General features: G+C 36.0%; 2 protein-coding genes and 1 non-coding gene across 5 annotated transcripts; 1 reads left to right on the top strand and 2 right to left on the bottom strand.

Annotated features, from left to right (window-relative positions):
• Positions 1-2,481: 2,481 nt before the first annotated feature.
• LOC6052171 (protein king tubby 1) lies at positions 2,482-58,122 on the top strand. The gene is made up of 6 exons (XM_038256503.1): positions 2,482-3,129; positions 45,290-45,560; positions 45,650-46,066; positions 48,837-49,027; positions 49,123-49,260; positions 57,476-58,122. Exons 1-6 carry the CDS (start codon positions 3,082-3,084, stop codon positions 57,743-57,745), a joined length of 1,335 nt encoding a protein of 444 aa, XP_038112431.1. The 5' UTR covers positions 2,482-3,081; the 3' UTR covers positions 57,746-58,122.
• Trnap-agg lies at positions 57,106-57,177 on the bottom strand. The gene has a single exon. It is a non-coding gene; the product is annotated as a tRNA-Pro (tRNA).
• A 21,484-nt stretch (positions 58,123-79,606) lies between the features above and the next one.
• On the bottom strand, positions 79,607-120,627 carry LOC6052172 (apolipoprotein D). 3 transcript variants are annotated; one of them, XM_038254579.1, is made up of 6 exons: positions 120,422-120,627; positions 120,152-120,347; positions 90,492-90,714; positions 90,249-90,400; positions 80,201-80,407; positions 79,607-79,857 (listed from the first exon to the last, which is right to left on the bottom strand). In XM_038254579.1, exons 2-6 carry the CDS (start codon positions 120,281-120,283, stop codon positions 79,741-79,743), a joined length of 831 nt encoding a protein of 276 aa, XP_038110507.1. In that variant the 5' UTR covers positions 120,284-120,347; positions 120,422-120,627; the 3' UTR covers positions 79,607-79,740. The 3 variants fall into 3 exon arrangements, with proteins under 3 accessions (XP_038110507.1, XP_038110508.1, XP_038110506.1); XM_038254580.1 differs by having other exon boundaries at positions 120,431-120,627; XM_038254578.1 differs by having other exon boundaries at positions 120,152-120,627.
• Between the last annotated feature and the right edge of the window lie 2,194 nt (positions 120,628-122,821).

Genomic DNA, 122,821 nt, shown 5'->3' with positions numbered 1-122,821 from the left:
GATCAGACCAATCTCGTCTCGAAATTTGCCACCGGGACCGTCTGGGATCGAACCCAGGCCAACTGGGTGAGAGGCAATCACGCTTACCCCTACACCACGGTTCCAGGTTTTCATAGTTTATGGTTGTTAATAAAACAAGTTTTTATTTGTTTCATTAACAACCATAAAGTATGAAAAACGAAAACAAAATTTCAGCGAAATAATTTTGTGACATTTTTATAATTACCGTTATAATTGCCGTAACATCAAATTCCAGGATGTAGTTGGTTTTATCCAATCATGATAATCATTAATCAGTGATCAAACTGTAACAATTGTTTATGCCTCGCTTTTATATTTCCACTGTAAAAACCTGTACAATCGATTGAAAACTACGGTCCGGAATCGATTATCCGGCCTCGGAAAAATTTCACTTCGGATAATCGAATTAAGAAAAAAAGTGATGTTTTGTTTTTGATTATTGAGTTTGAATATGACACCAATCATACTCTAAAGTGATTTAGAATTTTTAAATTTATGATGGCGGTGATGAAATATTGAAAAAAAAAATGCATTTTGTAATTTAATAGGCAATCAACCATTCAAATTTGACCGAAATAGGGTCACAGAACTCGAATTAAAAAAAAAAAGCAATAAAATGGAAATATAAAAATGATTTGTTCATGATTCGATTATTCGAAGTCTCACACAAGTCTTCGGATAATAGAACTTCGGATAATCGAAACTTGGACAATCGAGTCAGGACTGTACCTCGAAAACGGTGCACTTCTTAAAAATTTCTCTATGGAGCTTTTGGATTGCAAATTCGATTTTACATTAAAAGGTGTAGTAAAAAAATGGGTACGATTTCATTTTTCTCCAAAAGAACATCTCTTTGGCTAAAAAATTGCGGGGGTTTTCCCCTAATAAATCATATAAAAAATATTCCAACCATAAAAAAATATTCTGGAAGAAAATGTGCAAAAATATTTCGTACATTAATTTTTTTTTAACGACGACACCAATTCGATCATAAAAATCCTTTAGATTTATGAATATTTACGTACCATTTTTGTATGGACAGCTGCCAAAATGGTATGAAAAGTAGCCCTAAAAACATGTTTTTTAAAGTATATCAAAAAAAAGTAGGAGGGCCTCGTGGCGCGGTGGTTAGCGGCTTTGGCTGCCGATCCCTAAATTGCTATGGGGCGCGGGTTCGATTCCCGCCTTGTCCTCCTTGCCTTCTATTGGATGGGGAAGTCAAACGTCGGTCCATTTGCGTAAAAGAGGTTTTGGGTGACTCACAACGCATAACCTTCGGACGCCTAGAAATGAGCAGAAACTTGCAACAGAGACCACAAAAGACCTGGGGGTCGTTAAAGTGGATTGCTTTGCTTTTTTTTTGCAAAAATAGTTTTAAGTATTTTTAACATTGGAGGGAACATCCCAAAGCATAAGCCTACTACACTGGATTCATAAATTTGCATGTTTTTTTTTTGGTTTTTGATGCATTTTAATTAGGAGGGCTATTATGCCTCCTGCCCATAAGTTTGAAGTTATAAGTTGAAGTTAAATATCAAAGATTTCAATAAAATGATTTAATGTGTAGCCTACCAAAGCAACTATTTAGAGTTGTTAAATCTTATTACACAAAATCAATGACTCCACATAAAATTCATAACTTGTCATGTTTCTGAGAAATTCGAGAAAAAAACTGAGACACAAAAAAAATCCTGTTTCAAATGTATTTTGAAAACACTCAAAAGCGATTTTAAAAATATTGAAATGTTCGTATAACTTAAAAATTTAACCGAAACGGTTAACATAAATGTAGAAAATATCCAAATTTCATATTACGGGAAATTTAAGAAATCCCCTGATAAGATGATTTACAATCGCTCCTGAAAGTTTCATAAAGACATTTCATGATAAAATTTTGCCATGTGTAAATCGAACTTTCAAATTTTCTGAGCATTTTTTCTTAACATCGAGTTGATTTACGGGTGCCAAGGTATCTCAAGATGGTATGGACCAAAATGACTGAAATTTGGGATTAAGACCATATCCTAGGGATAGTTGAACTTCGGATAATCGAAACTTCGGATAATCGAAACTTCGGATAATCGAGTCTGGACTGTAGTGTAGATCACTGACACAGTCAGTGGTAAACCGTCCAGCAAGTTAATAGATTTTCCTTTAGTTTTTTTTGATAGCATGCAGCTCGCAAGGCACGTCGGTGAATATGTTTCTACTCAGTCTATTTAAATTCGCACCGTGAATAAAAAAAGTCCACTCATAGCATTGAAGCTAGGAAGGCATCGAGGCAAATCTCGGTTTTGTTACATAGGTCATTCTCGCCTCAACTCTTCATGTTTTTCCCAGCACACATCTTTGGCGTTGTACCAGCTGCTGTTGGTGTTGGTGTGCCAACCCCACATGAATGAACACCGCAGTCATGAACGAGCAGCAACGCGCCGAGACGGTGCCCGTTCGGGTTCGCAAGGTTCATTGTTTGGAACGGCGTGCACCTGGAAGGACGCAAAAACGGTTCTTCGCGAGTGCTATTATATCCAGGGGGAGTGTCGTAGTGTTGGTGCGCGGTGGTGGTTCTGGTCTGGTTCCGTAGATGAGCTGGTGTGTGAGGAGGAGGTCTCGACACTGGTGTAGAGTCGATTCCGCCAACAACAACAACAACGACGACGGTGACGACCAGCCGACGATTGTATTAAAATTGAATGGTAGAATAGAATAAAAAAACTAGTTCTACACATAAAAGTGTTGTACATATACAAAGAGTACCGAGTGGAATTGCGTTTAAATAGTTTCGAGAGGGGAATAATAAAAGAGACAAGTACAGTGAAGTTATCATCGCGTCCGTTTGACACATATCGATAAAATAAAGCTAGATAGAATCGATTACGGGGTTTCGCTGCAGAGTTCCGGCGGCGGCGGCGGCCAACTTTCGCGAGTGTGAGTGTGCGGTAGAAAAAAGTTCCCAGAAGTGTCACACCGGAAGTACCTCCGGGAAACGATCCGGAATTACCCTGAAACCAGTCCCACTGGGAGTAGCAGCAGTAGACAGCAGTGTTCAGCAATTGCACAATGAGTGGTGCAATCAATAACAGCAGACATCAGAAGCTGGAACAGCAAGTAAATACGAGGGTCCCCAAGCTATGTATATACTGGTCAATGTATAGCACCCCGAGGTACACACTCCGGTCTAATAGGACCAATTCGAGTTAATCCTTCCCCAGCAGCGTTAATACAAGCAATTAGCAGGGATTCCAAATGCAAATCAGACCCGCAGTGGTCCTGCCGCCTGTCGTCCGTACATGTGTCATCAGCATAATATTCAAATGTCGTTGGTTGGTTGGTAGCGCAGCATTGGTGCTGCAGGACATCACACAGCCAGCAGCGCGCCACAACAAATGGGTCATCGTAATCGATTTTTGGGGGCCGGGCTCTCTCCCCTCCGTCCAAGTCTAGGAGGTTGTAGAAGCAGCTGCTGACTGGCTGGTGACGCTACCAGCTCGGACGCGAAAACTTGTTTTAATCCATTGCTGATTTGGTTCTGGTTTAGTGCGCGGTACACTCAGGTGTGATAGAAAATGTCATAAAAATATACATTACCCCTTTTTCTAACGCAAGGTGGCCAATTTAGAATGTTGATACTTGCGGGCCATATTTGAAAAATAACCCAAATTTATAATTAACAAAAATATATTTTAAAGCCAATTATTGTATGTCAAAACAATAAGTGTTCAAAATAATTAGATTGCAAAAAGTCTAAAAATAGTCAAACTTTGTTGCAATTTAAGTAATTTTAGTAATTTAATCAAAAATTAAATAGATAGATCCCATAATTTTGAAGATGCAGTCCAGACTCGATTATCCGAAGGCCTAGGAAAAATTTCACTTCAGATATATCGAATCACAAAAAAATGTTTCCGTTGTCTTATTTTTAACGGTCGAGCATAATAATTATGACTTTTTCAAATTATTTAATTATGTAATTTAAAAGACAACCAACTACAGTCGACTCTCTGGCTGTTGATCTTCTCGATATCAATATTGCACCAGCTGTCAATATTTTTTTCAGTCCCTCCAAGAAGAATGCATTGATTTTTTGTTCTATAATTTGATACCTCCCGCTTTCGACGGTCTCTTCAATATTGACTCATGAATTAAATACAAATTACCTTAAAAAATGGGGATCAATAAAAATATTTCTGTTAAAAAAATTTCATAACAAAAACATTTTAACGTTTGTTTATGCTTTTTAAAATTTTCGAACTTTACACACATACTTTTTTCTACCGAATTCGGTAAAGTTTACGAATTTTCAATTGCTGAACAGTTCGATAAACTAAAAAAAACGAATTCGGTAAAAACTTACCGAAATTCGGTAATGAAGTTCATTATTGTTCATTTGCACAACCGAAACTCGGTAATATTTTGTTCGTTTTGACACATGATTTACCGATCTAAACTTTACCGATTTTTCAACTACCAAATTCGGTAAAAGATCTAAGTGTGTAGAGTCACAGATCAAAACAGACGTAAAAATTATTAAAAAAAATCTGTCATAAATTTATTAGCTATTTTGAAAATTTGTGACAGTAGCATAACTGGTATAAGGCCGATGCAAATATTTAAAAAAGTTTTTGTCCCTCGGCCCTGGCCAAGGTCAAGGAGGGTGGGCCAAAAAGTAAAAAAATAAAAAAAATTAAATAATAAGCCATAGTCTTCACATTTAAATGAAAAAAGTGTTTTAAAATGCATTTTACACTAGTTCAGTTGTTTTGCAATCATTAGTTTTAAAAAAAATTTAAGATCTGACAAAAACAAAAATTGTATCGAAAAAAAAAGATTTTGCATCGAAAATTTTCCAAAAATCGTAAGATTTTTTAATAAACTCAAACATGCTAAAAATGATTTCAAACGCAGGAGAATGTATTTTTATTTGATTTCAGCTGGTTGCACTTGAATCACAGACAAACAGACGGGACACTCGAGTGCCGAACCATCGTCCTCCAAAAACGGTTATTTCAAATGCAATTTTGTTTCGGCATCCACTCACCCGGCGCTGATGGCGCTGCTGTCGTGACAGCTCGCCCGTCTATTCTCAGTGTGTGTGAAGCGTGTTTTTGTTTTTAAGTTGAGCGTGAGCACGTGCGAAGCAGCAAATGAGAGCACAAATGTTTATGGAATTCTGGAATTCTAACCGTAAATCACAATCCAGGCTTTCCAGGACAAAATTGGGGCAGTCTGCCTGCCGATGTCGAGGTTGCTGCTGAGGCGCCGGCTACTGGAGGAAGCCGGATCCTGTGGTGGAGTTACTCCTTCGGAGCAACCTGCTTACCCTTCGTGGACTGCTGCTCAGATTGCTGCTGCTGGTCGTCCTTTTGGCGATGTTGCGCCACTCAATCTCTTTTTTCAGTTCAGTTTCTGTGGTTCTGTTTCGATTTAAATTTTGCGGCAGCGTTTTTTGGAATCTTTGCCACTTTGTGCTTTTGTTGTTTGACGCAACTTAACTGCGCCGTGGACACGTTCCCCGTGGAAATTTCCAAAACGCCCATCGTGGGGATTATTTCCGGTAGGTTTGAATTGGATTTATCTATTTCGGCGGCCACTACTGATGTTTTCGTGACCGGGGACATTTTGCTGATGATGGTGTTAGGTGTAATGATTCGAGGTTTCGGTGGGGGAGAAATCTTCGACAGAACTTGATAGCAACTGGAAGGACCAGTGATTTGGTCTAAGTCGTTGCGGTTGTGGTGCGTCGTTGCTGGTGCTGCCGCATGATTTGGCTCATAAGGTTCTGCTATTGGACACGGAACCAACCCGCCGTCATCTTCGGCCTTCGGTGTTGATTTTTATTCTTTTCATCGAGTAGCAACAACAAAATTATTTCGATCAGCTGTTGATGTTTACAATCGTTTAGGCATGATTGTCTCCCGCATACACTGACGTGGCACATGACAGTAATGGGTTTGTATTGGTATGTTTGGGCTGCGCTTCGGCATCAGCTCACCAGGCAGCGCTGGCGTCGCCGTGATTTGGTGATTTGATGAAGGACGATGGATTTCAAAAATAATTTGTATGGAGAGTCACGTCTGTTTGTCTGTGCTTGAATTTTCATTGAAATTTTGAAGTTTACTGTAAAAAAATTTTTTTGCCCCCTGGTTTTTCGGGCCAATTTTAAAGGGGGGGGGGGGTGACAAAACTTTTAAAAATATTTGTACCAGCCTAACTTTTATCTAAAAATCCAAAACTTGAAATTTGATTTTTTCAATTTATATTTTTGCAAAATTAAAAATACGAATTAAATACAAACGGAATGGTGTACAACCATCATGAAATTAGTAGAGAAATGTTCAAAGTATATCAGGACGAAGTTTTCAGCAAATTTGGAAAAGCTTTAAAAGATAGTTAACCAAATTATCAAAAAATATTAAATATGATTATTTCAATACTCTCAAAGTGTCAAGTTGTCTCAATCAAAATGAGTTTTAATTGATATAAAACGGCAGCATTATCAGATTCTTTGGAAATTTAAAATGAAGAACAGTTAAAAAAAAGTTTGTATGTTACATGTTTTAAGTGTTATTGAAACAGAATTTAAAAAAATCTTCAGATTTAAAGGCGTTTTCAATAGAACAAGTTTCTAATTAATTTTGGTTTTTTAAATCATGCTACAACTTTTTATTTGTTATCATTTTTTTTAAATTAAACTAGTAGTTTCTCTCTGAGTAAACTTAGTTAAACAAATATTTAACTGTATTTTTTTTTCAAATGAAACATTAAAAATTACCTTACCTAATTTGGTGTTATTGTACACTGGTCTGAAAAATGGCCATTTTCGTCGATTTTCGCAAAAACCACTTTTTTCGAAAAATCATAACTCCTCGCCATTTTAACCGATTTCAATTGTCTTATACGCAAATGAAAGGTGATAAGTTGGCCTTTCAAAGAAAAATAGTAACAAGTTTTAACAAATCGAGCCTAACATATAAAAAGGGCGTATGAAACTTTGAAATGCCGTTTTGACGGTATCTGGACCAAAGAGCCTATGTCTGGAAATATTTTTACATAACATATTAAAAATGGGAGGAGTTCATTAAAAAGATTCCGAGATACATATGATTTTTTGAAAATAAAATCCGTGTTTTTCGACGCGCCGCACGCAAAAACCGGAAAATGACGAAATCGGCAAAAAATCAACCATTTTCACTAAAACTGCGATAACTTTAAAATTTCAGCGACGACCTATACATGTCTGGGTACCAAAAGTTGCGTCTTTTAATTACGAAAATGTTGACATATAAAACACAATAGTATTCCCTTAAAAAAAAAAACTGTTGAATTGTTTAGTTGCATATCTTTTTTTTAGTTGCTTAAAAACATCGAATGCTTGTTTTGTTCCTAAGCAACAAAAAAAAAAAGGCTATTGGAGATCGTAATAGACGCATGACCTTTTGAAAACTAAAGCGATATTTCTTCACGGAATTATTGATTTATCATATTAAAAAATAATCTGAAATATAATTTGTTATCAAATTTAACAAAAATAATGGAAGAATCTTCATAAAAAAAATCTTTTGACGCTCATTAAAAAATCGGAAGGGAGCATGGAACACCAATTTCACTACCACACTTGTAGGTGTAACGTCACACGTTGAAAAATGACTTGTCACTTTTCTTAGATGAACAATGTATGTAAACAAAACGAAATAAATTATTTTAAGTGGTGCTAACAATGAAAATCACAAAAAATCTCTTCAACTGATTGTTTTTTTTCAAAAAATAAAAAAAATATAAAAATTGAAATAACAAGCCATAGTTTTAAAATGCAAAAAGTTTTTTCAAATGAATTTTACACTAGTTAAGTTGTTTTGCAATCATTAGTTTAAAAAAAACTAACTTAATCCACCTATGTGGTTGATGCCTTCCTCACTTTTTACCAACAATGGGTAATATGAGTGGTTTGGACACATCTTTCAGTTATTTTTTTTAGGTCCAGAAAAATAAGTACACAGATATAATTTAAGTCAGAATTCGAGACAGGGTTGCCAGATCATCAATTTTGTGAACTCGTTAAAAAATAAGAGGAGGATTTTCGATAACCTAACCAACGATGGGTCGGATGATGGATCCGGACATCGTTTACATGCATTTAAGTGAGATCCGGCTTCAAAAAAGTACATAAATATCACTTAAGTGGTCATATCTCGAGACAGGGTTGCCAGATCTTGAATGTTGTGGACTCGTTGGAAAGGTCTTTCGATAACCTAACCAACGATAGGTCGGATGATGGATCCGGACATCGTTTACATACATTTAAGTAAGATTCGGCTTAAAAAAAGTACATAAATATCACTTAAGTGGTCATAACTCGAGACAGGGTTGCCAGATCTTCAATGATGTGGACTCGTTGGAAAGGTTGTCGATTACCTAACCAACGATAGGTCGGATGATGGATCCGGACATCGTTTACATACATTTAAGTAAGATCCGGCTTCAAAAAAGTACATAAATTTCACTTAAGTGGTCATAACTCGAGACAGGGTTGCCAGATCTGCAATGTTGTGGACTCGTTGGAAAGGTCTCTTGATTACCTAATCAACGATGGGTCGGATGATGGAACCGGACATCGTTTACATGCATATAAATGAGATCCGGATATATGTGAAAACACATTTTTATACATAACTTTTGAACTACTTATCGAAACTTCAAACAATTCAATAGCGATGTATGGGACCATAAATCAAGTCGAATGCAACCGGTTTGATCAAAATCGGTTCAGCCAGTGCTGAGAAAACTCAGTGAGAATTTTGGTCACACACACACACACACACACACACACACACACACACACACACACACACACACACACACACACACACACACACACACACACACACACACACACACACACACACACACACACACACACACACACACACACACACACACACACACACACACACACACACACACACACACACACACACACACACACACACACACACACACACACATACATTTGTTCAGTTTTCGATTCTGAGTCGATATGTATACATGAAGGTGGGTCTTTGAGCTTTTAATAAAAAGTTCATTTTTAGAGCAGGATTATAGCCTTACCTCAGTGAGGAAGGCAAAAGGTTTGACGAAAACAAAAATTTCAGCAAAAAATACCTTTTGCGATACTAAACATCGAAAATTTTCAAAAATTCAAAGGATTTCTAAATCAACCCAAACACTATGACTATAAAATGGTTAGTAAAACATATTAAGAAAAAAAAAAGAAAGATATAGATTTTCGAATAATAACAAATCATGTTTGTCAAATTGTATGGAGCCTTCTATGGCTGAACCAATTTGAAAGGGCTTAATTCATTTTTTCCATAGAAACAGTTTTGGTGAAAATCTCAAACAACGTTTATGAGCGATTTTTTTTAGCAGCATGTAAAATTAAATCTCGAGTTTTTTTTGATTAGGTCCTATAAACATATGAAAGACAATGGTTTATTGGTCCTTTTCAAAAAAAACTCTGGAAATTATGCTGTAATTGATTGAAAAAGTGCAAATTGAATTCAGCAAAAGAAATTCAATCCAAACCTTTTAATTACAACTGAGCTCATCGTACACCATCCATCGAACTCATTTGAATGTGCTGATGAAATGAAAATATCCACGCTGGACAGTGATGGCCAGACCAAGTTCCGTTACAATTTGGGCACGTAGCAGTGGTAGAAAAACAAATTCACCTGGGCGAAGTACTTTTGAGTGAAATTTGCCAATAGCCTAGAGTTGTGAAATCTAGATTAAATTTTCAAAACAACCTATCCCTCATGGGTTTCCTATGCAGATAGGACCTTTTGAAAATTTAATCGAGAAATGTGAAACCTTCCCCCCCCAAAAAGAAGCTCTCTTCTGAAGAGTAAGTAAACATCATTTTTTTTTGTTGTTTTCATTCATTCGCCGAATAATTTCTTCGCGGGCAAAACCGTCGTAATGAGCGTGAAAGCCCCCCTCAGAAGCGACGACTGACAGAGTCCGAGTCGAATGGCCGGGGCGTAATAAAATAATCAAGGTCAGCTGGTGCGGGGGGGTTTTCACTGTGGAGTGCAATTTTGAGGCGCGGAAGCAAGAGTGCAAGTGATGATGGCGATGATGTCACTGGGCGAACGGTTGGATCTTCCCAGTAGCAAGTGCTCTAGCTTGGGGAGGAGGTTTTTACATTTTTAATTGAGTCGATGGTAGTAATTAGTCATTTGTTGGTTTGGAGAGAGTGGGTGCAATTTGTTCGATCAATTGTTTGCTTTAGGAAAGAGACTGCTTTATTTCGAGTTTTCATTTGTATTTAGATTTTAGTAAAGTCTTCTTATTTGCATTGATCAAAGTTTTTAGGTTTTGAAATACAAATAAAATATTAGGACTAAGTTTAATAACTGCATTTTTACAAAAAATAATCAGTCTTCTAAATCGATCAAAATCCCATCCACAGCAGATTCCCCAAAACAACCTTTCAACTTGTCAAATCGGGAACTTTCCCAACCCAGCTCGTCGGGGGATATCGTTCAAATGGAGTTTACCACCCTCCAGAGTTAGAGTTTGTTGTTTACTTTTCCTAACAGGGTTGCTAACTCAATGAAGGGGCAAAAAAACAAACAAAAAAGCGCGTTTATATCCAAGGGGAAACCCACAGGATGCATTTTTTTCCGTTGGACTAAAGAAAAAATAACCAACTTTTTACAAGCCAGCAAAGATAACGCATAACGAATCTTTCGCCAACTTGTACATCAACGGAAATTGGAAAAGTTTTCGGGAGATTCTATTTCCAAACTGGCTTTCTCTCTCTGTCTCACAATCAAATCAGTTCCAACTTTTCGATTGATGACAAAGTTGTTTTTTTTTTCTTGAAGAGGAAATAATAAAATCATCCCTTTGATTCGCGGCCCGAACTGATTCAAGAGGAGCTTAAATCAATATTGACTAGACGCTTTGTTAAGTTAATGAGCAAACGGACTATTACAACCGCATGAATGAATTTTGCAAGGACACGTTTTCTAATTAAAATAACCTTCATTGCTCAACTTCTACGCCTGGGACATAAGTTTACAAACTTTTGTGAGTCACACCAACTTTTGCTGTCCTTGTGAGTTGAACCCTCTCCCCCCCCCCACCCCCTCTAAGAACCAGACTTCGATCGTTCTGAATGGGTGTAGTATTTAGTACCAAGTGGCTCGTCGTGTCCTGTTGTCGTGTTGTGAAGCTATCCTGTACAAACTCCCAGAGGATAGGCTCCTAACAAGGGAAGTAGTCGGATTCAGCGCTAAACTTGTATGTTTGTTTCTCATGCAAACAGTTTGTGCTGTCCGAACGGGGGGAAACCAAACTTGAAGCTTATGTTAAGGGGTTGGATTTGTCTTTTCGGTTTGAAAAAAAAAATAAATAAATAGAATCTAGTTTCTATAAATTACATGCTTGCATTAATAAAAAAAGTTAATAAATCATTTATGATAACTTTTAAATAATGTTGTGTGTGCAATAAAAAATCTAATTTATCAAAAAGTTAGGATTTGAGAACAAATCAATGAGCCTAAAGGAACCTAAAAATGTTCATGTAATACATGCTCAATTCTAGATTACTTTTTCAAAACGACCATGCTCCATGGGTTTCTGTGTAGATAGGACTTTTTGAAAAAGTAAGCGAGAATTAGCTTCTAATGGTCAAAAATAAATGTCTATACGATGTATTTTATAATTCAACGCTTTTTAGTACATAAAATGATTTTATTTTTATTTGTTTGTGGTGCAAAAATAAATTAGCAGCTCAGGACACGGGTAACTAGAAAGATATGAAATCTGGACTTTTAAGGTGAAATGTGAAGCCTGCTTTGACTCAAGTTTTTTAAGCATCGTTGAGACAAACAGTAAATAATAAAAGTTATTTGTGTAACAAACGAAAGATAGGACGATGATCAGGGAGAACTAGACAAATCGGGAACTGATTTTTCTCTGTGCATGATATGCAAAAATGTTTGCAAGCTATGCAAGTTTTTAGCAAACTAAAGTTTAGGCAGAACGAAAATGATCCTATCGATTGTTAGATTTCCTTAACCCTCTACAATCCAACCTTGCCTCTAGACCTCGATCTAAAAATATCGCAAAAAAAAATTCAACCAATTTTTGATCTTTAAAAAGCATTGGAAAGAAGAACTTTAACTTTTTTGAAATTTTTAGGGTTTGTTTTTTACTAACATTTCCTAAATATATTTTAAGTAAAAAAAAATATGCAGTAATTCTTGTAGTGTCCCAGACTATGAATCTACGCATTTTTTACAATTTAAATGATAATGGTGCCATTCTAGAGCAGAAAATGAGAAAAATAAGCCAAAAATTTAAAAAAGTTACTATAAAACATGAAAAAATTAAAAAGGCAAAATGTAATGATATTAAGGTGGTTGAATAGGCCAAATACTACCTAGAACAAAGATCTAAACGTGATAAATGCAAATTGAAATACTACAAATAAAACAAGAAAAAAATTAAACAAGAGACGTTAAGTTTTTCGTAGATCAAAAATTGCTCAAAATGACCTCCTGAACATGGGAAAAATAAAAAATCGAAAAATGGGCAGCAGAGGGTTTAACAGTAATACCGTTTATCCTTAGAAATAAAGAAATGATTTCGAACACCAGTTTTGCTCTGTTTAAAAAACTAAGGATTAGACTTTTTCGAAATATTTCTACTGAAATTAAAAACTACTTTAGACTGCTTATATCTGAAACAACTGAATTACAAATTAAATGATCGATTTGCAAAAGAATACTTAGAAAAAAAAAATGATTTCATATATTTTCTCAGAAACTGATAATCTAGATCGGATGGTTCCCCAGATACCATTTTCCAGTTTTTATTGAAGCACTAGCAAATATTTTTTCTAATTTCATGTTGGTCCCCAAATTAGGGGCCAAAGCACGTTGTTTTCAAAAAAACTTTAAAATGTCAATGGAAAAATAAGTTCAATGATTGAAAATAATTTAAAATGCATTTTCCAAAAACTTGAAAAAAAGAAAACAAACAACCATACTTGGAAAATGGTGGAAAATTGTAGGAAATTTCTCGGCTTTTCGAAAATATTTTTTGCAGGAGTGCTTTTCCTTCGTGAAGTATTTTTTGATTGCAAAAAGCTAATCATTTTAAAAAAAAAATACCTTAATATGCTTATAACATGAAAACGGTAAGCTTCTTAAAAAATGTGTCAAGTCGTTTTTAACTCTGGTACTAGATTTTGCACCACTCTTTTTAACCCCTAAAACAAATCTAAACATCACGAAAAAAATATATTTTTTTTTTATCCGTGTAGGTATTTTTTTTATAAAAAGTCCCAATCATAACCTACAACATTGCTGGAGACTTGGTGTCTTTTACACAGATAGAAATACTGTAAGCTGATCCGGTAACTCTATCTTGCTGAATTCGAAAACATTGAAGTCCCAGAATCGTCAACAGTTGTCGATTTCAAAATTTACATTTATAGCGAAATCGAAAAAAAATGTAGACGATTTTGAAAACATTTCAATGTTATCGGATTAGCTTACAGGATTACTATCCGTGTATGAATTCAATCAATCAATCAGAAAATCTGTTCTAAAGACACAGATTTTCGAATAATCACATACTTGTTTTGTATGACCAGCCCTCAAAATTGTATAGAGCCTTGTTTGGGAAAACTCATGATACAAAATGGCTTCTTTCCATATAGGGAAAGCATGGACAAATTTTCATTCAAATAAAAAAAAATGAAATCTAGAAAACATGCAAAATTTCATATTCATTGCGAGAAAATTTTGTAACAAAATTTAGCATTTTTTCGGTGTAAATTGAAAATGTATTATTATTTATTTTTATAAATTTAAGCAAACAATCATTATTATTTTTTTAAACATCCTTAACTAATTATTTGTTACAACTTATCTTTAAACTCCAAAGAACTTTATTGAAGACTAACTCCCCCTGAAACTATAATCGAGGATGTGTTTAAAAAGCAAACAAACAAGTCATCGATGTTCCCAACGATGTTCCAGCAAGATGGGTGGGTGTTTCTAGTCTGTTTGGGTCCCCCCATGGGTGTGGTACGTACAGGATTGTTTTCCTATGGCAACAACCAATAACAATATCCGTATATCCGAGTTAGAAGTAGTAGTAAAAGTGTTGCAGGGTACATAGAACCAGAGGAGCCACATGCTCCCTTTCACCTAATAGTTAGTAATAATAATCCAAATAAATAACTAAACTAAATGGCTGGTTTTCGATAAAAGGGGGGATTTCAAGAAGGGTATTCTTGTAATGCAGTCAACGATTCGTGCTACAAATTGAGGTTGTTTTTTTTTCTTATGGGGTAAGATGGACACTAGGGTGTAATATGGTTGTATGGAAAAAAATAAAATTGTCCAAATCTAATGAGCACAGCAACTTTTTAGTTCCTTTTGGGGTCCTAAACAACTCCCCAAAGTTTGGGAACGATTGGTTTAGTCCTCACTTTGCGCAAAGCGATTCAATTTTCTATGGGAATTTGTATGGGGAAAACCATTTTTTTGGATTTTGATATTTATAAATTTCACGCATCACGCTGTACTTAAACCGGATTCATATTCCAATACTCTGAAAGATGCTCTACAACTTTCCCGAAGAGAGTATGGTGCTAACTTGCTCCTATAAAAAGATACAGCGTGTTCAAAACTCGTCTAAAACGTGTTTTTTGCTCGAAAATCACGTTTTAGACGAGTTTTGAGGACGCTGTATCTTCTTTCAGGAGCAAGTTAGCACCATACTCTCTTCAGGAAAGTTGTAGAGCAATTTCCAGAGCATCCGAATATGGATCCGGTTTTAATTCTGCGTGAAACTTGGATTTTTAAAATATTAAAATTCAAAAAAAAAAAATTTCCCATACAAATTTCTATGGAAAATTGAATCGCTTTGCGCAAAGTGAGGACTAAACCAATCGTTCCCAAACTTTGGGGAGTCATTTAGGACCCCAAAAGGAACTGAAAAAATGCTGTGCTGGAAAATCGATTTTGATATTACACCCTAATGGACACGTTTTAAAAAATTGAGTACGTGTAAAACTTCAAAAGACCTCAAAACTACTAGAAAAGCCCCTCAACGAGCTGCCCTCCTTTTTGGTGCCAACAACAACACTTGTGCAAATGAACGTCTTTCATGACATAAGTTACCATAAAGTGTTACTTCTGTCGAGTGTCTGGAAAATGGGACGTTTCCGTTCCATTTGCGAGTCGTGGTGGTGGGGTAAAATGGTGACATTATTTTTTTTTAAGTCTAAAACTTCCATTTTAAAATGTTTTAATAAATAACTTATTAATATTTTAACAGATTTTTCTCTCCATAGTTTAAATACAATTGCAAACTTTATTCAAGATGCACGTTTAACCCTCCCCCTATGATTGGGACATCATATGAATGAAACTAACTGGGACGAAAAGGATGGAGTCCAAGGCTCGGTTTGTTGTTGTTTTGCGCCATTGGCAAGGTTTTGTGAAATTGGCTTTACCCTTTCCCTAGTATAGTAAGCTTTACTAGAGCTACTGCTGGCCTGGGAACGGAATTGGCAGGAGTTTCACGAAATCCTTGGCAACATATTGTTCTGTGCATCAAAAAGGCCTACTGTCGTACAGTCGTGGTCGTGAATTTGTGCACAACTAAGAATAATTTCAAAAAAATAAACAAAAAAAGTTACTTTTTCAAAACTGTTTCGTTAAATCGCGATAACTTGTGATGGTTACAAGCAAACCCCTCATGTTTATATATCAAATTTTTTAACCCCTTTTGGGTTATTTCAGATTCGAAAAGTACATTAAATTGGGTACTATAGCCCTATGAAAATGTTTATGTACAAAGGTAAAATACACGATAAAAAAACAATTTCTGATCACTTTTTTTTTCATTTTAACGCAAAAAAATGATTGTCAAGACAACATTTTTTTTGATGGATCAACTATAGAGTTATCTAAGGCCGATCTCACGCACACTAGCACGCCATTTGTTTTGCTGGTCGGTACAAAATTTAACCTCAATCTTTTTCGTGTACGCACACGCAATACATGCGCACGTAGATAACTCTATGGTCCCCTTGGAACGAGCTGTCAAGTAGGACCTTTTCTGTCAAGTAGGGTCGTGAAGTTAATTTAAAAAAAATGAAATAAAAATCCATTTTAAATCCTTTGCGGTCGTTCAAAGGGTCATTGTACTCAGGAAAATAAGCCTTATCGTTGTGAACAACAATATCACAAAATTTAGGCTTAATTTAAGGACCCAATTTAAAATGACATGTCTCACGATGTTTGACAGTTGGGTAACGGGGAATGGCAGCGTTGTTAAAACTATTTTTAACTCTTTTTTTTGATAAAAATATTGTACGATCAGTTCTTTGCTGAACTCGGCTCAACGACCGATGAAATAGGCGGCGGGCCAGATGCGGACATAAAAATGTCAAAACCTCTTCCCCTCACTTCGTCTCACTATCCATCAGCTGCAGCTTTGTTGACAAACAAACGGAGCACGCGGTCGCATGATGGCGGCATCGAGCCAGAATTAGGGGTGATCATGTGGTTAATAATTAAACTTTTTTCTAGAAAAATAATATTTTTCCGACTGAATGAAAAATTTGCGAGCATGTTCAAACAATTATTCCTGATGCAGAAGGGAGTAAAGATCAAAATTTTGATTCCTGATTTTTTTTTATCTAACTAAACTTTTTTACACCAATTAGGAACCCCTAGGCCTATCCACGACCGTTTCCAATGACCGTGAGAAGATGCCAGAAAATCCAGCTATGAGCTAAATCCACCATACGTTTTTTTTTTTCGAAATTTTGAGTACGTCAACATGGGCGTCCAATTTTACACAAAAGTCCTCTTGACACTAAATGAAATGAAATGACACTGAAAAACGTGTTTTAGTGAAAATCCTGAGAAACGCCCCTCCGTCACGAGATATCGAAAAAATCGTGATCAGGGACCAAAATTACTGCTTAGGACAAAGTTTCACACAAATCGAAGAGAGGTCGGGGCATTATTTTCCGATTTCGTGTTAGTTGGCATACCCATTTGTTTGGGGCTACCATTTGACAACTGCGCTACGTAATAAAAGAATGCTCCCTCTAGAGTAGTTTGATTTTTTACCTGTAAAACTTCTCTCAAAAATCGTGGAATTGAGTTTTGAGCTTTCATTTTCCCGATATTTTGGAAAAGATTTCTTCAAATTTCTCTCTCAATGGCTTCTGCTCAGTGAAGCTTTTTTGAAAAAAAAAGTTACTTAATCCACCTTTAGGTGGTTGGTGCCTTCCTAACATTCATAAAGTCAATACATTCAGTAAAAATATCAACATTCCCCCTTAACATGTTTAACAACAACTTATTACTTTAACAACTTCATTACTCATTTCTTTGGATAGGGTTCGCAGACCATCAATATTTCTGTCTCATCGGCAAGGTCTGATAAAAAACCTATCCAACAATAGTTCGCATAGAAGATTCAGACAATATTTCTATCACAATATCTGAGATCCGGCCTTCAAAAAGTGTATAAATAACACTTAAGTGCTAATAACTTTTGATAGGGTTGTCAGATCCTCGATGTTTTAGGCTCATTAGAAAGGTCTTTCGATTATCTAACTAACGATGGGTCGCATGATGGACCCGGACATTATTTTTATTGAACTATCTGAGATCCGGCCTCCAAAAAGTGTATAAATAACACTTAAGTGGTAATGATTTTTGATAGGGTTGTCAGATCCTCAATGTTTTAGGCTTATTTGAAAAGTGTTTTGATTATTTAAATAACGACAGGTCGCATGATGGACCCGGACATCATTTTCATTGAAATATCTGAGATCCGGCCTCCAAAAAGTGTATAAATAACACTTAAGTGCTAATAACTTTTGATAGGGTTGTCAGATCTTCAATGTTTTGGGCCCATTGGAAAGGTCTTTTCAATACCTTTCTGAAAATGTATAACATGATAGGTTTTCTTGCATAAACCACCCTTTTTACAATCTTCCGGACATACGCCAAAAACGTTTTTTTATATGTATACATGAAGGTGGGTCTACGAGGTCAAATTAATAAGTTCATTTTTCGAGTGATTTTATAGCCTTTCCTCAGTAAGGCGAGGAAGGCAAAAAGATTTTCGTCCGCTTGGATAATTTTGTTTTATTTTTTTAATTTAAAACCGTTTTAAAACATTGACCACAACTGTACGAAAAGTCAGGCTGCTCGGAGCATTTACCGAAGCCTTCGCAGTTAGCGTTTGTTTGTACCAGAATGTCATCCTTTTCGCCGAATAAAGTGTGAGTGGGTGAGTCCGTTGATGATGTCTGCCTCGTGGTGGGTGTTGGGACCACGACGTTGGGACGCAAATGAAGATTACCATGACCACTGATGGCCGCCGGGCAGATTTGGGATTTGTGAGAGGATTCGCTCCCCCGCATGTTTGTTCTAGGAATTACGTAACTTTTCAATAACAGCTTGCGTAGTGAAGTGTTTGTGAGGTTCTGGCATCAATTAAAAATGAGCGTTTCTTTTTGAAAGAGTTTTCGATAAAAAGTTGCTCAGTTAATCCTATCCCCATTTTCCCTCTACTTAGAAGTTAATTCCGAAAGCGTGCGTGAAGATGGGAACCATTTTCCCCAGCGCTTTTCACCGTTGATTACACCTGACGAGATGTGAGCCTTTTGATGTTTTCGCGCCATATTAACGTTTTTTTTCTGACTGAGCAGCTATTAAATCATGCCCAGTTTGCTCAAGTCAGCCGCAGTAAAGTTCAATCCCTTTCACCAGAGCTTCAACTGGGAGAGACCACTTTTTGCACTCTCATCCTTGTGCTGGCTGGTTGGTTCTTCAGGGCGCAATTATCCCCTTAGACAGTGTGAGGGGGGTGGTCTCCTCATCGCACCTTGGATTATTAGATTTGAGGGAGTTAATTTGGACAAATCTGATTATCCAAGGTTCTCGTTTGATTTATCTTAAAAAAATGTTTATTTTACAAGAGATAGAAAATTGTCCAAAATTACATCCCTTCACCCTAAAAATTCCTCGTGAAAAGATGTTGAAGCTGATGATGATGATGATGATGCTTCTCACGTGTTGTTGTGTTTACACGTGGCGTGGGGTAGCTCTCAAAACAACAATACCAGTATTAACAACCAAAATAAAGCAAGAAAGAATGAAAGCAATTTTGGACCGTGCCAAAATAAAAGATGAATCGCGAAATATCTTCGCGCTTTCGCGATGGAGAGTACCCCCAGGCAGGGTTGACGGAGGTTAAGGACGTACCCCTGGCAATTGTGGCGATGCTCACCCAAAGTGAGGTTATGGGGTCAATTTGCATGGTGTGCAGCAAACACATTTCCAAGCGCTGTAACAGGTCAATGGGAAGGTTCAGAGTGAAGGGCTCTTCTTGTGTCATATGAGAGCAGGAACAGAATCGAAAATTTCAACAATTTTCAAAATTTTATGGTTTTTATGTTACTTAAAATTAACAAGCAAAACCATAAAAAATATCTCATACTCGAAACCGTTACCCCCAATCCGGAGGTCAATTTATTCGCCAGCATGGAACCGGACTTTGAGCAAAGCAGGTCAAAAGCTTCCACTAGTTCTTCTTTCCGTAAGATACGAGCCCATGAAGCTAAGATTTCCACCAGTCGTTACCACCCCTCTCCCCACTCACTCCGCCGGTGAGTGAGTCTGGCCTGGAAACAGATTTTGCCCAGAATTGATGAGTTGTGAATTTTATCACTCTGCTACCTGTTATGCTGTTGGGCCCCCCTCAAAACGGCCCCGGGAGTCCGTTTAGCAACGAGGTGTTGGCTTCATTTACGGTAAACTAATTGCTTCCCATCATCTTGGCAAACAGTCAGTGTGGCAGTGAAGCTAGTTTTGCTCGCCTTTTTCCACATACGGACCATGCGGAGCGCTTAAATGGCTAGTCGGTATAATCTCTTCATAATCTTATTTGTTGGCCATCGCTTAGCAGCGGCAGCGGCACTAGGGCGATAATAGCCCCACACGAGCCCCGTAAGTTTTGCTTTATTTGCTTTAACCTTAATACGCATTTTCCCGGATAATGACTGCGGGGAAAGGTTGAAGAGTTTCGTTTGGGCCCGGTCCGGCCGTTTATCGTTGGTGCGTTGACCTTCCTAGCGGGCAAAGGAAAATTATAATAAAAAGTCCGACCGACCTGGGGAAATTGGGAGCAGTGATTTTTCTTTATTCAGATTTGGGGCTGTTAATCACCGGGTGGGGAAAACAAATGATTGCTGGAAGTTGAGCTTCCTTGGTTTCGTTGCGATGTTATAAAGATGGGACGTTGATGAATCTTGAAATAATTTATTGGTAAATTTGAAATCAACTCAATTCTGTAGATTTGTTTTCCTAAAGTTTTAATTCATTCCGATTTGTGGAACCAAACTTTATGTATAAAAACCCCATCTTGGAAGATGGGAAACAAAAACTTTTAATTGATTTGCATTAGCTTATAATTGTTTAGATTAGTGCCCAAGTTTGAAGTCACTGTAGATTCTCTGGTTGTCAATATGTAGGGGAGAGTGGGGAGACTTGATCCCCGGGGACACTTGATCCCAAGCCTGTATCTCGTCAGCATGTGGGTAAAACAATGAGCTTTGTTCTAGAAAGTTGTGCGAAATTAGAAAACAAAGAAAAAAATTGAAAAATATTTAGATTGAGTTACACACATTTTTCTAAAAAGTGCTGCAAAAAACTTCAAAGAGATCTTTTTTCTTTGTTTTGATAAGTATAGAAAACATTAAAAAATTATTCATTTTTTTTTTATACATGAATTGTTTGATTAACTTATAAAATACGAAACCCTTACGCATTTGACGTAAAATTTATCGTCATACTATTTTTACAATCAATTGTTTAAAAAAGTGCGTTTAGGGAGACTTGATCCCTGCATTTTTACAGTCACTAGAATCAGCCTCAAGATAAAATAATTGGGCTGGGTTTTCGTACATAGTTTCCTTTAGTATAGTTGTACATAACTTACTGCAGTTTGAACAAAAAAAAAAAAAGTTTTGTTAACAAAAATTACCAGCTTTTGTAAAAATGATCAATTTTGGTCCCAAAAAGAAAATTTTAAGTTTTTAAATATTTTGCATGCTAAACTTGTTATATCTTGAACACAAACGTACAGGTTTAATGTGAAATTGCTGTAACTTATAGAAAATTAAAAGTTTGGATGAATAAGAAACATTTTGCTTAAGATTTCTTCAAAATGTAGAAAGGGGGATCAAATTACCCCAACATTTTGAAAATGCCGGTTTAAAATATTTTTTTAAAACGCTTGGCATGATTCAAAAAGTTTATCTGATGAAATACCCTTATCAGCCAAACATAGATGAATGATTAAGCTTTTAGTTCATGCAAAAAGTTCATAGTTTTGTGAAAAATCGACAGAGTTATGTGCGATACAAAAAAAGGGGATCAAGTCTCCCCACTCTCCCCTACGTATCATAGCTAAAAAAGTAGTAATCCAGCTGCGTGTAAAAGGCCTGGGTGTAAAATAAATATTGCATTATTTTTGGCAATTTCATGTGATTTTACACCATCAGTATGGAAAACCTACTTGACCGAAATGTCAAGCTCATATATGCGTTTATCCTTAAATCTTTACAACGGTCTGATGGCCGAGCGGGCTAAGGCGCCAGTCCTTACTGAAGGTGCTGGGTTTGAATCCCGTTGGTTGCAACTTTTTTTTTTGTGTTTGCAAAAAATGTACATGCAGTGTGTAATATTAAGTGTTTGTCTGACAAAGGTGATGTGCATGCTTTTGCATGCGATTTTACCATCGGATTTTTTGCTGTGTATGTACATGATTTGATTTTTTTCAGGTATTTAGCAATGAGAGAAAATGATGGCCAACAAAAAAAACCTGTAGTGTTTTTAAAAGTCCAATAAATCTAATTTTAGGTTTTTCTGCTTTTTGGGTGTTTTTAAAACCGCCTTAAGAAATCAAAAACACCCAAAAACAATTCTTTACGTTTTCGCACATTTGAACGCTCACTAGGGTGACAAGATAAAATTAAAAATTTGGACAGTCTTAAAAGATATCCCCTGGCTCGATTCTCTAGGTAAAAATTAGAAATTTCACCAATTTTGAGCAAAATCGATTAAGGTTTAAGGGTCGCAACGACCAATAGTTGAATTTTGTATAGAGAAAAGCAAAAATTTCAAAATTCCACCAAAAAGTGGCGCTAACTGTGTCGGATCATTGAGATGTGAAATTTTATTTCAAACAACTTTGTCGAAGACCGCTAAACGATCTGAGTTAACCCGGATGAGTTATTAGCGATTTAAAGAAGAGGTTTTTGTAAAAATCTAGATGTTTTTTAAAAGGTAATATAAACATATGGGTCATTCCATCTCAACTGTGCACGAAAAAGTGCAAATTTGAAAATTACCCTCTCCGATCCTGCTCAAATTTGGCAGAGCTGTTGATACTATCAAAACATGCAAGAATCCCGAATTTCATCCAAATCGGACCACCCCCTCCATTTTTGTACCCTCCCAAAAAATCGACTTTTTGCCGATTTTTGAGCAAAACCCCTATTTTCAAACGGCGATAGCTCAGGAACCACAAATCTTAGAGGGTCCATCTTAGACTCAATTTTGAAGGAAATTGACGTAGAATCCATTTCCGTGATCGAAATGTTGATTAATTTATTTTTTCTACCTGTATTGCGCAATTGAAAACTTTAAACGGCCGTATCTCAAAACACCCCAACTTATTTTTTTGATTTGACCTCACCATCGTGTTCCCCGGCCAATTTTACATAAGAATCACTTATCGACAGAAATGAATATGTTTCGTTCCAGAGATATCGAATTTTATAGTTTTGTGTTTTCGAGATTACCTACATCAGCTTCATTCGCCGCATCTGCTAGAAGCACACAGGCGGGCTGATCAATAACTGCTACCTGGTGTTCTGGGAGATGATTAATTTAAATTATATTTTTATAATTTTACGCAAATATTTATTCAAATGGCTAATAGGGGAAATTCTCGTATGTTTGGCAGATTAAGTCCTCGCTCCTAGTTTCGTCCAATTTGCTCATTTTCACTATTCAAACAACAAATTTTGCAAAACTTTTGATAGAAACTTGCTTGTTCACTTCTTATTGAGCTATTTATCTCTCGATTTCAGTTGAAAACGCTTTTAATCAGCTGTAATTGAATGCCAAAGCGCTGATATGGCAACATTAAAGGAACGCTGGAATTAGATGCTGTTCCCCTACCTTGATCAATCTATTTTTGTGAAAGGAATATTTATTAGGTTATTTTGAATGCACCGTTTTTTACGTGTTGCTAATCGTTTTAGAGTACCTCCGAGGCCATTACTAGGGCCTTTATCATGGGTGGTAGCAAAACCTGCTTTATTATTATTATTATTATTATTATTATTATTATTAAAGTTTATTATTGACACTTTACCATAATTTGGCAAATCTGATTTATGGTTTAAAAGATTGATCATATTAAATCAATTTTTATATTGTGAGCCAGCTCCATTTGATTAAAAGATAATTTTGGTCAAGGTACATTGAATTTAAAAAAAATCCGTATACGTGAGGACAGTAGCCGTATTGTGTTCCAAGAATCCAAGAATGAAAGAAGAAAAAAAACTGTTGTTCGGACGGTGTCGAAATCATCGCAACTAAATTTGGGGAATTAGCCGCTTTGCAGCAGATCAAACTTTGTGATTTTCTTACATTTTTCAGTTTTATACTTTCCAGAAATCCTTTTCCTACTCCTTGTGATCGTCCTTCACTAGAGTACAACGTATCAACAAATTTTATTCATTTTAATTCATATTTTTTACTCAATAATGTATCGTGCACTTATTGTTCAGTGTTACTAACAAGATTAACTGCATTTTCCTGCTCGCTTCGTCGGAATCCAATTCTGCCCTTTACTGTGTGTCGTTATTGCTCTGTCCTGTGGGTTAGCACAGAAATTCACTTAATTAAATTTTTTTGAGCAAATAAACATTTGCGATTAAACTCCAGTTTCCTACAGTGTTATACAGTTATTTTTTGCCCAATTTGATAAAGATTATTTATGATTAAATATTATTTCAATAAATTACCAGGTAGCAGTTATTGATCAGCCCGCCTGTGTGCTTCTAGCAGATGCGGCGAATGAAGCTGATGTAGGTAATCTCGAAAACACAAAACTATAAAATTCGATATCTCTGGAACGAAACATATTCATTTCTGTCGATAAGTGATTCTTCTGTAAAATTGGCCGGGGAACACGATGGTGAGGTCAAATCAAAAAAATAAGTTGGGGTGTTTTGAGATACGGCCGTTTAAAGTTTTCAATTGCGCAATACAGGTAGAAAAAATAAATTAATCAACATTTCGATCACGGAAATGGATTCTACGTCCAATTTCCTTCAAAATTGAGTCTAAGATGGACCCTCTAAGATTTGTGGTTCCTGAGCTATCGCCATTTGAAAATAGGGGTTTTGCTCAAAAAATCGGCAAAAAGTCGATTTTTTGGGAGGGTACAAAAATGGAGGGGGTGGTCCGATTTGGATGAAATTCGGGATTCTTGCATGTTTTGATAGTATCAACAGCTCTGCCAAATTTGAGCAGGATCGGAGAGGGTAATTTTCAAATGCTGTTCCGCTTCAGATGGAATGACCCATATGAAAGATAATAGCTTATAGGACCATTAAAAAAAAACTCTACAAGTGTTTTTCACCAACTTTAACGACTTATAGTGACCCATAAACCTTGACCGATTTCGCTAAAAAATATCACAGTCACAGTTATTTATTTCTGCATAAGGAATCGAATCATGGAGTTTCCCTGAGGCCGATTTTTTATTATCACCCTAATGCTCACTAATTATAACGTACTCGAATTAAAAAACACTCAAACGTCAAAACTGAGATGTCAAAATAATGTTTACATTTCAACTCCTTTGTTCGTCGATTTCCGGGCACGTGGCTTCGTGCTTTTGATAATTAGCGAATTTGGATTCGCTAAAAGAGGTACTAGACTATGACAAATATACGAACAAACTTTTTGACAGTTTGCCTGCATTTGTTTGCGCTGAAACGTCGGCCTGCATACATTTTGCTTTGTTTGCGAGTTTGCCTCAAACAATTTTGCGAGTTTGGCAAATTGTCAAACAGGACAAACGTGCGAGTTTGTTTGTTTGTTTGTCATAGTCTAATACCTCCTTAATTCGAGGGCAAAAATCGCTTCCTTAGGGTGAAAAAAGCGTTATTCGATTCTACATAAAAGTCTATTTAAATTTGGGGGCTGTCTTTTAAAAAGTGCTATTTAAAGACGAAAATATGTATCTTTAGAAGAGATTTTCTGATCGATTTGGTGCCTTTGGAAATGTTTACGTTATGATTAGGACTATTCGAAAAAAAGGTACACGGACAAAAATTACCCATTTTTAATTATTATTTGATTTTATTTTTGATTATTTTGATAACAAAAACTCCATTTGGACAACTTATGAGCTATAGATTATGACGGCCGTTTTGTTTTTTTAGGTGTTTTTTTTGTAAAGATAGTGATTTCTGGACAGTATCATTTTTTAGATGTAGAATAGGGTGCCCAGAAAAAATGACCCTGCTCCACAAGCGGTTGCAATTAACCCATTGATACCCGAGCTTAAAGTTGGTAAAAAAATGTTTTTCATGCAAAAATGACGCTTATATCTTTTCAGGATCGAGTTTTACAGCTTTGGTGTGTTCTACAAAGTTGTAGAGCATTAAATTTTCATCGAGAATCTCACTTTTGGGAATATTTTGAAGGAAGTAGCGCACTCTGCAGACCAAACCGTAAGAAAATTGGATTTTTCATACATTTTTTCGATTTTTCCCATACAAACTTCACCTCCGAGTAGCAATGGGTAAATGTTGACCGATTTTGCTCATATTTGGCCCAGAGTCCTAAAATAGCTCAAGGAACAATATTCAGCTTGTGGAGCGAGGTTTTGAGAAAAGTCCCATATTCTGGGCACCCTAATGTAGAATTGACTTAAAACCATAAACTAATTTTGTAAATTTCTGATAAAATACACCGTTCTCGAGTTGAAGCAATTTTAAGGTAAAGATTTTCAGATTTTTTTTTTTTTTAAACAGTGTCCATCTTTGTATATCTCTGAATATTAAAATAGTTGAAAAAATTCTTTAAAATTTTCTTTTTTTGACATTGTTGTTCTTTCCTTGTGCAAAGAATAAAAATAAGGAAAAAATAGTTTTTCTAAGTGCTAACCATTCGATCTTCAATGTTCAATCGATGATATCTTGGAAACTATTGGCCAAATTTTTGATGTTAAGAAGTGAAATTCGTGTAATATTTTGTCATCTCTTTGAAAGAAATATTTTCTTTTTTTTTAAATTACGATTTACATTTCAAATGGGCTAATTAATTCGAATTACGCTCATAATCGAGGGGCAAAATTCATCCTAATTAAAATGTACAAAAATTAAAATCTTTTTTTTTGCGAGCATCTACAAAACTGCTCCCAAAAAGCAAAAAAGCTTATTGGACCATGTTTTAAAATGAAATAAACTCCAGAAATAAATCGATGCCAGTGTGCTCTCTTGTACTAAGCTTGCTAGTTTTCCTATCTAGATAGTACAAGAGAGCATACGGGCATCGAAATGTAAAATTCCCAAGAAAGAAAATAGAGGAAAGAAGAGTATCAAAGTATGCTCAAGCTGAGATTGAAGAATCCATCTATGTATAGAGCATCTACCGAAAAGCAAATGATAATATTAAGCTTTGAACAATATTTTCAACGGCATATAAATGAAACAAACATATGGATTCATATTTTTTAGTATGTAAATATATTTTCTTGAAATACGTTCCCAGAAAACCGACTCAATCTCAACCCCCAGATCCCATTTTAACCCCTAATTACGGTATGTTGATAGCATTTTGCTGTCAAAATTGTACCAAATCTTGGGCTTTCTAAGCTTCTGCTACAGCTTGATTAAATTTTATTTCTACAAATTGAGATGAGTTAGTGCATGTTGTTATTATTTAAATAAGCTATCTGGATCTAATATCGGTTTTGTTTAGCTTGAAATATAAATCTATTTCCGATTTATTTCATTTTGCATCCAAAATCTTAAATTATTTCCAGCTGAGTCAATTTGAAGTTGTTTTCGAAAAATCAAAATATGTTATTTATTGAAAAATATTCTCTCCTAGTTAATCATGCTATAAATAATAATTCCTTCCATTGTCATGCTAGACAATTTCGAGATACCCTCCCGAATTGTTGACACCTGAATGCGACGATCGTCGAACAACCTTGTGGAAACAAACTTTTTCCCCCCTGGACAAGGTCGGTCGTTTTGACCACCTGGGCTTTCCGTACAATGTCTCCCCTCTCAGCTCAGCACCCACGCCAGAAGGATTATCGATCTTTATTGCTTTTTCACCTCCCTGTATCGTCCTCGTGTTCTGGCTCTCTGAGTGTTTGGTATTATCAACTTTCGTTTCATTCTTTTTTTTTTCATTTGTATTTTACACCCCCGCGACGCGGCGTCATTCATGCCACGTGGATGAATCGTTCGTTGGGGGGTGGTGGGTGGTGCTCTTGGGCGAGCCACACTCTGTGTTGAATAAATGATTTCAATTTATTTCAATGCCCGAATGCATGAATGGCTTTTTTTCTAGATCCACAGTCGAGGTTCGAGGCACGGTCGTTTGGATATTTCATGCCTTTATGTGTGTCGGATCTGAGTGATGGGCGGCAAGGACAAGAGATCTGTTGGGAATAATTCGAAAGGGGTACAGATTGTTTAAGCTCAAATTGAAAAACATTTTGAAACTCTGGGATATATAAGAAAATAAATTGTTAAGAAAAACTTAGAGTTTCATCCTTGTTTCTTCAACAAAATCAACCAGAAACAAGTACAATGTAAAAATAACATGCTCGAAAGTTGCACTTTGAGTTCAACCTGCTGCTCCCCACACGTCCATTAGTCAGAAAGTTATCATCGTTGGTCGGAGTGAAACTGTCAGTACACACGCGCACACAAGCTCACAATTTCCTGGGCAGACATAATACTTATAAACAACATTACATTTTTAGTACGCAGAGAACACATGTTGGGTTATTACATTCTGGTGGTCTTAGTAATTGGACGAGATGAGAACCTCAACAGAAGTCTTGGGAAAAGTTGAAAGATAATTGAATTTAAACTTTGCCTCAGTTAATTTATATTTCAATGTTCCAGATTCGGATTCAGACACTGACATTGAATAATGTTATACTTTGATTATGAAAATGTCAAAAACAGTAGTAATATTCAAAAAGTTTTTTAATTGTTTTTTTTTTCCTTCAAAAACGATAGAAAGTGTATGGTTTAAAAAAATGTTGCTAAAAAAACCAAAATGAAATTACATTTTTAAATATATGAGCAGTTCTCTAAGATTTCGTTTATTCGATTTTTTTTTGTATTTTTTAATCCTACTGAAACTTTTTTGGTGCCTTCGGTATGCCCAAAGAAGCCATTTTGCATCATTAGCTTGTCTATATAATTTTCCATACAAATTTGGCAGCTGTCCATTAGGGTGCCCAGAAAAAATAACCCCCTGCTCCACAAGCAAAAAACGTTTTTTTTGGGTTGTTTTAAGCATCTGTGCAAATTTTGAGCGAAATTGGTTGAGATTAACCCATTTATACCCGAGTCTAAAGTTGGTGAAAAAAAAAAAACGTTTTTCATACAAAAATGACTTTTTTAAATCGCTAATAACTTTTCAGGGTCGAGTTTTACAGCTTTGGTATGTTCTACAAAGTTGTAGATCATTAAATTTCCAATGAGAATCTCACTTTTGGGAATATTTGGATGGAAGTAGCGCACCGTACAGACCAAACTGTAAGAAAATTGGGTTTTCCATACATTTTTTCGAATTTTCCCATACAAACTTCACCTCCGAGTATCAATGGGTAAATGTTGACCGATTTTGCTCATATTTGGCTCAGAGTCCTAAAATAGGTCAAGGAACAATATTCAGCTTGTGGAGCGAGGTTTTGCGAAAAAGTCCCATGTTCTGGGCACCCTACTGTCCATACAAAAATTATATATGAAAGTTCAAAAATCTGTATCTTTTGAAGGATTTTTTTGATAGATTTGGTGTCTTCGGCAAAGTTGTAGGTGTGGATAAAGATAACACTGAAAAAAATGATACACGGTAAAAAAAAATTTGGTGATTTTTTATTTCACTATTTGTCACTAAAACTTGATTTGCAAAAAAACACAATTTTTATTTTTTGAATGTTTTAGGGGACATCAAATGCCAACTTTTCAGAAATTTCCAGGTTGTGCAAAAAAACTTCGACCGAGTTATGAATTTTTGAATCAATACTGATTTAAAAAAAAAAAACAAAATATTTATCGCAAAAATTTTTCGTGGCAATATCTCAGCAACTAAGGGTCGTATCAACAAAGTTCAAAAAAGCAAAATGTAGAGAATTTTCTCAGCTTTTCAAAAATATTTTTTTTAAAGGAGGGCAAACAAGGGTACTAATTAAAAAAAAAATAACTGCGGCTATTTGGAAAAAAGTTACGTAAAAATGGATTTAACTTGAAAACGGTGCACTTTATCAAAATTTCACTAATGTACTTTTTGATTGCAAATTCGATTTTACATCGAAAAATGAAGTTGAAAAATTGTTGCGACCAATATTTCGAATTTTTGAAAAATCAGTATTGATTCAAAACATCATAACTCGGTCAAAGATTTTTTGCACATCCTGGAAAATTCTGTAAAGTTGGCATTTGATGTCTTCTAAAACATATCAGAAAAAAAAATAAAAATAGTGTTTTTCTGCAAAACAAGTTTTAGTGACAAAAAGTTAAATTAAAAATCACCATTTTTTTTTACCGTGTATTATTTTTTTCAGTGTAGCCCATATTTACAACTTTGCCGAAGACACCAAATCGATCAAAAAATTCCTTCCAAAGATACAGATTTTTGAATTTTTACATATCATTTTTGTATGGACAGCTGCCAAATTTGTATGGAAAATTATATGGACAAACTATTGCATCTTTGGGCATACCAAAGGCACTAAAAAAGTTTTAGCCGGATTGAAAAATACAAAATTAAAATTAAAAAGAAAAGACCGATTCCGTAGAGAACTGCTCTATTATTTAAATGCAATTTATTTGAATTTTATGGGAATTTCAAAACAAATGACAAATCACCACTTGGTCACGAGTTAGCAACTTTTATTTCCGCGAGCTTGTTTATATTTATGTATCTCTCCATCTAGATGATTCCGCCATAGAAGATACAACAGAGTTCGGCCGAATGGTATTGTTGGATACAGTGCTGATTCAGCAAGCTTCCCGGTCCGGTCACTGCATTATGCCAATTGATGGCATCATGCACTCGTTAACAAACAACCAGCAGGGCAAATAAATGTTCATCACCAGGGTGCCAACTTTATAACCTGCCATGGCACACAACGATGCACTTGACCTCCTAACAGGGTAAAGGGTTAGGGTACCTATGTCTGACCTTAACATACTTTTTTCTTTAATTTTAGTAGAATATGTTTTTAGTTAATATTTGCAAAGTTTAACCTGACCTGGGAATTTTAAACTTTTTTCAAACAAAATTGCAAAAATCGCGCCTATCACCCTATAATTTCCATTTCACGCCCCGACGAGGACATCCTTGGCATTGCGCTCTGGCGCTACTCTCATCGCACTGATAGCAATGGTTATGGGTCCTCTTTATGCTCCTTGAAACACACACCACGGCCACCCCCAGTCTAGAAGCTGTTCGCTAATTGTTGAATGCTCGCTCCCTGGCGGAGCAGCAGTTTCGCGATGTGGTGTCAGAGACGGGGCTTGAACGAGCCGCCGGCCGGGAAGGGGGTGAAAAAAACAGGAGAGGGAAAAGTTTTTCCACGCTTTTCTGTTTGCTAACCTTGGGCAAACACGCGCCCGTAGTGGAGGAGAGAACCGCAGAACCCATCCCTCCTCTGGAAGAGCGGGCTTTATCTGAGGGTGACGGGAGTGCTCTCAAACGATAGGGTTGCTAGTACAGAAAAATACGTTTAAAAATAACAAGATTCATGAACCAAATACCATGTTATGAATCTTAACAAAATGACTTTGTTTTTGCTTCGTTTGGCATTGTTTAGGTTTTTTTTGTTCATTTTAATATTTTCCTTTTTTATTAATTGAAAAAGATTTGATAAAATCACAGAATGCCTTGATTAGGTTTGGTGTGATACTGGAATAAAAAAGCTTTGTAAGCGAATGATTCTGGGTTCGATTCCCATCTGCTCCCAACGAGAAATTTAAGAACACTTAAATTTGAAATGATGAATATGAACGAAAAATCAAAGTCGCTCGACAGTTGCAAAGTAACCGCCGACCTTACAAGTCGCATTCTCAACGCCAGTCCGCAGTTTTTGTGCGCGTCGCCGCTTTTTTTTAAAATGTGCACCGTAGACAAAAACAGTGTGGTTCTGGATTTTTGTCAACTCCAAAACCAACCAAGCCCAAAGCTTGTAAAAAAAATTCTCGCAGACCTTCAAGTAAACCAAGAAAACTTGCGAGCATTGCAATTATGCAATAGAAGAAAAATAGCCGTGTTGCAGTTCGCCGACTCAGCAATGGCCTCGTCCATCATCGACAAACCTCTGGTATATCAGGGTTGCAAAATCCCGATTTACCTGGACAACAACGCTACGGAAGTTCGTGTGCTTGACCTACCCTTAGGCATAAGCAATGATGACATAGTCAAAGTGATGAGTAAATACGGCGAAATTTTGACCATCACCAACGACCGCTGGATTAACTTCTTCCCAGGAATCCCAAATGGAGTTCGGACCCTGCGGATGTTGTTGAAACAGCCAACGCCGAAATCAATCACTGTAAACAATGCTGCTGCAGCAGTGACGATTATAGGCAAAAAATCGCTTTGCAAACTCAAAGCAAAGAACAAAAAATGTGCGGATTCGAGTAAAAAGGTGAACCAAAAAAGCAGTACACAACCGATTGAACCCGAGCCAAGCAGCAGCAGCAGTAAAAGCAACAACAGTAAACCAGAACAAAATGCAATGGAAACAAGTGAAATTGATGAAGAAGACAACGATGGATTCGAGACCGTGCTTTCTAAGCACACTCGCAAAACCCGGAAGCGCTTACAGGCATATTTGGACGCGGATGACGAATTAACAACAAAACGAAGAGATATAGCTGCAGATGAAACTGATGAAGAAGATGAAGATGTCATAAAAGCTAAATATTATAAGAAAAAGTGTTGTGAGCAAAGCAAAGTAATCCACTTTAACGACCCCCGGGTCTTTTGTGGTCTCTGTTGCAAGTTTCTGCTCATTTCTAGGCGTCCGAAGGTTATGTGTGGTGAGTCACTCAAAACCTCTTTTACGTAAATGGACCGACGTTTTACTTCCCCATCCGATAGAAGGCGTGGTCAGGCAAATCTCGTATCGAAAAATGCCACCGGGTCCGTCTGGGATTGAACCCAGGCCATACTGGGGTTTTAGAGGCTACCACGCTAACCACTAAACCACCGGACCCGGTTATATTTCAATCTTTGAAGACAACATTTAAAAAGGGCTTAAGATGTAAAATTAGTCTAGAGTTAAAAACTTTGATAATATTTTTATTAAAAAAATCAGATTTTTTTCAGTTTTTGACAATAAATATCGGATAAATAGTTTTTTAGATATAGATAATTGAAAATTAACCCTTTGAGACTCGGTCGTTGTCGCGTCGCGCTCCGTGCTTTTCATACATTTTCTGCGTGATTTTTTTGAACAAAAATTACAATTTTGGTTTCGATCGATTGGTTTTATCGTGGATAAACAGGGGATTGTGTAGTTTCAGTGTTTATTCGCGTTTAAATTTGTTTTGAAGTGATTTTGATTCGAGATCGCTGTAGATGAGCCAGCCGCGGAGATGTCATGGCGGCCGATCAATTTTTCGGCTTGCGTGCGTTGGTATTGGTGAAGTGATGTGACAGGAACAGAAAAAGAAAGACTAGGACGGCCGCCGTCTTCGGATGTTCCACCGGCTTAACGATGGGCCGCTTGCCGGTGAAAGTGTTTGTGGAGTTGTGCTCTCTCCCAAGAAGAAACTCAGATTCCCCAAATGTTTTTCCGAGTGCAATGGAGCCGGGTGTGGGAGGAAGCATCCACGGACGAGGCCCGGGCTATTTGTGTTCGATCTCAGCGCGCTGCTATCAAAGCAGGCTTCGCTACAAATTTGAGTGTAGTGGTAGCGCTGATGCGCAAGCGAAGGAGGGGGATTCTGCTGTTGGTTTTTGACAGAAGGGAAATGACGAAGGGTCATTTTGTGTAAGGGCACAATTGGCTTGTACAGACTTTAGAAAAAAGTCTGTAGACTTTTCGATTGGTCGCCGTCGTTTGCATCCCCCTTCCTTCCCCCTATTCCTTTCTCCCTTCCTTCTTATTATTGTTTACGTTTGTTTTTATGTTTCAGCATGGTATGAAGGTAATCTATTATATAACTTATGGTAAATTGAAAAACATTGTTATGCTTATTTATTATTACATTGTATTTTATTATATAACAAAGATATTATATATTATAAATTTCACTTAATATCTATTCACTATTCACTATAAATCCTATTTATAGTAATTTCCATGTAAATCATTATCCAATACTTTTTCCTTCATCCCACCATTCACCCATACCATAAACGATCAAATTGCATAAACTAATGACACTTATAATTTCAGCAATGGAACCATATGAACCATTTGTCCATTAAAACAATGTTATTTGTTTCACAGCTTCCTGGAATCAATTTTAAATTTACTTCTTATTTGTATTTATTTTTCTACTATAATTTCCATATTCCCTCTCCTACTCCTTTTCCTTTATCCTACAATTCCTCAAATCAATATAATCAAATTGCATAATCTAATGAAAATTACAACTTCAGCAATGGGACCGTCTGGAGTGCTTGATTTTTAATGATAGTTAATTATTTTACAGCTTCCTGGAATTATTTTTAAATTCAATGCTCAATTGTATATAACTTTTCACTATTTGATTCATTTTAATCCTAATCCGATCCTTTATCCTACCCTTCCCCTATACTACATATGATCAAATTGCAAAATCTCACGACACTTACAAAAACTGCACATACAAAACACACACCACATCAAAACTGATCCGGAGCGTTTGGTACGGTATGTCCACGCATCCTTCCTCCCCTGTAGATTCTGTGAAATGTGATCCGTTCACAGAATCCTCTCTGCGGTTAATGCAACGCAGTAGGCCTGGCCGCTTTTATGAGTGTAATACGTTTCGGGGATGCTCGAATGTACTACAATCATTAATATTGACAAGAAAGAACATGTGGCGTAATCTAATCACATGTTCTTCCAGGATGCTTTCTTCGGACTGGCTGCGCTTGTGTTTGATTAGATGATGATGATGATGATAGATAATTGAAAATTAACCCTTTGCAACCTAACCCCGCCTCTAGACGGGCTTCGATCTGAAAAATAGTCAAATCGCCAAAAATACATTTTTCAACCAATTTGTTGATCTTTAAAAAGCATTGGAAAGAAGAACTCTTCATATTTTTGAAAATTTTAGGGTATGAAGTTTGACTTATTTTATGTGACTTTGTCAATGTTTAAAAAACATATTTTGGGGTCAACTTTGGCTGTGTTTCCTATATTTTAAGTAAAAAGGAGTATGCAGTAATTTAGTGTCCCAGACTATGCCTCAACGCATTTTTTTACAATTTAAATGATAATGGTGCCATTCTATTGCAAAAAATTGTGAAAGTGACTGTAAAAACATGAAAAAATTAGATAGGCAAAATGTAATGATAAGAGGGTGTAAAATAGGCCAAATACTACCAAAAACAAACATAAACTAAACAAGAACAATGTAAATTTAAATACTAAAAATAAAACAAGAAAAACATGAAACTTGAGAAGTAAAGTATTTTGTAGAACAAAAGTGGCTCAAAAAGACTTCCTAAACATTGGGAAAATAGAAATTTTCAAAAAAAAAAAAAAAAAAATTGGGCAGTAGAGGGTTTGGTGTTGTTTGGGTGATAACCAAAAAATCCAGTTTTTCATGTTTTTTTTTCTTGTGGCTGTATTTCTTCAACTAGAGGTTCAATTAAGAATGTTTCTCAGGCATTTTTTTGAAAATTGTGAATTTACTTAAAAATCAAATTTCAAGTGGATGTACCTACAGTTTTGGATTCAACTCCGATTTTGTACCTAAAAATGAAGTGAACCTTTTTGCGACCGTTTTCCAAAGATTTTCCAAAATCTGTGATGTTTTCAAAATTGGCAACACTGCCAAATATTGTTTGCTCTAGCTGCTCATATATCAAAATTGTCTTTTATGGATTCTTTAGAACATGGCAAGAAATTATAAGTTTCAATTAATAAATGTTTTTCGAAAATTGTTTTTTTTTGTGTTAAAATGTGAAATTAAACTAATTGATTAACCTAAGTGGTTGGTGCCTTCCTCGCACGTTACAAATCTTCTCACGAATCTTAAATCTCTTTGAATAACTGAAAAGATCTTTCGATTACCAAACGATGGGTGAAGGGTCTGTAAACAGTTTTTATAAAGATAAGTGAGATCAGGCTTCAAAAAAGTACATAAATAAGTGGTGTGGTTAAGTGGTCACAACTTACGACAGGGTTGCCAACATTTTGGACTCGTTGGAACGGTCTTCCGATTACTAAACCAACGGTGGGGTCGGATGACGGATCCGGACATAGTTAGAATACAGATAAGAAAAACCCGGCTTAAAAAGTATAAATATCACTTAAGTGGCCATAACTAAAGATAGGGTTACCAGACATCAAATTCATCAGAAATTACGTTCTCAATATACAGATTCTAGAATATTTAAATACCATTCTTCACAGCAAAAAATCCGATGGTAAAATCGCATGCAAAAGCATGCACATTACCTTCGTCAAAATAAACACTTAATATTACACACTGCATGTACAATTTTTGCAACACACAATAAAAGTTGCAACCGACGGGATTCAAACCCAGCACCAACAGTAAGGACTGGCGCCTTAGCCCACTCGGCCATCAGACCAATGAAAATCTGAAAGGATAAACGCATATATGAGCTTGACATTTCGGTCAAGTAGGTTTCTCATACTAATGGGCTACATATTTCAGAGTGTAAAATCACATAAATTTGCATAAAATAATGTAATATTTATTTTACACCCAGGCCTTTTACACGCAGCTGGATTACAACTTTTTTAGCTGTGTTGTTTATCATGGAGGCTTGATGGATGAACAAATGACGCAGAATGGCTTCTTTGCTCTACAAAGTTTAAGGCAAATCAAATTCAAAAATAAGGCTGATTTCTGAGAAATTTTTAAAATTATTATTTTTTTGGCCGGGAACCGTGGTGTAGGGGTAAGCGTGATTGCCTCTCACCCAGTCGGCCTGGGTTCGATCCCAGACGGTCCCGGTGACATTTTTCGAGACGAGAATTGTCTGATCACGCATTCCGTCGGATAGGGATGTAAATGTTGGCCCCGAACTAACCTAGAAGGTTAGGTCGATTGCTCAGTCCAGGTGTAGGAGTCGTCTCCCTGGGTCCTGCCTCGGTGGAGTCGCTGGTAGGCAGTTGGACTAACAATCCTAAGGTCTTCAGTTCGAATCCCGGGGTGGATGGAAGCTCAGGTATAAAAAGAGGTTTGCAATTGCCTCAACAATCAAGCCTTCGGACACTTAGTTTCGAGTAGGAATCTCGCAATCGAGAACGCCAAGACAATGCTGTAGGTAGAGAGTAGAGCGAATAATTTGAATTTATTTTTTTTTAGTTTTCTTTCCTAATCAGGGTGTTTTTTTTAAATTTTGTTTTATTCTTGTAATCAAAAAAATAATTTCAAAAATGTCTAGCTGTGATTTTGATTTTTTTTTTCAAACTGGCAACCCTAACAATACTCCACACCATCACCGAGGACCTCTCGTTTTGGCTACCCTCAAGATTTTCAGAGGAGTTTTTCGGTTTGGCTCTGTGGAAAAGCGTCAAACCAGAACCATGAAAAGCTCCTTTCGTTCTGTGTCTCTCTCTGTTGAGCCTGGGCCCCGTTCTTAATTCGCATGTTGCGCGTTTGCTGGCACCGTCGAAAAGCCGGCATGTTCCAGGAGGCTGTGTGTGTATCTTGTCACGTTCCGCCGAAGCTGCTGCGAAGGCTGCGAAGTGGCTGGCAAAATCCAACGCCAAAGCCGGCAGGACCCAAGCCTGGAACTGAAGCTTGTCTGTGCAGTTCGGGCGTATCGTTATGTAGATGAATGGTATACACTTCAAACGGTTGTTTTGCTTTCTGATGAACAAAAATAGGAGAAAAAAATGTGGGGAAAAATGTTTTGTCGTAATGAAAATGTTTTCCATCCAAATTTTAGGCCACACGGCTAACGAATGGAAATTTTATGCATCAAATATTTGAACTAACGAGGGAGTCTATTGTTGGTGATTTTCTTTTAAGGCTCTTGAAGGATAATTAAATTGGAATAATGACATGAAAGCGTGTTCTGCGTTAGAGCAACGTTAAGACAAAGCTCAAACTTTTGGGGTGCTTTTTTGTTCTAGCTTCCTAATTTCATGTTCTAGATTCTCATTCTAACGTTTTTTTCTGAATGTATTTTTTGTGGAATAAGATTATGATGATAAGGGATGCTTATTTAACACTTTTTCAGTTTAATAAGTAACATTAAGATGATTTTCACTATCTTAACCAAATAAAAAGAGCGAATTCCACACATTTCATAAAATTCTCGTTTCCAATCATCAACTCACTTTTTGCTAAGCTTGGATCCAATTTCAATCAACACGTTGTCAGGAAAAAAGGCCCTCGATGGAAATCGCAGTACAACATTCGTGGAAATCCTAACTGCTGACACCATCTCTCTTTCGATCGGTATAAATTACCTACGCTTCTCGATTCCTTTGTGGACCATCATTCAGTGAGGTACTCCTGGATTTTAGCTCCTGAAAAGTGCTTAAAAAGTGCAAAAATGCCTCAGGGCAAGAAAAAGAGGCGGTCCTCACCAGCAGGATCGGCAGATTTGAAGAAGCTAAAGAATGCCGAAGCGCTACCTGCAAAGCCAGGCAGTTTGAGCAAGGACGCTCAAAATTCGTCTGGAAACCAGTACGCTACCCTCCCTGTGGACGTAAGCGAGAAGGAAGAATTTGAACGACGGGAAAAGTTGCCGCCCATTTTTGTGAAAACATCGTCATCGGATTCGGTGCGAAAGTGGCTGACCGGGTTTATCAAATCTGGTGCTTTACGAGCTTCCATTCGCTTGTGTGCTGATGGACTCAAAATTCTGCTACCTACCAGAAAGGATTACAACTACGTCCGGGATTTCCTGAACAACACAAAGATTGAATACTACAGCCATGACGATCCAGGTAAACGCCCCATGAAACAGGTCCTCCGAGGCCTGTACGACATGGATGTGAGTGTGTTGAAAGAAGAGCTCAAAACTCTTAAGTTGAACGTGATCGAAGTCTTCAAGATGACGAGACACAACAAGGACATCAAGTATCGTGATCAACTGTACCTGGTTCATCTCGAGAAAGGATCGACAACGCCGTCTGAGCTGAAAGCAGTTCGGGCAATTTTCAACATCATCGTGACTTGGGAACGTTATCGTCCAGTGCACCGTGACGTGACACAGTGTTCGAACTGTTTGCAGTTTGGACATGGTGGAAGGAACTGTTTCATCAAGAGTCGTTGTGCAACCTGCGGAGGTGAGCACAAAACTCAAGCATGCGAAACAATCAACGAGAACATCGAAGCCAAATGCTTCAATTGCGGCGGCGACCATTCGACCAAGAATCGAAGCTGCCCAAAACGAGCTGAGTTTGTAAAAATTCGGCAGCAAGCGACGACGAGGCACCAACCAAATCGTCGCAAAACACCACCAGCATACACGGACGTGGATTTTCCTGCTTTGGCGTCACCAGGAGCAGGATCTGTTCGAGTGGTTCCAAATCTGCAGCCATTGCCGTTAAATCAGCGGCAAAGAGTTGCAGAGAATACAACACCTCCAGGCTTCAGTCAGCAACCGAGGGAAAACCAACCAACATCAACGGGTGAAGGCAGTAGTGACCTGTTTTCACCACAAGAACTTCTGAACATTTTCATCGAGATGACAACAACACTGCGTGGTTGCAAAACTCGTCAGGAACAAGTAAGAATGCTTGGAGCATTCATCTTAAAATACAGTTCGTAGTTTACTCGTTCTAGTGATTTTGAATATTTCAATGAATTTACTTTTTTTTAGTTTTAAGTTAGGATTAGTTGTTAAAGTGATTTTTTTCTTTTTTACCCAAATGTATTCGATTCAATGCAATAATGTAAAACAATTTGAAGTAAATAAAATAAATGTGATCAGTTAATAATAAAACGAAAAATACAACAAAGATGAAGAGCATTAGGCCATACCACTTAGCATGTAAAAAAAAATGTAATTATTATAAGAAAGTTCAATAAAGACATATTTAATTTAATTTCAATACCTACGCTTCGTAGAAACAAAAAAAAAACGGAACAAGAAGGTTCTTCGTCCTTTCCGATTTGGCTATCGCGATGATGTTTTGATCCGCTTTCAATTGGCCATTGTCTCGGGCGATTCGTCCCGTTGATTGAATCGAAACCGATCGGCCCACGCCCGGGTTTTTTTGGGCAACACTTGATTAGGGTGGTTCAATAATTTTAAGTCTGTAAAAAAATAGATTTAAAAATGAGCATTTTTGCTTAAATTATAAAATAATGTCACACAGATTTGATAGTTTCCATCAAGTTGTACCACCCTAACGTAGAATCCTTCGCCAAAAAAGGACCATTCGCAGGAATTTGAGCGGGCTCAGTTGGCGGCTTATCCGCAACTTGTTTAGTCGTACCGGTCCAATGGTCTTTTACACAGAATACCGGACCGCAGGCTAGAATGAGTGTTTCACCTTGCTCATTCATCGTCGTCTGACTTTTTTTTTGTAGTTGTTTTGCTTAGAAGCCTCCGGTCCTAATGGGTCAAAGGAGCGCTTTTGGAGAGCCTTTGGTGGGCCGGCGGGCGAATGTCCTTTTGGCGGTCGTGTACTCTCGGTATTGATTTTTTTATTCTCTGCGTCGTCCTTTCTCAATCTGGTTGTTAACTGAAATTATGCTGCTGTGTTTTTATGCTTATGATGTATCGTTTCAAGTGAGGCAAAATGGTTGGAAGTGTATTCGTTTTGTAAAAAAAAAAAATTGTAATCTGGAGCAATTCCAGCCCAAAACAAGAAATTTTCAGGTTCTTTTTTACATAATATAAAATGCCTGTTTTTTCAACATTTTTATTTTTAAAACCGCTGTATCCTCACAAGGTTTGGACTTAGGATTATGGTCAATATGTCAATAACTTTTATGTTAAATTGTCTGTGAAATTGATTCTCGCTGTTGGTTTTTCAGTAAACGATTTTTGTTTTTTAGGAGAGTTGTCCATCCTGCTTCCATGAAGGTTTTTGCATTATCAGGGTGTTTAAATCTTCGCGATTTTCTCGGAAATCCTAATTGCTATCACCGAGCAGGATTCATATAAATCTATGTACTTTGTGGAAAAACTAAATTTACACTTACCTTTTTACAAGCCGACGAAATCAGACTCACGGGAACATTCAGCAGAAATTCCCTTCAATTTTAACTTTTCAACATAAAAATAAAAAAATCTCATAGAATTGGCCTGTATTTTTCTTTCAGTGTATTTTTTCAGGAAGCTTGTCAAATTCCCTATAGTATTTAATTTTCGAAAAACGAAAATATTTAAATTACTTACGCCCTTCTCAAATGTAATTCTCAAGTGCAATTGGCTCTATTTACACAAAAATGGCTTATATAAGCTCAGGATGACATGTATACAAAGTTTTGTTGATAGGTCGAGGGTACAACCGATTCCCTAGTAGTAGAATTGCTCAAAATCATTTCAAATTTTAGTCTGCATTACGTTGGTTAAAGGAAAAAAATGATAGAAAATCTGAGTAAACTTTGTCCATCAGTTTTTTAATGCACAAACAACTTGTACTTGAATTACATTTAATTTAATTTTCAACGGCCTTATTTTAAACATAAATAATTAAAATTAAAAATAAATTGTACATTTATTGCACAACAGCACCTTGAGTGAGGGTGACATTGTTCCAAAATGTGACTTAAGAATATTTGAGATGGTTTAACAATGGGTTTGAAATTTTTAACTTTTTGGTAAGTTTATCCAAGTTCTTTAATGTTTTTATTTCGGCGTTTTTTTTGTTACAAAAAAGCAGGTGAGCAGTTCTCTACGGAATCGGTCTTTTTTCTTTAATTTTAATTTTTGTATTTTTTAATCCGACTGAAACTTTTTTGGTGCCTTCAGTATGCCCAAAGAAGCCATTTTGCATCATTAGTTTGTCCATATAATTTTCCATACAAATTTGGCAGCTGTCCATACAAAAATGATATGTGAAAATTCAAAAATCTGTATCTTTTGAAGGAATTTTTTGATCGATTTGGTGTCTTCCGCAAAGTTGTAGGTATGGATATGGACTACACTGAAAAAAAAATGATACACGGTAAAAAATTTTTTGGTGATTTTTTTTTTTTTGTCACAAAAACTTGATTTGCAAAAAAACACTATTTTTATTTTTTTTTGATATGTTTTAGAGGACATAAAATGCCAACTTTTCAGAAATTTCCAGAATGGGCAAAAAATCTTTGACCGAGTTATGAATTTTTGAATTAACGCTGATTTTTTCAAAAAATCGAAATATTGGTCGCACAAATTTTTCAACTTCATTTTTCGACGTAAAATCGAATTTGCAATCAAAAAGTACTTTAGTGAAATTTTGATAAAGTGCACCGTTTTCAAGTTATAACAATTTTTAGGTAACTTTTTTGAAAATAGACGAAGTTTTTAATTTGTTTAAATTAGTGCCCATGTTTGCCCACTTTTGAAAAAAATATTTTTGAAAAGCTGAGGAAATTCTCTATATTTTGCTTTATTGAACTTTGTTGATACGACCCATAGTTGCTGAGATATTGCCATGCAAAGGTTAAAAACAGGAAAATTGATGTTTTCTAAGTCTTACCCAAACAACCCACCATTTTCTAATGTCGATATCTCAGCAACTATAAATCCGATTCACAATGTTAAAATATGAAACATTCGTGAAATTTTCCGATCTTTTCGAAAAAAATATTTTCAAAAATTTAAAATCAAGACTAACATTTCAAACGGGCCAAACATTCAATATTACGCCAATTTGAAATGTTAGTCTTGATTTTAAATTTTTGAAAATATTTTTTTCGAAGTGATCGGAAAATTTTACGAATGTTTCATGTTTTAACATTGTGAATCGGATTTATAGTTGCTGAGATATCGACATTAGAAAATTGTGGGTTGTTTGGGTAAGACTTAGAAAACATCAATTTTCCTGTTTTTAACCTTTGCATGGCAATATCTCAGCAACTATGGGTCGTATCAACAAAGTTCAATAAAGCAAAATATAGAGAATTTTCTCAGCTTTTCAAAAATATTTTTTTCAAAAGTGGGCAAACATGGGCACTAATTTAAAAAAATGAAAAACTGCGACTATTTTCAAAAAAGTTACCTATAAATGGTTATAACTTGAAAACGGTGCACTTTATCAAAATTGCACTAAAGTACTTTTTGATTGCAAATTCGATTTTACATCGAAAAATGAAGTTGAAAAATTTGTGCGACCAATATTTCGATTTTTTGAAAAAATCAGTATTGATTCAAAAATTCATAACTCGGTCAAAGATTTTTTGCCCATTCTGGAAATTTCTGAAAAGTTGGCATTTTATGTCCTCTAAAACATATCAAAAAATAAAAATAATAAAAATAGTGTTTTTTTGCAAATCAAGTTTTTGTGACAAAAAGTTAAATAAAAAATCACCAAATTTTGTTTTACCGTGTATCATTTTTTTTTTCAGTGTAGTATCCATACCTACAACTTTGCCGAAGACACCAAATCGATCAAAAAATTCCTTCAAAAGATACAGATTTTTGAATTTTCACATATCATTTTTGTATGGACAGCTGCCAAATTTGTATGGAAAATTATATGGACAAAATAATGATGCAAAATGGCTTCTTTGGGCATACCGAAGGCACCAAAAAAGTTTCACCCGGATTAAAAAATACAAAAAAAAATCGAATGACCGAAATCTCAGAGAATTGCTCAGGTGAGATTTCAAATTGTTTTTTTGTTTAGCAAACTGGGACTTTTTTTTATCCAGATATCTTATCAAGGAAACGGCTTCACCATTTTTGAAAATACCGTGAAAAATTTATCGAAGAATCCAGTATAAAAAAGACCGTGCACAGCAAAAAAAATGTAGTAATCCAGTTGCGTGTAAAAAGCCTGGGTATAAAATAAATTTTGCATTATTTTATGAAATTTTATGTAATATTACACCCTGAAATATGTAGCTCATCAGTATGGGAAACCTTCTTGACCGAAAGGTCAAGCTCATATATGAGTTTATCCATTCCGTTCTTGATCGGTCTGATGGCCGAGCGGGTTAAGGCGTTAGTCCTTACTGTTGGTGTTGGGTATGAATCCCGACGGCTGCAACATTTTTTTTGTTTACAAAAATTGTACATGTAATATCAAGTGTCTTTTTTCACTAAGGTGATGGGCAACCATCAGATTTATTGTTGTGTGTTTTATACGAAAAACGCCATAAAACAACTTTCTTCGCAACATCCTAAAATTGAAAAAAAAAAAAATAATCGGATAGCTTGTGCAGCGACTCCGACTCCGGCTTCTGGAGATTAATCGACTCCGTCTCTAGCTTCTCCAAATTTAGCGAAAACGACTCCGACTACGGGTCTTCACAAGTATACACAATTCACCATCTCCGGCTCCGACTTCGACTCTCCAACCTGCTATAAACATCACTCAAAATAGAATTAGAGCAGGATTATAGCCTTCCCTCTAGTGAAGAAACCGGGTTCGTCGCCCGTTCCGCACAAATCTCCACTCAATAATCCACTTTGCCTCCTTTTGAAAAGTTAGTTTTCGTAATCGACTTTCCCACCGGTATAAAATTGACCATCCACCGAAATTTTCCCATTTTCCAGCCACACACAATTCACGCGTTTGGAACCTCCCAAAGAGCTCTTGATGGAATTTCCACCGGACACTAAATCTGAAGCGCTCTTTGCACCGGCCCGAGCCGACGGTTGGCATGGCTTGCACAAGGGATGTGCTTAATTCAATTTTCACTTTCCATCTCCGTTCGTGCTGGCTGGCGTAGTTTGTTTGATGTATTTTCTCCCTCGCTTTTCACCCCAAATGTCCACCCTCTTGGTTCGCACTTTTCCGTCCATATCGGATAAAATTTTACCAAGTTTTGCACGTGGGAGTGTGTGTGTGTGTGCGGTTTTCAAAAGTGGAAGTGACGGAGAGATGGCGTAGTCGTCGAGAGGTGATTTGATTTAGTATTTATGAACTTTTCAACGACAGTTTCGGGTGTTGGGCGTAGGTGCTTGGGTCGGGTCAGGTTTCATGTGGTCATGGGCAAAAATTTGCTTAGGACAATATCGTTGAGGTCAACACCAGGCATTGATACTTTATTTTTTAAAGGTTGGGTGACTTTTGGCCAACCTGTGCTTATGGTTTTTTGGTGGTTTTTTTTCGGAGGCTATTGATTTGGTTTTCAGTGTTAAAAATCAAACTTTTGTGAAATTTACTGCTCTTTTCAGCAATATTTAAAATGAGCCTCACATTTGAAAACGATAGAAAACGAGTGTTTGTCATGAATATAACCTGGAATTTTGTTTATACTACGAATTTGATCAATTTCCACCATCGCCAAGTTAGTGCTCGTCACCCAATCAGCAGTAATCATTCATGTGCATTGTCCCAATCGTAAATATTTGCTCTATTTGTCAGCTGAGTGCGCTTCCGTTCCCATTCATCGTAGTGGGGATGACTTTGTAAACGACATCGTTTTCCAAGCACCAATTAGAGTGCTTTGTTTGTCCAACATCCACTGAGGAGTGAAATGGGAAGAGGTCCCCGGGAGTGTGCCAAAGTGTGCTAATTGACCACGTGCAAATATTGATCCGCACAAACACACTCAAGATCACTCATCACTGTTTTTTTTGTTTTTTCCCTCCTCTTAAAACAGCGCCAGCTAATGGAGGCCTACATCCGGCAGAAACGGGCCACGCCCGGGATGGTCCAGGCAAGTGACCTGCAGCTCGTCCGGCCCATGTCCGCGGTAAACCGAAACGGGCGCGAGGTGCACGCGTACGATGGCCCAATGCAGTTCATGATGTCGCCCAGCAATCCGGACCAGATCATCAGCAGCAGCGGGTCGCCGACGACGGTCACGACGACCGGAACGACGACGACGACGGGGTCGGTCACGACGACACCGACCTCACCGTACAGCGACGGTAAGGACGACGTTTACTAACTTTTTGAAGAAAATTATTAACATTGCCATTCAATGTGTAATTCAATAATTTCGAATGCTTGTCCACAGCCACCCTGGAAAAACTCACCCCCTCCTCACAGGACAGTGAAGACGAGGAAAGCACACCGGTGGACATTCTGCCCTCCTCGAACAGCTTCGACCGGCACAGCGACGGCCACCTGACGCACTCGGCACCGATTTCACCCGCCCTGAACAACAACGTCAGCAGGGACAGCCAGCAGGACAGCGGTAGCAGTGGCAACCTGAAGAGCATGGAACACTCGTCGCCGCAGGCTAGCGGCCATAACGACGCCGAGGGGGACGTGGCCGGGCCGATCGAACAGTGGGTGACGCAGCCGGCGGCCCAGGGAGTGCTGTACAAGTGCCGGATAACGCGCGACCGGAAGGGCATGGACCGGGGGTTGTTCCCGATCTACTATCTGCACCTGGAGCGGGACTACGGCAAGCGGTTGTTTTGTTTGGCAGGTAAGGGGGAGAGAAATTTACCTCAAAATTCAAATTAATTAATTATATTTTGAAATATTGATTAAACAAACATTTAACAAAAAATATACAACGCATCACACCCACAGAGTTGAAATGTGTGTTTGTGAAATTACACAATTTCCGCGAAATCCCATGAAATTGAAGGATTTCTGGAAATCAATGCATAAAAAACAAATTTTACATATATTTTATGCACAAATGTTTTGAGTGTAAGTTTGATTAGTTTTCAATTGAAACCCCTAAAAATAAGTATTCTTAAAAAATCAATTCTCATTGCAGTAAAAATGAGTACAATCGATTGTAATCATTGTATTTTGTTTATTCAACGTTTTAAGTTAATTTTGATACTTTTAGGCATTTTACGAGTTTGAAGATTTGAAACCAGAGATTAGAAATACCCGTAGCACATCAGATTTTTTTAAAGTCTTTATTGATATTTTGTACTTTTTCACAATACCATGTAACTGTTGAAAATGTATAAAGCAATAACACTGACCTACACAAAATTACAAAAATGACTGCGCAGGCTCAACTCGAGAGGAAGCATAAAGTTTGGGGTGCCCAGAATCACGTGCGTTTTGAATTTTTCAAAAATAATTTGTCTGGGCCGAATGGTTTTTCTTAAAAGTTTGTATGGAGAATTAGGGCGGTTCGACGCTCTTGCATACAACCCAAAAATTGCATGCAATATTTAAGAGAACCAAACCGCATTTATGTACATACAAATTTTGGAGAAAAAACCATTCGGCCCAGACAAACTATTTTTGAAAAATTCAAAGTGCCCGTATTTCTGGGGACCCCAAAGTTCATGCTTCGCCTCGAGTTGAGTCTGCGCAGAAATTTTGTTGGACGGTGTAATAAGAACAATGAAAAGATAGTATGTCAATGCGAATGGATCGATGAATCCCCTCACAAGGTCATAAAAGAGGCAGAGAGCAAAAGAAGAACAGCACATCAAGCCTAAGAAATAGTCAATGCGGATGGAGAGCAAATTGAGCTCAGTATCTCCTCGCAAAGACTGGTAGAAAAAGCGCTGAAAATCATAAATGTAAAAAGGTCAATGCAGAAGGAGATCAAATTACACTCTCCCTTCTCGAAGACAAAATAAAAAGGATTGTTTTCAAAATATAAATTCAAAATCCAAAAATGTTGATTCATCTTCGATTTAGAATTTAGCTTTGCTCCTTAAAATAGTATTTTTGAATTTTTGATTTGGTTTTTTTTTAAGATTTGACGAAAATGCTTTTTGTTGTGCTAAAAATACTTTTCACGTAACTGTATATCGGAATTTCAAGAAAATATTTTTTAACGAGCCCAAACAGGCTTGATCCCAAGTCTTGAAAGCGACATAAACTTTGAATAATATTTGCAACGGAACATACAAATAAAAAAAGGAAAAATTTAAAAATACCTATTCTGGGAATTTATGTTTTAGTGAACAACGATTTCATACACAGTAAATAAACATGGTAATATTACATCTGGGAAGGGGTACATCTTTTATGTCAGAAAAAATGTGTAATTTTACCACTATTCTGGTGAAATGTCGCGTTTTCTGTCTAAATTGAGATAAAATTACATCATAAAAGAGGTAATATTCAACCTGCTAAAATTACACCTTCCAAATTTACACAATTTTTTGCTCTAGACGGGCTTTGATCTGAAAAATCGCCAAAAATCCATTTTTGATCTTTCGCATTGGATAAAATAACTCTTGAAATTTTGGAAAATTTCAGGGTTGGAAGTAAGACATGTTTTATGTGACTTTGCCAATGTTTAAAAATTTATTTTTTTAGGGGTCAGATTTGGTTGAGTTTTTTTTACTAAAATTTCTATATTTTAAGTAAAATGAAGTATGCCGTATTTTTGTGGTGTCCCAGCGCATTTTTTACAATTTAAATGAAAATAGTGCCATTCTGTAGCAGAACATGTGAAAAACAAGCAAAAAATGTGAAAAGTGACTGTAAAAACATGAAAAAATTAGAAAGGCAAAATGTAATGATAAGAGATGGTAGAATAGGCCAAATATTACCAAAAACATACTTAAACTAAACAAGATAAATGCAAATAAAAATACTAAAAATAAAACAAGAAAAACATAAAACATGAGAAGTAAAGTTTTTCGTAGAACAAAAGTTGCTTAAAATGAACAACGTAAAACAAAAATTTGAGCAGTAGAGGGTTAAAAGGTTTCATATTTTTACTCGAGTTTTTAACAAAATATAAACCCGGGCAGACGGTAATAACAAAATTCATGCCATTTCAATAACAAATACTGTTAAAATAACATAAAGTGTTATGGAATCTTCTTGAAAAATTAATTTTTGCATTAGGGTTCAATAACAGTTTATGTTATCATAACAAAATTTGTTTTTGGTCTGATATTGGTTGAAAGCCAAAACAACTTTGGAATAACAGTTTTTGTTATGGAAGAATACCTCCAACTGTTATTGAGATGATCGGATTAGTTGTTAAATTAACAAAAAATAATTACAAAGATTTGTTCGAAGAATAACTATAAATGTTATTAGTCTTTTATTACAATAACAATCCAATAACAAAAAAATCATAACGATGAATAAAAAATCCTGTTATAAATAACATAAAATGATATTGGCCTAGTATTTTCAAATATCAAAAAATGTTATTCCCACGTTTTTTTCCGTCTGCTCGGGTATTGACAAAATGTTGCCTTGCAGGTTAGAACAAAAACCAATTCAAATCTCAATTTTACTTCTCCCACCATCAGGTCGCAAGCGCAAAAAGAGCAAAACGTCCAACTACATCATCAGCTGCGACCCGACCGACCTGTCCCGCCAGGCGGACGGCTTCGTGGGGAAGCTGCGCTCGAACGTGTTCGGCACCACGTTCTTCGTGTACGACAACGGCAAAAAGGACGACCCGGTTAGCCCGCGGCTCGATCTGGCCGTGGTCATCTACGTGAGTTTTGTGCTAGATTTCAGCTGGAGATTTTTTTCTTTTTATAAATGTGGATAATATTTGATTTAAATCTTGTGACTCTCCGTTTTTTTTAGGACACCAACATCCTGGGCTTCAAGGGGCCTCGCAACATGACGGTGCTGCTGCCGGGCATGACCGAGGACGACCAGAGGGTGAAGATCAACTCGTCCGACAGTCACGGCCAGGGACTGCTCGACAGCTGGAAGTCGAAGGCAAGTTTTCCTATACCTACTAGTTTGGCGCAAGATTTTATCAGGTTAACGTCGTGTCACACAGAGAACACGACGAGAGCTCGTTATTGCATTTCACAAGTTTCGCTAATATCGTACACGTGGGCAGAGTGGGTTTAAACGAGACTTCAATAATAATAAACTTCAATTTTGAAAGCAAAATTGCAAATCTTGCTAACGCAAGGTCACAGTAGATGATGTTTATAGTCCACAGCACGGATTTTAATTAAAAATGTAGTTTCATCGTCCTGGACCGTCTTGCCCCCTCACTTCTTTCTCCACCCGCGACGTGACTGCGGCTTCCGGAGCCGGTTGGAAGTTGTGGAAGGCCCCTCGCCCCCACCCCCTACCTGAACCGGAAATTTATCACTAATGCGTGTTTGCGCGTTTGCGCTCCTCTCCAGCTGACTTTGGCTGCCTTGGGTCCCCTCTCCGGTTCTTCGGTTTTGGCGTCACGCGCGCGCCCTCCCGGTGGTGTGGTGTAACTTTACGATATGCCGCTATCGCACGCGAAACAGCAAGCTGCGGAGGAGGATGAGGGAGACTTGGGGTTGGTTATTGGGTTTTGGAGCTTTGTGGGTGGTCTTTCTTGAGCTTGTGACAAGGAGTAAGGAGCGAAGGTTGGAAAAATAGTTTAGCGCAAATGATTTCAAGAATTGAACAGTTTATGAAACAACATATTTCTTTAAAGGACTCGAAATCTTAACTATATTAGTTTAAATTTTTAACAAGATATTTTTTTTTGGTTTTTGACTAATGTATTAGTTGATGCTGAGACTTTGGTTTTTGACATTTTATGTCAATACATAAAACATTATTTTAAAATTTTCAAGATACCTTTTTAAAATACACTCAACCCCCGGTGGTTGGTCACTTTTTCGTTTGACACTTTTTTAGTTTGTACCCCGTTGGTTGGTCAAAGTCAAACTTTAAAGTGACGAACTGTCACTTTTTACACGGCGCTCACGCACACTATCAAAACAAATATTTGGTAGTGTGTGTGAACTCCATGTAAAAGGGGTGTCAAACTAAAAAGTGACCCCGTTCGTTTGACAACAAATGGTGTCAAACCATCGCACAGTGGGAAAAAAGGGCCCAAAAAATAACCGCAACATGATTTCGCGCAAACCATCGATTGCTATACACCAAAAGCTTCGTTTTTGCACCAGGAACAATAATCCGATGAAAAATCGTACTGCACGGACCGGTGGCCGGAGTACAGACCACCGGAAGATCCGGATTTTTGGAAAAAGTGTCAGATTTATCCAATTGTGAACTGATAAGCTTTCTTCTACCATGAATAGTCACGCAAAACAATCCTAGAATAATATTAAATACCATAGGACCCATCGGAACCGGTTCCACCGATCTCCGGTGGCCACATCCGGAACCGCATTAGGAAACAGCGTAAACTAGTCATGCGACGTATGAAACTTCTTGATTTTGGATGGAGAGTATCCTTCAAATGTATTTTTACCTCCGGTGACCGGTTCCCAGGTTCTCCGGTGGCCACATCCGAAGATCATATGTGGTAAATTTCTGAAACCACTCTTGCGACATATCAAAATTCATGTTTTTAAGAGAGGAGTGTATAACTCATGTCCCCATCCAAAATCAAGAAGTTTGATACGTCGCATGACTGGTAAACACTGTTTCCTAATGCGGTTCCGAATGTGGCCACCGGAGATCAGTGGAACCGGTTCCGATGGGTCCTATGGTATTTAATATTATTCTAGGATTGTTTTGCGTGACTATTCATGGTAGAAGAAAGCTTATCAGTTCACAATTGGATAAATCTGACACTTTTTCCAAAAATCCGGATCTTCCGGTGGTCTGTACTCCGGCCACCGGTCCGTGCAGTGCGATTTTTCATCGGATTATTGTTCCTGGTGCAAAAACGAAGCTTTTGGTGTATAGCAATCGATGGTTTGCGCGAAATCATGTTGCGGTAATTTTTTGGACCCTTTTTCCCACTGTGCATCGGGGTTTGAGTGTAGTGTATAACTTGATAACAGAGCTTTTTTACTTCTCTTTTTTTTAATTTTGAACATTTGAATAGCATAAAATAAATATAAAATTGTATGATAAGTTTTAATTAAATTCTTTCGTTTTGATTTTGATTTTTTAAATAGACAGCAAAAAAAGTTGAATTTTGGAATGTTGAAAATTTGGTAGGTTGAATATTACTGCCCACCATTGAAAAAACGGCTAATATCCACTTTTGACAAAAACGAGATATTAGCACCAGGTGGTAGAGGATGTTCCAACGCATCTTCTGGAACTTGAATTTTACTGAAATAGTGTTTAGACTTGGCTGCCGATGCGAAAAACCAAACGGCTAATATGCCACTCTTATGGGAAATTGCCTTGACGGAGATTTTGTGAAAAACACTAAAACGCGTTTTTCTCGGAATACTTGATTTGGCACAATAGCCGAATTTTCAAATATGGGCAGATTACCTCTTTTGCCTTTCTTACTAAAGAAAGGTATAGGGTAAAAAATAAAAAATGTGTAAAAATGTGAACCTGATGAATATTTATCAAAAACTGATGAAAATTCATCATTTTCTGGGGTAAAATTATTCATTTTTTTGACACAAAATCTGTCACCATTTCCTGATGAATATTACCATCATTTTTTTTCCTTGTATGTTGAAAGGAACTAAAATATTTTGGAAACTGAAAAGTTACCTTGTTATGTAAAAATTTAAAGGTTATTTTAGTAATTTTCAGTTCTAGTTTTTCCTGCTTGTTTTTCATCCAAAAACTGTAAAATCGTTATCATTTTACTTTTCTGTTATCCTACAATGGGACCATCCATAAACCACGTGGACACTTTTTTGAAACCTGTGAAATCAATAAATCAATGCACAGAAAAAAATGATGGTAATATTCATCAGGGAATGGCGACAGATTTTGTGTTGAAAAATGTGTAATATTATACCAGGAAATGGTGAATTTTCATCAGTTTCTGATTAATTTTCATCAGTTTCTGATGAATTTTCATCAGGTTTACATTTTTAAACATTTTTTTTATGTAAAATTACTCAAAAAAGAGGAAATATTCAACCAATCAAATTTTCAACCTTCCAAAATTCAACTTTTAGTTCATGTTACCAGAAAACTATTCCCCTAAAAATGTTTTTTTTCAATATAAGTTCCTCAAACAAATTCAAAAATTTGATAAAAAAAACATCTGTTAGTCCGATATTTGGCACCACGAAAGAAGGGCTCTTTAGTGAACAGATATCTGTAAAAAATATCAGGAATGGTTAAATATTGGCTGAAAAAAAAATGTTGTATTTTGGAATGTTGAAAATTTGGTAGGTTGAATATTACCTCTTTATTTGTGTAATATTACATAAAAAATGTATAAAAATGTGAACCTGATGAATATTCATCAAAAACTGATGAAAATTCATCATTTTCTGGGGTAAAATTTATCATTTATTTTGCCACAAAATCTGTCACCATTTCCTGATGAATATTACCATCATTTTGTTTCTGTGTGAGTTAATCGTAATTTCGTCTTATTTGAAGTTTTTGTTGGTTCTCATTCATTATACACGCTTAGATATTTTTACCGAATTCGGTTAATTTTACCGATTATTCTAATTTGGTAAAATCTTACCGAAATTTGGTAAAGAAGTTCTTCATTGCTCATCGTTTTACCGATTTTCGGTAAAACTTTGTTAAGGAGGTATTAGACTATGGCAAACAAACAAACAAACTTGCACTTTTTTTGTGTTTGACAGTTTGCCAAACTCGCAATCTTGTTTGCTGCAAACTCGCAAACATGAACTTGGTTTACCATGACTTTTTTGGCGTTAAAAATTTAGCATACATACTTAGATTTTTTACTGAATTCGGTAGTTTTTACACATCTTCATTACCAAATTTCGGTCATTTTTTACCGAATTTTAGTTTACCAAACTGTTCAGCAGTTGAAAATCCGACAAACTTCACCGAATTCGTTGAAAAAATCAAAGTGTGTATTTTTGTTAATCTTTTAATAACTATATTTGTTAGAAAATCGCTTCGGATTATCTTAAAATTTTCTTTTAAGTGTGGTTTGACAATAATTCAAACCTTTATTACAAGACCCTGGTGTGCCATGTTCCGGTCTGGTGGATGGCGGATGACTTGAGCGAGCGAACGTGCGGTGATTTCCTTCCAGGAAATGTGTCTTCCAGCTTTTGCAGTGTTGGCGTTTTTGACATTCAAATTTAAGTTGGACCACTCGTTTTGGTTCTTAATTATCAAGATTATTCGAAGATTTGTGATATGAAAAATGCTAATCAGAACAAATAAAGTAAAACATATAATGTGACTGTTGTTTTTCGATGTTCAATGTTTGGCAACACTTTCACTAATCCTTGCTTGCTCACCGGGGCCTCGTAGTTTCAACGAAGATTTTCTGCTCTTTTTCTGGTTGTCCCCGACCCGCTTCAACTTTCTCGACCAGCCCTGAACTGATACGGTGGGGATACGGGAGGTAACCCCTCGCCACGTGTCAAGTTTAAGTTCTGACATATCTTTTACTTGGGTCACACGCTCACCGCATTCCCTCACGTAAGATGCATATTTTCTCAATGTGGGATTGTGGGGTCTGCTAATTTATTTAAAATTAAATTTTAATTAGGAAGAATCATGATCCAGTTTTTTTTGTAACAAGTTTATAATGTAAAATTAAAAGTAAAATAAGCAAAAAAGCAAAGAAAAAACAATCTGTCTCACCCCAACTTACCCTATCCATAGCCCAACAGAAATAATTGGAAAAAAGTAACTTTGTCACACATGGTAAACGACCGCAGTACCAAACAGAAGGCGTATGAATATAATGAAGGACCTCGTCGGATGGAGACAGAGCAAGTAATTCAATCCCTGCGGGTCGGCCGATTTATTACACGAGCGAGACGTAGGGATTATCCTTCTCGCATTGATTGGGGGTTATCCTTGCGCAAACCGGGCGGATGTGGAACGAAGGGGTGATTTTATTATGTGGGTTTAGCAGATTTGTGGACTTTTATTTTTCATGTGTTCAGGAGGTATTTTTTACAATAGTGGTCCACGATAAGCTTAACCTTTCTTGTTTTTGTCTTTATTAAGACCGTTGAAAATATTTTTGAAAGTTTAGGCCACCCCCCCTCTTCAAATTCGTCTCGAAAATCGTTAAAATTTTAGTGCAAATAGAAGTCTATTTTTTTTAAATGAAATTTAGATGTACAGGACTTGCAATACTTCATCAATACTTGTTTGATTACCTTCGTTATAGCCCCTGGTAACATTCAAAACATTAAACAAACTTTTTCCAACAATCTAACTTTTGAGAAATCTTATTTAAGAACATCGAAATAAACAACATGCGTGGTTGTTTTTTTTGGTTGCGTGGTTTTGTAAATTTACAGTTTTGCTCATAATTCGAAAAATACAATGAATTCAACGTCGTTTTCGGTGTGATGATGTTATTTGACTTATAAAAGACCCTTGCCTCATAGTTGGTCTAAATCTTCTTAAGCCCAAATCCAAGGGTGGACCATTCTGTTCCCTGGTCTATCTGCCCCCCTGCCCCTACCAATAGAAAATCTGTATTTTATTTGCTCTGCCTTTTAGTCACTTAACATTGTAATATTGTTTAATTTTAGAGTTTAATTTGTAACACTGACTCTTATCAGGCAGAGTTTAATTTGTAACACTGATTCTTATCAGGCATTCTTGTTACAGTTTTTTATGAATGAAAATAAAAAAGTCTTAGAATATAAATGTTTAATCAAATATATAAGCATGCCCTTTATTATATTAGATATTCAAGATATTCAATTTATAAAGCCAAAAAAAAAATGTATATACAGCCATTCCACGTCAAACAGGAAGTCTCCAAATCAAAAGTGCTCCGATTTGGCTCAAATTTGGAGTGGGGGTTCCTTGGCCCAAATAATTAGACCCGTATTTTTTTGTTTGGCGATTAGGGTGGTCCAATCCGAAATAGGGTGGTCCCAAAAATGGCATCTTTCGTCGATTTTCGCAAAAACCACAATTTTCAAAAAATCATATCTCCGGAACGGCTGAACCAATTTTAGAGCGCCACAATTCAAAAGAAATGTTATTAGTTGGGCTTTTAAGCAAAAATATGTTGAGGTCAAAAAAAACTAGCTAAATATTTGAAAAGGTCCTATGAAAACTTAATTTGCCGATTTCAAGGTCACGGGACCAAAGAGCCCATGTCTGAAAATATTTTTCCCTGATTCCTTGTAATATTTTATATAACATATCAAAAATTTGCGGATATCCATTAACACGTTTCGGAGATATGATTTTTTTAACATAAAAACTGGGTTTTTCGACGCGCCGCGCGCAAAATCCGGAAAATGACGAAATCGGCAAAAAATCAACTTTTTTCACTAAAACTGCGATAACTTTAAAATTTCAGCGATGACCTATACATGTCTGGGTACCGCCGCGCGCAAAAACCGGAGAATGACGAAATTGGCAAAAAAACAACTTTTTTCACTAAAACTGCGATAACTTTAAAATATCAGCAATGACCTATAGATGTCTGGGTACCAAAATTTTTGTAATAAAAGACGCAACTTTTGGTACCCAAACATCTATAGGTCATCGCTGAAATTTTAAAGTTATCGCAGTTTTAGTGAAAAAAGTTGTTTTTTTGCCAATTTCGTCATTCTCCGGTTTTTGCGCGCGGCGCGTCACAAAACACGGATTTTATTTTCAAAAAATCATATCTCGGAATCCTGTTAATGAACTCCTCCCATTTTTTAGTATGTTATGTAAAAATGTCCGGGGAATCCAATAAAAATATTTCCAGACATAGGCTCTTTGGTCCAGACACCGTCAAAACGGCATTTTTAAGTTTCATACGCCCTTTTCATAAGTTAGGCTAGATTTTTGAAACTTCTTACTATTTTTCTTTGAAAGGCCGACTTATCACCTTTCATTTGCGTATAAGACAATTGAAATCGGTTAAAATGGCGAGGAGTTATGATTTTTCGAAAAAAGTGTTTTTTTGCGAAAATCGACGAAAATGGCCATATTTCAGACCACCCTAACACGGCGTAGGTCACCCTAATGGCCAAACAAAAAAATACGGGTCTAATTATTTCGGTCAGGGAACCCCCAGAAAAATTTTGAGCCCGATCCGAGCACTTTTGTTTTTTTCCATGCTGTTTTCGTGGGGAATTGCTGTATATATATGGAAACGAACCTCATTCGTAGCTATTTTGAATTTTATAGTTTATTGAACTCGAAATCAAAATTAAACCAAGAATTCTAGCAAAACAATGTGATTTGGCCAAAGTCGAAAAGTCTATCTTGCTCGATTCTATTTTAAACATCAAATGACGTGAGCAGGATAGACTCAGAAATCTTGAGCAATTTTCTACGTTTTCGCAAATTGACTATTAATTGCTAAAACTACAAAGTAAAAAAAATCTTGGTAGGTGGAAAATTTCGTTGGATGACTTCTTTTTGAGTAATTTTACCTCAAATAATTAATTAAAATGGGAAATTCAACAGAAACTGATGATTATTACATCTTTTCCTGATGTAAAACTACATTTTTTTGACACAAAGTCTGTGTAATATTACCATGTAATATTACCTTAATTTGTTTAACTGTGTAAGAATAAAATTTGCATTGACCATACAAAATAAAAAAAGTTTCAGATTATACTTCTACCAAAATAATATGGACCATTTACAAACGTCATGGTCAACTTTTTGAAAAAAAAAAAACAAAAAGCACGTGCGTTAACAAAGCATGGAAAAAAGTTGCTAATTGATATTATACCATTCTAAAAAAGATCCGATGGGCTCGTCCGGGATTTGAACCCGGGACCTCTCGCACCCTAAGCGAAAATCATACCCCTAGACCAACGAGCCCGCTGTGATGGTGGGGTGAAACAAGTCGTCCAAAAACAACTTCTGCCAAAACAAGGGATCGATCAGTACCGTATTTATTGGGCAGTTTTATTTGTTGGTTTCGATGGTTTGGTCTTGTTTCACTTCTCCGCAATCATCATAGTATTATTGCCAACTCATGTTTCCAAATAACTTCCTTTGCGTGCAATAAATCCTTTTCACGTAATTTCGTCTTACTTGAGTTCATATTTCCCTTTACACCGGTCAACAACACCTATAGTATACTAACTCCGTTCCCCGTTTCTTTCCCCTTCCACAGCACATGGACAATGTCGTTGAACTGCACAACAAGACGCCCATCTGGAACGACGAGACGCAGTCGTACGTGCTCAACTTCCACGGCCGGGTCACGCAAGCGTCCGTGAAGAACTTTCAGCTGGTGCACGACTCCGACCCGGACTACATCGTGATGCAGTTTGGCCGGACGTCGGACGACATTTTCACGATGGATTTCCGGTACCCGCTGTGCGCGTTCCAGGCGTTTGCGATCGCGCTCAGCAGCTTCGACGGGAAGCTGGCCTGCGAGTAGGGAGGAGGTTTTATAGGGCGTTTTAGGCTTTAGGGAAACACCATGTGTTGAGAGTTGAGTTTTTTTGGAGAGGAATTTCGGAGCGAATTCTTTCATCAGGTACAATTAGTGTAGCGTTTAGCGGGGAGGAACGCACGAACTTCAATTATAGAGAGCAAAAGAGCAAAATTAGACAAACAAAAAATGGTAACAAATAGAGATTTCTATGAAAAGTCACACAAGCTTGAACACTGAAAGAAAGGTTCAAGTTGTAGTTTTAGTACGCGCAAGGAATTGTAAAGAGCTTGAGATTGAAATAGTTAAGGACACGAGATTTGAACGTAGTATTTATTGAGTTTTATTATTTCTCTAAGAATTGGCTCACACGACTAGAAAAAGAAAAAAAAATGACGCGATCGATTTTCGGCACGAGCGGCGTTCAAGTGGATTTTAATCGTTTCACGTTTTGTCTAGACATAACCTCACATTTTCCACGTAAAAAGAAAAACACAAATCTCAATCGCCCTTCTGCGACAAACGGAGATGGAATGTACGATAATAAGCAATTGGCACGCAAGTGGGCCATTTCTTACATTTTTTTCGTTCATGGGGATTTCCCACTCGAGTCCGAGTGGTGCCTGTCAGCATAATTTCGTGAATTCCCATTAAAGAGGAAAAGGACAAACACGTGCTTGGCCGCAATGGTCGTTACGCGCCACTGAGTCATCGGTCACCATAATAAAGCCAAACCAGAAATTTGCGGCCATGACCGCAGGAGCGAGATAGATCGATAGAGAGAGAGCTCGTCCCGCTAGGATGAATCGGAATAATTTGGGGCTTGCGGTGACCACAATTTGTCAACCGTTTCATGGTGTTGAAAAATAAAATAAAGAATATTGAGCAACAAACATTAAGGGACTACATCAGCAATGCAAATAGGGGCAGGGGGGGCAGAATGGACCGCCTAAGGGAAATGCACCAAAAACCATAGAATAACATAAAAATTTATGAATCCAGTGTAGTAGGCTTATGCTTTGGAATGTTCCCTTCAATGTTGTATACTTGGTTGATGAAATTTTTTATCCGTAAACTATTTTTGAGCCACTTTAAAAAAAAAGTTTTTTCGACTACTTTTCCAGGGTGCGGGGCAGAATGGGCCACCCTGCGGGGCAGAATGGGCCACCTTAAAAAACAAGCCATTTCGTCTAATACAACGTTAAAGGGAGATAAGAAATGACTTAAGGTAACTTTTTAACATAGTTTCCATGAAGTTAGACAACTTTAATAAAAATAGTCACTTACCAAAACAAACATTTTTGAAAATAGTTTTAATATGTTGAAATAAGTCACTATTTTCACAAATAAGCATCAAAACAACTAAAAAATCAACTAATGTTGCATTTAACGTTATTTGTGAACCTACCAGGAGTGAAATAATCCATGTAATCCAAATTTCATAACTTTTGATTGTTTTTGTAAGGCAGGAAAAGGGTGGTCCATTCTGCCCCCAAGTGGATTTTAATTTAACACTTCCACCACCAAGCCTCTAAATGATTTTAAGGTTCCGTTGTTGATTGTATACCTTGGTAGTAACATCTAGTATCGTTATAAGCATTGAGCAAACTTTTTCAAACAATCCAACTTTTTAGAAAGCTTATTTAAAAACCTCGAAAAAAACAACATTTGCGTGGTTTTTCTTATAAATTTACATTTTTGCTCATAATTCGAAAAATACAATGAATTCAAACGTCGTTTTCGGTATGGTGAAGTTATTTGACGTTCTTTATAAGACCCTTGCCTTAGAATTGGTCTAAATCCTTTCTAAAGCCCAAAACCAAGGGTGGCCCATTCTGCCCCCCTGGTCCATTCTGCCCCCCCTGCCCCTACCGAAATCAAAAGATTTTTGAAGATTTGACACACAACGACACGGGAACGAGCCATCCCAAGTAACATTTTTAAACCAACTGGCCACCACCTAGTTTTATTGAAGTTTTACGGTAGCATCTTGATTGCTTTTGAGTTTTATTTGGGCATTCACCACATCCAATAGGCAAGAGCTAATTAGTAGGTTCTAACAGGGTTTAATGCCTCGGACATAAAACCTTGTGACAATAAAAGCCGAATGGCTTTCAATAAGGTTTTATGAAAGTTTTAAAAGAGTCTTGAAACCCCGAGGGAAATGCCATACCAAATGGTTTTATCGCATGCTTCTTTAAAAAAACAGAATAGTGATTTTTTTTATTTAAATTTGATGATAACACACATTTATACTGAATATCTGAGATAATTAACATAGCGATAGAAGTTTAAAAATAATTCAAATATTTTTTTTAAAAACTATAATTACAAAACAATAATTTTTTATGAAGCGAGTTGATTTTTTTGGCTCTATCTCCTCTACTAGAGGTGGGCAAAACCACTCTTTTTTAGGAGCCGCTCATTTTCGTTCGCTCATTAAAAAGAGCCGCTCTTTTGAACGGCTCCGTCGCTCTTTTTCAAAATATGAATGAAAGGGTTATTTTTAAGAATGGTGTGATTTTCTGAGCTATTTCACACTGGAATTATATTCAATGATGATGTTTTTTTTTTATTTTGTGAAATCATTTACTTCTAAAATTTAAAAAAAAGTAGGAAACTGAAAATATGAGTTTGAAAACCTTTAAGTGGTGTTCAAATATTTGCATCAATGCTATTGAGAGTTTTTCAAAGCATCGATGCCAGTGTTCTCTCATATACTTTCTGGATAGGAATCCCAGCAAGCTTAGTACAAAAGAGCACAACGGCATCGATATATTGATGAGAAAGTTGCTATAAACACCCCAAAGAAATATAACGATTCAGATCTGAAAATGTCGGGACCTCTACAACCTGCTGTTTTTTATCTTTAGGATTGAAAAACTACACCAAGAGAAAAAATTGGGATAATTTTTTTACTTCAAATTGCATTTTCAATACTCAAAAACTAGTTTAACACTACAATTTGTTGGAAATTCAATATATGTATAACAAGTTTAAAAATTATTCCATCCTGGAACGGTTCTTTTAATAGACCGGAGTTTAAAAAAGAACCGCGGTTCTTTTTTTGTGAGCCGTGGTTCGTTCGCTCTTTTCAATGAACCGGCTCTTTGAGCGGCTCGTTCTTTTTTTGCCCACCTCTATCCTCTACATTTATCAATAAAAATTCAACCGCAGCTGAATTTGAGCCTCCGAGAAATAAGCTTTCAAACTATTTTGATTACCTCCAAAATCTATTATTTATCATCGCCATTTTTGCAAACCATCACCGTTATATCATTTGGTATGACAAAGACTTATTTTTTGCCAAAATAAAACCTATTTGGCATAACACGTTTGAAGACGTATGAAATGTGATTTTTCCATAACTCCTGACTAGGTTTTAACAAAGGTTTTATTAAGGCTTTGAAGAGGTTGTTAGGATTCAGTTGTGAAGCCTTGAACTCCTGTGTAGGTTTTATCAATAGGCCGTGACAACCTTTTGCGGAGGTCCTTTTTGGTTTTAAGAGTAGTTTATCGCGGTTCTGGGGAGTTTGTTACGACTAAGTGGTTTTAATGTAGGTTTTGGCTGATAGGCTTTATAGTGGTTGTAACAGCTAAGTGAGCTAAGATTAAAAAAAAAATACTTGGGATATGTAATTTCGAAAAAAAATGAGAGATACAGTCTTGTTTGAAATCATGTGAACTATCAGAAAACTAATTAAATTTATCACTTTATTTTGGAAAACTGAAGAAAATACACTTTTCCGTGGAATTCTAACCCAAAGTCTCATGGGTGGGACTAGTCTGTCGCGTGTTTTTCTCGGCTTGTTGTCTTTTTTAAATTAATAATTCTACGTTTGGCTTAGTAAAAAGATTTTTTTGTGTAATGGCCTATCTACAATCACTTAGCTTAGAACATCTAAGTAAAGTAGTTACTTAGGAAAGTACGCAACTTACGGCCGTCATCCACAATCAACTTAGAAATTTTGCTGGGCTGATATACGTTGCTATGCAGTTGTTTGTTTACCTTTGATATTGAAACGTCAACTTAGATTTTGAAATTTTTCAAACCATACGTCAGTTTCTAATTTGATTACTTTTCCATTGTAGAAGCTCGGCTTCATTTCCATTGATTCAAATTCCTAAGCTAAGTGAAATTTTCTAAGCTAAGTGATTGTAGATAGGCCATAAAGCGAAAAAAAAAAATATTTGAGAGAGCGTAAATGGTCCCTAAAAAGTTAACTCAATTTTTTTTAAGAATGTGCTTTTTATGAATTGTTCTCATCCTAACCCACAACTTTCCTGAAGACACCAAATCGATCAGAAAATCTCTCCCTGAGATGCAGATTTTCAAATATTTAAATACCCTTTTTATGGGCAGCAAATTGTAATCGAGACTTGCATGGACAACTATTATGAGATAATAAGAAATGTGATAGATAAATGAATGAAATAGATGAAATAAATATGAACAAAACCATATTTTTCCAATTTTCAAAACATTTATGCAGTTAATGCATTTTTCTCACGAAATGGTTTATACCGTAAAAAAATAATGCAAAATATAAATTAATTTAAGAAAATATGGTCCTCTCTAAAGTTTCATGTCTTTTTTCGATCTGTGGTCCCGAAGTTCAAAATTTATAAAATGAACAATACATTATCTATACACTCGAACCCCGATGGTTTGACATCAACTGTTGTCAAACGAACGTGGTCACTTTTTAGTTTGACATCCCTTTTACACGGAGTTCACACACACTACCAAACGTTTGTTTTGATAGTGTGAGTGAGCGCCGTGTAAAAAGTGACAGTTCGTCACTTTTTAGTTTGACTTTGTCAAACTAACCACCGGGGGTTGAGTGTACCCGAGCAGACGGAAATAACTTGGGAATAACATTTTTTGATATTCGAAAATACTAGGCCAATAACATTTTTTGTTATTTATAACAGGATTTGTTATTCGTCGTTATGATTTTTTTGTTATTGGATTGTTATTGAAATAACGGACCAATAATATTTTTAGTTATTCTTCGAACAAATCTTTGTTATTATTTTTTGTTATTTTAACAACTAATCCGATCATCCCAATAACAGTTGGCGGTATTCTTCCATAACAAAAAATGTTATTCCCAAGTTTTTTTGGCTGTCAACAAATATCAGACCAATAACAAATTTTGTTATGATAACATAAACTGTTATTAAACCCTTATGCAAAAAATGATTTTTCAAGAAGATTCCATAACATGTTTTGTTATTTTAACGGTATTTGTTATTGAAATGGCATGAATTTTGTTATTACCGTCTGCCCGGGTAGTTTACAATCGATTGAGTTTTCTTTAAATGATTTAAATGATTTTTACCTGATTTTTTTTGGGAAAATTTTGAAGGGTGACGTATACAAAAACTTGATCTATCTATCTGAAAATGTTGTCTTAATAGCGACAGATGTGACGAGAATAGGTAGAAAAGTTTTCCCCTAGTAGTTTATGCCACAAGTTGCAAACAATTTTTCTGCTTTCCGAAAAAAAACATGCTTTTAAGGGTGCACAGCAACGAAGGAAGTTGTTTTCTTCTTATTTCAAAATTGTCTAACTTACGAACCCAATCCTGCAACAACGGGATTGTAAAATTTGTCAAACTTTGTTGTAAATCATTTTGTGGACAGTACTTTAGGGGATGAATAAAAAAATATTTCAATAGTACCCGTAATTTTGAAGATACTAAAATGTCTGTAACAAAAATCTGGGTGCAAAAGCTCTGGTTGATGTGCACCGTTAATGGGATTTTAAGTCAAAAGTCCATGTGTTTAGTCATTTCATAATTCAAACCAAAATTGTATTGAAAAGTATTAATTTCAATACAAGGTTCAATTTACAGCACCTATTTGAGTGCTGAAAACTTTAAATTTTCAGACCTTGTATCAAAAAGTATTACCTTTCGATAGGGATCTCCTTGTGTATGTTTCCCATGAAGGGGGCATCCATAAGCCACGTGGACACATGTTTGGAAATTTGAGACCCCCTTCCTCTCCCTTGTGGACAATTGTCCATACAGGAAAAAATCTGAATCGATCGATCCTGAGAAAAAAATAGTAATCATTTGATAAAGGACTCTATTCGATTCAAAATCTACAAAATCCAACCCAGAAAATATTGGGTTTCATAGGGTCTTTAAAACTTTTGCATTTTTTTGTATTGCATTAAATTATTAAAGGTTGATTGAGTAGTCAAATGGCTTGACTAGTTTAAACTCCTATTGAACTCAGCTCGTGCGAAAAAAGATCGCAAAAGTTTACATTCGTAAGACTCAAGTTACAAATTCGAGAGTAGTAGCACTGTGAATGAAAAGACAAGATTTAAAATATTTATGTATAGATTCAAAAACAAGACAAAAAAACAAGAGAAAAACAACAACAATGAAAGCAGTATTAGCGACTGAGAATTCAATGACAAGGTACAATAATTGCTCATTACTTTGAAAGAAGAAGAAAAAAAACACAGGCCTAATGTTCGCGCTCAAAGTGAGGTAGTGAACAATGCAGAACAAAGTAAAACATAATGAAAATTAAAACAAGATAACTGCAAGCGAAGCGAGGCATCGTTCGGAAAAACGAAAATTGGTAGGAATAAACAAAATATTTATTGTAAATTTGAAATAAACAAAACAAACAAACATAGCATCATGCTTGCCCAATCTTCAGTTAACTAAAACGGTGAAATTAGAAAAAAAATACGCGATTATTCATCATCAAAATCTTACGTAGCGAAGAAACTACAAAGAAGTTTCAAACTAGAAGTAAACAAAAAAAATATCGAACAAAAAAAAAACTAACATTGCGACTCGAAACGAGGAAATGGAAATGGTTGTGTCATAATCAAAATAACATACAGAAAACAGAAAAAAACGGTTAGAAAAGAAGTAGTTGGACAAAAATTGTATCAAAACAGAGTCACTCAAAATGAGGTCGCCCCTCAACGTTGCGTGCGAATGCTTTCAGGTTAGCTACGTAAGGCCATCCTGTACATAGTTTTGTATTGTGTGTTAAGAAACTTTTAGTTGAAAATTAGTGGGTTTTGGTTTTCCTTCCTATCCATGTGAATATCTCATTCCTTTAATTTTAAATCCTTCTGAAATTTTCAGTTAAATTGGTTTCCCCCCCAATTCCTCGATGCCTTTGTGCTCTCTTGTACTAAGCTTGCTGGTTTTTCTAGTTAGCTAGCATAAGAGAGCACAGGGGCATCGCCCTATTGCTAGCCAGTAAGTAAGAAATTAAAATGGAACAAAAAACTAAATATAAAATCGGGACTAATTTAATGATGCGAACAGAAATTGTGCTAAAAGCCAAAATTATTTACAGTACAACCGAAGAAAAGACGTTAGTTAGCAGTCGAATCAAGATGAACAAAATAAAATAATAATGATGCCGTGAAAAGCATAGGAACGTTATCAACTAACGAACGATGAATGACAAGAATCTTAAAGATTTGATTTCAGCTGCCTTATAAATATTAATTTATTTTTTTTAAAAACATTGTTTTGGAAAAATCTTGCTCTCAAATGCATACAAAAACAACATACTTACAAAATAATCTTCACATCTTCAAAAAAAGAAAAACAATAAGATAACGATTTTTTATCTTTTTTTTTAGTTTCAACACGAAAATGAACTTCAAACTTATGCTACCAACTCCCAGGCTCAATTTAAAGTAGAGCGTGGTTCTAATTTGTCTTTTAGCAACCTCGGGCCGCACCAAATTTGCAATAGTACTACTTTTAGGTCGTTATATGTGAGGATAAGTTGATTTAAAAACTTTGAAAATAAAAAAATATTAATAAATAAATCGGAAGCAGAGTTGCTGATTTTTCGTCACTAAAAAAATCGACACTATTTTGGTAATGTAGAGAAAATCTCTTTGTTTCCTTTCTTTGGCTGTATCTCAGCAACCATTGCAATTCATTGGTCGAATTTTCAATTTCTCTAGAGCGCTGAATCTTCTGATCTTTTCGAAATTTGACTTTTGTGTGTGTGGGTCTCGTGGCGCAGGGGTAGCGGCTTCGGCTGCCGATCCCGATGATGCTATGAGACGCGGGTTCGATTCCCGCCTTATCCACTGAGCTTCTATCGGATGGTGAAGTAAAACGTCGGTCCCGGTTTCTCCTGTCTCGTCAGAGGCGCTGGAGCAGAAATCCCACGTTAGAGGAAGGCCATGCCCCGGGGGGCGTAGTGCCAATAGTTTCGTTTTTCGTTTTTCTTTCGTGTGTGGTTGCACACCAAACCAAACGGGACCACGCGGTCGCTTCTTACAAATTGAGTTGTTTCCATGTATTTTAGATTTTAAATCCTATACATGCAAATAACTCGCATAGGCATTTGGCAGGTGTTAGCTCTGCCGAGCTTCGGTTACCCATTTCTACGTAGGCTAGCCGTGCGCGAGGTACTTCAGCATGAATCGACAAGCCCCGCCCTAAAGAACGTTTGCATCAATCGGATTCAAACGTTATTTAGCACTTCCGAGTCCTTGTCAAATGGACAAAGACCCAGCACGTATATAGTTGATAGTAACAGTATTCCTAATTCTACCAATCCAAAGGACGGGGGATCGAACCCCGGTTCGAGCGAATTTGATGTTTCGTTCATGTTTAGAGTTTCAAAAATTCATATTTTCTGATTTTTCTCGTTTGGAGCAGATGGGAATCGAACCCAGGATCATTCGCTTACACCGTAACACCGTCACGGCTGCTCCATATTTCCAATTGGAAGTTTCTCACCCGAAAAGCAGTATCATCCGTCAAACCGGCAGCGATTACATTCACTATTTCTTCACGAATCCGGCGACTTCTCGAGCCGCCTGCATTTTGAGCCGCTCAGAAATCGAGCCGCCAATCTCAGCAAACGTTGCCTACTCCCGCCCTCTTCACTCACTACTCAACTCCTTCAACATTTTCCTCAGCAATTTTCACAACTTAACAACAATAAAAACTTGAAAAATCCATCCATTTTTCTCTTGAAGGCCACCTCCTGTATCGGCAGAAATATCTGACCAAAATTTAACAAATGGCTTTAAAAAAATCCGTTCTCAGATCCTCATTTGAATATTTTATCTGCCAAAATAGTATTGAGACTTGTATGGACAAATGCAAAATGTCTTCTTTGATCATCGAAAATTCATACATAGTTTTATTCAAAATATAAAAAATAATCAAGGTGTTGAAGTATATTTTTAGCAAAATTGCAATTGTTTTGCACATAGTATTTTAAAGAGCGATAATAAAATAAACAATAAATATATTTTGGTGAAGACATCGTTTACGCAAAATTTTAAATTTGGTGTGGAACCGAGACTATTCTACAATGTGGCATGACAAATATAACTATAGCGCCAAAATCCATAAATAATCATACATATTTATGAATTCAGTCTACCGTCAGTCGGGGTCATGCCACTATGAGTCAAAAAACGATACACCTCTCGTAATTTCTTAATAACAAATACAATTTAAATAACATTGAAAAACTTTTAACGAAGAAATGTTCTTAGATAGTTTATTAAAATTTTCCAAAAATATGGTGGAATTTGATGAACTCTAACTTAAATGCCAATCGCTTGAAAATTGACCCAATCTCACCCCTTAGAGGGGGTGACATTGAAACTAAAATGATGCTCAAAATCAAAGATATGGTAAAAACCAGTCATCCAACAGTATTTCTTGTTTGAGGGAATCGTATTGACATGCTACAATGTTTGAAGTAGAGGTTTTCAAACATTTAGGTATTTTTAGGATTTTTCGAGAGGTAATGTTTGGTCAAAAATGTACCTCGACTTTAGACAGCTGCCAAAATTACAGGATTTGTTCTAGGAACAAGATTTTTTCAGCTAAGTCATCTGATGTCCCCTACACAACCCTTTGAACAGAATTTAGTTTCATTTCCTGAGAAATGGTAAAATCCGTAAAAAATAATTTTGATCCAATCTCACCCTCCAGACCCAATGTCACCCCCACTGACGATAGTTGCTTATGCTTTGGGCTGTTCCCTTGAATGTTGTATGCTTGGTTGATGAAACAAAATATTTGAAAACTATTTTTGATGCTCTTAAGGGGTTACACACATGTAGAAAATCTCAATTTTTCATATTTCCGAATATATATTAAATCCTTTAAATAGATGAATTCCAATCACTCCTGAAAGTTTCATGAAGATATGTCATGATTTAAGTGAATAGAAGACGATTGAAGTTTAAAGTTCTGCCATGCGCAAAGCGGACTGTCAAACTTTGTGAGCGTTTTTCTCGGTACACCGAGTTGATTTACGGGTGCCATGATATCTCGAGATTGGTTAGACCAAATTGGCTGAAATTTGGGGTGAAGACTCTCAAGATATATCCCGTGTGCATGACGGATCCCGATTTTGAAATTTAGCTTTTTTTAAAAAATACAAAAATCAAAAACTGACTATTTTTTATATGAAAAACAGAAAAATATTTTTATCTTTTTTTAAAATAAACTTTTTTTAAATCGGCTTTCGTCATGCACACGGGACTGGTTTAATGAGTCTTCACAAAAATTTTGAGCCGATTTGGTCGAAGCAGTGCTGAGATATCGTGGCACCCGTTTTTTTAAACTGCCAAATTCAAATAGCTATATCTCGTCAATGATGCAACCAAATGTCTTCAAATTTATGTTGATAATAGTTAAAATTGTTTATTTTAATGCCCTGAAAACAAACTAAAAAAAAATTTGAGTGTGTTTCAATACCAACCCCTGACATTTTTGTCAGTTTACATGTATGTAACCCCTTAAAAAAATGTTTTTCGACTATTTTTCCAGAGTACCTTAGAAAACAAGCAATTTCGTCTAATACAACGTTGAAGGGTGATAAGAAATGATATAAGCGATTTTTCCATAGTTTCCATGAAGTTTGATAACTTTTATAAAAATAGTAACTTACCGAAACAAACATTTTTGAAAATAGTGTTAATATGTTAAAATAAGACACTAGAGACGTCAAATATTGTTGAAAATACTTCCAAAATCTTTTTTTTTTGTGAATTTTTCGATAGGTATTTTGAGTTACATTTTCATTAAATCCAGTCTCCCACATATTTGGAACACTCTCAAATTCGGGAAAAAGAAATGCAAAACGCAACTTTCCTTTATATCCTGTTGTTTTACACGAAAAAAAAAATCTATTCTTGAAATCGTGAATAGTGATCATGAATTTGAGAACCACGAAGGAATATATTCACGGTTATAGTGCAAATACACAATACTCACGATTACACGAATACGGGAATTAATTTTGTTCTGTGTAAGAACCTTATTTATGCCATTCTATTGCTATTGCACTCGTAAAAATTGTTCTTTTTTGGTCAAAGTTGGAAAAGTAATTGATTTTGATGTAACTGTGTAAACTGGCAACCATATTGCATTTATTAAATCAATGTGCTTTGCGTCAAAAAGCTTTGCAAGGTTTAGAAAATAGCTTATAATTTAATCATAATGGGCTTACAAGATTGTCCCGGGTGTATTTATGCAACGCATCAAATCCCTCCCAATTCAATAATTAATCCGTTCAACTCGGCATAAACAACAAGCACCAGATTTATTACTAATTACAGGCGAGGATCATCCACCACTCAAAATCCGCCACCGCAAGGCCCGCCTAATTAGGATTAGCGGTATTTTTTTTGTTCGCTGATCTCGTGGTAATTATGTACTCAAAATGGCTCCACCCACGCAAATCCAACCAAAAAGTTTTTAAGGGTATGTTGGCTGGCAAAACAAGCAGCAAAAAAAACTTGTAATCCATTATCCGGCGCGATAAACACCCAAAGCCGTTTATTATCTCCGGTCCGAAAATGATTCGACCCCCCGCCCCCTTGGACCATGCAATTTTCCAACTCCCCCACCCAAATTGAGATAATTCCATCGTTTGGTGAGATTTGCTGGTTTGCGGGGTTTCGTCGTCGGGTAAAAGGACGTTATGATGGATTGATGGACATCAATTTATCCGGTCGAAATGTAATTGCGTCAGAGACAAGTTGATGTCCACGTGTTCCCAAAGCATTTTTTTATGTTAAAAATATAAACCTTCAAAAATTGTTCTTTTTTTCTATAAAAAAGTCACGAAATCTCCTCGCAATTTTGCAATCACAACTTACCAACAATTTTAATAGATTTTGAAAACTTTTTGTAAAAAGTTCTGAGTCCACTTATCTCAAACGTCAATTGTTGGGAGCGGAACCGAAAGCATTTGCGTTATGAATTCGCAATTGGCCGTAATTAAGTGACATTCAGGAAGCAATTATACTAGATTGTTGCAGCGTTTAATCCTGGCTGCCAATCGCTTGGATTTGGCGCCCCATCCAGAATGATTGATATCGATGAGCATTATCTGCAGCTTCTCCCCAGAAGAAGGGGTGGTCATTGCTGTTTTGGACTTTTAAATCTTCCACTTCATCAACATCACAAACGCTTTCAAAAGGCCCGGTAATTTAATTAGTGCGGTACAAGTGCAACCAATTTGGAACCAGTAATCGCTATGAGGTGGAAATTGGATATTCAAATTGAAACAGATTGATTTTAATTGTTAACCACACCGGGCAGGCATTGTTGGTGCTTCGAAACTGTGAAATTATACAAATTAGTGACGGAAATCAAAATTAATTAGTTGAGTGATCAATTATTCGAACAATGTTCATTGTTCTTTTTGGTGCGAGACCGTTTAACGCTTCAATAATTTGAATTTTATTACCACTGGATAGGTTCCTAAATAGAAAAGAAGGCTCAAAGAGACCCGGAACGAAAATCAAACTTTTTAAAAACTGTCGGATGAAAAAAGTTAACAAAACTTCTGTAAGCTGTCTACTGTAGATAACTAAAGTTAGCTGTATCTCGTTAGGAATGAGTGTATACAAATAGCGAAAACAAATTGTAAAGAAAAAAGCTCGATTTTTCCAAAATCAGATTACACTATTTGTAATTAATTTGTACGCGTCTATCCCCACTAACAACACTATTCACCCCGGTAACGAACGTATCAAAACTCTTTCACAACACTTTCAGACTTGCAGTTTCAATAGGGATACAGGTGCGATAGAAAAGTGTCTGTAATAGGTCGTGATAGAAAAGAGCCACAGGTGGGAAATGGTACAGGCGAGCGCGCGTGGATGGAAATAAATGGGAAAATTTGAAAGGAAAAAAAATCAATTAAAAGTTTGTTTTACTAGGTGCAAATGGAGTTGTGAAAAGGTCGGTGGAATTGTAAAAGTATTAAATAGTTTTCCATTCAGAGCGGAATGGGATGCTTCTACTTTCAATGGATGTCGTTTGAAATAAATACAAAGTATGGTATTTGTTTTTGGTAAGTTGTTTACAATTAAGTGAATTGAAGCGATTTGTTTTTAAATGATGCGTTTTTTGATTTACAAAAAGATGAAAAACCAGATGACATCTTCACGGTGTTTTTTTTTTCGAATATTTAAGAATGATGACCGAAAAGCCAAGTAGCCTAATGCTTTTAACATACACGGAGAAAAAAGAGTACCCAAAATTTTCAAAAACGTACCATGGGATATGAACACTTTGTTCGAGGTTCCAATTTTTATGAACGCTTGTTCGCGATTTTGGGAACTCTTTTTTCTCCGTGTAGCAGGTTGTAGGTCGAGAAAGTCGGAAGTTGAACATTGAAAAAAATGAATAACTTATTTCCAACGTGTTTTCATCGCCGTTTTCATATTTTAGTAAAAAGCTGGAAATATAGAGCAGAAGATATGAAGCCGACAAAAGCCGAAAAGTTCATTGTAGCACTCATTTGGATGCTGAAACGTTCTTGTGTAAAAAAGTAATACTTTTCGGCACTGTTTTGGTTTTTGAAGTGAGCAATAATTATATAATTGGGCTGAAACATTTTGGAATTATTAAAAAAATCCGAAAAACGTCAAAATTTCAATGGAAATAGACGTGTTAGGTACAGAATTTTAGATTTCAAACAAATTAAACAGGAAATCTGGAAAACGGTATTTTTTTAACAAATTTCTTGAAAAAATCCGAAAAATCTCAGGAAATTAGGAATCTATTGGATTTTTTTTCTGATATTCTGAAAATTATTTTAAATAAAATTGTAGAGGCAACTTGAACCACTTTTGCCAAGATCAAAATCGAGATTTAGAACGTTTAACCCTCTTCAGCCCAACCTGCCTCAAGAAGGACTTCGTTCTAAAAAATCGACAAAAATCAAATTTCCAACCATTTTTTTATGTTTAAAAAGCATTGGAAAGAAGAACTCTTAAAATTTTAAGAAAATTTGAGGGTTGAAAGTTTGACTTGTTCTGCCAATGTTTTTAAAAATGTATTTTTTTCTGGGGCCAACTTTGGCAGTGATTTTCACTAACATTTTCTCTATTTTATGTTAAAAATATTTGAAGTAATTTTTGTAATGTCCCAGTCCCCTTCGCGCATTTTTCTACAATTTAAATGATAATGGTATAAATTTATAGCAGAAAATGTTAAAAACAAGCAAACAAATTATAAAGTGACAAACATGAGAAAACTAAAAAGGCAAAAGGTAATAATAGGAGATGGTAGAGTAAGCCAAATAATATAAAAAAAAACAAACATAAATTAAACAAGATAAATACTAAAAATGGAACAAGAAAAACACAAAATAAGAGGAGAAAAGTTTTTCGTAGAAAAACAGTTGCTCAAAATTCGTTGCTTCGTCAAGAGTAGGAAAAAAAATTTGAAAAAATATGGGTTTAATTATTACTAGACACTGAATTTATCAAAATGGATGAAATCCGTAGTTATTTTTCTTATAGGGCGAAACCTTGGATGTAAATAAACGGTCTATCCCACTCACACTTAACTTGAACTGTCACTAGAGCGAAACAGATATACTGTTTGTTTACATTTGAGGTTTCGCCCTATTGGAAAGTTACTACGAAAATTTGGGTTGGTTGAATCAGGATGAAATATTGCATTTTTTTCATATTTAACCCTTTAACGTCTGTGGTAGTGAAGCTCAGTGAAAATTTTACTTCAAACTATGATTTCTCGAAAACTATTTAACAAATTTACTTAACACTAATTATTCTAATAATTAGTTTATTTTCATTCCATAATATCGTAGGTTATGTTTCCAAACAAAGCAGCAAAATCTAACTCTGACGCATTATCTAGAATAGACCTTAAGACCTGCAATTTTGAAAAATGTGGCAATTTCAATAAAAACATTCAAATAAGTCAAATTATTTTGTTAATGTCTCTTTAAAACTTAGATGCTAATTATTGCGAAATTGTCATACTTCCGGTGAACCGGGAACTATTTATTAATTATATCCGCGAATTTCCGAGATTTTTTTTTACGAGACGGGAACTTTAACGCTAACCGTCATTCGTTGTCTCATCTTCTTAAAAATATCCAAAAAATCTGGGGTAAAAAAAATAAAATAAAATAAATCCTTTATCCAATTAGCCTTACCGTAAACCGGGGTGACTTTTATAGGATTTCAATTTGTTTTTGGAATATTTTCCAAGAGGTAAAGTTTTTCTCAAGATTATTATTTTTATAACAAGTCCATGCACTATTTTGGCAAACAGTTTTTTTAATAGTGTTTAGACAAATAGTTACGTTAAAAATTCTTAGTTTAAATTTCGGGATGACTTTGATAGTCATAGTTTTCCATTTTAAAATCATATTTAGGATGTTCAAACTTTATTTGTACGTTAAATGTACCATCACTAAAGTAGCTGATATAGTTTTTAAGAAAAAAAAAAATCAATGTTTATATTTAGTTCACTAAGTTTATGAGCTTTTTTTTACAAAATACATATAAATTTTTGGTAAAATTGTTGAAAAGTCGGAATTTTGCCTCAAATTCGGTAAAACTAGTTTTGTTTATAAAATTTTCACATTTTACATGAAATTTGTTCAACTGCAATTGCTTTTGAATTTGAAGTTTTTTAAATTGTGTTCAAAAAACACATATTATTTATTATTTACAAACTTATTCAACCTTCGTATAGTGGAAAATTGTCCAAGGAATCCGAAAATTCATTCCGTTTTCCGATTCAAAATCATGTTCATTGAGAAAATCATGACACAATGAGAAGTTTAAAATAATGACTTTCATCAACATTTTCTTAACTATAGTTAACTAACTTTCCAAACATTTCAAAATTTTATGAAAATTTCTTTTTGAGGTACTTTGAACACTTCTCTATGATTCACAACCCAACCCCCAACCGTTTGGCCCTGCGGGCCAGATCTGATTTTTCTGAAGCAGTGGCGGGGCGGAACTATTGTTGGTAAAAGTACAAAAAGTACATTTTTTTCATAAAGTTTATTTTATTAAGATGTTTCAAGTAAACAAAAAATAAACTAGTGTTGCAAATAAGATTCATATATTTTGATCTTAAGAAAGAAAAGCAAAGATAACTTTCAAAGATGTGTTTATTTAATTTATTTTCATTATGTTTTGGTTAAAATTGTATTGTAATTGTTTTTGTCGATTTAAATTAAATACCCTGATATCATCAACAAAAAAATAAACATTCAAATTTCGCCGTTACAAGTATTTTTTCAAGTTTGAAAAATTAACGAGACAAGATAACATTTGTTGATAAAAAGCAAAGCAATCCACTTTAACGACCCCGGGTCTTTTGTGGGCTCTGTTGCAAGTTTCTACTCATTTCTAGGCGTCCGAAGGTTATGTGTGGTGAGTCACTCATAACCTCTTTTACGCAAATGGACCGACGTTTTACTTCCCCATCCGATAGAAGGCGTGATCAGGCAAATCTCGTCTCGAAAAAAGCCACCGGGTCCGTCTGGGATTGAACCCAGGCCATACCGGGGTGGAGAGGCTACCACGCTAACCACTGCGCCATCGGACCCGGCTTGTTGATACGAAATTTGAAATAAAATCTTCTATACGAAAAAACAATGTTTGCGTTGTTGTGCATCTCTATTCAAATATTTTACAAAACATTTCAAATTGATTTTAAAGACACGAAATTTCAAAAAGTGGAGAAAAATAAATATCTGATAGTTTTTAATTCGTCATTCTTCTAATTTCTTGGAATTATTGAAGTAAATGAAAAAATTGCTGACTGATTTCTTGACTCATTTAGAATCATTTTTAATATTTTAGTTATATTTACAGCGATCTTTATTTTCGATATGATTAATTTTCTTTTTTCAACAAACTTCATCATTGAAAAGTTGTTCTGAAAAAAATACATTATTTTTGCTAACTCATTCATGAAACATTAATTTTGATCAAAATCCTCAATAATGTAACAAATTAAAAACAGCCAAAACTTTAAAAAATTAAATTAAGTGGCTTTTGGCACATTTTTCAAGTTTAATAATTGATTCTGAAAATATCAATATAGAAATGATAAGAATTAAATTCAAACATAAAGAATGTTTAAATGTGAAATAAAAACAAAGGAAAAATCCATACAATACACGGTGTGTTTTTTAGAACAAGCTAATGATAAAAAATTCGGTATGTCTGATATTTGGCACAGTGAAAGAAGGGCTCTTTCCCGACATTTTGCGGGGTATAGCGAAATATTTCGTCGGGGGGTCTAGAGCAACTTTTTTTTTCAGGAATATTTTTAGATTTTATGGGATATTTGTTCAAAAAAGTCACAGAAAATCGGTGCATTCTTGTTGATATCACTCAAATTTCTTATGAATATGCCTTGGGGACTCTAACCAACTACCTTTGACCAATATCTGACCTCCAATAAAAAAAAAATCGAACCAAATTTACCAGATTTCTAACATTCTTTGAAATTACTCCAAAATCCAAGCTGGAAACCCCGATACGGCCGAAAATACATCTTTTCTTTGTACAATTTGTCATGAAAATACAGCAACACATTGCCCGTATACGAATTTGAGCATCAAACAATGCAAAACATGGATTATTTAATAAATAAGCTGTTTATTACCCAATAGGTTCCGAAAATATTTTTTTTAATCCTCTGCCACATCACACTACATATTACATTTTAAAACATTCTAGAATCAATCACATTGAAGAAAACAATTTTCTGAACAAGTTCCATAAAAAAGTTTCAGTTTTGGGTCAATATACGCAGAGATATGCCCAATTTCCTAAAATAAATAGTGCCTTTCTCCAACATTTCTTAATTTAATTACCTTTCACATGATGGGCACTGCCTACTGAGTTTTGTAATGAATGCTATAGAATAATTTTCATGAATTTCGTCAAAACTTGTTATAATTTTTATGTTTCAATAATATATTATCATCATAAAAAATATCTTAGTAGGCAGTGCCCATCATGTGAAAGGTAATTGAATTAGGAAATTTTGGAGAAAGGCACTATTTATTTCAGGAAATTGGGTATATCTCTGCGTATATTGACCCAAAACTGAAACTTTTTTATGGAACTTGTTCAGAAAACTGTTTTCTACAATGTGAATAATTCAAGAATGTTTTAAAATGTAATAGTGTGATGTGGCAGAGGATTGAAAAAAATAATTTTTGGAACCTATTGGGTAATAAACAGCTTATTAAATAAATAATCTATGTTTTGCATTGTTTAATGCTCAAATTTGTATCCGGGCAATGTGTTTCTGTATTTTCATGACAAATTATACAATGAAAAGATTTACTTTCGGTCGTATCGGGGTTTCAAGCTTGGATTTTGTGGTAATTTCAAAGAATGTTATAAATCTGGTAAATTTGGTTCGAATTCTTTTTTATTGGAGGTCAAATATTGGTCAAATATAGTTGGTTAGAGTCCTCAAGGCATATTCATAAGAAATTTGAGTGATATCAACATGAATGCACCGATTTTTTTTAACTTTTTCCAAGGGGTTTCCAGCATTAAGGATTACTGACCAGTCTAAATGGAATTACCAGGATTACTGGCAATATGTCATGAATTACTTTGATTTCCCAGAATTACTTGCGATTTCCAGAAATCACGCAGAATTGCTCAAATTTATAAAAATAACTTGGAATTACTGCCTAGCTTCCAGCATATTGAGAATTGGATCGAATGACAACTGTCAAATGCACAAAACTACGTGCATGGCAATAGTACGTCCATCCCGGGAATTCCCGGGATTTTTATATGTTGTACGGGGAATTCCCGGAATTAAACAAAAATCTTAATTTGGCCTGGAAATTACATTAGTATTACAATTAATAAGTTTAAACTTTTCTAAAATATTACATAAATTGGTACCATTTTTTTGTTGTCATTTTTGTTTTTTAGACATCTTAAACCAATTTTTAAGCTGTTTTAGTCATGTCATATAGAAATAATTAAAAAATAAATATTTATAAGATACTTATTTAATTTGAATTAGAAACGTGGTGCATATAAAATTCAAAGCACAACAGAGAACAGCAAAAAAAATTTAAAACGACTGCCTCCGCGGAATTTTTGGCGAATTTTTTTTTTACACGCGAAAAAAAAGTTGGAACGATGTTTTTGATCGCAAACATTACAGATTTCATCAAATTAAGCTCTGCAAAGTTCTAGAATCATCTAGAAATCCTAACAAATCACTGGAAAGAAGAATCATGTTGATTGGTTGAGTTATGCCCGAGAACCATTGAGTTGAAGTTACCGTTCCAACTTTTTTGGAGCCTTGGGCGTTGGAATGTTAGGCTATCTAAAAACTGCTATCCTTGTTTAGATTGATATTAATAGTATTGAGATAATTCTATAAATTTAAAGCTTGAAAAAATAACAAATATAAAGAAAACATAGATTTTATGACTTTTTCAAAAATTAGAAACTTTCCGGGAATAATATTTTTCCCGTTTTCCGGGAATCTCAAAACCTGGGAAAATTAGACGTCCTGCTTGGAAACCAATTGGGTAAATATCAACATCATTTTGAAAACTGATTTTGGCGTTTGAGTGCATTTAAAATTCAAAGCACAACAAAGAACAAAAAAAATCTTTAAACTATCTAAAAGTGCTATCCTTGTTTAGATTGATTTTAATAGTATTGAGCTATTAGTATGATTTCAAAATCATAACGAATATAAAGAAAACATAGATTTTATGACGTTTTCAAAAATTTCCCGGGATAAAAATATATTTTTTCCGTTTTCCGGTAAACTCAAAACCCGGGAAAATTGGACGCCCTACTTGGAAATTATCGAATAATGTGGTAAACATCAACATCATTTTGACAACTGATTTTGACGTTTGAGTGTTTTTCATCCGAATACATTTGAATTAGAGAGCATCCAAATTTGCGGACATTCTGAATCCGCTCTGTACTTCTTACATCCATAAAAAGCATCAAGGAAAAGCAAAATGAATTACTAGTAGTTACTTGAATTAATGGGAAATACACGAATTACTGAGTAACTATGGAATTACTCGAATTACTACGGAATTACTAGGTAATTTCAGAATTACAGGAATTACTGCATAATTGCGGAGTAATTCTGGAATTACTGAATTACTTACTCAAAATCCGAATGATCCCGTACTAGCTGTAACTTTGGTTTCTTACATGAAAATTAATAGACAATAAATAGAATCATAAAAGGTTTATCGAAGTTATCTTTCTAACAGTTATTTTTTATTATTTTCTGAAGTATGTTTTCACAAACAAGAATCATGGAATTACCAGGATTACTGGGATTATTAGGAATTACCAGGATTACTCTGGAATTACTCAGTAAATCCGGAATTATAGAATTACTTACTCAAATTCCAAGTAATTCCGGATTAGTGACCAGTCTGACACGATGCTGGAAACCCCTTGACTTTTTCGAGCAAATATCCCATAAAATCGAAAAATAATCTTCAAAAAAAAAAGTTGCTCTAGACCCCCCGACGAAATATTTCGCTATACCCCGCAAAATATCGGGAAAGAGCCCTTCTTTCACGGTGCCAAATATCAGACATACAGTCATCCCACATATTCGGAACACCCACAAATTCGGAACACTTTTGTGATAATTTGTCAATAGCATGCCAAATGCAGCTTTTCTCTCGACCCTACTATTTTTAGGACCTTTATTTGGACATTTTCTTGCTATTTCACTAGTAAAAGTAGTACTGTTTGAACAAAAAACATCATTTCAAGACTATTTTATCCTGAGCAGCAAAACACTGCCTCCAAATTGCCTGTTCCATGATTGTGGGATGTTATTGTGCCTTCCACAATTGTGGAACACCTGAATTCAACTGATATTTTCACAATAAAAGTTATCAGACCATGGATAAAACATCACTAAGCTTGAGTTTCACTGGTTGCAGTGTGTGAAGTCATTATTTTGTAAAAAATATGTACTCCTGGAGAGATCCAAAGTTTGTTTACATCCGTAAGAAAAAAGTGTTCCGAATTTGTGGATTTCGAGGGTCAAAGTTTTACTTCAAAAACTTGATATAAAAGTTGAAATTTGCAGTTGTTCGATATAGCATTCGAAAGATCGCAAGAAAAGCTTCCAAATGAAGGTCAAAGCGAATCATTAAGTTCAATTATTGATTTGCTATGATTTTTTGAACATTCGTCGATCTGTAAACTGTTCCGAATATGAGGGATGACTGTACCGAATTTTTTATCTTTGAGGTCTCGAAAAAATACTCCGTGAATACGTTGAATAAGGCTTTATAGTCAGAAATTTACCAACACATTCAAAGTATGTTTACATTATTAATATCTGTTGTTGTTTATCATTATAAGATCTGAAAATTTGATCTCAAGATTATTTTTTTAAGTTTTGACTATTAATTAATTTACAATTAATGTGGATGATCATGGTTTCGATTCCCATCTGCTCAAACATTCCATCAGGAGTAGGGCTCGTCTCCCCGTAAGTACAAATAATATAGGCAGCTCCGGTGGAATGAAAAAACTCATCAAAATCTTTATGTTTATTGTCAATCACTTTATTTTGCCTCAATTTCGTTAAAATTTTCTTCGCTGACGTATCTGAGTAAATTATTCGAAACCATTCATATCGACACACTTCCCCCCAAAATAGCTCTCCCGTTCCCCTTTTCAAGGCAACCACTCGGCATCCGGTTCCTGTGACACCGTCAAACGTTCCGCACGATGGCCATTGTTGGTGGTGGTTGCGCCATGTTCGTTGCTCGAGTCGGTGTATTGGTTATAAATCTGCAAAATAGGACGACAATCGGATTACAACGGTGAAGAGCAGCCCACGCACACATGGGGGAGGAAAACGGGTGCCTTTGCCCTACTCATGCACATTTTGGGACATTTGCGTCATCTTTCATGTGTGGGACGGTTTCCGGAAAGAAGGCCTGGAAATGCTTGAGACTTACAAGCACCAGGGGGTGTACGATTTCAATTGAATTTTTGACAAGGAGGATTTCGTTTCGCAAAAATGTAAAATAACAACCAATTACCGGGAAATTCGTAATATGGTTAAAAAGCACAAAAAAAGATGGCTCTTCCTCTAGGAAGCTCAACAAGCTCAAAACATAAAGTTATGAACCTTTTTGCCGGCGTTGACGGCGTACTCGAACCCGTCGCCGATCTTCTCGCCGGCCTTGCGGAACACGTTCGCGATGTTCTTCGCCGAGAAGGTGTTGGTGTCGACGTGGATGTTCCAGCCGGCTTCGCCCTCCTTCGGACACCCGGTCTGGTTGATGATGCTCAGGTCGAACGGATCCACCGAGAAGCTCGCGAGCCGGTTGCGAATCTGTGAAAGAGCAGAGATTAAAAATTAAGATTAGTAATTACGCTGAAATCTGAGTTGATTTTTTCGTAAAAAGAATGCTTCAGAAGAGAGTCGAACCAAGTATACTCGAGCATAGCACCAATAGTGTTAAGTGATTCCCCTTAAGCAGTTTTTTTTGCATCATTCTCATTATCTTCGCTTGAACGTGTGAAGGTGTGCAAAATCCATTTAATCTACATCAGACCGGGTTGGTGCAACAGGACACCGCTTTGTCACACAGGACATTGTCTACAGGTAGCTGCTTTCACAGACAAGTAGATCAACGACTTTTAAATCTTTTTTTTTTGGAAAGATCTTTAAAAAACCTAGAAATATTTAAAAACAACCTTAAACAAACATTTGTTACTAGATTATAAATCTATGACCTTTAAAACGAGTTGCAAAGGTCCCCCCAGGAATCCCAAGCCGGGATCAGCTGGCAAACAAAAGTGGGTGGAAAATGCTCCATGCGCTGAAGTGCAATTTAGCGATTGCATCAGGCAGGAGGTGGAACCGTACGCGTCGTGAACGTCCTGATGGTAATGCTTACACCCGGGAAGACCCAGCCTGATTATAGTGTTTGAACCTGCTAGGGGCGGCAGATGTTTGATGCTGGTGCGAATTTGAGTCGGGCTTTTTTGCGTGTTCGGTGAGGTGGTCGACTGTGATTCTCAGAGCAGTGTCGTGTCATTTTACGTTTTTGGTTGAAGAATTTTTGCGAAGTTTTGAGAGTAGAAAAGGCAGGCTTGTCCAATTTGTTGTTAAACTATCAAAAACAGATAATCTCTCGAAAGTTTAACTTTGTAACATTGAAAATCAAACCAATAGTTTCCGAAGAAATCGACGATTGAAAACAGAGAGATTTGATTTTGCATCTAAAAATTAATTTCAAAATTTAGGGTTGATGACATTCGATTTATAAAAAAAATCATATTCTTCTTCATATATTATATTAGTATCAGAACAATTCTCTACGAAATCGGCCGATTTCAACCATTTTTATTTTTTGTATTTTTTGCTCGCTCAAACTTTGTCGGGGTCTTCCCTATGACTGAAGAAGCCATTTTGTGTAATTGGTTCACCCATACAAGTCTCCATACGATATTGGCCATTTTGTCCATACAAAAATGGTACGTAAATATTTGAAAATCTGTAACTTTTTAATGAATATTCTGATCAATTTGATGTTTTCCGAAAAGTTGTAGGTATTGATGAGAACTATTGTGAAAAAAATGCCGATATTCAAATTAATTTTTTTTTACAGAAACTCAATTTCTCAAAACCCGTTTTTTTCTATTTTTGAGATTTTTTGATGTACCATTTCAGAAAAAAAATTAAGGTTCAGAAAATGTTCCTTAATATTGTCTAAGAGATAATGAAGATGGGGTTCTGGTTGTTGAGATATAGCAACTTAAAGAAAATGAAACAGGAAAATTGAAGTTTTCTAAGTTACACTCAAACGATTTTCCATTTTCTAATGTCGATGTCACAGCAACTAATGGTTCTGATTTGTTATGTTACAAAGTGAAACATTCTTGAAATTTTGCGTTCTTTTCGAAAAAAATATTTTTTGGAAATTTTGGAATCAAGACTAGCATTTCAAATAGCGTGATATTGAATATTTGGACCTCTAAAACAAACAAAAAAAAAAAACGAATTATAAAAAAATAGGTACTTATTTTGGAAATTAATTTTAAGAGATAAAAAGTGAAATTAAAAATCTCGATTGATTTTTTGTGTTTCTATTTTTTCAGAAAATTCCTTATCATAAGCTACAACTTTGCCAAAAGCGCAACATTAATCAGATAATTCCTTCTCATGATCGGATTTTTTACTGGCTTGCAAAATTGTATGTAGTGTCATTATTGTAGACTGGATAAAAAACGAATGATACAAATGTTTTTTTTTTATATAAGGAATGCAAAGTTTCATCCAAACCAAAAATTAAAATAGAAATGTCGACATGTAGAGAATTACCAACATATCTTTTTCGAGAAAAAAAATCCCATGCATTCTTAAATATTGTACCGTACCCGTTATCAAAATTAAACCATTTTTGATACTCTATGCCTTAATTATGTTTAGGGCTAGTGATTTTTCAAGGCAAAAATCATTTCAATTTCAATCAGTTACGCAACATGCCAATTTCAAAACATTTGAATTTCACGGCAATTTCACGGTATCCTAAAATCGGCCTAAAATTAACACAAAAATGTGTTATTGAAGAATTATTTTGTACAGGAAAGTTACTGAAAAAGTAAGCAGTTGTTTAAGATAAAAAATTTAACCAGTGACAAAAAATATAATTGAGAATATTTAATGAGCAAAATTTAGTGAAATTTTGCCCAATTTTTCATTAATATAATTTAAGATTCAGCTATCCTGTTTTTACTGAGATATTAGAAATTTAATTTGCTAAAATATCTTTAAAACATTAAATATCTTAAAAACAAATCAAATCCTAGATAACATCCAAAGCGATAAATTCACCAAAATGAAGATTCATTAAAACAAAAGAACGTTTTTTTGCTTATGGTTTTCAGCGAAAGAGAAATTTGAGTTTTTCAAAAAAGTTTATACAAAATTTCATTTGGAACAGTGTTTTTAACATTTATTTTTGAAAATTCCTGAAAATTGGAATACTCTGCAAATAGCTTAACAAATCTCTAATAATATAATATAACAAAACTTAAATCAATTTTAATTAAAAAAATATTTATGACCAAATTTCTATTTTTCAAGGGGTTTCATATTGTTAATCGTTATTTCAATAAATTGAACAGCGATGAAAATAGCTTACACTACTCTGCGTTTTCTTTCTTTGAAGTTTTGAATTTCGTTTTTTCTCTTTCTTTTTGAAGTTTGGTGTTATAAAGAAAAAATGTGCAGCATCTTCAAAAATTTGTTAAACAAATAACCTTTTAAAAATTAAAAAATCAAAAGAAAAATCTGTGTTTCAATACACTAAGGAGCAATTTGACAGTCAACTATTTGAATTTCGAGGCATTTCGCGTTATTTATCAAATTTCCCGGCCAAGGGCGAATTTCACGGATTACGCGTCTTCCGTGAAATCGCGAAAAATCACTAGCCCAAATTATATTATATCCAATTATTAAAAAGTATTTATTTCCAGTCAGAGCTGTGGGATAAAACTTTATTGCATATTTACAAATATTTGAGACTTTAGATTATCGTGTGAGCAGCAGCGCCTGGAAGATGGATTTTTGTGGCGTTCTTTTTGTGCTGTTTTCGTGATCGTGTTCATGTCGAATTATGTGGAAGGTGCGAAGCCGCGTTTTAGGATTCTTGTGTCTTTGTTGTTTTATTTATGTTTCCATCTGGAGTATTAGTTTTAAAATTATTTTCATTTTTTACAGCTTCCTGGAATTATTTTAAATCAAATGTTTACATGTAAATTTGTCTACTCACTATATGATTTATTTAAATGTTCATATTATTCCTTATCCTATTCCTTTCCTGTAATATACCATCTCCTCATACCATATATGATCAAATTGCTTAAATTAACGAAACTTTCTAAAACAGCATGGGAACCATCTGGAGCATTTATATTTTAAATAACTGTTTTTTTACAGCTTCCTGGAATTATCTTGATTGTATTTATTATATTTATTATATTTATTTTATTTACTATATTTACTATATTTATTATATTTATTATTTATCATTATTACAAAACTATATGCTTATTAGATAATACACTACAGACTCACATTTACACTTACAAACATTCAAATCATTAAATACATTACGCACTCAACCATTTTCATCGGCCCGATGAAATTCCCCTAACCCCCATTCCAAACCTCCCAAAAATATTCCGTTCACTTTTAAAAGTCGCATGGGTTCCCTGCACTTTTGCCACTAGTGAACAACAAAAACATCCCCTCCCAAATCCCCACGGGACTGTATGGGCGTAGCCTTGGAGCACAGTGTGGAAATGTACGTTCTTAGATATTCTAGGTTGTACCGGGCAGCAATCAAATTGTCTAAGAATATTGAATTGACCATTGTGGCACCCCCTGCAGCGTGGTGCAGACCCGTTATGCTATGCTATGCTATGCTAGTTACAAATATTTGAGACTTTAATTTTTGATATATAATTTGTTAAAAATTTTATTCAATTTACATAACAACAAAGATTAGGAGGGGAAAGTGGGGAGACTTTTTCCCCGGAACACTTGCCTGTATCTCGTCAGCGTATGTTCTAGAAAGTTGTGAGAAATTGACTGTCGAATACAAAAAAAGTTTGGATTGAGTTACACACATTTAAAAAAAACGAAGTTGACATTATAGCTGTCGGCCACCGTTGCTAGTACCAACCACTAGTATCTTCCTTTTATCTACAAGGACTTCGCCGCCCTGGGCTCCTAAGAGTATGAAAGTATGGCACAGAGCGACGGCGCCGAATACCCATATTTACACAAAGAATTTATAGAGCGCCCGCCGCGGGATTCGAACCGGCGACCTCTGGATTGTGAGTCCAGTGCGCGGTAATTGTTTGATAAACAAAACCCTGATGGACATTATGTTAAATTAATTGACCTACTATTTTTAAAATCAATTGTTTAAAAAAGGCTTTTAAGGAGACTTGATAGCTGAGTTTTCACATCCCTGAGTTCCACCCCGGGGACGATAATCTATTTCTGTCACCACATGCTGGAACGGATGATCCTGCTGCGTGGTGTGAATAGTCGAGGCAAACGCGAGTTACGTTTTTAATTTGGTCACTGTGAGTAGAGGTGAATGATAGCAAGGCATCTCGTTGCAGAACCAAGCCTTTGGTGCACCGTCGTCCTTCCGCTCATTATTCGAGCTTTAGGATTAAACGGATAGGATGGATGCTTTAGATGTGGTTTGTTTGTGTACTTTGAGGGTGCTTGATCTGAGAGGATTGGAATTAATCCTGATAAATCTAGTTTATGTTAAATGGTTTAATTTTAATCTATGAGAACATATTTACTTTTACTTTTAAAATAAAAAAAAAGTTATTTTTAATTCTAGTTCGCACTAACAATCGAAGAGTCAACCCCCTTTTTTAATTTTATTCAAGTGACTTCTGTCAACACCTTTTGAATGCTCACTTTTCGTGCCCCAGGTCGTCGGTTTGTCCTATCTCTAGGATGTGCTCGTTCGTTCCGGGCGTCGCCATTAACGAACAGAAGCTGGGGGCAAACGAACACACGCATTCGCAGAAAGGGAGCTTTTCAAAAAGCTGGTGGTTTCAAGTTTGCATGCGGCGATTGCAGCCAACCCAACCTCCCACACCCACACACACAGTCTGTTTGTCTTGTGCGGTTTGGTTGCAGCAAGCAATCTCCTCTGGGAGAGGTGCTATCTGTGACACTCGGGACTGCTTTGCGTAATGTTGAGGGTGGTCATTTTCTTACTTGGGTATTTATATAATAAATGAAAAGGATATTTTTTTAACGGCTGGTTAAGTTTTTTGAAAGTATTTGTCTTCCCCACCTGAAAAATGCCAAGGATTATAATTTCATATCAAATTTTAATTGACTCTTTAAAAATTTGAAATGGTTGCCAGCAAATCGAAGACAAACATAGAAGGTAATTGTTTTTGTTTCAAATTTTAGATTGGTTGAAAAATTGAAAAAAAAACTTTAGAAAAAGCATTCTTAAGTTTTTATTTTATAGAACTGTAGATATGTTTAAAATTCCCACACTCCCAAGGATTTAAAGACAGGAAAGTTTTTTTCTTCTAGAGGATAACTCTTATTTAGTCTACATAACATCATTTTGAATTGTGTTCATATCAAATATCAATTTTATGCATTATTTCCGGAAAATTCTAAATCTTAAAATTTTCAACCAAACTGCATTCCTAGCCACTCTCGAATCCTGTTGAACAAGTGACTTTTTTAGCCCAACTCTGCCGTCGAAATTCAGAGCAAACACGAGATCTGCGGAAGTGGGCGAGCCGGCCCGTGTGATATCATCAAAGGGAACCTTTTTTCCGAGGGGGAGAGGTAGGTACACAAAAGTGGCCCAGGTTCAGCGGACCGGGACATGAATATTTTATCACCACTTGGCAAACGCAAAAGTTGGCGGCAGCAGCGCCACGGCGAAGAACCCGGAAAACCAGCTGATGCTGGTGGTGTGGCACGGTTGACCTGGTCCCTGCCGGGGGACCTCTGCTCTGGAGATGGTTGACGATGATGGACCTTTTTTTTGCCACGCGATGAGTGGATTGTTTACAATGTTTGACGGTGCGGTGTGGTTTATCTAGCTTTTGAAAAAAGGTTTTTTTCCGTGTTTGCAAACTAGTGGGTGAGAAAAAGGTGCATCCTATTACAACTTATCCAAACAAGAAAGTCGCGGATGGATTATACTGTATGTAGATTAGGAAGGTGAATAAATTAACTTTTTCCTTTGATCGATTAGATAATTTTTGAAATAAAGCAAAATGTTAGGTTTCAAGAACAAAAAAAAAACTGTCACTGAGCTATGATGATGTCGATTCTTTTAATTTTTTTACATGCAAATTTTTGTTTATTGTATTTCTTTGTTGTATATTTTGTTCAGTTACTGTTTAAAGTTAAATAGTGCGATATAGACTATCTTTCATCAGCTGTAAAATGCAAAAAAGCGTTAAGAAAAAAAGATTAAATTTTGATTTTAAAGCCTGATTTTGTAATTTCAAAACAAAAGTATCACAAAATGCTTTATACAGCATTACAGTTAGGCCGGTGCAAATATTTTGCAAAGTTTATAAGGCCCTTCCTCCTCCCTAAAACCACTACCCAAAAATCAGACGCAAAAAAACATAACATACCTAATTTATTTAATGGAAAAATGTTTAAGTCTCTCTGCGTTGATAATAACAATAAGCATGTTTGGGCTAGTTGTAAATATTTTTTAATTTTTGTAAAATTCCAGTTTACAAGCCGGAAATTTGATTTTAGGGTCAATGCTTAGAAACATTGAAAACTAATTAATCCAATAACTCAAATCTGATATATTTTCCAAAAATCCGGATCTTACGGTGGCCTGCGCTCCGGCCACCGGTCCGTGCAGTGCGATTTTTCATCGGATTATTGTTCCTGGTGCAAAAACGAAGCTTTTGGTGTATAGCAATCGATGGTTTGGGCGAAATCATGTTGCGGTAATTTTTTAGGCTCTTTTTTCCCACTGTGTACGGGTTGTAATTTCAATCCTTATACTTTTTTTGCCTCCCCCTTCGTCTTTGATAAAAGTCGAGGGACATAAACTTATATATTTTTTTGCAAATGTCCTTTTGTTCATCAAAAGTTTACATAATATCATTTTATGATTTTTTTTGTAAGCTTTTACCGATTACTGATATGTGGTCCAAAATTCAAAATTCAGTGCATCATTTCCCCTTAATATGTTTAACGAATTAAAATTCATTACTCTTTTTTTTAAAGAGGGGTTTCAGATATTCAATTTTTGGGGCTCAGCGGCAAGGTCTTTTGATGACCTATCCAAAAATATTTCGTATGATAGATCCGGACAAAATTTTTATCAAAATGTCTGAGACCCGGTTTCAAAAAAGTAGGTGCTTATAACTTTTGATAGGATTTTCAGATCTTAATTTTTTTTCGACTTGTTAGAAGGTTTTTTGATCACCCATCCAACGTTGGGTCGCATGATAGATCCGGACAACGTTTCCATTAAAATATCTTAGATCCGGCCTCCAAAAAGTGTATAAATAACAATTAAAGTGCTTATATATAACTTAAAATAAAATTTACAATCTTCGTATTATCAAATATTATGCATATTATCGGTTCTAGCAAAATCATGATCATGTTTTGAGCATTAAAAAAAACTAAATTTAAAACAGACTTTTTTAAGCAATAAAAAAATGACAAAATGCTTCAAAAACGATTACAGTCTTGGTGATGCTCTCAATTTCCAAAAACAATTGAGAAACAAAAATTTACCTAATTTGATTGAAGATAGCAAAAGTATCGTAATTGCAGTCGATTTTTTTTCATTTAGTCTGGTACAAATTTTGTTTAAAGTTTTTTCCTCCGCCCCTTCAAAGTTGGGTCGAAAAGTCAGGGGGTAATGCAAATATTTTTTTCAAAAAACTAGAAAATTTCAATGGAAACTTAGGTGCAATCAGCTAAAATCAATATTTTTGGCTTTTTGGGTTGATTTAAAAACCTTCAGATTTTTTTTGTTGATTTAAAAACCTTCAGATTTTTTGTTTAATTTTCGATGTTTAGTATTGCATAAACTAGTGTTAAATGCATTTTAAAAGTCTATGTGTTGAGTCTATGGCTTGTTATTTAAATTTTAAATTTTTGTGCCCCCCCCCCTCGACCCCTGCCAGAGCCGAGAGACAATAACTTTGAGAAATATTATATTATTTCAATAGGGTGCCGGTTCTTAAGGGTTTAAAAAATAATTATTAATCGTGTTGATTGTTAAACAAGAATAAGGGTCACTTCAGGTCAACTGAGTACACTTTTGGACTCGATCTTCACCGATTTGGACCAAACTTGGAGGGAACGTTCATCTATCGATAGTTAACAGAAATTCCAAGTTTGGTGCTGATTGGACCATCCCTCTATTTTTGGCCCCGCCCTCTTTTTTGACGATTTTCTAAAAAACTTTTTTTTCTTTTAATCATAATTTTGCAACTGTATGAGCAAAAGACTTCCTACAGATTGCATTTTATAGAAAATTGTCCAAGGAATTCGATAAAAATAAAATATTAACCCTTAAATGCCCACTAATATTAAATTTTAACGTTTTAAGTATTAAAATTCAGTTTTGACCAATTCCTTATATTTTTATTTGTTTTATTTTATCATCGTCGTGTTCCCCGGATGATTTTACATAATAACTAATGTAGACCTCAAACTAAAATGAACTATTGGCGAGATACAGCGATTTTACTGAAAAAAGTTTGATTTTGCGCAGCACTCAGAAGTACATGGTGTACTTTTCAACAAAAAGGGATGAATCCCGCATAGTTCGGTTTTTATATGTGAGAAACTTATTTCGGATTTGAATTCATAGGACAGAGTGCAGCACAAAATCATACTTTTTCAGTAAAATCGCTGTATCTCGCCAATAGTTCATTTTAGTTTGAGGTCTACATTGATTATTATGTAACATTTTCCGGGGAACACGATGGTGATAAAATAAAACAAATAAAAATATAAGGAATTGGTCAAAACTGAATTTTAATACTTTAAACGTTAAAATATAATATTAGTGGGCATTTAAGGGTTGAAATTTTATTTTTATCGAATTCCTTGGACAATTTTTTATAAAATGCAACCTGTAGGAAGTCTTTTGCTCAAATAGTTTCAAAATTACGATTAAAAGAAAAAAAAGTTTTTTAGAAAATCGTCAAAAAAGAGGGCGGTGCCAAAAATAGAGGGATGGTGCAATCAGTACCAAACTTGGGATTTCTGTTAACTATCGATAGATGAACGTTCCCTCCAAGTTTGGTCCAAATCGATGAAGGTCGAGTCCAAAAGTGTACTCAGTTGACCTGGAATGACCCATAATTAGTTTTAATTGTTTGCTAAATCATTAAAATGCTCTATATTCGCATTTAAAATGATTTTATCATTTTATCATTTTATCACCAGTCCGCAAAATTATACTGAGACTTGTATGGGAAAATAAGGATGTTTTTCATCCTACTACTTTTAAGGAATGCTACGAAAACTACGAAGAAAAATCGATTGGCAAAAACGTAGAACAAGTCTTGTCTTGTCTTGATTATGATGAAGCTACTCCTATCATCATTAGGATCATCAGTTTTTAAATTATTTGTTTAAATATGGAAAGTTTACTAACCTTGTCGACGTAGATCTTGTCCAGATCGCGCGTGCGGGACAGAATCGTTGCGCTCTGACGGTGACCGAGTGGGATCTTCTGACAGGAGAACACCCCGGCGTAGGTTTCAAAGTCGCTCATAAAGACGACAAATTTAGCGGAACCGGCAACACCTGGAGCAGGAGAGACAGAGTTGAATCGATTTAGAATTGAGAATAAGGGGTTGATTTGTGAAATTTGTGTCACAAAAAAAAGAACACTTACTCAACGGAAACCGGGCGGTCATCCGGGCGGGCACGTCCCGGTCGGTCGCGGTCAGCTTGCCGGTGTAGCTGTACTCGTGCTTGAAGGGGCCAACCGAGAGCGGGGCTCGCTGGGACCGCTGCTCGATGTCGTACTCGCCGGGGTCCTCGCTCTTGGTGATGTTGTAGATGACACAGGTGGACGCGGTGCCGGTCTTCTGGATCACGTACCACACGCCGGTGAACTGTCAGAGATGGATGGATGGGTGGAAACAAATGAGATTTTATTGTTTTTTTTTCTTCCTGGTTTACGAAGGCTGGCAGGTTAGGACAAGTCCGGAAACTAGCTGCCTGTCAAAGAGAGTTGTTACGTGAGGTGGTATGCAAAATTATGTTGTGTTTTTGCAAATGTTATTCTTCTACTCAGATTTTTTTTTTGCAACAAATTTAAATCACCTTTCAGAACATCTTTATATCAAAAAATACCCGCTGAAATTATGGAAATGTTTAGTTTGTATATGATTTGGATTATGGATTATGAGGTGTATTTTTTCAAATACAATGTACTGTCAACAATTGACATAAATATAGCTTTTTGTGAGCTTGTTTGAAGCAACAGAATTGCTAGCGGAGTAATATTTCCCTCCTTTTGTTTTAAGAGCTATCAAACAACTTATCGGTAGCCGTTTCTAGCTGCAAAACTGTGGTAAAGGGTTTGAGTGAGCTCTTTGCAGCAGCAATTTGTTCAACCAAAACACAACATCATTTTGCTGTTCAAAACGTTCCCCCCTAAAAGAAGTAAGTGCATCGTTACGATACAACGAAGAATCGTGCTTTTTGTTTCAGTCGTAAAGTAACTCAATAAAAGCTTATGATGGGGGTCAAAAGTGGATATTTGTTTTTAAGTTTAGTGGCAATGTTGATAAACTGTGAAGTCCCCACAACTAAAAAGGGATAAAATGAAGTTTGGTTCGGCTCTCTTATCAAACTTGCTAATTCAGTCAACTAAACTTTCCCCCCAAAACGTATCGAAATAATAATCTTCCAAGGTATACGATTGGAGCTTTTGGCCCCAAAACCACCTCAAGCGATAAATTGCAATCGCTGTGGAACCACAAAAGCCGATAAAACTTGGCGACGGCGACGACTGGGTGAACAGGGATCTAAAGTTTTGCGTCGAAACTTTTCAACAAGTTCGCCCGCCGCAGTCCCCCAACAGTTGTCACCGCGGCTGGAGCAGATGATGGGCCAAGATCAAGTTTTAGTTTCAATTTTCCAGCTCATTAATTGCTCAATTCACCACAATTCCGATCGAATTAGGAAACACTGCCGGCAAACTGCTACTGCTGTTGGTTCTGGCGCACGTGGTTCGGGTTTTAGTCAAAGTTTTGAAGCGCGAACAAGCAGCTTGAGTTACGACATTGTTGCGAGAAATTGGCACAGTGTAGTTGTGTTTAGAAAAACTGATGTTATGCGACAAGTTATTTACAAAATTATTATTATTTTTTTTAGCACGAGTTGTACATTTATTGAACAAGACAAGGTTGGATAAATACTTCTAATAGTGATAAAATTTGGCCGCTGTATGATGAATTTTTAAAAAATAATGATTTTTGGAAAAAAAATCGAAATTTTATACATTAAATTTCTTGACCTAATTTTTTATGTGAATTTGAATTTGCAATCAAAAAGTACTTCACAGATTTTTTTGATAAAGTACCTCATTTTAAAGAGTTTGATTTCAGTGAAATATTTGCAGTTTTTCGAATTCTATAAATAGCGACCATGAGTGACCATTTCTTAAAATATTTTTTTTCGAAAGGTAAGTAGAGTAACGGAAAATGGCAGAGTTTTTAAAACTTTTTTAAGTGTTTTTTTTCGATGAATAATATGTTTTTTTTGGATTCTGAGTATGCCATCAAATCTAATTTTACATAAAAGTCCCTTTGGCACCAAATGTCTATCTCATCACCGTTTCAGGCTGCAAATTATTGAAAAACACCTCTTTTTTCGCATGTTCAAAAATGGAAGGGGTCGTACCGCCTCTCCGTCACGAGATATATAAAACGGAGCTCGGATTCGTGATTTGGGACAAAAGTTACCCCTTAGGACAAAGTTTCACGCAAATCCAAGAGGAGTGGGGGCAACTTTTCCCGATTTCGTGTGAGTTGGTAGAGAATTACCCATAATCGTATGAAAAATCATGCAAACTTCAAAATATTATAGTGCTTTGGAAACGGGATGATGTCAGCTATCCATTGCACTTATAATTACATAAAAAATTTCACAAAAATACGTATTTTTCCTGTATTTTGAAAATGCAATGTTTCTCGAAAAAATACTCAAAATTATTGTTATTGAAATATGGGTATTAAATGTTCGGATTTTTTCATACATTTCGAATGTAATGATAACATGTTTTCTAAACCTTTTCACAAAACTACGTATTTTCGAAAAAATACTCCAAATTTCAGTTTTCTACAGTATAGGTATCAAACTATCAGGATTTTGTCATGCATTTTGAAAGTTATAACACATTTTTTTTTGAAAATAATGAAAATTTCACAAAATTATGTATTTTTGAAAAAAACAATCAAAATTTAAATTTTTCACAATGTGGTTATCAAATAATCAAATGAATCATATGATCAAATGAAAATAATCAAAATGCTTGCAAAACTACGTATTTTTTTATAAAGTACTCAATGTTTCAGTTTTTTACAATTGGGTATCAAACGGTCAGATTTTTTTCAAACATTTCGAATGTAATAAAAACATTTTTTGAAAATAACAAAAAATTCACAAAACTACGTATTTTCGAAAAAAAAAACACTAAAAATTTACTTTTTCACAATATGTGTATCAATGATTGGGATTTTTTCAAACATTTCGTTTTTTTCATACATTTTTTGAAAACACTCAAAATGTTTGCAAAACTACGTATTTTCGAATAAAATACACAATTTTTCAGTTTTTTACAATTGGGTATCAAACGATCGGAATTTATTGATACATTACGACTGTAATATTTTTTTTTCAAAATTTTCACAAAACTACGTATTTTCGAAAAAATATCCATTTTTTTCAATATGGGTAGCAAACGATCGGGGTTTTTTCAAACACAAAACTGCGTATTTTTCAAAAAATATTCAAAACGTCCGTTTTTTTAAATATGCACACTCATTTTTGGTTTTCGAGCTCGGCAGAATTCTGCCGAAAACAGAACAACTGATTTCTTCGGCAGAAAAATGCCGAACTTCGGCAAATTAACTGTCATTTTTCACCGAGTAATCGGTACAATGACTCACAATCTGCCGATGTTCGGCATATTTTTCTGCCGAGCGATAAGTTGTTCTGATTTCGGCAGAATTCTGCCGAAGTTCGGCATAAAAATCTTAGTGTGTGGGTACCAAAAATGATCGTTATTTTTTCATACATTTCGAATGTAATGACAACATATTTTGAAAATACTCAAAATTTTCACAAAATGACGTATGTTTGAAAAAATACTCAAAATTTCAGTTTTTTACAATATCAAAAAGATGAAATAATTTTTAATCTCGTATCAAATTTTGTCCAAATTCCTTCAAAAATAAACTATACAGTGCCTGTCGTCGCAAAGCTCAAACTTTTCCAGCTGAATGGTGTAACTCAATGAGCGACCGGGATCTAAGCGCTTAACCACTTTACTTTGGAAGGTTTCTCAAAGAAAAGCTCCTTCCTTTCTTCCCCCTGGGAGAGCGAGTAAAAGCAACCTCCCATTTTGTCGTCTAATGATGTTTACTGTTTTCAGCAGTTTTCCAACTTGAAGGCAAAACTGTGTGTCCCCCTTTCACAGGCTGAGAAGGGGTGGTGCTGAATAGTGGAAGTTGATTTTGTTTACACCATTTATATAGTGTTTATAGAGCACGTGTAGAGTGGTAGTACAAACTACAACTCGTTGGATGACGTTTTACAAATGAAGTTGACAGAGTCAGTCAGCGCCGCATCGGATGTTGGGCACTTTTGAATGCAGTGCGTTGAGTAATTAATTGAATTTGTGCGCCGTGATTTGTTTCCCCATGGGGATGATTCTGGGGGTGGACTTGTCCCACTTCTGCCAAGTTGATTGTGGTTACCAGCCACGTGGGCCGTTGTTGAGTTGATTTCTCCAGAAGTGCGATGATGAATGCAGCAGATTTCAGGTGAAAGGTATAATTAAATGGATTTGGTGTCCCTTGATTAAATTAAGCGCGAGAAGCTCTCGGCTTGATTGTGGAGAAAGCCATCATCAGCCAAAGCCACTAGAGATTAGGAAGTTCGATTGTTGGGTTTTGTCGGTTTGATGGAGGGCATTAGTTGTAATTAATTATCTCCTGCAGTACGTACTTTAAAGGATTGTAGCAATTGTGATTAAATTTAGATTCATCAAAGTCCGCCTGTTTTAAACAATGCTATTTCTCCATGTCACGTACTTTAAAATTGTTGAATTCTCTTAAAACGAGACTGAGAATATGTGTTTTCAGTTGTGCTTTCAAGTCAACAAAACTTTCCTAAGCAAGCAGAAAACTCCTACCTTGTTTCCTACAAACTGACTAATTTAGACAGCAAACGGATGAAACGATTCATCCAGCCAAGTCACGTACCATCAAATGCCTGTACCTGACCATCGCATTCATCACATCTGCCCTGATGAGCTACATCTAATAGAAGAAGCACACGTGCCAACAGTTTAATTCCCAATTACTTAGCAATTTACCGAAAACAGTTTTAGTCCTGCGATGTGAGATTCCAGTAATTTTTTGTCCAAATTTCAAAGAAAATTGAATCATCCAAAAGTTCAAACATTTGTGGTTGATTTTTTCCCTGCTCGCAGCTTCCCGGAACACACAACCATTTCCCACGTCAGATTAGATTTGGCCAGTTTGTGTTATCGATTCAAGTCCATAATGGCCCTGTTTGCACAGCAAAACCACAAAGTTCCGAGCCCACTGACCGCGGGTGGGCAGGACTCTGGAGGCAAACCAGTCAAGCTGTCAGCAACAGATGATGCTTTTATGGACGGAATTTTGCCCACATTTCACACAGCGACTCTGGACAGGCGCAATCTACCGGGGGGCGGCTAGTCGTTCCGTGTGGACTAGGACAATTTCAGCTTGCCGGGGCCAAGAACGTGCTACAAATTGATGTTGACTGAGTGGAAAATTCACTATTAAGAGCAGCAGCAACGGCAACAGCGACGAGGATGTTTGGCAGAAGGGATGAAATAAGTTGTAATGGATTGAATTATGATGCCCGGAGAGCGTAGAGTTTATTGCCAGGTTGCGGGAATCTACGCGGACTTGAGAGTGGAACACGGGACTAGGATTGCGAGGATTCTTATAAAACTTTTTACAAAAATACAGTTGTGATTGAGATCATCATTTTCAGCGAAAATTGATCATCACTCTAAAATGCTCTCTATTTTCTTAAATTTTAAGATTTTTTTTTCACCAAAATGAATCAGCGTGAAGGCCCTGAAGGAATTTTTGATCTAAGAGCAATTCCAGCTCAAATCAGTTTTTTTTTCTGGTACTTTTGTACCCGACCCCCTCCGATTTCAATGAAACTTTTTAGACATGTTATCCTAGGAATATATAAGCCATTTTTGTGTAAATAGAGCCAATTGAACTCAATTGTACAGCATTTGAATTGGATGTATGGGCTTACAGATATAAGCCTAATTACATTGCTCAGAACTGAAAATAGTTTATTTTTTCAGTTTGGTCGAATCCTGGATAGTAAATAAGCTTACGTAAATATCAAAACGAGTCAAACTAAGAAGCTGTCAAAGGCAAACTTATAGGATATTGTACGAGCTTTCCAGTGAAAATATTTTCAAGACTGAAAAATCAAGTCTGTCATATAGGAATGGCCAAAAATCCTATTTTTTCAACATTTTTATTTTTAAACCCGCTGTATCTTCACAAGGATTGTACATAGGACAATGGTCAATATAGAGACTTTTATGTAAAATTGTTTGGGGAATCGATTCACTATATTGGTTTTTGAAAATGTTGACGTTTAGACCACATAAAAAAATACAGTTTTAGTAAATGATTTGTGTTTTTTTAGGAGAGACATACCATCCTGCATTTTGCGTGGGTCTTTTTTTAACATCTAAGGCTATTTTCACAAAAATTTTGAACGAAAAAAATCGTAACATCACCTTTAATTTAAATAATAAACTAAAAATTGAATAATCTCATGGAAGTGGCTTGTATTTATCTTTCAGTGTAAATTTTATCAGAACGCCCGTCCAATAACCTACAAGTTTGTCTTTGACCACTTTTTGATACGATGCAACGGCTTTTGAGTCACAGTAAATTTTAAATTACAAAATACAAATATATTCAAATAACCAAACATTTAATATTACGCCCATTTTAAATGTTAGTCTTGGGTTAAAATTTTTTTAAAATATTTTTTTCGAAGAAACATCGGAAAATTTCACGAATGTTTCATGTTTTAACATTGTAAACCGGACCATTAGTTGCTGAGATATCGACATTAGAAAATGGTGGGTTGTTTGGGTGAGACTTAGCAAACATCAATTTTCCTGTTTTTAAATCTTTGTATGGCAATATCTCAGCAACTAAGGGTCGTATCAACAAAGTTCAAAAAAGCAAAATATTGAGAGTTTTCTCAGCTTTTCTAAAATATTTTTTTTTCAAAGGTGGGCAAACATGTGCACCATATTTAAAAAATGAAAAACTGCGACTATTTTCAAAAAAGTCACCTAAAAATGGCTTTAACTTGAAAACGGTGCACTTTATCAAAATTTCACTAAAGTACTTTTTGATTGCAAATTTTATTTTAACATCGAAAAATAAAATTGAAAAATTGTTGCAACCAATATTTCGATTTTTAGATAAAAAATATGTATTGTTTCAAAAATTCATAACTCGGTCAAAGATTTTTTGCACAACCTGTTAATTTCTGAAAAGTAGGCATTTTATGTCCCCTGAAACATATAAAAAAATTAAAATAAATTAAAAATAGTGTTTTTTTGGCAAATCAAGTTTTAGTAACAAAAAGTTAAATAAATAATCACCAATTTTATTTTTTCCGTGTATCATTTTTTTTCAGTGTAGTCCATATACATACCTACAACTTTGCCGAAAACACCAAATCGATCAAAAAATTCCTTCGAAAGATACATATTTTTGAATTTTCATACATCATTTTTGTATGGACAGTAGGGTGCCCAGAATATGGGACTTTTCCTCAAAACCTCGCTCCACAAGCTGAATATTATTCCTTGACCTATTTTAGGACTCTGGGCCAAATATGAGCAAAATCGGTCATCATTTACCCATTGATAGTCGGAGGTGAAGTTTGTATGGGAAAAATCGAAAAAATGTATGGAAAACCCAAGTTTCTTAAGGTTTGGTCTGCACGGTGCGCTACTTCCATCCAAATATTCTCAAAAGTGAGATTCTTATTGGAAATGTAATGCTCTACAACTAGAGGGTGACGAGCGGGAATTCCCGGGAAAAATTTCCCGGGAAATCGACCATTTTTGAACCTCTCGATTCCCGGGAAATTTGGTCGAGACTCCCGGGAAATTTTAAACTTATAAATATTGAAGCAAAATTATATAATCTAATCAAGAATTATTTGAAAAATTCAAAATTGTTTGGAACATTGGATGTCTAATATTCGATGCTCAAATTCAAATAAACCAATGCTTCTCTAATCTTCCTATTCATTTTATTTTTATTTTTAAAAGTTTAACTTGTCAAAAATTCCAATAACTATAATCGAGAGAAGCCAAAAAAATGTGGACCCCAAAATTTACCTTAAAACATACTCTGCAGTTACACCCTAGAAATGAAATTTAATGTTTTCTTTTTATAAATCCAGAGTGTTTATAGGGCGTTGTGAAAAAAACTCTAGAAATATTATTTTTATTTATTATTTCTAAGAGGTAAAAGCTTTTTCAAGATAAGTTCAAATTCCATATCTTCTCTCGAGCATAGCAATCCTCATTTTTTTTAATTCTAAGTACCTAAGTTAATTTTCAAGGTAATTTCTTCTTTTGATGTCAAAGCGATTTCATTTTATGTATCACGTCAAACTTAATATTAAACTCTGGAGCGGTAATCTATGTTAAGTTAAGGTTCGCCAATTGTGAATACTCCGGTTTTCCTGATAACTGTAAATATATCTTCAATTAAAATTTACAGTTGACCTTAAAAAGGATGAAAAAATTTAAATTGTTGTTTTGAGTCGTTATTGCTATGTTTTTACTTCACAAAAATTGAAAAATAAGAAGTTCATGGAACAAGTTTGTGAAACATTTGAAAAGTCACTCATTGCGGATTATTTTAAAACAATTATAGTAAAATATATAGTTCCTCAAAATTATGAGGATACTTAATTTAACGAATAAATAACGAATTTAATACTTTTCTTTTTAAATTTTGCCACTATTGGCATAGTAAAAAAAACTCCCGGGTCCCGGGAATTCCCGGGAAATGGACTAATTCAACTCTCGATTCCCGGGAAATTGAAAATCTCGAGAATCGGCACCCTCTATCTACACCCAGAACTGGGCATCGGCATACGAGAGGATAAAGAGCACGATTCGGTAGTAAAATGGTACTGTGTGCGGACGGAGAGGATAAATCCCGAAATTGCCTTGAGTACTTTACTCAGGGGTCATTTTCCAAAAAAGTTCATCTTTCAAAAAAAAAGTACCGGTACCGAGATTCGAACCCAAGACCTTCGGCTTATTGAACCGTGCCTTTGCCGTATAGGCCACCATGGTTCGGTGACTAAGTGGTGGTCATTTGTCCATATAAGCCACTCAATAGGATGAACTCGTCAATGAACGAATGAACACGCGAGAGGTCTTTACTCACGCAAAATAGTACTTTCCTCACGTTTCTTTTCTTGAGGACTTTCCCTCGTTCTTTAACTTTGGGTGTACAACTTTGTAGAACATATACACCCAAAGTTAAAGAACGAGGGGAAAGTCCTCCCGAAAAGGAACGTGAGGAAAGTACTATTTTGCGTGAGTAAAGACCTCTCGGGTGTTCATTCGTTCATTGACGAGTTCATCCTATTGAGTGGCTTATATGGACAAATGACCGCCACTTAGTCACCGAACCATGGTGGCCTATACGGCAAAGGCACGGTTCTATAAGCCGAAGGTCTTGGGTTCGAATCTTGGTACCGGTACTTTTTTTTTTTGATGGATGAACTTTTTTGGATAATGAACCATGAGTAAAGTACTCACGGCAATTTCGGGATTTATCCTCTCCGTCCGCACACAGTACCATTTTACTACCGAATCGTGCTCTTTATCCTCTCGTATGCCAATGCCCAGTTCTGGGTGTACCAAAGCTGTAAAACTCGATCCAGAAAAGTTATTAGCGATTTCAAAAAGTCATTTTTGTATGAAAAACATTTTTTTCACCAACTTTAGGCTCGGGTATCAATGGGTTAATATCATCCAATTTCGCTCAAAACTTACACAGATGCTTAAAATAACCCAAAAAACCGTTTTCCGCTTGTGGAGCAGGGGGTCATTTTTTCTGGGCACCCTAATGGACAGCTGCCAAATTTGTATGGAAAATTATATGGACAAACTAATGATTCAAAATGGCTTCTTTGGGCATACCGAAGGCACTAAAAAAGTTTTAGCCGGATTAAATAATACAAAAAAAATCGAATGACCGAAATCTCAGAGAATCGCTAATATCTTTTCAGGATCGAGTTTTACAGGTTTGGTATGTTCTACAAAGTTGTATAGCATGCAATTTTCAATAAGAATCTCACTTTTGGGAATATTTGGATGGAAGTAGCAAGCCATGCAGACCAAACCGTAAGGAAATTGAATTTTTCATACATTTTTTCAATTTTTCCCATACAAACTTCACTTTCTAGTATCAATTAGTAAATGTTGACCGATTTTGCTCATATTTTGCTCAGAGTCCTTAAATAGGTCAAGGAAAAATATTCAGCTTGTGGAGCGAGGTTTTGAAGAAAAGTTCCATATCCTGGGCACCCTAATCAACACCTGTAAGGGACTATTCTAAACAACTTGTAGAAAGAATTTTGTGAAAATAAATCGTCGAATGTAAAATCCTGGATAAAATGATGGAAGTCGTCACCTTAACTCTTTTATGAATAAAATATATTTTCAATAAAAAGTGAGTACGCCGTCAAATCGGGCGTCCTTTTTCACGTTAAAGCCCCTTTCCCACCAAATTTCTTTTCCGATAGTCCAAATATAAAATGAAGCCCTTTCTCCACGAGATATCAAAACATGAAGAGAGATCGGTGCCACAACTGTGTTAGATTACAGAAAATGATTGAGGATGAACAAAACCGTGGTGCAAAATTTGCATTTTGGTCATATGGATAGAGCTAATTAGCAAGCAATTTCTATGATGATACAAAACAATCACCCACAGAACACACACACCCACGTACAATGCACTGACGTCCGTCAATCAACAAGCAAACAATCTAATTGGCTGTAATTACACCCTTGTCCACCTTAAGCACACACTCACACGCATAGCTATTTTCATCTCTGAAGTGCGCATCCTTCCGCGAAGAACAACTTGCCAGCCCCAGCAATAACCCTCAACCCTCAAGTTGAACAACCCTTACCACTGCTGCCACTGCTCAGTGTTTTGCGGTTTCGGTAAAGGCGAAAGTCGATCTCTTGTTGAGAAGCAAATAAGGATTCCCCAACTTTGGGAACGTCACTTTGAAAAGGACTTATCATATCAAAAAAACGCGAACCTCTAACAATTTAAAAGATATTTTCTAAAAATTCTAAAGCATTTAAAAAAAAACTGGCATTACTTTACTCTCAAAACTTCTTTCCAAAAGTCACACAACATCTTTCAGACCAGAGAGCATACCCATCGGAGGGCAAACATCGCAAAGCAATGAACCGATACCGATGTGTGTTTGTGTTTGTCTAAATGCGAAAACCCATCCCTGCCGTCCCAAAAGTGTCATCAATCAAAGTCATGCACGGCCCTGCAACACTGGCACGCTGTCATGACGTCAGGGATGCCAGGAATGCTGGAACTCGATGTTATTGCTCTATCTACTTGGTATGCAACAAATGTCGTGCTGGGGAAAAGCGCGCACAAAATGGCTCGCATTTTTCCGTTCAAGTGAAACCGCGCAGTGTTGCCAGTGTTGTGGACCAACAGTGCACTTGCGTGATGGCAAAAAAAACTGTCACCACACCAGAAAAGTCATCATCTTGCGTGACACGGTTTTTGAAACACAAAACCACAAAGTCATTAGTCCCCGAACGAACCATTTTGTTTTCGCTTTCCCTCTTTTTGGCAGGACATTGTTCGCCAACAAAACTAAACGAAAATTAAAAAGTACTTTACCACATCGGCGGCATTCAGTTGGTTAACGAAAAATAAAACCGGAAAGGGTTGGGCCATTTTTCATGAAACGGTCAACGCAAGCTTAAAAACGATCGTAAAGACGAACTTTGGTCGGTCGGTCCTGGGCTGATAATGACGCACATCAATCATTCCAGCGATGAAATGTGTGTGTGTGTTTGTGGCGAAAGTGTCCTCTGTACGATCTCAAAGTTTGATACCATACTTGGTGGGACCATCATCATCGGTTTTTGTGATTTTGGTTTTGAATAATAATTTTAAAATTTAAAAGTGCCGTAAATTGATCTGAAAAATTTGGACCTCAAATGTTTGAATTGGGTCATTCTCCGCCAACTCACATAGCAGTTGCCCCGACCAATCTTCGATTTTGCGAAACTTTGTCTTAAGGGGTAATTTTGGTGAACTCGAGAAGGTTACAGGCAATCCCCTTATCCCCAACTAAGTGTGAGTGTGCGTCGCACGTTGTTATTGCACCTCGATACAGCTCCGCGAAAGTGAACCTAGAACCACCGAATTACCGTTCCGTCGTGGCCGAAAGTGTGTTTAACCAACGCCGAAGTGCGTCGCGAACCGGCATCGCGTGTTATAATTGACCCGCAATCGACGGCCGGGCAATAAAAGTGAATTTATTTTTGCCATCCATCGTCGTCGTCGCGGGACAAACAAGCAGAACAAAGGGCTAAGTGTGGTGTAGCAACAAGACCAGTGGCAGTGCAGTTGTGTCGATTGCGTATACGCACACTAATTGAAACCGCGCGCGGTGTGCCGAGTGTGCAATTTTTGAAAAAGAAAACGGGCAAAAGTTTTAAACTTTTTGCAAAAATAAAATAAATTTTATTATTGTGAAATTTGGTGCTAGTAGTGAAACGCTTTTACACACACAGTAGAAGACGTCCTCTTCCGGATATGAAGACCGTTAGGCTTCGAGATAAAAGCCCCGTTACGGTGTCGTGAGAAAACCGGAGTTAAGTCTCGGTAGCTCGTAGGTGGTTCTCCACCCCGAGACTAGGTAGCGCAGCCCTGATAAGGCTGCCTACCGAAAAAGAGGATCGCGAATGGCAAGAAGGCTAGAAATCCGGAACAAACGGCAGAAGCCCATAGAAAAGCAGACCACCGATTGGCGACTCGGCTCTTGGAACTGCAGGTCTTTAAATTTCTTGGGTTTCGAATTCGCCTTAGCGAAGGAGTTGCAACCTCGCAACTTCGATGTTGTGGCACTGCAGGAGGTGTGCTTGGAGGAGGAGCAGGTGCTCGACTGGCCAGGTCGGCAGACCAATTCCCGTTTTTATCTGAGCGGCGGCAAGGACAAGAAGCTGGGTACCGGCTTTATCGTGCGGGGCAAGATGCAGGATCGCGTATTCGGCTTCACGGCGATCAGCGAGCGGATGTGTAAGTTGAGGATAAGAGGCCGTTTCTTCAACTACAGCATCATCAACGTGCACTGCCCCCACGAAGAAATGACCGATGATGACAAGGAAGCATTCTACGCGACGCTGGAGGAGGTGTATGACGGCTGTCCGCGGCAGGATGTAAAGATCATCATTGGGGACATGAACGCTCGGTTCGGAAGGGAGGAAATGTTTCGACCGACAATAGGCCCAGAAAATCTACATGCGGTCACGAACGACAACGGCCAACGCTGCATCGACTTCGCAGCCTCCCGTGGAATGGTGGTCAGGAGCACCTACTTTCCTCGCAAGGACATCCACAAAGCCACCTGGACATCACCTGACCAACGGACGAAAACGCAAATCGACCACGTCCTGATCGACGGCCGATTCTTCTCGGACGTAACGCACGTGCGCACCTTTCGCGGTGCGAATATTGACTCGGACCACTACCTAGTTGGAGTTGACATGCGCTCAAAGCTGTCGACGGTGTACAACCAACGCCGAAGCCGGCGGGCCCCTCCGTTCAACACCGCGTGTCTGCAGGACGGAGATGTGGCCCACAGTTACGCGCAGCAGCTGGAAGCGAATCTGCCAGGTGAGGAGGAACTTGGCGCAGCCTCGCTCGAGGGTGGTTGGAGCCGCATACGCTCAGCCATCGGCAGTGCAGCGGAAGCCACACTGGGTAGTGCGATCCGAGTCAGTCGAAACGATTGGTACGACGACGAGTGCCAACAGATTACCGCCGAGAAGAAAGCAGCTTACGACAAGAAGCTGCACAAGGCGACGAGAGGGAACGTGGAACGATACCGGCAGGCTCGGAATCGGCAAGTCGCGGTTTTCAAGCTCAAGAAGCGCCAGCAGGAAGACCGGGATTGCGCAGAAATGGAGCAGCTGTTCCGAGCTAACGAAACGCGGAAGTTTTACGAGAAGGTGAACCGGTCCCGCAAAGGCTTCGTGCCGCGAGCCAACGTGTGCAGGGACAACGAGGGGAACCTGATCGTAAGCAAGAGCGAGGTGTTGGACAGGTGGAAGCAGTACTTCAACGAGCACCTCAACGGCGATGAAGCGAACGGAGACGGCGATGGAGTCAACCTTGGAGCGCCCGCAGCTGATGAACAGTTCCCAGCACCTGATCTGGAGACGGTGAAGAGGGAGATCAGGAAGCTGAAGAACAACAGAGCTGCCGGAAAGGATCGGTTACCTGGTGAGCTCTTCAAATATGGAGGAGAGAAACTAGCGAGGGCGCTTCACTGCGTGATTTCCAAGATCTGGGAGGAGGAGAAGCTACCGGAGGAATGGATGGATGGTGTCGTGTGCCCCATTTACAAAAAGGGCGATAAGCTGGACTGCGGCAACTACCGCGGCATTACGCTTATCAACGCGGCCTACAAAATCCTCTCCCAGATCCTCTGCCGTCAGCTGTCACCCCACGCAAGGAGGTTCGTGGGGCCCTATCAAGCGGGCTTCACTGGCGCGCGCGCCACCACGGACCAAATATTTTGTCTCCGACAGATCCTCGAGAAATGTCGTGAGTACAACGTGCCCACACATCACATCTTCATCGATTTCAAGGCGGCCTATGATACAGTCGACCGCGAGCAGCTATGGCAGATCATGCACGAGAACGGATTTCCGGATAAACTGACTCGGCTGATCAAGGCTACCTTGGATGATGTGATGTGTCACGTGCGTGTTTCGGGGGAATTAGCGGAACCCTTTGGATCACGCCGAGGGCTGCGGCAAGGTGATGGCTTATCCTGTTCGCTATTCAACATCGTCCTTGAGGGCATTATTCGAAGGGCGGGCATCGAAACGAGTGGCACGATTATGAACAAGTCCTACCAGTTGCTTGCTTTTGCCGATGATATCGACATTGTGGCAAGAAACCTGGAGACGGTGAAGGACGTCTACACCCGACTGAAGGTACAAGCAAGGCGTGTAGGACTTGGCATGAATACGACGAAGACGAAGTACATGAGAGGAAGGGTTCGAAGGATGTCGGCCCCCAAGTCTCACCCTCTAACTGTGGATGGTGATGAGTTGGAGGAGGTGAGCGAGTTCGTGTACTTGGGATCGCTGGTAACCGCCGACAACGACACCAGCAAAGAGATCCGGACTCGTATTTTTGCTGGGAATCGTGCCTACTTCGGATTACGGAAAACTCTCACTTCGGATCGAGTGCAACGCCGCACGAAGCTGACGATGTACAGAACACTGATCAGACCGGTAGTCCTCTATGGCCACGAGACCTGGACGATGCGGCAGGAGGACGAACGTGCCCTTGGAGTTTTCGAACGGAAGGTGCTACGAACGATCTACGGTGGAGTGCAGGTGTCTGACGGATTGTGGCGACGACGCATGAACCACGAACTGCACGCGTTTCTTGAAGAACCGACCATCGCCACCCAGGCGAAGATCGGGAGGCTCAGGTGGGCCGGCCATGTCGCCCGAATGGACGAAAGCCAGCCTGTCAGACTGCTTTTGACCGCGCTGAACCAGCTGGCGGAACAGGCAGAAGAGCAGGGAAACCACGCGCACGGTGGGGAGATCAAGTGAATGGTGACATCCGGAAGATCTGTAACCTGGGAAATTGGAGAGTAGCAGCACAAGACCGAGAAAGATGGAAGCGTCTTCTTGCTACAGCACGCGTACCTGGTGCGCTATGCTGATTGGTATGGTATGCCTTATGGTTATACATGCTATTTTTGTAATAGGGTCCTAAAGCCATATGGGTCATTCCATCTCAACTGTGCACGAAAAAGTGCAAATTTGAAAATTACCCTCTCCGATCCTGCTCAAATTTGGCAGAGCTGTTGATACTATCAAAACATGCAAGAATCCCGAATTTCATCCAAATCGGACCACCCCCTCCATTTTTGTACCTCCCAAAAAAATCGACTTTTTGGCGATTTTTGACCAAACCTCCTAGTTTCAAACGGCGATAGCTCAGGAACCACAAATCTTAGAAGGTCAGTCTTAGACTCAATTTCTAAGGAAATTGGACGTAGAATCCATTTCCGTGATCAAAATGTTGATTAATTTATTTTTTCTATCTGTATTGCGCAATTGAAAACTTTAAACGGCCGTATCTCAAAACACCCCAACTTATTTTTTTATTTAACCTCACCATCGTATTCCCCGGACAATTTTACATAAGAATCACTTAACGACAGAAATGAATATGTTTCGTTCCAGAGATATCGAATTTTAAAGTTTTGTGTTTTCGAGATTACCTACATCAGCTTCATTCGCCGCTTCGGGCTGATCAATAACTGCTACCTGGTGTTCTGGGAGATGATAAATTTAATTTATATTTTTATAATTTTACGCAAATATTTATTCAAATGGCTAATAGGGAAAATTGTCGTATGTTTGGCAGGTTAAGTCCTCGCTCCTAGTTTCGTCCAATTTGCTCATTTTCACTATTTAAACAACAAATTTTGCAAAACTTTTGAGAGGAACTTGTTTGTTCACTTCTTATTGAGCTATTTATCACTCGATTTCAGTTGAAAACGCTTTTAATCAGCTGTAATTGAATGCCAAAGCGCTGATATGGCAACATTAGAGGAACGCTGGAATTAGATGCTGTTCCCCTACCTTGATCAATCTATTTTTGTGAAAGGAATATTCATTGAGTTATTTTGAATGCACCGTTTTTTATGCGTTGCTAACCGTTTTAGAGTACCTCCGAGGCCATGACTAGGGCCTTTATCATAGGCGGTAGCAAAATAGTGCCATTCAGCAAAAACCCCAAAACCTGCTTTATTATTATTATTATTATAGTTTATCGTCCCGCCTGTGTGGATCAATCGGACCGCGCACTGGACTCCAATCCAGAGGTCGCCGGTTCGAATCCCGCGGCGGGCGCTCTAAAATTCTTTGTGTAAATATGGGTATTCGGCGCCGTCGCTCCGTGCCATACTTTCATACACTTAGGAGCCCAGGGCGGCGAAGTCCTTGTAGATAAAAAGGAAGACACTAGTGGTTGGTACTAGCAATGGTGGCCGACAGCTATAAAGTCAACTTCGTTTTTTCGTTTATAGTTTATTATTGACACTTTACCATAATTTGGCAAATCTGATTTATGGTTTAAAAGATTGATCATATTAAATCAATTTTTATATTGTGAGCTAGCTCCATTTGATTAAAAGATGATTTTGGTCAAGGTACATTTAATTTAAAAAAATCATTATACGAGAGGACAGCAGCCGTATTGTGTTCCAAGAATCCAAGAATGATAGAAGAAAAAAACACACTGTTGTTTGGACGGTGTCGAAATCATCGCAACTAAATTTGGGGAATTAGCCGTTTTGCAGCAAGATCAAACTTTGTGATTTTCTTACATTTTTCAGTTTTATACTTTCCAGAAATCCTTTTTCTACTCCTTGTGATCGTCCTTCACTAGAGTACAACGTATCAACAAATTTTATTCATTTTAATTCATATTTTTACTCAATAATATATCGTGCACTTATTGTTCAGTGTTACTAACAAGATTAATTGCATTTTCCTGCTCGCTCCGTCGGAATCCAGTCTGCCCATTACTGTGTGTCGTTATTACTCTGTCCTGTAGGTTAGCACAGAAATTCACTTCATTTTTTTTTTAGCAGATAAACATTCGCGATTAAACTCCAGTTTCCTAAAGTGTTATACAGTTAATTTTTGCCCAATTTGATAAAGATTATTTATGATGAAATATTATTTCAATAAATGACCAGGTAGCAGTTATTGATCAGCCCGCCTGTGTGCTTCTAGCACAGTGTTTCTCAACCGGTGAGGAATTCCCCCCTGGGGGGGAATTTGGGCATTCATGGGGGGAAATGAGGATGCAAAAAAAAAATCAATGTCTTTAATGTGTTTTCAAAAATTAAATCATTTTCTGATACTTTCTTAGTAATTCTTAATGTTTTCATATGAATCAGAAAATTTGATGAGTTCTTAAAAATATTTGAAACAGCTTTATTTAAAAAAAAATCTGGATTATATTTGCAGTTCATCTCAGCTGCTCTTTAAAATACATTGGAAATATTGTTTGTGATTGTTTGATTTGTTTTTCTTTTAGAATTTTGGTTAGGTTTATGCTGAATAATAAAACAAAATTAATTGTAATAATGAAACTGAAAGTTTAAATTTTTCTTGACAAACAGTTCTTCAATTGAAAATAAAAATTGAAAAAATAATATTTTCACAATAATTTATGTAAGATTGAATTGAGGCTTCAAAACAATTTTTTATATGGTTTTTGTTGTTGTACTCTTTCTATCATTTATTTTTTTTTACTTTTTTTTATTCCTAAAAATATAAGAATTAATTTCTTTTTTTGCGTTTAGCTTTTTTTAAATCCCTTTGTTTTTTTCTTAAAATAATTCTTTTTCAATTATGTTTGATTAAATCAAACAAATTGTTTATATAAATTTTTATGTGTGTTTTGTTGTTATGCTCTTTATATCATTAACAAAGACTTTATTATTTCTAAAGATTTAAGAATTAATTTCTTTTTTTGCGTTCAGTTTTTTTTAAATCCCTATGTCTGTATTTTTTTTAAAACAAAACTTTTTCAATTATTTTTGATTAAATCAAAAAAATTGAAAAGAACAAAAGTAGTTTAGTTTTGTTTCGCACTAACAAATTCAATAATTTTGTATGATTCGTTTACTCATGATTTTAAAACATCAATGTTTTATTATTAATTATTTAATGGAAAATTATGTTAATTATTCAATTTTACCAAAAAATAGTGAAAAATGAGGGAGGGGGGAAAGAAGGTCTTTCAAATAAGCCAAGGGGGGAATGCAACGAAAAAGGTTGAGAACCACTGTTCTAGCAGATGCGGCGAATGAAGCTGATGTAGGTAATCTCGAAAACACAAAACTTTAAAATTCGGTATCTCTGGAACGAACCATATTCATTTCTGTCGATAAGTAATTCTTATGTAAAATTGGCCGGGGAACACAATAGTGAGGTCAAATAAAAAAACTAAGTTGGGGTGTTTTGAGATACGGCCGTTTAAAGTTTTCAATTGCGCAATACAGATAGAAAAAATAAATTAATCAACATTTTGATCACGGAAATGGATTCTACGTCCAATTTCCTTCAAAATTGAGTCTAAGACTGACCTTCTAAGATTTGTGGTTCCTGAGCTATCGCCGTTTGAAACTAGGAGGTTTGGTCAAAAATCGCCAAAAAGTCGATTTTTTTGGGAGGTACAAAAATGGAGGGGGTGGTCCGATTTGGATGAAATTCGGGATTCTTGCATGTTTTGATAGTATCAACAGCCCTGCCAAATTTGAGCAGGATCGGAGAGGGTAATTTTCAAATACTGTCCGCTTCAGATGGAATGACCCATATGTAAATTTTTATGTACAACGATAAAAACATCCTTAAATTCTGTTTTTATTTCTTAAATTTTTATGCCAGAAAATTGTCAAGAAAACATTTTACAATGGATCAACTATGGTCCCCTTGGAACGAGCTGTCAAGTAAAATGCTTTCTGTCAAGAAGGGTCTCGAACAAGTCTCGAAGTTACTTTTTATAATTGAATTAAAAAACATTTCAAATCCTTTGCGGTCGTACAAAGGATTATTGTACTCAGAAAAATAAGCTTTATCGTTGTGAACAATAATATCCCAAATTTAAGCTTCATTTCAGGACCCAATTGTCTGCTACAACTTTGTAGAACAATGTTAGTTTGTATGGGAAAATTCGAAAAAATATATGAGGAAAAGCAAAAATTTCAAAGTTCCGCCAAAAGATGGCGTTAAATGTGTCGGATCATTGTCAAGTATGAGATTCTTATGTAAAATTTTATGACAAACAACTATGTCGGAGACCGTAAAACGATCCGAGTTAATCCTGACGAGCAATCAAGGATTTTAAGAAGACGTTTTTGTACGAAAAGATATTTTTTCGCCAACTTCAAAGATAAAAAGCTATCTTTAACCCTTAACCGATTTCGCTCAAAATTTTCACAGTTACTTATGTTTGCTTAAGGAATCGAATCAGGGGGTATCCCTGATGTCGATTTTTTTATTGTCACCTTTATATATAGGCATGTGCATGATCATTTTTACGGATTCGTAATTCGAATTTCTTTTTACACTAGCATAACTTACTGGATAAAATATTCAAAAATATGAAGGATAATGAAAAAAGAAAAAAAAAATAAGAGTTTTCACGGAAAGTAACGAATTTCACGGATTCCACGCGTGAAAATCTTATGATTTTTATTATTTATGCTTGTAAATTTGCTGTACACGGGTCATTCTCCGCCAACTCACACAGCAGTTGCCCCGACCCATCTTCGATTTGCATGAAAATTTGTCCTAAATGGTAATTTTTGTCCCTGATCACAAATCCGAGATCCGTTTTTTGATATCTCGTGACGGAGTGGCGGTACGACCCCTTTCATTTTTGAACATGCGATAAAAGACATGTTTTTCAGTAATTTGCAGTCTGAAACGGTGATGAGATAGAAATTTGGTGTCAAAGAGACATTCATGTAAAATTGGACGCCCGATTTGATGTCTTACTCGAAATTCCGAAAAAAGTATTTTTCATCGAAAAAAACACAAAAAAAGTATTCAAAGCTCTGCTATTTTTCGTTATTCAACTGTAAAAAATTTGGAACATGTCATTTTAAAGGAAATTAATGTACATTAATTTACATTAACCCAGAAGGATATTGTTTTTTTTCACTTAGAACAAAATTTTTCATTTTAAAATTTCGTGTTTTTCTAACAGGGTTTTTTTTTAGAGTATAATAATGTTCTACAAAATTATAGGGTAGACAATTACAAAAAAAATGATCTATAGACATAAGGCAGGGTGGCCACCAGATTTCGATTTTCAATTTCCCGGTTTTTTCCCGGTTTTCTCCCGAGCCCAGAAGGAATTTTCCGAAATGTTTTTAAACCAAATTACAATGTTTTTTAGGCTAACGTTAGTACCAACATACTTTTTGAATGCATACATTTGGTTCTAAGTTTGAATTCCTCAAGAAAGCTTTCAAATCTTGAGTAAAAAGTAAGTAAGTTGTAAACGAAGCCGTTTTTAACTGTTTCCAATCCAAACATCTAATTTCCATAATGATTGGGATTTTTCATCATCATACATGTTGATTTTATAAACTCAAAATAAAAAATCGTTTAATTTTTGAAAATGAGATTGATTATAATAACTACAATTTATTAATTTTGTAGAAAAGAACTGCAAAAATAAATTGTTATCAACATTTATGTAAATGCTCGTTAATTCGTTAGTTGCCCCGAAAAATCAGGGGGCAAAAAAATATTTTTCAAAAAACATTAAAATTTCAATTGAAATTTAAGTGCAATCAGCTGAAATCTATATAAAATGCATTCCCTTGCGTTTGGAATCATTTTTAAGCATGTTTGGGTTGATTTAATAATCTTTAAATTTTTAAAATTTTACACCATTAGTTTTTTTTGAAATTTTTGTTACCGTCAAATTTTACATTTTTTGAAGACTAATGGTTGCAAAACAAATAAACTAGTGTAAAATGCATTTTTGAACACTTTTTGCATTCAAATGTTGAGACTATGGATTGTTCCCCCACTTGACTTGCCAGAGCCGAGGGACAAAAACTTTGAAAAATATTAGCATCGGCTTTTTTTCAACATGATCTCAATTTTTGTGTTGATGTAGTAACCACCTAAAAGTAATTGCCTGTATTTCAAGTGACTTTTTTGTAGCAGAATTCTAAATATATTAAATTTTTTAAATATTTTAAAGTTTTACATAAATTTCAAACGACATTTAAAAAAATATTTTGCAAAAAAAATCATTGCAAGTTTTCCTTAATAACTTGTCTGGCTGAAAAACTCAAATATTATCAAATAAAATAATATTTACAAACAGAAACTCCATGATATTATTATTTTTAAGTTGAAATATATTATAATTCAACCACAGAGTAACACAGAGCGAGCAGTCCGAAGAAATGTCATTTTATTTTTTGGCTCCATAAGGTTTGCTGGTAGCAGGCGTGCGATGTACCTGCGATGTACCACAAAGTGGAACCAAAAATCAAATGGCAGTTGTGACTCTGTCTTACTCTGTGATTCAACGGTTCTCAACTTTTTCTAGGCTAGGTACCCTTTTTAGTGTTACTTAAGCTGCTGGTACCCCCTAGCGTTCATACATGAAATTTTTCACGAAGAAAAAAACTTGAATAGGCCACACAACGTCCATGTACATTTCTTCGAATCAGTTTTCTTAATAAAGCTTCAAAATAAAATGTTTTACCCTGTTTTTCTGTAAAACTATCTACTATCTGGAGAAATTCCTTTTGTTAATTAAATTTTCGCTGTCTTTTTCATTTCTACAGACATCTCCCATATTTTTTTTAAATTTTAATTTTTGGAGATTTAAATTTTGTAAATAGTATTTTTTTGAAATTGTAGCTATTTTCAATTGAAAAATTATCTATTAACATTCCAACGCCCAAGGCTCCAAAAAAGTTGGAACGGTAACTTCAACTCGCTGGTTTTCGGGCATAACTCACCCAATCAAGACGATTCTTTTTTCCAGTGATTTGTTAGGATGTCTAGATTATGCTAGAACTTTGCAGAACTCAATTTGATCAAATCTGTAATTTTTGCGATCAAAAACATCGTTCCAACTTTTTTTTTCGTGTGTAAAAAAAAATTCGCCAAAAATTCCGCGGAGGCAGTCTTTTTGAAAAAGTTGGAACGATGTTTTTGGTCGCAGAAATTAGGGATTTGTTCAAATCAAGTTCTGCCAAATTTTAGGATCATCTAAACATTCTTACAAATCCCTGGAAACAAGAATCGACCCGAATGGTTGAGCTATGCCCGAGAACCAGCGAGTTGAAGTTACTGTTCCAACTTTTTTGGGAGGCTTGGGCGTCCGTGTAAGTTGGACATGCGTTGGGCGTTCCAGTGTTAAATGGTTGAGAAAATTCTTTTCTGCTTTCTTTTTTGAATAATTTTGTTGCTGAGATACAGGCCAAGAAAAATATTTTAAAATAGTGTATTTTAAGTGACAATTTAAGGAAATGTCTGACCTTTAAATTAAGAGAGATATTACTGTAATGTTGTTTTCGTACCATGAGATCCATAATTTCCACTTACAAAAAATCCTAATTTTTATTTTATGCAAAACTAATATTTTAGCAAAAAAAGGTCGAATTGAAAATATCCAAATCATGAAACATAAGATTATTTTTACCAACATGGTAGTAAATGGTAGTTGGCACAATATACAAATTTGAAACAAATATTTGCAGAAAAAAAAAACAAAAAAAATCCAAAAAACGGTGCACTTTACTTCAAATTCATAAAATTTCTAAACGAATGCAAATTATAGATTTATCATTCAAATATTTTTTTAACATTTTCTGATTGGTCAAAAACAATTCGCCCGTAATTCATTGCACCTTAAGCATGGTTGTTATTTTTTTGCTTCAAAGCAATTTGTTATTTTTTTTTTTCAGGAATAATATTCTAATTGAGAAAAGAACATATTGAACTCATTAAAGAGGCTTTTGTCAAATTTTTAATAAACTTAAAATATTCTCCCGGTTTGTCAGTCGAATTCCCGAGTTTTTCCCGGTTTTCTCCCGGTGGATAAAAATCCCGGTTTTTTCCCGGTTTTCCCGGTTTTTTCCCGAGGTGGCCACCCTGACATAAGGTGTTTGCTTGTTACCATCACGAGTTATCGCGATTTTACGAATAAAAGTTTTGAAAAAGTTACTTTTTGCGATTTTCTTTGTTTTGTCCCTCTTGTCTGTCTTTTTACAAGATATAAAAAAACGGTCCTCGGATTCGTGATCAGGGACAAAAGTCACCCCTTAAGACAAAGTTTCAATTTCTCGAAGATAAAAAAAGGAAATAAGGCCATTTCAAATTTTATCTCAAGTTTTTGTACTCCTCAAAAGTTTGCTTGAAAAATTCTACAAATAAGGGGGGCAAAAAAAAAGTTTTAAAAATTAAAAAATCTTTTGAAAAAACTGAAAGTGAACTTTTCAAAATTGTGCAAATTTAGAAATCTGGAACCACAGAACTGAAGAGATGTTAAATTTTGAGATTTATTTGTTCATATTTGAATTGATATTTTGAAATGGTTTACAGTACAGTCCAGACACGATTATCCGAAGGCCTTGGAAAAATTTCACTTCGGATAATCGAAACTTCGGATAATCGAATCACGAAATTTTTTTTTTCGATGTCTAATTTTTGATTGTCGAGCTTAGGTATGACCCCTAAACTACGCTAAAATGATTGAAAAAAAAATAAATCCAAGATGGCGGCCAATATGGCGGTGATGCAATATTGAAAAAATGTTTTTTATTTTTTAAAAGGCAATCAACAACTCAAATTTGACTAAAATGGGGTCGTAGAACTCAAATTTTATGTTAAAAACAAGAAAATGAAAAAATACGAAAAAAAAGTTTTTTGTTCGTGATTCGATTATCCGAAGTCTCATACAAACCTTCGGATAATCGAACTTCGGATAATCGAACTTCGGATAATCGAAACTTCGGATAATCGAGGCTTCGGATAATCGAGTCTGGACTGTAATATAACTGTTATAATGAATAAAGCAGTTTGCGATACCTTCTGCTGGAAAAAAGAAGAAAATTTGGCTTGCAATTTGTTTTATTTTATGACGAGTTTTGCTAGAAACTGATGCATCTTTTGTTTGGCTGAGATGATTTTAAAACTTCAAACATTCAAGACATCTAAAAGATTGCTACTCAAAATTTCAAATCACGCTATTTCCATCGAAACATCTGGTGTTGATTAGAAACTGTTTCATCTTTCAACAATATCAAGACATATCCCCATTCACCCGCCCGCTCACATGTACTTTCATGATTTATTAGAACATCTCTTCCCATTTCCGTTTTCCGGCCACGGACCAACGACTAACTGTCAGCCGGGATTATCGCACGGAACAGTTCCTCTTCCGCGTACCAACTCGTTGCGCCAAGTGTCGTAAATTTCCACCAACGCGTCAACATCATCATCATTTTCACATTTGGGACGACAATGGGGGGCAAACAGCAGCCAAACTTGAGTGAAAATTCGTCAAACAGGCTGGCTTGTTTCGTCGAGGCACATGTAAAGGTTGTCGCACAAGGGAAAACTCATCTCATTTCTTTTCCCCCTCGCTTAAACGTGTATTTTTACGAACTTTCTGATAACCGGTAATAAGCGCCCACTCTTTCTTCAGATGGTGCCAGCATTTTTTTTTGCTCAGCTTTTTTTGTGGTGTTCATTAATTTCTTTTTTTTTGAATTCTTAACCCTCATTTGTTTTATATTTGCTGCTTATAAATAAATTTGAATTTTAAAATATAACAAAAACAAGAAAAAAGCGTAAACAAAATTTAACAATGATATTCATCAAAGTAAAAAGTCTTGCACAGTACAAGGTTAAAAAAAACTCCAAAAAAGCTACCAAGTTTAGCAAAACTTTATCCCCTTCCAAACAACGTCCGTGTGACTTGGAGCAGAAACAGCTGGATTTGAAAGTAAAATATGCTGTAGCATAAATTTCACTTTGGCCGGCTTCCTCTTCAGTGTTTCAGGGGGGGGGGGGGTGAAAATGGGGTGGTGGAAGCAAACAAAACGGGCCACGACAAGCCGACTGTCGATTTCCCGCAAAGAGCGCCGCCGTCAATATTCCGAGACGGTGCTGAGCAGCAAATAAACCGAGGTGGAGCAAAAAAAAAGGAAAACATAACACTTTGACTCCGAGGGGTTTGGCCTTTTTTGGTGCGAAATCGAAGAAAAGTGGTTCGGAATTTCCGAGGAAAAAAAGGGCGAGAAATGGATGGCTTGCGTGTTGGAATTGAAAATTATGGTTTCGTGGTTTTGCGGAGAAGGAGCAAGCTTAAATCTGTACACTTTGACTTTTTGGTGAATGTAAATAAAATGTAGCCGAAGGCAGTAAATTCAGTTTGTTGTTCAAACAATGATTTTCTTCTTTTTTTTATACATTTATGTAAGTTCATTTTCATTTCTCTACAAATTCAAGTTTCAAATTGCTGTAAAAATATGTTTAATTGTATTTTTTAAAAGGTTTAATAGGATTATATGTTTTAAAACATTGAGGAAGCCAAATGTGCGTTTAAAATGTTAAGTGTTCGATTTTCCAATATGATCAACACCTAAACTTTCAAGCTCGAGAAAAAGGGTTTAGGTTTTAATAACATTTTAAAAATGATGATATAAATAATTCATTCTGATTTGGAAAATTGGTTTTCTTTCTCACTGAGCTAAAGCTATTATCCTGCAAGAAAAATTAACTTTCTATAAAAACGTCCTAGTACTACACCGTCAAAAGTTGTGTAGATTTGGAAGCTTCAAATTTGAAAGGTGTAATTTTACCTTCTTTTATGACGTAATATTACTTTTAGAATTCAGACTGAAAAAGTAGTGAATTTACACATTTTTAGAGGTAAAATTATACATATTTTTTTCTGACCTAAAAGATGTACCCTTTCCCTTATGTAATATAACCATGATATTTTTACTGGAAGTGAAAAAAATTGTCATTTTATCATTAAAAAAAAATGTAAATTTACCTCTTTTCCAGTGTAATGCCACCTTTTTTAGTCTATATTGAGGTAATATTACTTTCACTTTTAAAGCTTCTAAATTTGTGCAATTTTCTACTGTGTAGATCAAGTTATAGGGGAGCTGGGGGTAAGACGGCCAGGCGGGGTAAGACGGCCACCCCACTGTTTTACTAAGTATACTAATGAATATTACTGAAATGTTTAGCAATACTGTTCCTCATGCTAAATAATGCATATGGAGTCACCTTTGCCAAAAATATTGTTTGAAATAGTATAAAAATAGCTCAAAATAAACAAATAATTTTTGAACTTGAAACTGGATGTAATTTTCATGAATTACAACTTAGGCATTTTTGTTAGATAACAATATGTTTTCCTGTCTTCAAATATTTTTTCATGTTAAATTGAAGTTTTCCCTAGATTATGTCCCTCGAAAAAGTTTAGAAAATGCGATGAGCTATGTACAAAAATTGTTTAAAAAAATAATTTATTTGGGGGCAAGACGGCCACCTCCTCCGGGGGTAAGACGGCCACCCGTTATTTGTAGATTTTAATTGATATAGGTTATATTTTTGACGGTTTTTGACTATTAAGACATATTTGTAGATAAGGAAAAGCATTTTCAATAAAACTATCCATTTTTAATCAAAATGCTGTTAACTACCGTTTCGACAACATTCTTTACTGTGATATAGCAAAACTCATTGAATAGTATGAAATCCTATCAAACTTTTCATAAAAATCGCTAATTTAATATTGTTTACATAATTTTGATTTACTTATTCTAATCAAAATACACAAACTAATTATTTTGCATCAAATTGTGTTTGTTTTGTAGTAAAAATTCACAGTTTTTCATAAAATGTCAAGCCAAAATATGAAAATTTTTCTTCATTTTTCTTCACATTTGAAACCTGATTTTTTCAACCAAAATAGTTATGATGTTCAGAGAAGTCTGTTCAACCAACCTTGTAGGAATTTGGCTGGATTTAGCAAAGTTATTAAGTTAATTTATAGCACTGGCCGTCTTACCCCGCGTATTTCATATATATACGATTTCAATTATTTTTTTAAAATTCCTGAAAAGTATTGAAAATTGGTTTTTATACTAACTAATTTATGTCATTTCTATAATGGACTTGTAGTAGAACAATATGTACGTAATTTGAGATCAAAATAATCTGTTGTGTAAATTTTATTAGACTTCTCCCTTAGGGTGGCCGTCTTACCCCCATCTCCCCTAAATTTTTTTAAGTTTAAAGTAGTTCAAAAGTAATGTATAAAATGTGTTTTTGTATGTGTCCGGATGTCACGAAAGTGATCTGTTTTTTTTTAAATCAAATCTTATATCATATATCATTAGAAATATAGTCAATAGATCATTTCAATAAGTCATAAACATTAAAGATTTGGTCACTTTATCTATTAATATGAACACTTAAGTGATATTTATATACTTTTTTTTCAAAACCTTATCTCAGTAAACTTCATATAGATAATGTTCTGATCTACGTTGCGACACATCATTGGATAAGTTATTGAAATACTTTTCGAATCAGTAATAAATTTTGATGATCTGGTCACCCTATTCAAAGTGATGGCCACTTATATATATTGGAAGTGATCCGGATCTTCCTTGACACAAATCGTTGGATAGTTTATTAAAGGACCTTTAGACCATTCTAATGAGTTGTTAATTTTGAAGATTTGGCAACCCTATCTCTTGCTATGGCCACTTGAGTGAAAATTATGTTATTTTTGAAGCCATATCTCGATGAACTGCAAATGATGAAAATGTAATTATTTGAAAGTAGGTAGATTCGGTTATTTTTTGTATTTAAGCTAACTTTTTGTTTTTACCTGAAAAAGTCAAGCATTACATCACTGATTTTTTTATAAGATAAAATCAAATGCGATGTCAAAAACAAATTTACTGCAATTTTTATATTTAGCAATATTTTTTTAGAAAAGTTCATAATTTTGCCAACCAATTTTCTATCAGTCTTTGCCGTAGCTCAGAAGATGACATTTCTGGTCAGCAAAATATACAAAAATATAAAAATAATCTAAATTTACTACGGTTTATCTGGCAATAGTAGAAACAGAAATGGTCTTTTTCATCGTAATCAGAAGAGAAAGGAAAGGAAAAGTATTTTCCACTGGATTTTTATCTTATTGAAAGCTATAATGTACACAGAAAAATATTGTGTAAATTTGGAAGCTTTAATTTTGGAAGGTTGAATATTACCTCTTTTAGCTTTCAAAACGATCTTTAGTTTTCCGAGGACAACAAATCATTTTCAAAATTAGTTCCCAAATTAAATAATTTTGGGTTTGGCAACATTATATTAAACAAATAATTAAATACAATTTTGTATAATGGGAAAAGTTCGTAGCTTAAATATAGATTTTTTGCTTGTTCATTCGGTATGAATCATAAATGTTTTTTTTTATTTAACTACTCACAACCGTGACCGCCACTTTCATTTAAGAGTTTCCCTTGATACAACCGCTTCACTAGTGATTCAGTCGAGTGTTCTTTCCCCTGATAGTAGCGTATTTCCGCATTGATTCTCATTTTAATTATAAACAAGCAAACATGTAAACAAATTGAATCACTGCGCTCGGAGCACGTCGCAAGCAGGTGATAGTCCGCATATTTGAACGTCTTTCCATAGCTTATCAAAACACGAAATCAATTTTAAAATGCAAGGTTTTTTTTTGTTATTATTATTTTTTTAATAGCTGTAAGTTTTAAAAAGCTTTTTCCAAAATAAAGTTTTAAAATGAGATTTGCACTTTGAATTTATATCCAATTCTTTTGTAATCGAATAAAAAACCATTTTGCATTTCATATCGCTTGTAGATATTTAAGCAAATTCCAACACAATAAACCGTTTAAAGCTGCATAAAATTATGGCACCTTGTGCTACGCCACCCTAATTCAATTATGAGAAAGTTGTACTACACGCCACCGCGGGGGTAGTTCACACTGTAATATCTGAATGAAGTTGAATGACCATGAGAACGAACTTTAACGGAACTGTTTGCTGTTACTGTACTGCACGCAAACTTTACAAAATTAAAGGTCATGTTATTGAGATGAATCCATTGGTAATGACACTCTTTCTTACTTGCGATAAGTGACTTATAAAAATGGTGCTGGAGAATCACATTTCGTAGTTCAACCACGTTCTAATCGTAACAATTTCGCAAGTTTTTTTTTCTGCATCATTCAGTGTAATAGTGTTACGAAACAACTCTCTTTCAGTACATTGGGCAGGCGACAAAATTCTTCTTCCTTGTGTCAACTTACCTTTTTCATCTCGAAGTCGTTCATCGGTTCCACCGGCGGACACTCCCCGGTTTTGTACGTGTGGCCTGCCGTGAGCGTGACTAAACCGCAAACGACGGCACAAATCGCCATCAGTGCCGGAAACTTTGCCATCTTGGAACTATTTCAGCAAAATAAAAACTTTTTTCACGCTATTTCTACTTGGGCTATCTGGACACTAGGAGAGAGAGTAAAAAAAACGTCACTTTTGAACTTTTCTTGATACCAAACTAACGAGTTTTACACACGCACGCGAACTACCGAGATATCGTCAAGAACTTCAAGAAGTTCAGCACAGAAAAAACTCTAGATTGAGGACGAAGAAGACGAACGATCCGGACGAGCTCAACGGAAAAGTTAAATTGAATCAGTTCGCCGAGAATCTGCTGCGAGAAGCTGGACGATTGCCTCTGGGGCGCAATCTTTGGACACCGTGCACTGAGCTTGGCGTCGTTCTAGTTGTACACGCTGCCGTAATCAGTCAGTAGCTGCGGGAGATGAGGTTGATGCTGGTGTTGTTGTTGTTGGTGGTGATCACTGTGTGAGTGTGGTACTGCGTATACTTTTGATTGGATGTCTTTGCATGGGCGTTGTTTGCCAATAATTTATGTGGAAAATTGATTAAAAATTTATGCAGAAAAATTGTCCAATGTATTCACCAGAATGGCCCAGTCACCAGAGCTCTTTGGGAGCGTTCTTTTATTACGTAACGCAAAAAATCGGATTTTTAGACCCCTCCCCCTCGTAACAAAATTTCCATACAAATTTTAAAAATTTTGTATGGAGCGTAACACGGCCTCCGACCCCCCCTCCCCCCAACTGCGTTACGTAATAAAAGAACGCTCCCTTTTCCCAAGAAATGTTTATTGTTGTTGTTTTAACAAAAGAAGGGTAAATGTCAATGTGCAATGAGCATATCTTCAAATCTTCAAATCTTCAAATCTTCAAATCTTCAAATCTTCAAATCTTCAAATCTTCAAATCTTCAAATCTTCAAATCTTCAAATCTTCAAAACTTCAAATCTTCAAATCTTCAAATCTTCAAATCTTCAAATCTTCAAATCTTCAAATCTTCAAATCTTCAAATCTTCAAATCTTCAAATCTTCAAATCTTCAAATCTTCAAATCTTCAAATCTTCAAATTTTCAAATCTTCAAATCTTCAAATCTTCAAATCTTCAAATCTTCAAATCTTCAAATCTTCAAATCTTCAAATCTTCAAATCTTCAAATCTTCAAATCTTCAAATCTTCAAATCTTCAAATCTTCAAATCTTCAAATCTTCAAATCTTCAAATCTTCAAATCTTCAAATCTTCAAATCTTCAAATCTTCAAATCTTCAAATCGTCAAATCTTCAAATCTTCAAATCTTCAAATCTTCAAATCTTCAAATCTTCAAATCTTCAAATCTTCAAATCTTCAAATCTTCAAATCTTCAAATCTTCAAATCAGGCCTCCCGCATAGAAAAAAACCGTTTGAAAATCATTTGTTAAATATTCAATCAACATTTTACCAAATTGTATTGCCACTATTTGGTAAATCATTTTTTTAATTCCTCACCGTCTCTCAAATAGTGAACTATTCCCCATATATGTTGTTAGCAATATTCACTATTTGATTTTTTCTTCTAGTGACACTTTATCAAATGCTTTCTGAAAGTTCATTTTTGCGTATATATTTTAGAGATTTCACCATTTCTCAAATGGTATTTTAATGGTTTTAAATAGTTATTTGAGTGATTTTTCATGACGCGATACATTTTGGGAAATAGTTGTAACAATTCGAATTAACATCAATTTTTTCAAGGATTTTCGGAATTTTGAGCAAAAAAACAGTGCAGTTTTACTTTGTCCAAATATTTTAATATATTTTGTCATTTTAGTAGTACAATGATCGAATTAGTCAGTGTCTAGAGGTTTGTCTTGTCCAAAAACAAAAAAAAATCTAAGCTCGACAAATCTCAAGGAAATTTCCCTACAGCAGGAGGTTGATCAATGTCGTACGCCCCATCCAGCGCAACGGTTGCATTTTCGATGCCAGCTCCATCCTTGACTTGAAATCGCTTGCGATAGGAAACGGCGCAGCTGTACCATGCCGGTTATTAGTAGTTCGGAAGCTTCGAGTTTAGATAAAAGTGGGACCGCTGGTTGATGAGAGCGTGTCGTCCCTGATGGTCTTGCACTTAACGAAATTCAGGTTCAGATCAAAGCAGGCTTCAGGTACAAACCTTGAAAAAACAAAAAAAATAAACCAAAATGTACTTATTTACAATAAAATATTCAAGTCCAATGGTGATATTCCACTCTACGTTGAATAAATTACATCCTTGATACAAAACCTGCAAATTAATCGAGTTTCACTTTCACACAGTACTTCTGATTTATCCGAATTATGTTTGATGGGCAAAGAATGGGCTTGACATAAAAAAGCAAATGGAAATAAAAAATAAATCTCCTCGTCCCACCTTTGTAAGAACAATTAGGTTTCTTCTCCTACATAGAAACCTAGATTGATATCCGGATTTCAGTCCTGTGGAATAAAAAAAGAAATCACAAAGTATCAATTCCGAGAGGTAGATTTAACGACATGCTCTTAAGGCCTTAATTCCACTAAAACACATGAAATGAAAGGTCGTAAGAGTATTAACCCTTTAA

Source organism: Culex quinquefasciatus, chromosome 2 (genome assembly GCF_015732765.1).
Source record: "Culex quinquefasciatus strain JHB chromosome 2, VPISU_Cqui_1.0_pri_paternal, whole genome shotgun sequence".
Classification (NCBI taxonomy): domain Eukaryota; kingdom Metazoa; phylum Arthropoda; class Insecta; order Diptera; family Culicidae; genus Culex; species Culex quinquefasciatus.
The sequence above is the reverse complement of the archived record's forward strand: the minus strand, read 5'-3'. Positions and strand labels throughout refer to the sequence as shown.

What these genes read in the sequence shown, in the direction of transcription:
- LOC6052171 (XM_038256503.1), top strand. Translation starts at nt 3,082, where the DNA reads ATGAGTGGTGCAATCAATAACAGCAGACATCAGAAGCTGGAACAGCAA. An exon ending in GACCTCACCGTACAGCGACG is followed by an intron (nt 45,561 to 45,649) that starts GTAAGGACGACG and finishes GCTTGTCCACAG; the next exon opens with CCACCCTGGAAAAACTCACC. An exon ending in TCGACAGCTGGAAGTCGAAG is followed by an intron (nt 49,261 to 57,475) that starts GCAAGTTTTCCT and finishes CCCCTTCCACAG; the next exon opens with CACATGGACAATGTCGTTGA.
- LOC6052172 (XM_038254578.1), bottom strand. Translation starts at nt 120,283, where the DNA reads ATGGCAAAGTTTCCGGCACTGATGGCGATTTGTGCCGTCGTTTGCGGT. An exon ending in ACAAGATCTACGTCGACAAG is followed by an intron (nt 80,408 to 90,248) that starts GTTAGTAAACTT and finishes GCTCTTTCACAG; the next exon opens with ATTCGCAACCGGCTCGCGAG. An exon ending in CCGTCAACGCCGGCAAAAAG is followed by an intron (nt 79,858 to 80,200) that starts GTTCATAACTTT and finishes CCTATTTTGCAG; the next exon opens with ATTTATAACCAATACACCGA.